The following is a 121,896-nucleotide window of genomic DNA, read 5'->3' as shown; positions in this document are numbered from 1 at the left end:
ATTGACATAAAACAAAATTGATTTATCCCAGATTTGGAAAAATATTTTAAATCTTTATTGTTTCAAAGTTTCTCTTACTTATCAGTCAGATCTCTTCCATCCCCCCATAACCCCCATCCCCCCGGCCTGAGCGATGCGGTCCAGCAAATCAACCAACCCCTTCATCTCAGCCTCAAAATCCGAGGTGGAACAGTCTGCGGGGTCCATGTTCTGGTCGCGATCTTCTGTTACGAAACAGCTGTGTGTAGGCAGGAGAAGGATCCAAAGGGCAGACTCCGGAGACAGAAAGTAACTCAAAACACAGCTTTAATGCTGAACTCAAAAGGGTAATAAAACTAGGACTCCAGAATACACTTACACAGACCAACCACACAGCTAGATAAGGGTAGATCGCAACACGGACACAGAGAAACAATGGCCTTAAATACACAAAGGGAACAATCAGGGAATAGGTAACAGGAGGGAAACACAGCTGCGGCAAATCAGGCCTAACGAGACAAAGGAAGCAAAACCAGACGCATTTACATGAGACGCGGACTTTCAAAGTAAAACAGGAAACATAACACAGACTGAGCTTACACACACACACACACACACACACACACACACACACACACACACACACACACAAGCGACTTAGTGATGCTAGTACCATGCACACAAATTAAACACAAACAAACAAACGATCAAAACAAAAAACGGTGAACTTGATTTGACCAACACAACATGCACAACATGAGACTATACTAATAAATTGAACTTCCTGTGTTTCTCTGTGGTTGATGTGAACAGTGTGACAGATATAGAGGACAGCCCTCCTTCTTCCTCATCTTGATTAAACATGTTAGGGCAGCTTGAACAGTGTTGTTCTTGGCTTGATTAAAAACTTTTTTAATCAAAAATTAAAATTCCACAATGTCGTGGCAATAATTTAATTTAATATAACCCACTAAAGCTAAGACTATGGTCAGATATAGATATATAACAACACAAAAATACCAAAATACTGATACTTCAGACTACAGTATTCTTTGATGTGAAGTAACGCACCGCCCAGCATTAATACAGGGAACAGAAACTCAGTATACAAACTGCACTGCACTGAAGAAAACCCCGTTAGTGACACAAATTAAAAACAACCAGTGCCAATTTAGATCCTTTTCTGTCTTGTCCTAAATGCTGTCAGCAGTCATATTCTGTGTACAGTAAAACTTCTCCTATAATCATTAATTGTGAACTTTCCTAAACATAAATAATATCTCTATTTTTCACACATACTCCACTGTATTAAGTCTTTTTGTAGCTAATTGATTTCAAACATGCTATTTCTTTGGGACAGCAGGCATCAATGCTCCACTATGATCGACTAACACTGAACTCATTATGTCATCATGTTTTGTATTTCTTCTGTTATGTTTCTTCTCTGTCTCCAGTTCCTTATTTTTCTTCCTACGGTTCTGGTTTTCTTCAGTTGGGTTTCATGAGCTTTTCTAATAGGCTTGTACCAAGTTGAGATTAGTTTTCATTAAAAGTTCATTATTATGAACTAATACAAACAACTTCAAACCCCCCAAAACCCCAAAACAAAACATTAAAACAAACAAAAAGTCACATTTTACACTTTACACACAGATGAAAGAGTAATTTTTAAACCTATACTCAAAGAAGAGTAGGAGGACCAAGATTAGTAAAAGAATTCCCCGGCACATTACTACTGATGGACACAATTTAACGCATCCAGCCTTCTTATCTAGCAGAAAAAAAACAAAAACATATTTCAGTAACTAAATGTATTCGTATTCTTAAGAGCTATGTGAGTTTATATGAAATGCAATGATTAAATTATTGTATTTAAATCACCATTACATATTTCTTTTATGTGCAACCATATAAAATACACGTGTTTACATCTTTCTAACAGAAGACACATAATATTTTCAGGACATGAAAAAAAAACAGCCTGGTTAATGAAAAGTTAATAAATCAAATCTATTATGGTGGTTTAAAGATACTAAATAACTGATGCTATAGTTTTTCTGGTGAGGACACTTATTTGCAGAATTTGAAGTGTATAAAAATCCAGGATTTATTCAGCGGCGGTTTTCTGGTGCCAGCAATAATAAACAGCACAATGACAGAACACTCTGAATTTCTTTAAAATCACATTGACAGCATTCTTTGATATTAAAGAAATTTGTCTCAAACTCAGGACCTTCTTGCTGTGAGGCAACAGTGCTAACCACCCGGATCTTGTATGTTTGGTTCTATATTCTCTATTATTTAGACTTCTGGTTTGGGTGTTATGTTTTGGTTCCTGGGACTTATGATTGGTTTTGTGATCTGTGCCTTTAGTTCCCTGATTGCATAGTTGATAAGTGAATTACCTGTCAATCCACTTTTATCTCGGTGTTTGCTATCATCTGTCACTGTGTCAAGTTCGTATGTCTTTGGTTTTGGTTCTACTTCCTGTCTCATTATCTGTGATTAGTGTCAGCTGTCCCCCTACCCTTTGCCTTTTGCCTCATTATCATCTCGGTGTAAATATTATCTCAGTCGTAACTTGTCATGTTTCCCTTTTGCTGTGTGCATTCTGTATTCCTCCAACTTTGATGGGGTCCTTGATAGAGTGACAGTTTTTGGTATCTGTGTTTGACCTTCATTATTTTGTACTTGGTTTGTGTTCATCAATAAAACTGCTTTTTCAGTTTGTTCCTTTTTTCCCTTTTCCTGTATTTTTGAGTCCAATTCCTACCTGCCACACACTGAACCTTTAACGATAATCTTTATTTCTATCAGAAAGCGAAACTAGCAGAGGCGTGACTTATAATTTGTGCAACGCTGTTAGGTTTAGGGATTAGAGATCTGATCTACATTATCATATTAAAATTTGGGACACATCGCCAGTAGTGGACCTTGGATTCATCAGGTGTTTCAGCCATTATCACTAGACACCCTCATCCAAGGAGGCCCTGCCAGGGTTGATCAGGCCCCAGTGTGTGTCAATGGTTTATGTTGAATTGTTATTCTCTTCTTCATTCTTCTGTTTAGTTTTCTACTGTTTATTTTCTTCTATTGATTCACTTCAACTGAGAAATAATACTTATCTCTCTTTAGCCTTTATAGAGCCTGTTAGGTTTATCTAGGCACAAACCTATTGCTGGAACAACTGAGACAATCTACTGCAGTGGCAAAAACAACACACAAGACACCAGAGCTCTTTGTCTGATCTCGTGCACGAGGGAGGTCACCGAGACCGAGCGCTGTTCCTGCCGCTTGAACCCCGTCACTCTCGGTCAGCACCTCCGTAGCACCACTCTTTATTGTGGTTACATGAATATGCAGTTTCATTAACATATGACATCTTAAACAGGCATGTGTGTAAACAAATAGTACCAGTCTGTGTGTATTTGTAGGTATGTGGGTGTATGTGTGTACATGGGTGTGTGTATGTATGCGTGTGTGTGCGTGTGTGGGCGTGTGTGTGCGTGTGTCAAAATGTGACCCTGTGAATGACTCCCCAGATAGCTGGGCCAGGGAGTCCAGCAGTTCACCTAAACAAAAGGCTCTTATAGGTAAACAGATACAGTTGTGTTTGCCATACCATATACGAGAAAGAGAAGATACGACCTCTGTCGTGACCTTAGGATGTGTGTGCTATGCCAGAAAACTCTGGAAAAGGAGTGAACGTACTCTCATCTCATGGTACACAGAGTCTTAAAGACCTACTAAGGATGAGACATTTTATCAATATGCAAGCGATTTTATACCTCTAAGCATAAATGATTATATATTTCTAAGTACAAATGACAATCACAAAATATAACCCTGACAGAGCCTCACTTCTTTAAATGGATAGAAAAGGTGATAGAAAGAAGTAAGACAAAAGGGACAAGACAGGAAAGAGCAGAGAGGAGAGCCAGAAGGGGGGCGCCTGATCTGGCTGCCTACACCTCCCTGCTGGATCGGGCTGTACGCTCTACCTCCCCACTGCCTCCCAGAAAAAGGGAAGAAGAGCAGAGGGGAGAAGAGCGGTTAGCTGACTGCCTTAGCTGCCCAAGTGATGTCAGCCCTTTTTGCCATAGCCAGTGACTGGTCCTCTCAGCAGTTTTAGCTAATTCTCTTATAGCCTGCCGTTGTGCCTGTCCTCTGAACCCAATCTCTCTAAGCAGTTTTGCTGTTGTACTGGCAACAAAGCCCCTGCATCCCACTTCCACCAGGTGCACCTTGATCTTCCAGCCTCTGTCCTCTGCCTCAGCTGCCAAGTTGGCATACCACAGCTTCTTACGTTCAAATGCTTCCTGAATTGCTCCCTCCCGTGGTACCGTCAGTTCAATGACGTACGCATGTTTTTGGGAGTTAGACCAAAGGACGAGGTCTGGTTGCCGAGCAGTTGTTATGATCTCTGTGGGAAAAATTAGCCTCTGATCCAGCCTCTGAAACAATTGATGTTTTAAAACAATTGTAAATCTTTTGTAAACCACAATGGCAAAAAGCATTTTTCTAAAGATGAATCTGTTTGCAGACTGAAATATGAATTATCATGATGACTGAAGTCAGTAGTAAAACCATGCATGCATCACTGTAATGCATGTATGCCAGTCAATGTAAAGTATTGGTTTAAAAGACATATTTCCTGCCCTTGTCAGCTCATGATATCTGCTGATCAGTCAACACAAGGCCCTCTTAGCATGCTTTCGTCATGTTATCAAAACAGCCTTGAGCCATTTGCTCATAGATATTGGACCAAGTGAGCTATTTGCAAATATGCAATTATATTTACAGATTACAAAAGTCTTCTGAAGTCTATCTGCGGTAATTCAAATACTTAGAGTCTCTTTTTACAAATCCATTGTTTCTTCTGGTCACAGTTCACTGATTTAAATCCTTCGTTTTGGACAGAAATTACACAGAGACCATCAGAAGGAGGCTGCTGAATCCAGGAGCTGAAGAAAAAAACAAGTTTGATTAAAGCTGATAATTATTGGTATAAAACAAAATTGATATATCCCAGATTTGGAAAAATATTATTAAATTGTTATTGACTCAAAGTTTCTCTTACTTATCAGTCAGATAACTTCCATCCACCCATGTCCATTTCCCACCTTCAGCTCTCAGACCAATCCAGTATCCATTTTCTCCTGAACTCTTCCAGCTTTTGTCACTGATATATGTCTGATGAAAGAGAAAGTTATCAGAAATACTCAACTACTTTGCTTAAGGCACTGCAACACAGAGTGTGATCAAAAGAAAATGTATTTTGTTAAATACATTTTTTGCTAATGAGCCACAGTTCTTATTACCTTTTCTGTTGCATTAATTACAACAACCAAATTGGAAATCTTTTCTTTGCAGTTTTCTCGAGCTTCTTCCCAGGTTTTCTGCTCATGAGGTTCAGCATCATTAATTGCATAGCAGTTTGACTCAAAGTGGAGCCAGCCCTCCTGACAAGTGTTGCAAACCTTTTCTGCAAGTAAAAAAAGTTAAAAAAAAAAAAAAAAAAAGTAAAAATCAATTAATAAAGATCATCAGTGCACATTTATTTGACATGACCTATTTTTGTAGCTGATAGATTTGGAGCCTACTGTTATTTTCTTTGGGACAGTAGGCATCAACACTGCACTGACCTGGACCAAGACTGAGCTCCATCTTCATGAGTTTTATTTGTTCTGTTAGGTTCTGGTTTTCTGCAATGAGGTCTCTGATCTGTGTTTCAAAGGCAGTGGAGGTGTTTGTCCAGTTGAGTTGACTCCTCAATAAGTCTTTGTTCTTATGAATTAACAATGTGGTAACTGAAAAACAAAACGTAACACTTCTTTGGCTTTACACACACATTGCAGATGAACTAATTTTAAAAGTTATACTCACAATAGATGCGAAGGGCCATGATCAGTAACAGAATACCCCAGCAAATGGTTACTGATGTACAAGATTTTATACATGCACACTGCTTATCTAGGAGAAATAAATACTTATTATAGCAATCAAACTAATTCTTACTTTTAAGATTCTAAATTGCTTGTGTCAACTTAAAATCATCAATTGGCTTTTTATAATCATAAAACCATTCTAATTAATGAACTTTTTTGTTATTGTCTAGGGAAAAACAGAAAAATCAGTTTGAAAAAGTTCAGAGGCAAAACCAAGGTGAAGCCCATATTATGGATCAAACTTCAATAACAGTGAATCCTGTACATATCAAAATGTGATTTGAGAGGATGTTGTCATTAAGCTCTTGTAAGGAAAATGCCAACAGCACACTTCCAGTTTCTAAGCAAGTTTCATATCAGTTCCTGTCGTAAAAGTAGCAGTTTTGTATTGTCTTTGTATAACTCACCATTTGTGTCAGATGGTTGTTTAGTTCCTTTGTTTTTCACGTTCATTTCTTCATATAAATTTTCTTCCTGCCTTCGTACTGAAAGACTTAAAGGGTAACCTTGTAGCAGAAGACAAAGAATGATTTCATGGCAAGAAAAAAAAGGTAATCAATGTGTGTAATTTGGTGGATGTCAAGTCTAGTTTGTTAGTTAAAGTGACTAACAAAAAAAAACTATTGTTTTTCTGTTGAGGTCACTGTCATTTGCAGATTATGAGGCACCAAATTTTCTACCCTTCCAGTTTGTAAGACAGGCTGGTTAGTACTTTGCATGATGCCTTGTAGTAAACGTAGTGGTTTTGCATTTGCTTTGTATAACTCACCATTTGTGTCAGAAGTTCGTTTAGTTTCTTTATTGTTCATGTTCATTTCTTCAAACACGCTGTTTTCCTTCGTTTTAACTGAAAGAATTGAATGACAATGTTGTAACAGAAGACAAAGACTGTTTAAATGGCAGGTAAAAAAGAAATGCCTGGTTAAGAAAGGTTAGTTAGTAATATGATTTTTTTTTTTGGTTAAAGGGTAGTTAGTAACTAATTAAAACCAAACTAACTAAGTAACCACAATTTTCCAAAGCATCTTTTGATTATTTTCAATGCACAAAACAGAATTCAGCAAGTCTGTTGACAGAATTAAGCTTCTTAAATGTATTTAAGCTCTTTTTAAAAGAATGCACGGATCAGGTGGCTGGGTTCTTCACGAAGATCTTTAACGCTTCGCTGTCCCAGTCCTGCATCCCTCCATGCCTGAAGTCAGCCACATTCGTCCCACTGCCTAAACAAACCAACATTAGCAGCCTCAAAGACTACCGATTAACTTGCTCTACGACCTGTTATAATAACATGTTTTAGAACATGGTCCGGTGCCACAGTATGTCCTGCTTGCAAACCACACTTCACCCACTTCAGTTCGCAAACAGAGGTAAGAGATCAAATGAAGACACCATTGTTACAACCCTCCACACCACCCTCTCTCACCTGGAACAACAAGGGCGTTATGCCAGACTGCTGTTTGTTGGCTTTAGCTCTTCTTTTAATATGATACTCTCGGACAGACAGACAGCAAAACTGTTGGATATTAGACTTCCTTTTACCACCTGCTGCTGTATCAGAGACTTTCTCTTGGGCCATGGACATAGAGTTAGAGTAAGTCCCCTTATTTCCTGAGCACTTTACACCGGTTCTCCACAAGGCTGTGTACTAAGTCCCCTACTGTACACTCTGCATACATATAACTGTGTCAGTACCCACCCAGACAATGCAGTCATTAAGTTGGCAGATGATACTATTGTGGTGGGGCTCATCTCTGGGGGCAAATAGACAGCATATAGAGCTGAGGTTCAGAGGCTGTCGGATTGGTGTGCAGACAACCACGTGGACCTTAACACCAACGGCCCAACCGCATCTCCATTTCCTGAGAATCCTCAGAAAAACCGACCTGCTGACTGTAGTCTACCATTGCTCCATTGAGAGTGTGCTGACTAGTGATGGGATTCCGGCTCTTTTGGCTCCGAACCGGCTCTTCAGGTTGTTTTGTTGCCTTAATTAATTTATTAAGATGGCGGCGCGCACAGACGCAGCGGCCCGGAGCTCCTACACTTTTGCACTTTTGGTGGTACTGTGTATTATTTCACACAGTCTGGGGTTACTTCAATACAACAGAGATGATCTACTACAACTAAGCCGTGGAGATCTTCAACTAACATCCGAGTATCTCATCCCCCCGGAGATCGTTAAGCAACCCCCGGGGCTACCCGCAACAGCAAGCCGCAGGAGGAGACGTTGCGAGCGGAGGCAGAAGAGAGGCAGGCGGGGAGGCCTGTGGGCACGGCTAAAGACTAGTCCGTTTAAACCACCACTCCCGATCATATTCCTCTCCAACGCCCGTTCAATCCGTTACAAACTGGATGAAATACGACTGCAGATCGCCACTCGACGGACTTTTAATAACTGTTCGTGCATGATCTTCACTGAAACCTGGCTGGACAGCGCCATTCCCGATGCGGCTATTGATCTAGCAGGCCGCACCGCCTATCGAGCCGACAGGTCTGCGGACTCGGGTAAGAAGACTGGCGGGGGGCTGTGCATCTATATTAACAACTTTTGGTGCACGAACGTCACGGTAACGGAAAGACTGTGCAGTACAGAGGTAGAACTGTTGGTGTTAAAGTGCCGTCCATTCTATCTCCCTCGGGAATTTTCTGCCGTTTACATCTGCGCTGTTTACATTCCACCAGACGCTAATGCTAAGCTAGCGTTAGCACAATTGAGCAGCAGCATCAATAACAGCCTGGTAGCACACCCGGACAGTGTCTTTATTGCGGCTGGGGATTTTAACCACGCGGACCTGAAATCTGTACTTCACAATTTCCACCGTAATGTGAAGTGTGCTACCAGAGGAGATAGAACGTTGGACCAGGTGTACACCGACATGGCAAATGCGTACAGAGCCCAGGCTTATCCCCACCTGGGTCTGTCAGACCATCTCTCCCTTCTGCTACACCCAATATACACACAAAAGATCAAGAGCACTGGGATTACAACCAAAACCGTGAGAACATGGCCGCAGGATGCTATTCCGATGCTTCAGGACTGTTTCCACTGCACAGACTGGGATGTATTCAAGGTGCAGGACACTGACAATCGTGTCGCATTGGACAGTTACACCTCCACTGTCTTGGACTACATCTGTTTCTGTGTGGACAATGTAACAACTTGGAAACGATTCCGTGTGTTCCCTAATAATCCACCCTGGATGACACACGGAGTTCAACAACTTATTCGAACAAGGAACAACGCTTTCAAATCCGGGGACCAGGAGGCATACAGTGCTGCCAGGGCCAACCTGAGAAGAGGCATCAAGACTGCCAAGCAGCAGCACAGGAGGCGTATCGAGGCCAGGTTTGAGAACAACACAAACCCAAGGCAGGTCTGGGAGGGCATCAGGGCTATCACGGACTACAAAAGAAGAACACCATCACCCTCAGCCGACAGTTCTACTCTGGCTGAGGATCTAAATCTCTTTTATGCCCGTTTTGATAGGGAGAACACCGACCCTGTCCTGTCCCCTCTCCCCTCAACCGATCCTGCTCCAGTCCTGAGCACTCATGAGCTGAGGCGTGTGTTCCGGAGCATTAACACCAGGAAGGCGGCCGGGCCAGATGGAGTGCTGGGCCGGGTGCTAAAAGACTGTGCTGCGGACCTGGCGGACGTCTTCACCTCTATATATAACACCTCGTTGTCCTGTTCACTGGTACCATCCTGTTTCAAAGCAGCAACCATCGTTCCCATCCCAAAACAGTCAAATGTCACATGTCTGAACGATTTCAGACCTGTGGCACTCACCCCCATTCCCGCCAAATGCCTGGAGAGACTGGTCATTAAACACATCAGAGCTGCTCTTCCACCATCCCTGGACTCGCACCAGTTTGCATACAGGGAGAACCGGTCATCCGAGGATGCGATCGCCACAGTGCTGCACACATTACTGAAGCACTTGGAACACAGGAACACCTATGCACGGCTCCTCTTTGTAGACTACAGCTCGGCTTTTAATACCATCCGGCCATACAAACTCCGTCCCAAACTCCACCAACTGGGACTTAACTCCTCTCTGTGCAACTGGATTGTGGACTTCCTCACTAACCGTAGACAGAGTGTCAGAGTGGGTAAGAACACCTCTTCCACCCTTGTGGTCAACACCGGTGCCCCTCAGGGGTGTGTTCTGAGCCCTCTGCTATACACTCTCTTCACCCATGACTGTATTTCCTCCTGCGCGTCCAATCTCATTGTTAAGTTTGCAGATGACACTACAGTGCTCGGACTTATATCCAACAATGATGAGACAAACTATAGGACAGAGGTGCAACAACTAGAGTCATGGTGCCACGACAATAACTTGGTCTTAAACACCAAAAAGACCAAGGAGATCATTGTAGATTTCCGGAAGAGGGGCCATAACAACCATCTGCCTCTCTTCATTGGCAGTGAGGCGGTGGAGAGGGTGAGCAGTTTTAAATTCTTGGGGGTAACTGTGACCGAGGACCTGTCCTGGGGCAACCATATCACCTCAGTTGCACGGAAGGCCCAACAGCGCCTCTACTACCTGAGGAGACTGCGGAGCGCACACATTCCCAGATCTCTGATGTTGAACTTCTACAACTGTGCCATCAGCAGCGTTCTGACGTATGGATTTCTAGTGTGGTTCCCCAGCTGCACCAAGGCCGATCAGCAAGCACTCCAGCGGGTGGTGAAAGAAGCTGGCAGAATTATTGGAACAAGTCTGCCAGAGATCAGTAATATCTTCCCCACTCGCTGTCTGAGGAGGGTGCACAGTATCCTGCGGGACCAACATCACCCTGCGCGCCACCTTTTCCATCTGCTGCCCTCAGGGAGAAGGTACAGGTCTATACAGGCCAGAACATCCAGACTGGCCAACAGCCTGTATCCACAGGCTGTGAGGCTCCTGAACTCTCTGCCCCCCTCTCACGGACAATAACCATATCCAACTTCTTAATAGCAATGAACTGGTCTGCATTGGTGCATCATATCTTTATTCTCTTCCCCCTCCTGCCCCCCCCCCCCCCCCCCCCCCTCTTTCTTAAATAGATAACTATCATATCTGATATCATATCTCACAGTACAATAATATTGAATGGGTTGCACTGTTGTATTTTGTCATGTTTCTCAGGTCTTTGTCTGAATTTCTACGAACATTATTGCTAAGGATTGTCTTATTGCATTGGAGTCACACTGGGTTAAATATGTACACTTGGGTTTTAAGGGGTATTTATTATTTTCTTCTTTTTTTGGGTTGTATGGAAGCCCCAAACGCAATTTCATTGTTCTTGACAATGACAATAAATAAATACTACTATACTACTACTACTACTATTAACAATAATATAAAATTATGCACAAAAGGAATTACTAATGTAAAAAAAAGTGGTTTTATTTATATATGTTTATATATAAATATATGTGGTGGGCCCTAGAGACAAAATATACAAACTCCAAAACACATTTCTAGCTTTAACTGAACTTCCAAAACAGAGCTACCTAGATCACTTAAATTACACAATTGAAAGCATATGTGTATTGTTTGTGTATTTATACACAAGCACTCATATATATTCAAATAATTTAAACAAATGTTCATTTACCTGTTATTACCACACACCAAATCCAGTCGTTGGTACTTCCTGGCTTGTGTAGCCACGAGGTAACAAAAGTTCAATACTGTCCTTAGGATCCTGGAGCACTTCTGTTGTCTTTTGTATGTGTTTTGAGTTTTTATATGCTTCTGAGTTTTTACGTGTTTAGGAGTTTGTACGTGCTTTGTCTGTAGGGGCCACCGTAAATATACTTTTATTTATTCACTCCACATAAAATGTAATAAATAAATCATATAATACAAAAACCAACTATTCACATTTCAATTTTTAACTATTTAAATTTTCAGCTTTTTCCTTTTACAAATTTAAAGTGAAACAACACAAAACACTGCAAACCACAACATAATTAAATATAAATTAAAATATGAAAATAAAAAGAAGATGCATATTCTCTGTCGTATGGGCCTGCATGAATAATCTTTCTGAATCCTTTATCATCTGCAACTGAAAATAGTTGTGGATGATTACTATACCTTTCTAATGTGATGTTGTTGTCCCTGGCTCTCTTTCTTTCTCTTGCTTTTCCCTCCTGCTCTGTTCCTGAGCTACTGAGTGTAAATACCGAAGCACTTTTAGTATCTCATCCTCTTACTTGTCTTGGTTTAGGTAGTTTTTATTTACATTTATTAATAATGCAGACAAAAAACATTAAAAGAAAAAAACATTGCTTGAAATGATAAAAACACAAAGATGTTGGTGTCAGCAGTCATATACTTTGTACAGTAAAACATCTCCTATAATTATTAATTGTGATGTTCATCTACATGATCTACAGCGTGAGTTTGAAAATATCTTTTGCTGATGCACGTATTTGAAAAGCTTAGCTTACCTTCTGACTGGCATCGCTTTTTAGGTTTTAGATTGAATGGTGTGTTGTTAAACTTCTGCTCTGCCATTGCTGAAGTCTTTTTGTTGAGCTTCTCATAACTTGTGCACCAAAAAATAGCACTGTGTTAAACCTAAAGCGAATCATTAAAAAAAAAGTTGTTTCCACGCCTTTCATTTCTCTCTTTTCGTCCAACTTCTGCTTTTTACTGATATAGATGATAGGCAAGGTCAGAGAAGTTTTTTTTTTCACAGCGTTGGTGTGACAGGATATATATTCAGCAGTAACTCATTGGGAATGTCTGCAACTTGTTCTCATTTACTTCTGTTTTCATCTGTTCCTTTCTTGATAATACCTCAAAACAAACATACACTTTTCCTTGTTAATGCAACAATTTGTCAGTGTGTTTTTTCAAATGATTTCCACAAATGGTGGTGGTCCAGCATGCACTGCATGAAAAGCAGAAAGAAAATCTGGACAGATGATCATTAGAGAGGGAAAAACATTCAGATATACAAGAGAAACTAGTGTGAACATGTAAACTCATACTTTGTCAGTTCAGAGGACAGGTTCCTTTTTCTTCCCAAGATGTCCAGCAAAAAAAATAAACCTAATGATATAGTTTTAGGAGCTATAAAAGACTAAACTTGCTTTATAATTTGAGACTATTAAATTCCCGAGGCTTTCGGGAGGTCTAGTATTTATATTGGTAGAAACCCGACAATAATACAGAGAAAATCCCAACAATTGAATAACCCCCTTTGAGGAAGCACTTGGTGAAGTGGGGAAGAAAAACTCACTTTTGAGAGAAAGAAACCTCCAACAGTATCAAGTTCATAAAGGGGCAGCCATCATCCTTCAATGAATGGTATGGTTGATGGGCAGAAAGACAGGACAAAAACCAAACTATGGATGAGAGCCAGAGATTAGCAATACAGTGCCCACTATTGGCCAAACAGCAGCAGCAACTTACAATGTCCATGTTTTAATTTACTTACTTATCTTCACAGGCTATCCAATAGATTTCTGAAGTTTGCAGATCCACTAGTTTATGGTTCACCACAGCGAAGTTTCATGCCAACAGTTATAAAGCACTTATTCCACCTATCAATTGTTTGGGCGAATCGCTACCTTATCGTGGTGAATGGGTTTGTGTGTCCCAGGGATCCCAGGGGCTATGTTGTCCGTGGGCTTCTGGTAGGGTCTCCCATGGCAAATTCGTCCTGGGTGAGGGACCAGACAAAGAGCTATTCAGAAGACTCCTATGAGTACACGATCAAGGGAAAAGTTCACACTGCCCACGATAGGGTTACCGAGGCCCCGTCCTGGAGCCAGGCCTGGGGAGTGTGCCCGAGGGCGAGTGTCTGGTGGCTGGGCATTAGTCCATGGGTGTTGAGCCAGGCACAGCCCGAAAAAGGGACATGGGCCCGTCCTCCTGCAGGCCCACCACCGCCGGAGGAGCTGTGGGGTGTCGGGTGCAATGTGTGCCTAGCCGTGGCTAGGAGAGGAGGCCCGGGTGGACCGATCCCCGGATACCTAGACTAGCTATTGGGACATGGAATGTCACCTCTCTGGTGGGGAAGGAACCTAAGTTAGTACATGAAGTTGAGAGGTACCGGCTAGATGTAGTCCGTCTCACCTTAACACACAGCTTGAACTCTGAAACCAGTTTTCTGGAGAGGGGGCTGGACTTAGTCTGGAGTTTGAGTGGGTATCTTAGTATCCCCTTGGCTTGCTGCCTGTACGTTGTGGTTTCTCCTGGTGTTCCCTGCACCTTCAGGTCGGGGATTTGGTCCTGACTGTCATCTGCGCTTATGCGCCAAATGACGGTTCAGAGTACCCAGCCTTCCTCTTGTCCCTGGGGGAGTATTTGAGGGTGCTCCACCTGGGGACTCTGTTATCAACCCGTTCTCACTCCCAAAGCGTAACATTTTACGCTAGGTGACAAATTGTCACCATATTACGTTTTCGGCTACCCACCACGCCTCTGTCAGTGCGCCCCAGGGTGGCTGTGGCTACAATGTAGCTTGCCATCACCAGTGTGTGAATGTGTGTGTGAATGGGTGGATGACTGGATATGTAAAGCGCTTTGGGGTCCTTAGGGACTAATAAGGCGCTATATAAATACAGGCCATTTACCATTTACCATAAATGACGACCTCGGAAAAAGAGGAAATATGAGAACCGTCTGGACTGAACCTACACATGTTCGCTCTTTTTCTTCAAATCGCTTAGAAACACGCTATTTAACATCATTAAAGTCCTGGTTAAGGTCAGGAATAAGGTTATGGTCAGGGCTATGGATAAGGTTAGGTTTAGGGCTGGAATACAGGGCTGGAACGTCTATTACCGCGGGAGCGTCATTGCACTGAATTCCAGCCATAACCCGCCGCGTACCATAAGAACGCCGAAGGTCTCCTTTCGCGTTCCTCAGGAACGCCGCGGGACGTGACAAAACGTCGACATGTTACGCCTCGGGAGTGAGAACGCTCTGCTGTTATCCTACTGGGAGACTTCATCGGTCATGTGAGCAATGACTATGAGACTTGGCGGGGCATGATTTGGAGGAACTGCCTCCCGGATCTGAACCTAAGCTGTGTTTTGTTATTGGACTTTGTTTGGACTGTTGATAATTTTTATGGACAGAATTTCTAGGCGTAGCCAAGTGGTGGAAGGCTTTCACTTGGGTGGTCTCAGAATCTTTGCTTTTTGCAGATGAGGTGGTTCTGTTGGCTTCATTTGAAGTAGTGGGAATGAGAATCAGCACCTCCAAATCTGAGGCCATGGTCCTCAGCCAGATGATGAGAGACAGGTGAGAACACAGCTGAACTGAATCTGACTAATCACACACAGGAAGTGGAACGGAACAGACCGAGGCTAACATAACAAAACAGGAAACAGGAAAACAGGCAAAACTGAAAATACTGACTCAATGACCCAGGATCCCTGACAAAGCCTTTTGGACTTTTTGGTATTCTGAGAAATACAAAGTGTTAAAGTCACAGATATGAATATAATATGAAGTTCTTGACTGTTGTTTTTGACTCTGTCATATGTTTCACTTTTGACAACTTCTGCTTTTAGCTGAAAAAAAAAAGTTGTCCTACAGCATGTTTGAACTTTACACTGTGTGTTCTTTTATACACCTACCAGGCACTTTATGATGCTAATACCAGGTTGGATCCTTTTTTGCCCTGAGAACTGCCTTAAATCTTCTTAGGATTCAGGAAACATTCCTCACAGGTTTCAATCCATATCAACATGGTGTGCCAATAATTTGCTTTAATATAATAATAATAATAATAATAATAATAATAATAATAATAATAATAATAATAATAATACATTTTATTTGAGGGCGCCTTTCAGAAACCCAAGGTCACCTTACAAAAAACACAATTAATAAAAGGAACAATAGTCATAAAATACATAAAATAAGTTAAAATTACAAAACAGAGTGTGACAACAGATAAAATCAGCATTAAAGCGAATAAGCCAGTTTAAACAGATGTGTTTTGAGCTGTGTCTTAAATACGGAGAGGGAGTCAATATTTCTTAGTGCAGGAGGAAGAGAGTTCCAGAGCCGAGGAGCAGAGCGACTGAAAACTCTGTTCCCCATAGTAATAAGATGTGAGGACGGAACAGTAAGATGAATAGCGGATGATGATCTGAGAGGGCGGGAAACAGTGGTGATATGGAGCAGGTCACACAAATATGAAGGAGCAGATTTATGGATACACTTGTATGCAAGAGGTAAGATTTTAAAATTTATCCTGGCTTCTATGGGCAACCAGTGAAGCTGCTGAAGAACTGGGGTAATATGAGCACTTAACGGAGTGCAAGTTATGACCCGAGCTGCAGAATTTTGAAAAAGTTGGAGTTTATGAAGGGACCTTTTAGGGAGACCACATAGGAGGGAATTACAGTAATCAATACGGGATGTAATAAGACTATGGACAAGGATGGCAGCAGCATGGGGAGTAAGGAAGGGACGGAGTCGGTGAATATTACGTAAATGGAAGTAAGCAGACCGTGTTATGTAATTAATGTGAGACTGGAATGAAAGAGTATTATCAATTATGACACCCAAACTCTTAACCTGAGGGGAGGGGAGGGTGGGAGAATTTTCAACGTTAATGGAAAAGCTGTGGGATTTGGTTAAGATAGATGGTGTACCAACAAGTAAAACTTCAGTTTTATTACTGTTAAGTTTGAGGAAATTGGAGGAGAACCAGGATCTAATCTCAATAAGACAGTCTGAGAGGGAGGTAGGTGGGAGGGATGAATTGGGTTTAGAAGAAAGGTAGAGCTGGGTGTCATCGGCATAACAGTGAAAATTTATATTATATTTTCGGAATATATAACCAAGAGGAAGCATATAAATAATGAATAAAAGAGGCCCCAATACTGAACCCAGTAAAGCTAAGAATACGGTCAAATACAGATATATAACAACATAAAAATACCAAAATACTGATACTTCAGACAACAGCCTTCTTTGATTTGAAGTAAAACACTATCCAGCATCAATACAGGGAACAGAAACTCAGTATACAAACAGCACTGGACTTAAGAAACCTCTTTCAGCAACACAAATGAAAACAGCCAAGTGCTACTTTAGATCTTAAATGCTGGTGTGAGTTCAATTAACTATAATTAAGTTTAATTAACTTCTGATAGCCTCTTAAAATTTATTCCTTCTTGTAAAAGTAAGATTTATCAAAAAAGACTTGTAAAGTTGGCATCTCTGAAGTGTAATTTTGATGTTTAAGTGCTGTCATTTTGGGTTTTATTAATATTCCTCGATTTAGTGTCCTTTGTGGTTTTGGTTCTCTTAATTGTTTTCTCACTATGTTATATTTTAGTTTTACTTTAGTTTTCTCTCACTGTGCCTTCCCTGTGTTTCACGTTTCTTGTTTAGTACTATTGTCTCCCTGTTCCATGTTCCCTGTCTGTCTCCCCCTGGTCTCAGTGTTAAGCTTGTGTTTTCCACTAGTAACTATTCGGATCGACTCAGCACAGTTCGCCATGGTTTTCAGGGTTTTCCATTAGGTCATAGTACCTGGCACCAAGTACTTTTTTAGTACCTGCTTGACCTGGATTCCAAGTGATCTGAGCAGGTGACATCATCATACTACATGCCACCAAATGGTTGTTCAGTAGTGTCACTTGATGAGTCATGAGAGCATCTTATTCACAAAAATTGAAACTGCCGTTTTTGAAACCCAGCAATGGGGAAAAGTCTGATGAAAAGCCACAGAAAGAGCAGCAACTTATTACTTGCCTCGACATCCACCTTTTTTGTAGAGTTCATGTCGCATAGTAATTATGTAGCAGGATGCTTGGACACTGCTATGATGTCAACATGTTAGGTACTACCGGATTTGTGTACATGGAATCTAAGAGGGGTCCATAATCCTATTAAAAGGAGAAAAATACTCACCTTTTTTGAAAAAAGAACACATTGATATTGCACCTTGTGAGGAAAAAACTCCCTTTTTCAAATACATAGTGTGTTTATGGACAAGCATGGAAGGTACATTATAGTCAAGGGAATATTATTAGGTGCGGTTGTTTCTATATTGAATGTTTACTACCCCCCCGCCCATCTGTCTGTTTTTATGACCACAGTATTTACAGACTTTGCTGAGATGCACTCTGACATTTCTATAGTGGGGGGAGATTTCAATTGTATACTGAATCCTCTTATTGACAGGTTCCCCCACTAGCCTCTGCTTCTTTCACCACAAGCTAAGGCACTCAATTCTATCTGTGAAGACTTAGGATTTGTGGATGTATGGAGAATAAAACACCCTTTAGATGAAGTATACACGTTTTTCTCTGCACCACACAAATGCCATACTAGGATTGATTAATTTTTTAGTAAAATCAGGGGTATCATTGCACTCAGTTTTATCGTGTGAAAACTGAGTGCTGTAGCACTCAGGAGGTAGAGCAGGTCAGCTGCTGATCAGAAGGTTGGTGGTTCAATCCCTGCCTCCCCCCAGTTTGCATTCCAAATATCCTTGGGCAAGATACAGACTTGCTCTCTGATGCATCCATCGGATGAATGATAGCTAGAAAGCATAGGTAACAGGGCTTGGGTGTGTATGGGGTAAATGTGGCGTGTTGTAGAGAGCGCTTTGAGTATTCCAGGAGAGTAGAAAAGCACTATATAAGAATCAGTCCATTTACCATATTATAGTATAGTATTGTAATTTCAGACCATGCCAATGTGGTGCTGGATCTTTCTCTTAAAGGTATGGTAAATACAGCAAAAATACTGGAGGTTAAATACAGCTACTACAACTATTTTAAGGGATTATACATTTGTATCCAATTTTAACACTGAGTTTAGATGTTTATTTGTCCATCAACCGGCATTGTGGGAAACTATTAAAGCGTACACTAGAGAGATTTTTATTTCTTACTCAACTAGTAAGTGGTGGCAGAAATTGAGGAAGCAGAATCTTTTAATGACTGCGCTTAAAACAAAAGGAAGGACTTATGCTGACTCCCCCAATCCTGCCTGCACAGCAAGTGATAGCTGCAGTCAGATCAACCTTAGATACCCTTTTTACGCAAGATGAGGAGATTAACCTTAAGTTTACTAAACAAAGACTTTATGAACATGGAAAACACTTGGCATATCTTACCAAGAAATGATCAGAAGTTATTACAGCAATTTGTGATGCTCAGAGTGATCGCGTATATGACAGTGAAACCATAAATAACACCTTCAAAGAATTTTACTGCCGATTATATGCATTTGAACAACCAGTTGATGCATTGGAATTAATGGAGGATTTTTTATTTATTTATGACTTTTTAGAAGATAAAGAGGTGCCTGTGAAGATATTTTATAAGGCTTTATATCTCGCACCCTCAATGATTTCACATAGACTTAAAGACACATGGGAAAAGGCATTCGGTATAATAATTGATGATGAAGAGTGGAAAGATGTCAGGAGTTCCAAATCAGTCTTAGTCTGTAATTGTACCAAAGCAATACAGTTAAAAATTATACAAGAATGTGCATATCAACGTACTGCAGACATCAATACAATCCTACCCTTTCACCCATGTGCCTCAAATGCAAAGCAGAAATTGGTACCCTAACTCTTGGTACCCTAACTGCTTTTGGTCATGTTTGAAATTGCAAGGATTTTGGTCTAATATGTTATCTGAAATGGAGAAGATTTTGGGTTGTGAATTGGAGATGGACCCTGCGTCGCTCATACTGGGCCTCCCCAGCCAGCATTTAATATCTAAGAATAATAGGAGGTTGTATTGTATTCTCACCTATGTGATGGGGAGGAATATTCGACTGCAGTGGATTAATGAAAAAGCACCAACTATTAAAGGCTGGCAACTAGTAGTGTTGAATCTTGTGCCACTGGAATATCTTACACGTGCACTACCCTCAAAAACAGACCAATTCTTCAAGGTGTGGAACCTGATGTCTCTAATATTATGCTACAAGGATTCTCTTGAGTGTTCAAACTACATATTACTACTGGGACCACAGGTCTGTACTGTATTGTATTTTTTTCTTTTTTTTTTTTAGATAGATCTGATCTTTGTGTTTAGTTTTTGTTTTGTTTTTTTTGTTTTTGTTTTACACTATATTATGTTATGTAATTATGGATTGTTTGTGAAAACAATAATAACTATATTGTTATAAAAAGAAAAAAGGAAAAAAAAGGTAATACCAGATTGTAATGGAAAGCCAGCCAGGCCGATCTGTGCCAAGTCGATCCGAGTAGGTACTAATGGGGACTCGTCTCCGTATTTTTCGTACTTGCTGTTTTATTTTGATAGTCCCGTGTCCTGCGTTTAGTTTATTCAGATTTGCTTCCTCGCTGTCTCCTTATGTAAGATTAGGTCCAGGTGTTTCCCTCCCGTTGCACATTCCCTCGTTACCTTCTGTGTATATATTGTATTCGTTTCCCTTTGTTTGTTGTCAGGTTATCTATTTGTCATGCATCAAGCTAATGTACTCCATGTCCATGTCACAGTACCAGGTTTCAGGTTTCCTGTTCCCAGTGTTTAGTTTGGTTCAGTTTTCCCACTTTATTCTTGTATTTGTTCTTTTATTTGTATGTTGCTCCCCACTTTCTAATAAGCACCCCACTCTTAGTTGATATCAAGTTCTGTTTCTTTTGGGTCCCACTTCAACCTTCACATGGTCTGCCAGCACACATCTTGCTGGTTTAATTCTGTTTTTTGGCCAAAACTCCACTTTTACATATTTGAACACTGTTTTTTTTGTTGTTGTTTTTTTTAGATTATTAAAATTGACAAAACCATAGCATTTAAGGTAATTGTCCAATATTATCTTGGGAAAAAGACAGATTTGAAAGTGTTTAAAGGTAAAATTTAAAGTTTATCATATGAATCAATCATGACATCATGAGTAGGGATCAGACTGGACAAGAATTTATTGATTCCTATTCCATCTTCGATATCATTCAGTGATTTAATTCCTTCTCATATGTTTATGTTTGTGTTTGTGTTGGTGGAATTTCCCTTCTTTGTGGTGAAGGGTGTTAGGGTCATTACTCAAAAAAGTAATGTATTACACTGAGCACATTACTTTTGTGTTTCTCCATAAAATTATCTGAAACACATTGTCCATTTAACAATAAGTCCCTCACACCAACACAAATTCCTGTTCCAATGAGGACATACATATGATCTTTAATATTTAGGTATTAAGGTAGAAACACAAAATCAACAACAAAAAGCAAAGATGAAAACCAGCATGAAGAGGCCTTAGAAACATTAAAAGGTAGAAGTGAAGGCCTCATGCTTGTCTAATCAATTTATACACTTATGATATCTGCTTATCAGTCACAAGGTCTTTTTAGTGTGCTATTGTTATAATTTTAAAACATCCCCAAGCCATAGACACTGGATCTGTAGTGAACAGAGGGTAACTCCACAAGGGAATAATGAAAGGAGAAATATAAAATAACATATCATAAACATAAAGCAGCTAAAGTAATACTACTGTTTAAAAATGGAGATAGACACCAATTCACAAATTACAGACCTATTTCTCTACTTTCACAATTTTCAAAAATACTGGAAAAAATTTTTATCTATAGAATTGACAAATTTATAGATAAACATAAAATAATAATGGACAGTCAGTAGGGTATCAGACCAAACAGATCAACATCCATGGCATTAATTGAACTTATTGAAAATATCAACAATACTATAGATCAAAGACAATGCACAGTTGGTGTTTTCATTGACCTAAAAAAAAAAAACCCGCTTTTGACACAATTAATCATGAAATATTACTTGATAAACTGGAGCACAATGACATTAGAGGAGTGGTGCTAGAGTGGATCAGGAGTTATTTGAGAGACAGGCAACAATTTGTGAAGCCTGGTGAATATCAATAAGAGTGCCTGGACATTGTTTGTGGAGTTCCACAGGGGTCAGTATTGGGACCAAAGCTGTTTATCCTGTGCATCAACGATATATGTAAAACATCTGATATATTACAGTTTATTTTATTTGCAGATGATACAAATGTTTTTTGTGCTGGAGAGAATTCACAGCAGCTTTTGGAAATTGTCACACAAGAAATGATTAAACTGAAAACATGGTTTGACAGAAACAAGTTATCACTAAATTTGAATAAAACTACATTTATGTTATTTGGAAATTGAAAAAAAAGGATGCTGGAACAAAATTGTTGATAAATAATGTTGAAGTAGAGTTTCTCATACAAAATTTCTGGGTGTGATAATAGACAACACGATCTGCTGGAAACCTCACATACAGCAAATACAAGCTAAACTGTAAAGAAGCATCTGTGTACTGAGTAAAGCTAAACATTTTTTGCCTTCCAAATCACTCTGGGTACTTTACTGTTCACTTATACTGCCATATTTGGAATACTGTGAAATACTGAATACTGAAGTCTGGGGAAATACATACAAAACTTCACTTCAACCATTATGTAAAATTCAGAAAAAAGCCATCAGGATGATTACTAAAGCAGGATTTAGAGACCACACTAATATTATGTTCTTGAAATTAAAATTTTTTGAAGTTTATGAATCTTATAAAATATAAAACTGTAAAAAATTATGTACAAAGCCAGATACAATATGTTACCAGGAAATGTACAGATGATGTTTTTTGACAGAGACTGTGAATTGAGGGGAAAATTAAATCTGAAGACTCCTAAAGCACGGACAAAGGTTAAAACATTTTGTATTACCATTTGTGGGGTAAAACTGTGGAACAGTTTCCCTGTGGACCTACTGCAATGTTCAAGCATTAGTCAGTTCATAAAGATGTTTCGAAAACTGCTTTTGGAAGAATATGAAACTGATAAAGTTGATGACCCATTGTATATATAACTATGCTAAATTGCATCAAAATTGTATCTATCACTGTAGCTATTTTTATACATTTCCTTCATTCCTTGTTTATAGTGTGGGGTAAGTAATGAAGGAATTAGGGGTAACAGTGAAAAGTGGGATTCAATAGAATGTTGAGCATGGGGTAGGGATTAATAAGTATGTATATACTTCTTCCTACTCCATTTCAGACTTAATGATTGTAATTTGATATCATTTAGACTTTGTTTTATTTTATTTATTTTCTTTCTCTTTGTTTTGTCTGAGCATACACATGTGTATTTACATATATATTCATATTTGTACATGTAAATGCAAATATGTGTATTTCTATATATTGTTTTTTCTGTATATGTCTGAAATAAAGATACAATACTAATACATTATTACCAGTTTTCTCCTTGTGCAGGTCCATGGACAGGTGATTTTCCAGTGTCTGATGATGAACTGCCTCTATGTGGTTAAGAGACTAAAATAATGTTGTACATGTTTCTTATCTGTCACAAATAGTTCTTTAACTTCTTTAACGACTGAGCCTTTGCTTTGGATTTGATAACTAAAGTCTCCATCCTAAAATGGATGGATTAGATTGAAATCTCTGATTATTCACTCTGAGTTATTCTTCGACACTACAATAGGTCATCCAACTAATTAGGTTGCTTTTGAAAGTAACATTGTAATATTTATCCAATTGAATTGTGGTTTGCAAATGTAGAAAGAGTTGATGACATTTGCAGGCAGCATGTTCAATTAATATTAATTACAAGGCATGCCTGCATGACATCATGACTGGGAGCTGAGCCTCCTCTAAAGGTTTGAACCTAGAATTGCCCCAGAACTCACACATATATTAGATTTGTGGTGGATAGAGTCATTTTTGTCTGTATAATGTGCCTTCAGGTGAACACTTTTGTTTAAGATTAAGTTCTCAGTCTAAAAGCAAGTTTTCTGTTTTGAATGATTTAAATTAGAAAAGCTTTTAAATAAATATTCCCAACCTCAGAAAAAAATCTTTTCTGCACATTCAAAACATGTGGCACATTTAGGAATAGCTAGCAAGCTAATAAATAACTGGTTTTTCAGACATTTTTAGAAAAATTGGGGTTAGTGGAACATGATGGAGTTTATGTGGATCCGATTTTTCTAATAACCATTCTGAGCTTCAAAGTTCTTGCTTCTGGCAAATACGTTTGTATGTGTGTGCGCGGCAGCAAGTGTGCATTGTGAGGACATGGCTGGTTTTGCACCTTCTAGCTCACACACCTGGTCACAATCACGCAACTTCTTCTGATGATCCTGTGCAGGCAGCTTCATAAGAAAGTAGCAGAAGATCAGATATCACCGAGTGAAACACTTCATAGAAGCCTGGCTTCTATTCTTGTTGCTGTGAAAACTGTTTGCTAAGAAATTCTTACCTGTCTGTCCCTGTGACCAGGTTTGTGTGGAGATTGCCTGACACGGTGATTCTAGGTGATTCTAGTTTGGATTTGGGAATGTGTGGATTCTGTCTGAATTTTGTGGAAGCCTCAAGGAGAGTGGACTGGTAGTGTGTTGACCCTTTTGACCTGTGTTCATCATCCACCATGTTAGCACCGTTGCCTCACAGCAAGAAGGTCCTGAGTTCAGTTCCACCATCAGTCTTTCTGTGTGGAGTTTGCATGTTCTCCGCATGATGGCGTGGATTCGCTCCGGGTACTCCAGCTTTCTCCAGTAGTCCAAAGACATGCAGTTAGTGGGGATAGGTTAATTGGAAACTCTAAATTGCCCATAGGTGTGAATATGAATGCAAATGGTTGTCTATGTGTTACCCTGCAACAGACTGGCGACCTGTCCAAGGATAAGCGGCAGAGAATGAATGAATGAATGGTTTTAATCAAGTTAAGAACAACATTCAGATGTGGAAGGAGGAGAGCCGGCACTACATTTAGACTTCCGTCATCAGTCTCTATAATTGACTGAGACAGGACTCTCTTCCAGACACTAAACCAAGGCACAATGTACATTTCAATTCCTTTAATTTTAAATATGTTTATATTGTCTATCCTGTAAAATAGTCAGATGTCTATTCATATTAATGTACAGAATTCACCTGCTTGCTGCTACTACTGCACATTCACCCAATGTATACACTATATATATAATGTTCTTCCCCTACACACAATTTTTCTGCACATGTCGAGGAGCGTGTCAGGCTACATTTCACTGTGTGTTATACTTGTATAACTATACATGTGACAAATAAAGAACCTTGAACCTTGAACCTTGAGTCACACTGTCAAGATCTGCTATTGAGCAACAGCAAAGAACAGGAAGTACAGCTTATTTTGTTCAGTACTGTTTGTTTGTTTCTTTTGTTCGGTTGGTTGATTTTTTTTTATAACAACAATTGTCACTTAAATATAGAAATGCCAGAATACAGATACTTTAGACAACCACTGTCTTTGATGGGAAGTAATGCAGTGCCCTCTGCTGGGCAAACAAAATCAGTACAGTTTTGTTAAACTTTTTTTTGTGTAAACTCAATTTTAAAAAAAATCTATTTAAAGATTTCATTAATAGTAATATCATTGTTTTTTTGTATTTAGAATCTCCACCAGTCATGATATTTTTACTGCAGTATTCAAACAACTACAGCTTTCTTTTTGCAGATCCATCTGTTCTTCTCATTACAGTTCACTGATTTAAATCCTTCGTATTGGACAGAGATTGCACAGTGACCATCAGAAGGAGGCTGGTCGATCCAGGAGCTGAGGAAAACAACAAATCTGCTCAAGGCTGATGGACACTGGTACACTGTAATTGATTTATCACAGATTTTGGAAATACTTGAAATTTCTATTGATTCAAAGTGTCTCTTACCTATTAGTCAGATTCCTTCCATCCAGCCACTTCCATTTCCCATCTTTAGCTCTCAGACCAATCCAGTATCCTTTGTTTACATCATATTTCCAACTCTTTTTACTGACAGTTTTCTGAGGACAGAGAGAAAGTTGTCAGAGTTATTTAAACAATTTGCTCTCAAGCTAAAGAAATTACATTTTTATTTTCATGAAGTCTGTCATAAAGTGTCCCACAGTTTTCTCAGTACCTTTTCTTCTTCATTAATAACAACAGGTAAATCTGAACTCTTTCCTCTGCAGTTTTCTTGAGCTTCTTCCCAGGTTTTCCATTCTTCACGTTTAGCATCATTAACTGCATAGCAGCTGGACTTAACATGATCCCATCCATTCTGACAAGGCTTACATGTTCGTTCTGCAAGGATAGAGCTCAGTTAATAAACATCAGTGCATATTTCTGTTAAATTTGGTATTTTTGTACATGATATATTTGGAACATACTGTTATTTTCTTTGGGACAGTAGGCATCAATGCTCCACTGAGATCGACTAATATTGAGATTGTTCCATGATATGTCACGTATTTGTTCTGTTAGATTTTCCTTCTCTGTTTCCAGCACCTTGTTCTGAGCCTCCAACAGCTCATTTTTCTCTCTAAGGTTCTGGTTTTCTTTTGTCAGGTTTGTCACATTTTTCTCTAAGACAGTGACGACTTGAGTCAGGTTGTTCATCTGGAGTGTGAGCTTGGTTTGGTTCCTCTTCAAGTCTTCATTGTCTGAGCTGAGTTTGTCATTGAGATTTGTCAGGTTACGATTGACAGCGTTTAAAGTTGTTTGGTTTTCTTTCAGTTGGTTCAGCTCAGTTTCATCAATCTCATGAATTGATGTGACATCTGCGAAATTAAAATTAGCTTTCAAAACATGGTAATGATGCACTTTTCATTTTCACATTTTGTTTTTATAATTTTACCACTGCTTAAAGTATTTTCTCTTCTGTTCTAATTAAACTTCTTTTACTAGCTACCCTTTTTTTCTTAGATTTTATGAGAAAATCTTTTAATATGAATAAAACCCACAATTCTATAGTTGGTCTAATATTTCCTTAATGGGTAAAGGAGATGAAAATTCCCACAATGCAATAGAGATTCTAATTTTATGAAAATGTTATTAAAAGTATAAAAGTGCATTTTGCTGGGGATTCTTTTGGTAATGTAGCTGCAGACTGGTTGTGTCAGCAGTCACAGCATAAGGACTGTCCTAATGACTACTGTTATGTTTCCTTGTGTATCACATTAAAACCACTGTATTCAATGTTATTATAGAATATTTACAATGTAAAATTGCATCAACTGCTTTGTTTGGGATCATTTCTTGGTTTGCATATTTTTGGGGGGGAATTTGCATCTAAAAAGAAAAAAGTTAAAACTGAAAAATCACAAGTATTTTTTAAATGGTCTGCAGTCAGGTTCATCACCTGTTTTTCTAACAGAATAGAGTCTCATGTTAGGTCGCATCATACATGTTTTTTTCTTATGGATTGTCTTAAAAAACGCTGCATTCACTGTTATTATAGAATATTGCTTATTATTGTATCTCAAATCACATATACACAGATTTTGTGTGAAATCATTTCAGTGTTGCATCTTTTTTTTGTGGAAGGTTGACTCTAAAGATAAAAAACTAATCACAAAAATATTACATGTAGTCAAAATTGTATTCATTAAAATGTATCTTTTGCTTTTTTCTCTTCAGTAATTAGTTTTTTTTCCAGAAATGACATTTTTTTCCTTTTACAAATACTAACAGAAATTAGTTTAAGTATGACTGTTAAGTTGTTTTAAAAAAGGCTTTAAAATCTGTCTGAGCTCTAAAGTGAGTGTATGCATTGGCTGATATTTTTCATACTTACGGTATACAGTGACTGCTATGATGCCCAACACCAAAATGACACAAAATGTGCCCAAACAACAGGCCAACTGCTGATAGTGATGACGTCTACTGTCTGATCTCTCGTCAATCGAGACGTCTACAGGACAGAAATATATTGCTTTACTTACTTTACATTCATTGCTTAATGAATGTCATTATTGTTTATTGGTTATTAAAAGTTGCATACATTTCCAGAGAAAAAAATCTGAAAAAATAAATATTATATTTAATCTTGCAATGCTCAAGTCTCATATCGGCTCTAAAATGCACATGTACACACTGTTTTTTAAAGTAAATAATTTTCTGCCAATAAATAATCCAGTTTTAAACAGATATTTCTATAAATGGTAAATGGTAAAATTCAATGTGTGGTTAAAAAATAAGAGAACAATTCTTGAAAAATTAATACAGACAACTCCTTTACAGTGGTCGGTCCCTCATTTGTCGCGGGATTTACGTTCTAAAAATAACCCGCGATAAGTGAAATCATGGTAGGTCAAACCAAGTAGTCAACTTTATTTTTTACAATTACTATAGGTGTTTTACGGCTGTAAAACGCCTCACTACACACTACATACTCAGACAGGCATGAACATTTTTACACTTTTCTCTCTTGTTTAACCTCCTAAGACCTGAACTCTTCCACGGCATGCATTTTTAATTTCTCTTTGATATTTGGCCATATTGGGGCCCGATGAATGTAAAAACAAAGTTTTACCAGATTTTTTTTTACCTTTTTGATAGAACAGTAGCAGTATAATGTCCTCGTAAGTGGATATCAGGCCCTTGTAGAGCAAAATTGAGTATTTTGGTATAAATAACCCAAAATGTGATGTCCACATATGTGGACGCCAGGTTGTAGGAGGTTAAACATTCTCAAATTTCAAACTGGTAGAAAAATAAGTCCAGTAGCCTATTATAGAGTGAAACCAAAGGCAGCTGCAGTTGCCTTTGACGGTACAAACCATTTTGTTAACATTGTTGTGTTTGTTGGAGAGAAAACGTACAAACATATAGTACAGCACTTCAGAGTCACATCGCTAGCGATTGAAGATTTATGTAAATTTGACAAGCTGAACGCATTCTGTACTGTATAAGGCCTGCTCTCCCCTGTCTTTTACAATGAAAGCCTTTATAGAGTGTACTCTCGTACCAACCCTTATGAACATGAAGGATAATAGCATGAAAACACACTGTAAATGAATTTAGAAGCTGATTAGTACTCATCACCACATCTTGTAGTAAAAGTTTTAAAAAATCTTTGCAGTGTTAGACATGATTACAGGTGGATTTGTGATTTCTTTTTATTACTCACTGTTTGTGTCAGGAGTTTGTTCCGTTGCTTTATGTTTCACTTTCACATCATCATAAATGGTTTCCTCCTCTTTTTTAACTGAAAGGTTTAAAGATTTATTAGTATTCACAAATATAGGACTTTATAGTGCCTATTTAGTAGTTCTTTTAACTTTCTTTTATTCATTAATACAACAAAAAAGATAAATGCAGCAGATGTCCATATAGATATGTGTATAAATATACATTACCAGCCATTTAATGATCTTTCTTTATTTTCATGATTATTTACATTGTAGATTCTAACTGAAGGAATGCACCTATGAATGAACACAGATGGAATTATCTAGTAAACAAAAAAGTGTGAAATAACTCAAAATATGTTTAATATCCTTGATTCTTTAAAATATCCACCCTTTGCTTTGATTACTGCTTTGCAGAGTCGTGCCATTCTCTCAATGAGCTTCATGAGGTCGTCACCTGAAGTGGATTTCCAACAGTCTTGAAGGAGTTCCCAGAGATGCTGAGCAATTATTGGCCCTCTTGCTTCACTCTGCGGTCCATCTCATCCAGAACCATCTCGGCTGGGTTTAGGTCAGATGACTCTGGAGGCCAGGCCAACTGGTGCAGCACTCCATCACTCTCCTTCTTGGTGAAATATTCCTTACACAGCCTGGAGGTGTGTTTGGGGTCATTGTTCTGTTGAAAAATAAATGATGCTCCAACTAAACGTGAACCAGATGTGATGTCATGTAGCTACAGGATGCTGTGATAGCCATGCTGGTCCAGTGTGCCTTCAGTTTTGATTAAATCTCCAACAGTGTCACCAACAAAGCACAACCTTAATTTGGACTCACCAGACCAAAGCACAGGTTTCCACTGGTCTAATGTCCATTCCTTGTGTTTCTATTTGACTATAAAGGCCTGATTTGCGCAGTTTCCTTGAACAGTTAATGTACAGATGTGTCTGCTACTGGAACTCTGGGTGGCATTTATCTGGGCTCTAATCTGAGGTGCTGTTAACTTGCTGGCTATAAACCAGCCTTAATAGTCAAGAGAGGTGATTCTTGGTCTTCGTGTGAGCCAGTTTCAACCGATGGTTGATGGTTTTTGCAACTGCAATTGGGGACACACTCAAAGTTCGAGCAGTTTTCAGGACTGATTGACCTTCAGTTCTTAAAATACAAATAAACCCTGATAAAGCACACCAGTGAAGGGGAAACTATCTCAGGGGATCATGAAGCTCATTGAGAGAAGGCCAAGGGTTTACAGCACAGTCAACAAAGCAAAGAGCAGCTACTTTGAGAATCTAAAATATATGATTTGTTTAGAGTCATTTATCAATTTTTTCTTTGCTTCATAATTCCATATATCTTACTTTACATACTTGATTTCTTCAGCATGAATAACAATGTATAAAGTAGTAAAAATAATGAAAAACCATTAAATGAAGAGGTGCGTTCAAACCTTTGACTGATAGTAATTAATAAATCATTCTTCAGTTCTGGCTCCAACATTTATTTCTGTTTAATTTCTTTTTTTTTTCAACCAACCTTGGACAAGTTCCCAACTAGTCCACAGCCCGTCCAGCATAGCTCACATCAGTTATTGTATCTTGAAGTGGTAGGTGGTGAAATATTGAACCTTTATTTTGCAGTCAAATTCCTTCTAATGCTTTTTTATTATTTGGATGTAATAGTTCTTTGCTCAGTGTAGCTGTAGTAAAAGTATCTGTAGTTAAACATCATGCAAATGCAACTAGTCTGCATGGGATTAGTTAAAGAAATGGATGGATAGATGAAATAATACTGTAAATTCCAGTGGATTAGAACTGGTTCACAGAGGACACACTCATTCTTAATGGTTCATCGTCTTTCAACAAAGTGTGACTTTTACACTTTTTATTTATTTATTTAATTAAATACATTTTTCTTTACATTTTCTCCCATCCATTTAGGAAGTGGGGAGGGGTTGTGGTTGTGGACACGGTCCAAGCAGATACCCCGACCTCCCCCTCATCAGCCACCACCACAACCAGGATGCATCAAAGTCAGATGTCCAAGCTATCAGTTTAGGTCGTTTGGGCATCTGAATGAATCCCCTCAATATTCTGGTGGGATAGTTAGCTTAACATCTAACTTGGACCTGATTTCTACAAGTTTTTTTTTCTAACCTCTATTACTGCAGAAAACACCAGTAAAAAACATCCGTATTGTGTAAATTTGCAGTGTTGGCTTCATCTTTTCTTCTTGCAGTATATTTGAAAAACTTAACTTACCTTGTGATCGGGATAGTTTCTTGGTGTTGAATGTGACTGAGGCATAGTTAACTTCTTCGTCTGCCATCCTTACAGTCTTGTTGAGATTTAAGCGATTATAGACAGAGAGATACTACCGCGTTACAGCCACAGAGCAAGTTGTTTCTTAACTCTGTCACACCCATCTCATTTAGCAACTTCTGCTTTTGGCTGACAAAGTAAGCTGTCCATGTCTTTCACTTTATTACACTTTATTAGGTACACCTTGCTAGTACCAGGTTCTTCATGGCGTAGATTCAACAAGGAGCTGGAAACATGACTCACAGATATTGGTTCATACCAGCATGATAGCATCGGCAGCACAATTGCTGCAGATTTGATGGTATTTAATGAATGCATAAGATCGGTTTGATATCAGGTGCTTTGGTTCCTTTGTGAGTGGAAAGTTCCAAAATATTCTGAAAATGAGAAAATGGGCCGTATTTAAAGATTGGAAAACAAGCAACTAGAAAAAACATGTAAACTGAAAAAAATGAGAAAAATGTCCTTTGGAGGTATTTTTCACAGAGTAATGTTTCAGTTGATTATATTCAGCTTCTGATTTTGTCCACATGACATGAGGCACCATTGGCCTATCTAGATCTTTATAAATATAAAGCTCTAGGTGTGTACATGAGAAAGTCTGTGAATCAATAACAACTGATAGCTTTTTACATCTAAAAAATACCAAACATATTATAGTTGATACTAACAAAATAAACAAAAAGATATATACAAAACTAAAATGGATATAAATATATAAAACTAACCAAAACAAATAATTCACTCTGAAAATTAACTGAAAAACACTGAACACAAACTGGAAAAACAACATATGTAAAACAGACAACATGAGACTCATTTCATAAGCTGGACTTCCCGTTCCTCACTGCAGCTCTGTGACTGACGTTGACAGGGTGCTTTGTTAATGACGTCCAAATGTAGTGGCCAACTCTTCCTCTACCTCATCTTGATCAAACATGTTACAACAGCTATGAATTTATGAATAGAAGAGCCTCATTTTTAACTTTTAATCTTCATTGTCAGTAGATTCAAATTGCGTATGTCTATGTGAAATCATCGATTTAGATTTTAGATTCATACATCCAACCGTTTTTCTTCTTAAAGGTACAATGTGGAAAATATCCCTGCTAGCTGTTAGTAGGTTGCAGATCATAGTCAGCTGAATGGACTACTTGCACTAACACTTCCGCGTTCTATGTAGTCCTGCTCCAGTGCTTCCGGTGCGGTTAAACCATGGCGACGTTCTACACTCGCTGCCTACAAGAGCTCCCAAAATTGAACATCACCGATGTTCATCGGATTTGCAGAGTGACGACTACCCCCGCCAGCAAATTAGATAAAGGATTTAAGTTATATGCTGCATCATATATACACAACTACGAAGGTAAGAAAACGTAAATTAACCGACAAAGAAACGCTAGCTAACGTCAAATGCAAACACTACGTTACTCCGCTATGTCCTTCATTTGATGTCAGTTCTCTACATTACATGTTTTCTTAAACGGTGTTTTATGTCGTCCTAAACTATAGTTGAGGTTTTCTTAACTAATGTCACTTTTGTTGTTAGACACTGTTATATTAGCGTTAGGTAGTTGGCTAACTATGGAGGTAGTTAACTACCTAATGCTACTCTTGCTAAGTGTAAAATATATATGTTTAAGACATGCTGAAATGAGTAATACAGAAATAATGCTAATGGTACTTGTATCTTTATTCAGTGTCCAATAAAGACAGGTTGTCAGGGGAGGTCGGTGTGAGAGCCCTGTGCTACAGGTCGATGAGGAAGAGTGAGGCACCACACAGACTAAGTGTAGGCAGGAAGCTGTGTAAAGTTGTTAATCCCCGTTCTGTGGGGTTCAGTTCATTTAAGCATTAGTTAAGTTCATTCCTAAAGGCCCATCAACTTGAATGTTTTCCTTGTCTCCCTGCTTTATCACTCCTAATTTGACTAGTCAGATAGTTAAATCAACGTGTGTTTGGGTGATCAGAAACATTTGACAACAAGTTAATACTGCAAATATACACAATCTAAGTTATTACAGTTATCAAGCATGGTTAAGTTGTTTTAATAGGGAGAGAAGGAAACACTAAGCATTCAGGAGGGTGCGTAACCATAACACTGAACTATGTTCCTGTTCGGCTCTTCCATGAAGATGTTACATTTTTAATTTTCGTTCTTTCTTCTTAGATTAAGCTTCTGGATTCATCGCCGGTGATACTGACACATAGCCAGTGCTCCTGTGTGGCAGGCGCTGTTATGTGCAATCACACAGTGGCATTGCTCTTCCAAACAGCACACTACTCACAACTCAGAGTGCCGGTTGTCCCCCCTGTGCATAGCTGCACGGAATCTGAACAGCAATGGCACAAGCCACGGACAGTGGTAATTTAAATTAGGTTAAAGTTTTTGAATTAGTCCATGTTTACATATGAACAGCAACACCATCCATAGTAAATGTGTCTTCTGTTAGGGTGTGAAGCCAGGACCCATCAACTCCATGATCTTCACTAAGCCAGTACCAAATAGGATGGCCCAGACTGGAGTACGGTAATTACATTTGTAAAATTTGGTTTCATGTGTTACAAATGTATGTTGCTATTTTTTTTCATACATACATGTGTCAGAATAGGTATTAATTTACATACAACATTACACTTTCTGAAGACGGCTAACTCAGTCATGTACATATACATCCCAGTCTCTAACTTATGCACCACTGTTTTACACCTTTTAGTTTTTAGTTTAGTTGTTGTTCAGTATAATAACCTTCTCCTTTACATTATTGTCATTGATGTTTTCTTTAGGAGTGGCTTCTACAGAGGCATGGTGGGTCCGTTACCAGATCCCTGCTTGTTCAGAATAACGGAGGCATATGCAAAATTTAATATTGAGGACAGGCCACTTGTGACCACAATGAACATGAGACCTGACAAGCCCCTTGTGGAAAGTGCCTTTGGGCTGGTGCAGGAGGGCAGTGTTCTGTCATATCAGCAGCCGGTTTTGACAACCCGGTACATCACACTACACCGCGATGCACCACCAACACCGCACTTGCCTCTGGAGGGGTATGACATCTTGCCATCAGATTGTGTGTTTGTGTGCTCAGAAGAAGAGCTTCTGCATCTGAAAAGCTTGTCTGTAACTCTGGAAATTTGTCCATGTTGCAATAATGCGGCTCACTGTGGACTGGTGTATGTTAAATCGGTGTGCCAGGTCCCTCTCCTTCAAACCAACTGACAGGAAAACCAGGAAAAGAAAAAACTCATCAATTGGCTGTAGCAGCTGCCTCTGGAAGGTGAAAACAAAAGGGAAAATGTTACTCCTTAAGCTATGAACTAGTAAAATTATTCTTTTCTTGGCTAAATGTTTTGTAATGGTTAGGCATACCATACTGTACCATGGGGTAAACAATGAGGTGCTGTAGTGCACAGGTGTATGTATGTAAAGGATACTGAGTCTAGCATACATACACCTGTGTATGTATGCTACTGTACATAATGTAATGTTATTGTACATAAATACAATAACATTACACCTCTAGTTCTAACTACCAACAAACCCATAACCTACTGTTGATGTGCGTGCAGGTGTCAACACTTCTTCGTTCCGATTGGCAGCTGACTTGGCTCTTGAAACCCGGATCATTTTATAGATGCAAGGCTCAATCAAAACCCAGAATGCCATCAAATGATCATAGCTTGGAAATCTATTCACGAGAGAGACATACATCGTGTCAATCATTAATTAACATTACACACTGACATAAAAATAATGTGATCTGTGACAAATATGCTAATGGCATTGCTGTATAAAATAGTCTGATTAAGAGTATTTGGTGTTGTATTTTACCTGTAGCATTAGGATATCGTTTAAATACTAAAGCATCTACATAAAACATACAATCAGCAGAGAAAAAGTAAATTTCTATTTTGTTTTCATTAAGACTGGAAAAACTTTCGAAATTTAACTGATGGTGACCTTGGTATATTTTAAACAGTTAGCTTGAATAGAACTTAGATGTACCTGGTATAGAATCGGATGTCAGTGTCGGAGCCAGCAAAACGCTGTAACCCAAATTCTCGCTGGACACGTAACTCCTGTATTTCCTTCCTCAGAGTCTCCACGTCTTTGGACAGGTCTTCTGCAGCTGATGCTGATATGTCCAATGCAGACGGCTCAGGGACTGAGCAGTAGTCATGATCTCTTGTAAGACTGTGCTCTTCTTGATCGTCAGGAGGAACTAGTTCAGGGCGTCGCTCCGTTCTCTCCCAAACACTACGCCGCGGTGGTTCAACTTTATAGCCATTCCACTCAAAAAGTGTTGGTACAGCACCTTTAATAAGCCTCCTTCGACCATCGAGGGTTGTTGGCTCTATGAGTTCATCACTGGCAAAGTGTCTGCAGCAGACCCTGGTGTGAGAGGTAATCGTGAAATGATCCCGGCGTATATTTACCAGCCATTGTCTTCTCAAGTCGGAATGGGTCGGAAAGGCATGAAAACTTAGTATGCCGTTAAATTTGGCTGAAGCTGAACAAAGTGGGACACAGCAATGCTCGGAGTATTTCTTCTCCTGTTTTTGAAAATGTTCTGTTTTAAATACTTTCCTTTTTATACTCATTCTGAAGCGACATTAGCATAGCTACCGATAGATAAGCAAACGTACCGGAAACGCACAAGCGGTACTATTTGGAAACGGAAATACGTCACATGCCCTAGTGCAAGTAGTCTATTGATACAGAAAATATATAACTCTCACTCCATAGTAGGACAAGCCATCAGTTAGTTGATCGAAACAGCTTTGCCGTTGCAGAACTGCAAGGTATAGAGCTGCATTTTTCACAAACAGATCTTTATTGGCCATGGTGACTGTGAGTGGAAGACCTTCAACTTGATATCGCCATGAGTCGCAGCAGCTGACTGCTTCCTCCAAATCATGTTGAGTTGTTGCATTTACAACCTAAATATTTAAGAAAAACACTTTAAATGTTTGTTTTTTACCAGTGTACACAAATACTGCAGATGGTTCATTTTAATTGGACTCGAAACGTTTTTGTTTTGGTTTATTTGGCTGTATTTCACCAATATTTTTTTTTTTAACAAAAAGGAAACAAATTGAAAATATAATACATGGAATTGCCTCTAATAACCAAAAGTGTATTTATTATATATTATAAAAGAAGACCAGAAGACTTGTGAATATAGGAAATATTACAATATTCTTGTTATAATATTGCAATTCAACTTTTTCAGATTCTCTCTTAACTCAGGGTCACCTATATCATCCGGTGTTAGGTGTACTTGAAGAATGTCTCCTGACACAATGTAGTCTACTACATGTGGAGAGAGAAAGGCAGGTGCTTCTCCACCTTGCACTATTATCGTGGACAACATCCTGCCAATGGTTCGATATACTCCATTTTGCAAGTGTAGGATGTTAAATTTCAGTGTGCATCCATTTGGTGTAGCTGAAAAATAACACACAAAAAAGTATATTCTGTACAGACCCCAAACTGATATCTTGAGATTGACAGACAAAAATGTATTACTTTTTTTTTTTTTTACTGTTTCAGACACACAGAACATAACAGATTTATTATCTGTAGTCATTTATTAACTTGTTAATGTTCTGTCAAACAATGTTCAGATCAGGTGGTTGTTGCGTTTGTAACATTATAAAAACGAGTGTCGTCAACAAGCCTTTAGGCCTTGAGTAAGTAAGTAAGTTAGTTAGTTTGACTGTGAAATCCTATTACCTTCAAAAGCACCACTGTCCTGAAAGATGGCCTTCACCAGTAAACGGAAAAACTCCCGCCTTGGCCCCCCAAGGTCAGCAGCATCTTCCTCTGTATCATGTTCATCGCTTGCAAATGTGACATAAAGCATCTCACAGCTTTCTGCAAACTTGGGTCTCTTGAACTGACGCAAAGCAGTCGACCACACATTGGCTCGACTGATATGGAGTTGTCTTGTTCCTGGTGTAATGACTTTCTCACTATGAGCTCTAAGAAGACCTTCAATTTCTTCTTTGCTGAGCTTCTTAAAAGACCTATATAAAAAAGGGACAATGACAAACAGATCTTGGGGAAAAATGGAAATTTGCTGTACATTTGACTCAAGTGCACAGAGTTACAACATATAATTATGTTGTGATAGTCCATATTAAATTAGTCAGAAATGAGCAATTACCTTTGTAATTGTGTAACTGCAAAAAAATGATGCAAGTAAAGATGCAAATAAAATATTCAATTATCAAAGGTTACTTTCAAATCTTACCTTGAAATATGAACTTCACTCTGTCTATCAGACTCTTCTAGGAGGCTACGCTGAATTGCCTCTTCAAGAGCTTCATCTTCCTCCAGAAAAATAGGGCTAAGTAGATAAGAGATATTAGAAATCATAAAACATGTCAGCCTTGAAGAATTTCTCACACTACATCATTAAAAAAATAAATAAAATTAAATGTAAATCCTAAAGTTGCAGTCATTCAGCAAAAAAAACCCAAACATGCAAATTGGAAACTTGCATCAAAACAATATCCTAAACAACATCTAAAATGAAGGATTTCTTTAACCCCTAGACAACAGCTTACACAAATTCTGCCACATTATATGGAAACATCTGCTGTCCCTCTGCCTGTCCCTCATTTTCACTCTCTTGAATGCAGCTCTCTGTTTCCTGATGCTTGGCCTCACTTTCACCTGGTGTTGTAGACAACGCATGATGCACTGAACAAAGGAAAGAAGGTCAGCATGACTTGCTTCATAATGTTAACAGCCTTTATATATCCTTATATTAGTTTAAGTGAAAGTTGGGCACATATTCCTCCTTGGCTGTAATCACCTGTGATAATTCGTAAACATTAAAATGGTAAATGGCCTGTATTTGTATAGCACTTTTACTAGTCCCCCCTAAGGACCCCAAAGCACTTTACACACCCAGTCATCCACCCATTCACACACTGGTGAAGGCAAGCTACAGTTGTAGCCACAGCTGCCCTGGGGCAGACTGACAGAGGCGAGGCTGCCATATCGCGCCATCGGCCCTTCTGGCCAACACCAGTAGGCGGTAGGTGAAGTGTCTTGCCCAAGGACACAACGACCGAGACTGTCCGAGCCGGGGCTCGAACCGGCAACCTTCCGATTACAAGGCAAACTCCCAACTCTTGAGCCACGATCGCCCCAATCGGACAAATTAACGATGCTCTCATCAAACAAACCCCCCAGGAATTATTACGCACTGCAGTAACAAAATCTAACTGGTCATCGAGCTTAGAACCTCACTAGGTTTTCATTCACATCACATACCTCGTCTTCTCCGGCAGACTGGACTTTCAAAGTCACTATCAGACAGCTCTTCTGGTTCCTCCTGAGGGAAAAGAAAGCATGTTCTACATAAAATCAAATACAGTTGCACCAAATCACTGGTAACACAGAGGCACATGGCTGCACTAAAAACTGTTTACACCTGCTGAAACTGCAATATTAATTAATACAATTAATAAAATTATGTTAAGGGAACAGACTCACTTTTTAGACAATAAATATTTCTGCACTGCAATATAAAATGTTTACCTGTGCAGGTTTTTGTATCCCTGCCATTATATAGAGGCAGGTGGTGGAACAAATCGAGCCAACTTCTTGGCCACCCCAAAGAAAACTGCTAGAAACATTTGGTTTCATTAGTCGTTTACATCCTCTAATTGTACTCAAATACTCAAAAGGGAATGTCTGGCCAGTTGACAGTGCAAATGTTCTTCTGAAGATTGCTGCTATTTCTTCTCTAAGTTGTGCTTCAGACCAGTCAGATGTAAAGGAGATCTTCCCAATAAGGCCATCTTGTGCTAGTTTTGCTCGTGAATCTCCTCTCGGTATGAGAAACGTTGATGCTGAAGACAAGGGCAAGCACACAACATCTTTTGTATAGTGTTTGCAGGTCTTGTTTTTTCTCACAAAATGTGAGCGCGTAGCATGAGCTTGAGGAACTGATGGAAGAGGAACCTGAAATGAATTCAAACACAGATACAGATAGACACCTATGCATTACAATACATCCGTAAGGTTTCTGTTATCTGTTCATTAAAAACAAACAAACAAACTGTAGACTCAGACCATCTTACTATTGTCTACCCATTACACAGAAAACTGAACCTTTTGTATCTTGTAGATTAGCATTTGGTGATTGTTGGTCAAGTTGGTGATTCAGTTCCCAGGTGCTCTAATCTAGAGCTCCCAATGAGTTTATCCGACTATGACTGTGTGCGAATGTTGGACAGAAAAAGTGCTTGTATTAATCTGTGCATGTGAATGGGTAAATGAGATCTGTTGTATAAAGTGCTTTGAGCACTCAATTAGAGTAGCAAAGGCCTGCAATTAGGTCAGTGTGTATTTGAACCCTAACAAGTTTTATTTTGTTGCCCGTTTACTGAAACATATTCCAATCAAAATTATATCATGGACATGATGTGCAGACTAAGCTTTAATTTAGGGTAGCCATATTAAAATGATGATGTCATTACCAATTAAGCAGATAAAAGGCCTGGAATTGATTTGAGACGTAGTGTTTGCATTTTGAAAATTTTACTGTGAACAGACAACATGCGGTCAAAGAGAACATAACAGAAAAAAGAAAATTAAGAAATTAATACAGCCACTACAGTGACCATCAAAACGATGAAAAATATTGACGTAAAATTTATTTTGCGACACCACAGAACAAATGATAGCGTATAATATGAAATGATAGATGTTTTCATATCGTCATATCGAACAGCCCTAATACAGAGGGTTCACTGCAAGGTGCAAGCCACTCATAAGCCTCAAGAATAGAAAGGCTAGAATGGACTTAACAAAAAAAAAAAAAAAAAACATCTAGTAAAAGCCAGCTAAATTTTGGAAAAACATTCTTTGGACAGATAAAACCAAGATCAACCTCTACCAGAATGATGGCAAGAAAAAAGTATGGAGAAGGGTGGAACGACTCATGATCCAAAGCATACCACATCATCTGTAAAACATGGCAGAGGCAGTGTGATGGTTTGGGCGTGCATGGCTGCCAGTGGCACTGGTAGTGTTTACTGAATATGTGACACAGGACTGAAGCAGCTGAATGTGTTCAGAGACATACTTGTCTGCTTAAGTCCAGCTAAAAGTAGTCACATTGATTGGGCAGCATTTAATAATAAAGATGGAAGATGACCCAAAACATACAGTCCAAGCACCCCATGACTTTAATAAAGTAAAGAAATAGAATATTCTTGAATGGCCAAGTCAGTCACTGGATTTTAACCCAATTGAGCATACATTTCAGTTGTTGAAGACTAAATTTAGGACAGAAAGGCCCACAAACAAACAGCAACTGAAAGCCAATGCAGTAAAGGCCTGGCAGAGCCTTAGTAAGGAGGAATGCCAGCATCTGGTGGTGTCCATGACTTCAAGACTTCAGGCTGTCATTGCCAACAAAGGGTTTTGAATAAAGTAATAGAAATTATCATTTTATTTTCAGTTATTTAATTTGTCTAATTACTTTAGAGCCTCTGAAATGATAGGATTGTGTTTACAAATTAATTTTTCCCTCTCACATTTTTATGCATTCATTTAGTCCAACCCACTGAATTAAAACTTAAAGTCTGCACTTCAACTGCATTGGAGTAGTTTCATTTTTAATTCATTCTGGTAATGTACAGAAGCAACATTAGAAAATGTGTCTGTATCCAACTACTTATGAACCTGACTGTATATCAAAACCAGTCAGCTAAGATAAGATAACATACCTTTATTAGTCCCACAAGGGGAAATTTCATGATAAATGAATTAAATGATATGTGTAAGAAGGCCTACCGAGCAGTATGGTATCCCAGTGGAGACGGCAGGTCTACTTGGTCCAGGTGCATTGCTGGATTCCTAAGGAAACATTTACATCAAGAACGACTGTTACCTACCTACCAAATAAATAAATAGAGTTGTATGATGTTCGATCTCTGTCTGCTGCCTACCAAATGAAATAATTGAGGACTAGCTAAGTAATTTAGCTTTGCTAGTTTTGCTAACACTGCTATCAACCCGTCCAAAATGCTATACAATAAACTTACCAAGTGCTGCGGCGTTTGTGAGGTCGAGGGTGCATTACCGCTGAATCGTTGGATGGCCGACAAAACGGCTCTTCCAATGTTTTCAGCTAAATCGCTGGACATGCTGGTAGGGAATAGTCGAAGCAGCTCATGGCAGTCAAAAGTGACCATAAGAGGAGCGCAAACACAGAACCTGACCGCGACCGGCACACTTTAGCGCGGGAGGTTTTCTTGAAGCTTTTATTTTGGTATTTCCGTTGACCCGTACAATAAATTTGCATATTAGCTAAATATTTAGTTTCCCGTAACATTTAGATTTAACATTTAACATTTAGATTTATATATAACATTTAGATTTAACATTTAACATTTAGATTTATATATAATATTTAGATTTAACATTTAACATTTAGATTTATATATAATATTTAGATTTAACATTTAACATTTAGATTTATATATAACATTTAGATTTAACATTTAACATTTAGATTTATATATAATATTTACATTTAACATTTAACATTTACATTTAAATATAATATTTACATTTAACATTTAACATTTACATTTAAATATAATATTTACATTTAACATTTAGCATTTAGATTTAACATTTAACATTTAGATTTAACATTTAGCATTTAGATTTAACATTTAAAATCCTGTTTTAAATATGAAAAGTTACAAATATTTTACTAAATGTTGTAAAAAATGACTCGAAAAAACATGTTTTTGTAAGATTTAGAGCTAAATGTGGAAAAATGTTGCTGTTAATTTCGGCATGTTTCAGTTTACAAACGGCGCCCCATAGTTACCTCCTTTGACAGTATCACAGTATCAGCTTAAAGCACTTGTTGCAGGCTGCTGACTTTGCATATTTTGCTATGAAGTACAGCCAGACTTTTGACCGCTTCGCCTTGGGCATTTTTAATCTGTAGCTCTGCTCTAACAGAACGTACGTACCTGGCCCCGCCTACTATCCTCGGAAACGTAAAATGATTGGCTAGAATCTAAAGTGTATCACAGCTCAGGAAAAAAAAGCACCGAAATAAAGCACCGAAATGTGCGCTGCTTTTCGGTCTGGTTACTACCGTTTATGTCAGAACCGGTGCCATCATGGCACCGGACACCGGTACCCATCCCTACTCTACAGTATATGTGAAAAAGGTGAGATTGTGTGTTTGATAAAATTGAAGCAATGAGCAGTAAAAGCAGAGTAGAAACCATACAAGTCAAGTTTCTCCAAAATGAACTAAAAGCAGCTTTACGAATATTCATTGCTGTATTTGCTGATGTGGCAGTGAGAAGAAGAGGAGATGAGTACTCTACAGTGGGTTTCGTTCTTCGTGTGCATTTACACTAAAGGTATATGAGTTCTGTATATTGTATGATTTCTTGTATTATATAGAGTTAAGCAGTCTGTTTTTTTTGTTGGGTTTTTTGTTGTTGGTGGTGGGTGGTTGTATCTTTATCTCGAAGGCAAATAATTCTTTTTTTCCTTTCCCATTGTCACAGGGATTTATTTTGTATTTTGAAGGTTATCTTGTTAGGCTGGTGATTATAAGTTAGTGTGTTATTTTTATTTAGGTTTTAGTGGAGGTTAAGGTTAGCCATTACTTATCATCTGTGTCCTTGTTTTCTGTGTTTGGTTGCTTGTCTCGTCTGTCATGTGTTTCAGGTCTCTTAGGCTCATGGTGTCATGTCTAAGTCTCCATGTTTCCTGTTTTATTTTGAAAGAGGTCTTGTGTTCTGTGTTCATTGTTGTAGTTTCACTTTCCCTGGTGGCGTTGCCATGCTAATTTGTATCAGCTGTATCCCCAATTGTTTCCCGTCCCCTGGTCATGTATTTAGTCTGCGTGCCTTCCTTTGTTCATTGTCATGTCGTCTGTGCTAACTACCCCACATCACGTCACAGTTATCCTAGCCGTGATCCTAGTTATTCTCAGAGCTAAAGTCGTACTTCTGAGTTATGGTTATTGTTTTGTTATAGAGTCGTAGTTGCAGTTTTTTTCAGTTCTCTCACAGTTTAGTCTTCTAAGTATATGTTTTGGTTTTCCCTCATTCTGCCTTATTTCATGCTTGTGAGTATCAGCTCCAAAATAAAGGCTCGCCTTGTGTTCAAGTTTAGTTTTGTCTTCTTGCCTTTGTCCGCACCTGGGTCCTCCACACACTCCGCAGACCGTGACAGTCAACGTGAGGTGATATATTTAAGCTCTCTTCTTCTCACTGGTGTTTCTGTTTTTCTACTTCAATTAATCTCATTTTACTGTCAAATTAATTACAGTTACTCAAAGTGAAGCTTCATCTTGGACTGTAAAGTTGCCATCCTCAGTGAAAGGTCTCCTTGGCTCATGTGTGGTGATCCCTTGCTCTTATAACTACCTGCAATGTTTGTGTCGTCTGATATGTATCACGAAAAGCATCCTTGTGCAAGTTTATCACATATCTCTTTGATTTTTTCTTTCTCATTTAATAAACATGTCCTCAGTTTCCAGGTTTATCCAATATTTCTGTCATTGGTAATATTCTGTAAAAATTAAGATGACCCGGTTATAAATATGTTTGATATCTATTTTGTTCATTATTTGTGTTCAGTAATATTGTTTTATTGTATTTTTTTGTTTGTTTGTTTGTTTGTTTGTTTGTTTTTATGAGTTGCTGTGGGTAATCAAATACCACAGTAGTTAAACTGCATAATGATGGTCTTTGAGCACACATCCCACTAAAGGACACTGGGAACTTTTGACCATGCTTTTGTCACAAATGTGCACATCAATAGCCCACGGAAGGAAATTTTGTAGAGCTTTTTCTGGAGCTCAATATGGGATAAGTGTAGGTACAGTGAACAACAATACATGATGACACTCTTCTTTTTTGCACCAATGAACAGATACCGGTCCCACTGTGAGGCTGATGCCCTTCTCCGGCCCTGTATGCTTCAGGAAAAACTGAACAGGATGGAGGTGGACCCCTGCCTGGTGGCTTGGATCTCCGACTACCTCACCGACAGACCACAGTACGTCAGGCTGAAGGACATCACGTCTGACACAGTGGTCAGCAGCACAGGAGCACCACAGGGAACTGTGCTGTCCCCTCTTCTCTTCACCCTGTACACCTCTGACTTCTGCTACAACTCTGAATTATGCCATATTCAGAAGTTTGCAGATGACACGGCCATCATGGGGTGTATCTGGGATGATCAGGAAGAGGAGTACAGAAGTCTGGTGAGGAACTTTGTCGCATGGAGTCACACAAACCACCTGCAACTCAACACCTCAAAGACTAAGGAACTGGTTGTGGACTTCGGGAGGTCCAGAGAAGGTCCACTGCCAGTTCAGATAGAGGGGGAGGAGGTGGAGGTGGTCAACAAGTACAAGTACCTCGGGCTGTGGGTGGACAATAAACTGGACTGGTCATGCAACACAGAGCACCTGTATAAAAAAGCCCAAAGCCGACTGTACTTCCTCAGGAGGCTGAGGTCTTTTAACATCTGCAGGAAGCTCCTGAGGATGTTTTACCAGTCAGTGGTTGCTGGAGTACTTTTCTATGCTGTGGTGTGCTGGGGGAGCAGCACAGCAAAGAGGGACTCATCCAGGCTGGAGAAACTGATCAGGAGGGCTAGCTCTGTGGTCGGCATGAAGCTGGACACTCTGGTGACAGTGGCAGAGAAAAGGACATTAAAGAAACTGATGGACATTATGGACAATGCTGGGCATCCTCTGCACACGGCCATAAACAATCAGAAGAGTCTGTTCAGTGACAGGTTGCTTCTCCCCAAGACAAGAACTAACAGACTTAAAAACTCCTTTGTCCCACACGCCATCAGACTGTTTAACTCCTCTCTGGAGGGGAGAGGGAGGGGAAACAGGAGGACAAAGGAGGGGGGAACAACTAAGCTGCAGTGCCTCTGCACCTCACTGTACAATACCTTGTGCAATACTTTTTGTAAATAGTCAACAGTGCAATAGACTCAATACTTGAAATGTGCAATTCACTTGTATTTTTATTTTTTATTCCTATTTATTCTATTTATCCCCTTTGTATATTTTATTTATATTTGTCTCTGTATTTATATATGTGTGTGTGTGTGTGTATATATATATATAACAGTTCTGTAACTGTAACTTCGGTCGTTGCTGTGCTTTTTTTGGAAGTCGAATTTCCCAGAGGAACCCACCCGAGGGATTAATAAAGTTCTATCTTATCTTATCTTATCTTATCTTATCTTCTATAACCCTGCCCTTCTCTGCTTGTGTAACAACCTCTGTGCTGCTATCTCCTCCTCCACTTTTGAAACTGTGTTTGAGGACGCATAAAGGCCTCTTTTTTTTAGAACTGTGTGCTAAATTTCACCTTTTGTGTGTCAAAAATGGGAAAACTTTGGACGCTCCCTGACTCCTTCAGTACTTAGTGAGAATATTAATATTTGTCACAAGATGGTGCTGTAAGGCAAAAAAGAAATAAATCTTTTTTTAAATTTACAGTTTAATGAGATCTTCATTGATTAACATTTCAGTTACAATGTGATGCTGCTGCTTATATTAGAGTGGAGGTGATTCAAAAAATAATAATACAATCAACAATATTAAAACATACTCACAATATAATTTGCAACCAAAGGTCAGAATGGAAATAAGTTCCAGCAAAGGGCAGTCAGGGTATGGCTAAATGGAGGTTGTGGCTAATGCAGGATTATATGACTAAGGCTAAGAACAGTGAACAATCTTGCAAGAACAATAGAAGTTAAGCCTGAACACTAGTTTCTCACTTTAATTCGCAAACTAGCCAAGGAGTGCATCAACATGAGGCACATATGTGAAATGGTTTGTGTAGGAAGATAGATGGGAGGCATGTGTGAATAACACAGAGTTCATATGCAAAGAGATTCTCTCGGCATAAACACTGAGGAGGAACTGAAACCAGATAAGCTGGATCACCTTTTTTTCTTCCTTTTTCTTAAATGAGCTCAAAGATAAAATGTCTTTCTTTTGGCATTGTGCATGTCCAGTGAAATAATTCTATAAAATACAATATTTTAATTGCTTCAGGCCTATCTTGGTAATAAAAAGTTCAGACAAAAGCAGAAATAGAACATCTTTGACTTTCTTAGCTGTAGACTTTGTTCAAGTATAGTTAATCCAGTCATGGCAGTATCACACCAATGTGTGTCTCTTACACATCACCACTACAGCTACTTCTGCTGAGCAGAAACAAACAAACAAATGAGCAGAACATGAGAGATAAATGTATTACCACAATATTTTTGGGGGCAAAAATAAAGAACAAAATCGAAACATTTTTTCACCAAAATTGAAAGTAGCCTCAATAGTGATCTCACAGAAAAATATTTAAGTACTAATTTGCCAATTCAAAAATACTGAAAATAATGTAATTCATCTTCACTCTGTGGCATATGAGACAAAAGATAGATTTTGTTTGTGATAAAGTGGATGCAGTGACTATTAAAAGCAGAATGTAAACCATACAAGTCACTGTAAAATGCCGGCAAAGCCACTTTACTTTGCGCTTTTATTTTGAAGAGTACCTTAGCACTTCCTCTTTTATTGTGTCAGACTCCCTGTTCTGTTCTCAGTGAAATGACACAAACACGTTGCTTCAGAGTGAGTAAGACATTTATTTTTTGAAAATACTCATGCAAAACCATGTATTTTATTTACCTGTCACGTGCTATAACTTTGGAAAGTTTACACAATGTGGTTGAATTCGTTTTTTGTGTATATGCATCTCATTTGTTTGTGGTGTGGAAAGACTGGCTTCAGAGATGCGCATGGAGGAGGTTGCTAGCTGGTTCAGCATGATTAGCACCCTTGGAAGCAGAAAGAGGTTGGTTTAATAATTGCAAATGATTGTTTATGTATTTAAGAGACAGAAAGGTTATCGTTAATTCATTTTATTAAATGCTGTAACATAAATTGTTTAAAAGCGATTGATTTATGTCAATGTCACGATTTGAGTTCATCAAAATAATTTTCTATATAGTAAAATGTGAACATTTCTGCACTTTGTACTTAAATGTTTAATGGTATTTGTTTGTGCATCTTTATAGTTTTCACGGTGCCATATTGTCGGTGGTTTAAAGAGGAGAGAATAAAGTTGCATCAGTCATAGCTCTCTGCGTCACGAGTGGTAATTCCAAGTGGACAGCTACAGTCACCTCTTATCTAAAGGAAATAAAAGCAGCCACACCATGTTTGTTAAGATGGTATTGCAATGATCTTTGCTCTTCAGGTTTTTGTCCTGTTCATAGTTCTTGTCCAGAATATTTTCAGTATTAATTAAGCTTTTCTGTATTTTGCCATTAATTTAGGCTCTTCTTGTCTTATTGGCTGTTTTATTTCTGTGCTTCACTTTATCATATTTCATTGTGCACTTTTATCACAGATCCCCAAACAGAAAGCTCATCTTAGACAGTTGATGTGCCATTCTCAGTGAAAGGTCTCCTGGGTTGATTAGTTGTGATCCTCTGCTCATATAACTACTAGGGGTGCAACGATACACAAAATTCACGGTTCAGTTCGGTTCGATACTTTGGTGTCACGGTTCAATATTTTTTCGATGCAACAAAAACTGTTCATGCCTTTTTAATTTGTCATTTATTAAAATTATAAATATATATTTTAAATCAAAAGTACAGTTTTTAAATTTAATGTTGCTGAAATAACAAAGTAATAAAAAAAAAATAATCAGATCACGAAATCACTCATCTTTGGAAAAGAGAGTTTATTACAGAGAAATGGCTCTTTCCAAAATAAAAGCTATACTATACGCTTCTTCTGGGGCATACTCTCAGCAGCATATTAAACATATCAGGTCCCCATAAGGAGAATCATGTGCTAACGGCTGTCTAAATGACTCGGGTAAAGTTTGTAGCATGCGTGCTTGTTGTTTTTGTCTGCTTCCACTGTCATGGTCCTGGGCCATGTGGGCCTAGTATTCTTAGTTTTCATGTATTTTTGTATTTTGTTCTTTATTTAGGCCATGCTTCCTGGGTTGATCTGTTACGTTGTTCCTTATGTGTTTTCCCTTCGTGACTCTCACCCCCTGTGTGCCCCTCTGTGTATTTATGAGCCCTCGTCCCTCTTTGTGTTTTATTCTATGTTTTCCCCAGCCCGTTATGTCTGCGTTCTCCCCGTGCTCTCTCCCCTCCTGTTTGAACCTCTGTGTACTTCCTGTTTTACTTTGCCCATCTCCCATCAGTGTTACGTTCACTCCTGCCGTGTCTTGTTATGATTATCAGTGTCACCTGTGTTCCCCGTGTGCATCCACTTCCCCTGATCATCCCTCATGTGTTTTTAGTCTCTGTGTTTCATGCAGTCTGTGTCGCGTCGTCTGTGTTTCCACCCTCTATGTTTCCATGCCCGGTCTATTGTATTCTTAGTCATAGCTTTACCTTAGTTATTCCCAGTTTAGGTTTCCGTTTAGCCACGCTATCCCTGCTGTATTTGTATACCTTGTCATCAGCCACAATAAAGGCTCGCTTTTGTTTAAAGTTCACTCCCGCCTGCTCACCTGTGTTCGCACCTGGGTCCACCATACACACCACCGCACGGTCTGTCACAGCGGACCGTGACAGTACGACGCGACCATGTCGGACCCAGCGACACAGAGGAGGGGGATCGTCCGGACAGTGGAGTCTCTATGCGACAAGTGGCTGCACTGTTCCAGTGAGGAGGAACGAGAGGAGTTCGCCCGCCAAGTAGGGGTGTGCGTATCTGTGTTCCCCTGGTTATGGGAGACGCTGCACCCCCTCGTCAGCGACTTTCTCGTCTCCACCCTCCAACTCCGTCCGCAGGAGCAGCGGCCCGGTGCGTGCACCTTCACCAGAGCCGTGCCGTTGCGCCGTTTCCCCGCTGTCTCATGAGCCAGTAGCGGTCAGAGTTGGAACGGTGAGGCTCGCCACAGAAACACCTTCCGCCCGCACCCCGCCGGCTTCCGCGTCTTCACCGCGGTCTGGCCGCACGGCGTGGCGCACGGAGACAACGGAAGCCATAGACTTTGGCGAGGAAGAGCGGCAGCAGGTGTTACGGGCTTATCGGGAGGACGAGCTCCGGTGGAAACCCTGGCTCATCCCGGAGGAGGACCTCTCACCTGCTGCACAGCCTACCAGCCGCTCGCCGTCTCCGATCCGCTTAGGCTATTTTTCGCCTGTCTCATTTCTGGCAAGGATGGGGGCGGACGACGGGGAACTCACCACTACGTCACCCTCTGTGTTGGCGCCATCAGCGCCCATCGCGCCAGCTTCCTCTGCTCGAAGGAGGCGGCGCGCCCGCCGCCATAAACCGGACAATGCTAAAACTACACAACATGAAGTGGACGGCGGGTTCGTTTTTGATAGAGCTATTTTTGTCGACCCTGAGCCTGCCATTTCTCGGACTGTTTTTTCTGAGCCTGCTCCTTTTCCTGCTCGTGTTTCTCCTCCCAGGCCAGCTCAGTCAGCTCCCTCGCAGCCCCTCACAACTCAGTTAGCTCCCTCGCAGCCCTTCACAGCTCAGTCAGCTCCCTCGCAGCCCCTCACAACTCAGTTAGCTCCCTCGCAGCCCTTCACAGCTCAGTTAGCTCCCTCGCAGCCCCTCACAACTCAGTTAGCTCCCTCGCAGCCCTTCACAGCTCAGTTAGCTCCCTCGCAGCCCTTCACAACTCAGTTAGCTCCCTCGCAGCCCTTCACAGCTCAGTTAGCTCCCTCGCAGCCACCCTCAGTTCAGTTTCCTGTGTCCCCAGTGCCACTTTCAGTTCAGGCCCCAGTAGCTCCAGTGCCGCCTGTAGCGCAGGCCCCAGTAGCTCCAGTGCCGCCTGTAGCGCAGGCCCCAGTAGCTCCAGTGCCGCCAGTAGCGCAGGCCCCAGTAGCTCCAGTAGCCCAGTCCCCGATAGCAGTACGGTCCGCTGGTCAGCTTAACATTCAGCCAGGGGTCCCAAATCTCTCTGGCTCTGCATCAGCTCCTGCTGGGAGCTCGGATGAGCTCATCCAGGACTCCGCGGCTCCCACGCCGCCATCTACCTCGTCAGCTGGGGGGTCCGAGGGGCCCGTTCAGCCTCCCGTCTCCGCTGGAGGGTCCGAGGGGCCCGTTCAGCCTCCCGTCTCCGCTGGAGGGTCCGAGGGGCCCGTTCAGCCTCCCGTCTCCGCTGGAGGGTCCGAGGGGCCCGTTCAGCCTCACGCCTCGTCAGCTGGAGGGCCCGAGGAGCACGTCCAGCACCATGCCACATCAGCTGGAGGGCCCGAGGAGCCCATCCAGCCACCTTCTGCTACGCCTGGTCCAGCCTCTGCTTCTGCTACGCCTGGTCCAGCTTTGGCTTCTGCTCCTCCCGGTCCAGCTCCGGCCTGTGCTTCGTCTGCTGCAGCTCCGGCCTGTGCCTCGTCTGCTGCAGCTCCGGCCTGTGCCTCGTCTGGCCCAGCCTCAGAGTCTTCGTCCTCGTCTGGCCCAGCCTCAGAGTCTTCGTCCTCGTCTGGCCCAGCCTCAGAGTCTTCGTCCTCGTCTGGCCCAGCCTCAGAGTCTTCGTCCTCGTCTGGCCCAGCCTCAGAGTCTTCATCCTCGTCTGGCCCAGCCTCAGCCTGTGCTTCGTCTGGTCCTGTGCCCACCGGGCCATGGCCAGCACGCCTGACACTGGAGAGCCGCCGCTGCCTTCCGCGCGGCCGGCCTCCTGAACTGCTCCGCCGTCTCCTTCGTCGCCGCCGCCATTGCCTTCCGCGCGGCCGGCCTCCGGACCTGCTCTGCCACCTGTGCCACCCGCCTGGTCGGCCCCCCGACCGTGTGACCCGTGAACTCTTGTGCCTGTGGGCTCTGGGTCGGCCCCCGGAACCTTATTTGGACTACGGTCATGTGCTCCTGTGTTTTCTGTTGTTTGTTTTGTTTCCCGTTCTGGTCCCTCCGTCCTGGTCCCCCGCCTCCCGCCCTGGGTGGGTTGTTTTCTGTTTTAGTTTTGTTTCTCGGGTTTGGGCTGTCGGGAGCCAGCCCTTTAGGGGGGGGGGTGATGTCATGGTCCTGGGCCATGTGGGCCCAGTATTCTTAGTTTTCATGTATTTTTGTATTTTGTTCTTTATTTAGGCCATGCTTCCTGGGTTGATCTGTTACGTTGTTCCTTGTGTGTTTTCCCTTCGTGACTCTCACCCCCTGTGTGCCCCTCTGTGTATTTATGAGCCCTCATCCCTCTTTGTGTTTTATTCTATGTTTTCCCCAGCCCGTTATGTCTGCGTTCTCCCCGTGCTCTCTCCCCTCCTGTTTGAACCTCTGTGTACTTCCTGTTTTACTTTGCCCATCTCCCATCAGTGTTACGTTCACTCCTGCCGTGTCTTGTTATGATTATCAGTGTCACCTGTGTTCCCCGTGTGCATCCACTTCCCCTGATCATCCCTCATGTGTTTTTAGTCTCTGTGTTTCATGCAGTCTGTGTCGCGTCGTCTGTGTTTCCACCCTCTATGTTTCCATGCCCGGTCTATTGTATTCTTAGTCATAGCTTTACCTTAGTTATTCCCAGTTTAGGTTTCCGTTTAGCCACGCTATCCCTGCTGTATTTGTATACCTTGTCATCAGCCACAATAAAGGCTCGCTTTTGTTTAAAGTTCACTCCCGCCTGCTCACCTGTGTTCGCACCTGGGTCCACCATACACACCACCGCACGGTCTGTCACAGCGGACCGTGACATCCACTTGTCTTTGCACTAGGATGATGTCGGTGTAAATGTGCAGTCATATTCGTTGTGTTCCCACTAGTGCTGTCAGCGTTAATCTCGTTGAAATGACCTTAACCCCACAACACGGCAAATCTCTGTTAACGAGCTACCGCGGATCGCCCCGTGCGTGGGGCTGGACGGCCAACACGTTAACGAGCTAACTGCGCTAACGCACTAGTTCCCACCATGTAATTGAGCATTGCATGGCACATCCAACATACTATTTTGCTTTAGTCCATGACGCGCTTACCTTCAGGGTCATACGTCACATGAAAACCAAAATAGTTCCAAACACCAGATCTGAATTAGGGTGGGGGAGGTTCAATTTGCCATGTTGCAACGAGAGCTTAACTTCTGTCTGGCTAGCTTGCCCTGCGCTCAGTGAATCTGCGTTCGACTACACCGCCTAGGCTGCACTGTCGAGCGCAGATCCACTGAGCGCTCAACACAGACAGCATCGTCAGAAGAAAAGTTGATAAAATAAATTAAAGATTTTGTATTGTTTGATACATATGCGTACCGAACCGAAAGCACAGTATCGAACGGTTCAATATCGATACAAGTATCATTGAACCCCTAATAACTACCCAGAACCAGAGGGGAAGGTCAGAAAACTCAGATGGATTTGTAATAAATGTCCATAATCAAGTCATCTAAAACTCTGGGACAGATTCGAAATCTGAGAAAGGTGCTGGGAGACCTCAACAACTGTGTTTGGCATTTCTGACTATTTTAGGTTTAGTGAAAGCGAATGGATGGATGGATGGATGGATGGATGGATGAAACAGGTCTGTGTCATGGCTGTGTGCGGGCAGGCAGGAAAAAGGACCCAAAATGCAGACTCGTGGAGGTGGAATTTAAGCTAAAAAACCGACTGCTTTATTGCAGGCTTAAATTAGGAAATGGAACAGAACGATGAGGGCATGAAACTGAACTAAACTGGTCAGAATGAGGATACGATGTGACGACAAGCAGGAGCAGACACAGACATTGAATACAAGAGGAAAGCAGGGCAAAGGGAAAACACCTGGAAGACGCAGCTGACATCAACAGGACAGGGAGACACCAAACTAGAAACGCTAACGTAGGGCACAGACTGTCAAAGTAAAGCAGGAAACAAACTGGCACAGAACAAAAACAACACTAAACACTAAATCATAAAATAACAATACATAAAACACTTGGTCACCGACCCAGGACCGTGACTGTCTGATCCAAGGCATTCATACTGATGCCATTTTGCTTTCATTTGATTTACTTTAAATCATACATGAAAAAAATTAATTAATTTTGTATTTCTATACAGATCTTTACAGATTATGGCAAAATATGCTCTCTTTCAAGTCCCTGACAGTACTCTTGTGGACGCAAAGTTTCTGAATTGCAAAATATGTTTCATAACTACCTTATTATTTTCACATTGTCACATAACAACATCTCTTTCTAAGAATATTATTTAAGAATATATATGTATCAATTTTTTAAACTGTATTTTAACGTAAACATTTGGAGAAATACAACTTTAAGAAGGAGAAGCTGTTGATCACTTATCATTCACCGTAGATAACACTAAAACATGTGTTTTTAGTGGAGACACACTCTTTGACATCCACTTAAACCAAACAATCACAAAACCCCTTCGGGCTTCACAAATAGCAAAGCTATCTGTTTTAAGATTCACTTTAAGTAGTTTAAAGACGCTATATACCTCAAATGCTAAATGAAAACCTTGAATTAATTTATTGTGTAGAGTAAGAAGTTATACTTCGATCATGCACTGGGCTCATATTAGAAGAATAATGGAGCTTTGTGCCTCCTTCGCCCCTCTGTGTCGCACTGTGCAGTTTAAAGGCTTGTTGAAATCGGTGGCTAAAGGCGGAAAGGTCAGAGTTGACACTGTTTGCCAGTTCCATGCATTCACTTTCTTCCACTGGCTTCTGATGACTCCAGTGTGACTCCAGGAGAATTGAGGAGGAATAGATGGGCAGGAGTGAAAAACAGAGCAGGTAGCATATGCCTGATCATTCACCTCCACAGACAGAGTTGGCGGTGGGGGGTTGCCTGCAGAGTTGTAATATGACACCACTATTATAAAAAAATCATTTTAAAATTTGCATTTTCTTTATAAATCGATAACTTACTTACGTATAACATCAATGGATACAGCGTTTTGTGTGTAGGAAAAGCTTTTGTATTGTGGCATTTCAATCCTGAAGTAAAAAGGTCCAACATCAGTGCTCCGGACACTATCCAGTAGCATCGTGCAGTTCCGTGTTCTCAGTTTTCCCAGAAATTGAGTTCGTTTTTTGTACTCCACAGGCAGTTTCCGTTTTTGGATAGAGGTTGCCACAACCTTGTTCCCTTTCTTGCAGAATCCTAACCAGCTGTTTATGATCTTTTTGGAGCTAGGTCTGGGGTAATTATAGGTGCAGGGAATAACCACACTTTTGGCTTTTGGCTGACTGGACATCATGAATCACTAATAAAAAAGATAGCATTGAATTATACTATTATGTTGTGTTATGTAGAAGGTAGTGTGCGGTTCCACCACATTAAAGTTAGACACTCACCAAAAAACATCAGAAATGAAAGGCACAACTTTAGTTCCATCACTGATGAGGACCTGAAAATAAAATAGTTAAAAAGCATAAAAAAGCACTTGTTACATTTTGGTTAGTCTTTTTGCAAGCAAATGAACATTTCAGAGAACACTGAGACCCAGGAGTGCACAAAAGCTACAGTTTCATGAAAAATACCATGTGACAAATTACAAAGATGTGTATACAAACATGTGTTGTTTAAAAAAAGGCTCTCATGTGATGTTACTGCAGGCCTTTTTAAAACTAAAAGCTGCATAATGATGTAATGAACTGTTCATTTATAATGTTACCACATCTAAATGTGGTACTAGAAAAGATACATTTACCACATTTAAATCAGAGGAAGTAAGTGTTTCTTGTCCTAGCTTCCTTTGTTGTATGCATTGTGTTACATTTTTAAGTCAACATTCTACATAATATAACCCTCTCATAGAAGATGTAGAATGTTCTTTATTGTAAGTATTTTTCATTGATGGCCAATTAAGTATGTTTCTCTATCTCTGGACACAGTTTTCTTGTTAGTGTTTATAAAGTAAACGTGTAAATAATGAATGTAACTAACTTTTCTACATTTGAAGATAATATTGACCTGTACATTTCTTTAGTTTAGTGCATGAAAACAGCCTGTGCAATACTTTTTGTAAATAGTCAATGGTGCAATAGACCTCAATACTTGAAATGTGCAATTCACTTGTATTTTTATTTTTATTCCTATTTATTCTATTTATCCCCTTCGTATATTTTATTTATATTTGTCTCTGTATTTATATATGTGTGTGTGTATGTGTGTGTGTGTGTGTGTGTGTGTGTGTGTATGTATATATATATATATATATATATATATATATATTAGGGGTGCAACGATACACAAAATTCACGGTTCAGTTCGGTTCGATACTTTGGTGTCACGGTTCGATATTTTTTCGATACAAAAAAAAAATGTTCATGCCTTTTTAATTTGTCATTTATTAAAAGTGTAAATATATATTTTAACACAAAAGTACAGTTTTTAAATTTAACCCTAACCCTTGTGCGTGTTGTTTTTTAGCTCGTCATATTGCAGCCACAGAAATTCTTTTGTCCATGAAACCATAAAGCTGCACTTTCTTTTTGCCTTATAGTCTGATTTGTCATAACTTCTCCGTTTTGTGGTAAGCTTTTCTTTGGCTGTCACTTCTTCACCCTGACCTGTCTTATTTGGCTCAGCAGAACTAAAATATATATCTGTCTGTGAAGGTTCTCAATCATCCAGGTCATCGTAGTGAAATATATATCCTGCCGCACTCACATAAGCTCAGCGATTCTCTGCGCGATCAACCTCTCACATGTTTAAGCTGCGGGAGATTTCACTTGTCATGTTTGCATAGTAAGCTAACAATTAATAAGACGATGTCAGAGGAATTGGTGCACAAATTATCATCACTCACAGATCAGTGCTGTCGCTCTCTATACACAGTTCGCGCGATTGCAAAGTGAAAGCAAAAAAAAAACAAGCGCAAATTCAAACACGATTTCAATATGTCACATATTGACAGTGGCTCACCCAATGACATAATTACCCAGCTACATTTCTGAAAGAATGCAAAAGCATTGACATATATTTTTCCTTCCTACAATAGCCCGACAGGCAGGGCAGAGATAGCCCCGGGACGTCGGGCTAGCGATATTGCGAGCCCTGTATCTGATTGAGGAATCACTCATCTTTGGAAAAGAGAGTTTATTACAGAGAAATGTCTCTTTCCAAAATAAAAGCTATACTATCCGCTTCTTCTGGGCTATATTCTCAGCAGCATATTAAACATATCAGGTCTCCATAAGGAGAATCCTGTGCTAACAGCTGTCTAAATGACTCGGCTAAAGTTTGTAGCATGCATGCTTGTTGTTTTTGTCTTTGCACTAGGATGATGTCGGTGTAAATGTGCAGTCATATTCGTTGTGTTCCCACTAGTGCTTTCAGGTTAATCTCGTTGAAATAACCTTAACGCCACAACACGGCAAATCTCCGTTAACGAGCTACCCTATACAGAGGGGCTAGACGGCCAACACGTTAACGAGCTAACTGCGCTAACACACTAGCTCCCACCCATGTAATTGAGCATTGCATGGCACATCCAACATACTGTTTTACTTTAGTCCATGACTCGCTTACCTTCAGGGTCATACGTCACATGAAAACCAAAATAATTCCAAACGCCAGATCTGAATGAGGGTGGGGAGGTCCACTTCTGCCCTGCGCTCTTCCTTCTGACCATGCTGTCTGTGTTGAGTGCTCAGTGAATCTGCGTTCGACTACTCCGCCTAGGCTGCACTCTCGAGCCTAGGCGGAGTAGTCAAATGCAGATTCACTGAGCGCTCAACACAGACAGCATCGTCAGAAGGAAAGTTGATAAAATCAATTACAAATTTTGTATCGTTCTTTTTTTTTTCTCCCCTTTGGTTTTCTTTCTTTCTCTCCCCCTCTTTCTTTCATTCTTTCCCCCTGTCCTATCCCACAGTCATGTCTGTCCCGTTTGCAACTGAAAATAAAATAAATTCATAATTATAATAAAGGTCAATCAAATGGACCAATATGATGATCCACTTAAAATAAATCCTCTTGGCATCTTTCTTGGCCTCAAGACAACAATTCTGATGGCTATAGATCCAAACGGGACACAAAAAAAAAAAAAAAAAAAAAAAAATTGAAAAAAAAAAATTTGAAAAAAATTGTATTGTTCGATACATATGCGTACCGAACCGAAAGCACTGTATCGAACGGTTCAATATCGATACGAATATCATTGCACCCCTAATATATATATATATATATATATATATATATATATATATATATATATATATATATATATATATATATAATATTCTGTAACTGTAACTTCTGTCGGTGCTGTGCTTTTTGGAAATCGAATTTCCCAGAGGAACCCACCAGAGGGATTAATAAAGTTCTATCTTATCTTGTCTTATCTTATCTTAATCCCATCTATGATGATAAGCCAGTGCCAGTAATCAGGGCACTGATACAGCCAAGGTCGAGAACATTGAGTCGTCAGCACAATCTTGTCAGGCTCCTTGTATTTACTTTCAATGTCGGTTTACATGAAAATATCAGTGAATGGACTTGAATGGGTTTGTTTCAATGATGAGATCTTACTTCTGCTTGTGGCAAGATTACCTTGAATTATTTGAACATCAATCAGTGCTTCATTTTTAATGCCCCTTGAACTGGCTGAAAGTGGATACAAGGATACGTGTTGTTTGTCTTGAACTTGGTTTTGAGTCCAAGAACATCCAAACATTACATTTCGCTGCTAAATGCAATTAAATGTATGCAGCCAATAGTTTCAGTGATACTAAAATAATGTACACTCCATCATGACTGTATATTCTTCAATTTATCTGAATAGTCAGTGCATGTAGATAACAGAGTTTTCACTACACTTCTTAAGTAATGCAACGTTCCAGGACTTCTGCCTCTCAGTAAGCATTGCCCATCAAAGTTAAAACAGAAAGCAAAAGGTATTAGCAGCAGTTACAGTTTCACTCAGTTTAAATTACAAATAGCCTCTACACATTTTCGCTAATTCTCTTTAAAACTGCAGTGCATCCATCTTTTTCAACCCTTTAAATAAGTTTCAGCAGACATGATACAGGATGTACCCAAAGTGAATGTAATTTTCACCCCTCACTTCTGTATTTTAACTAGTTTAGTTAAAATGGGTTCCAAAGTTCCAACGAAAAGAGAACTCCACTCAAGCGATATTGCCGCAAAGTTGCAAAACTGATGCTTGATTTCATTTCCTTAGTTACTTGGTGGTGTAACACTGGCAGGTTTATTTACCAAGGTCAAAGACACTGATGTAAAGCAAAAAAAAAAAAAAACTGCATAAGATCAAGTATATTAATAAAGTTGCTGTTTTTATTTATTGCTACAGACTATTTGGCAAAGTTACTGTCATCAGTATTGGTTACAGTATTGTTATGCTCACCAGCATATATTGCCTGTATTAGGCAAACTGGGCAAGAACATTGCAATGGCAGATTTCTTAAAAAGAAAAAAACCCCAAAGCATTTGACAAAAAAATGAAATCCTTCCTAATTTTCAATCCTAACAGGTTTTCATTCTCCAATTACACAATATGCCACAAGTAAGGCTAGGAGAAGACTTTTTCTGACAAAGGTCTGCAATCACAAGTACGCAAAAAAGGAATTATCATTGTTTTGCAATGCTGTGCAGGCTTTTTTTTTTTTTTGGTCATTTAGAGTGTTTTCACACTTTCATCCTTCAGTTGAACCCACAGCGACTAGTCAGGGGTTTTTTGGGCATATGTGAACACTCTCAAAAAAGACAAAAAATATTAAGACCTGCATGAAATGTATAGAGGCACATAGTAATGCAAACACATGAACATGTGTAGAAAGCATCGTACACTAATGACATGCAGCTGTCCTTCTAAGTTCTGTAATCCACATTTGCATATATATTGTCTGCACAACTGCTGTTTGTAGCCAAGTGATTTGTTGGAGCCTGCAGAGACAAGAGGTTACATAAAAGTTGGCTTTAGTCATTTTTATCTTTGCTGTTAACTTCTTGGGACAGTAAAACTTGTGTCAGTGTGGGCATTGTACCTTGACATTGATGTAAACAGGATCATCAATAGCTTTCCCTTCAGGCAGCTTCTTAGTTTGTCTGTCACAACTGACTTCTCTAAAAAGAACAAAAAAAGAAAGAGAGCAAGAAATTAAAAATGCCAGGTTGGGGAAAAGGTCATCAGAATTTTGTCACTGTGCAACAAATAAATGCATAATTATATCCTGATGACACAAATGTATCAAATGGTACAACACCAAATTACAATAATTACTTTTGGATTCGTCACAATGACACATTCAATTAAAAATAAAAGAAATGTCAAGCTTCTTAGATGGGTACACATGTATGGTATACTTTTTCCATTAATGCAAACCTTTTGGGTGGGTTTGATAGTGCTCTGCTAAAGTTTGCATAGTATCCAGAGTCCTCCCTGGTGAGACTGCGTGACCTGGGACAATTATGATTACTGTTATTGCGGTTGTTTGTACATGATAACTAAAATTTAAACAAGGTTAACATTCGAAGCACTCTGGTATGTTTATGATAAATGAATATAATCTGCTTTGGATTATTTCTCTCTCGTACTGTACATATGCTTCACAGAAAGTTAAATTTCCACATTTAAATGTCTTTTGATTACATAAATGCTTTACATACCACACATTTGCCTGAAAAGTATCCAGATGATAAACTATGTACATCAAGTATATCAATCTGGGAAATAAAGCTCATTCAAGTTTGCTGCTTGTAGGCCACACATTCGGTTTACAAATGATGGAAAAGTTACCTCTTGTATTTTATAAAAATAAATATCCCAGCAACAAGAAGAATGATCACCACAAGAACTGCTGCAGGGATGGCTACAGACAGTATTGTTGCATGGCTCGTGTCGTTTTCATTTGCTTTTGCTGCAAAAAATAATACGTTCAGTAAAGAAAGCTGAAGTACAGAGGGTGACATACTCAACAAACTGTGTGAATATTAAACTTACTTATTGTTGTTTCAGTGGTTAAAAGGTCTTGAGTCGTATAGGAATCGGTACCTGTTGAAAAAATATTACACAGCATGATGGCAAATTTTTTAAAAAGGCTCCGTTCAATTTAAATATAAATAATGCAGAAATGAAGTTAATACCTGGCTTAGAAGCCCCCGTCTCTGTGGAGGAAACAAGCAAGGTATTAATTTCATTTTTTTTTGATAAATGCATAGTTTAAATTTAAAATTTAAAATAATTGATTTAAATTCTGACCATTTATGGAAAATGAGACACGGACAGGGTCCTTGATGAAACTGTATTTATCTTTCTGCACATCAATTCTTACATAGATCGCTTGCTCAATATCTGTGATGTCGGTGATCTGGAGAGAACAGTTGCCCTTGTTCGGGTCTCCAATGAGCTTAGTCTTTCCTCGGTACTTCTCAAGCACACAGTGATTATTTGGGTTAAAAACAAATGCCTTCCTGTCTTTGTCCCCGTTACTGCAGTTACTTTGGTCATCTACTGATGACGTTTTCCAAAAAACTGTAACATTATTAGTGGAGATTTCCTTTGGATAGCTAAAGTTGCATTGTATGGTAACGGTTGATCCAGGTTGTGCTGTGATCTTTCTTTCGACATTTATTTTCCATTTTGTATCTGCAAATAAAAACAAAGCAAGTCAGGAATTGCATTTATTTTTCAAAGGCTAATTTTAAAGCTATAATTTACATTGTAGAACAAATTGTTTATTACAAAAGCAAGGCCAGCATTAGAAAAGCACATTATATGACAGCTTCACCATCATTAGTGTATGAATCTGTGTAAATGGGTGAATGAGAAGCATATAAAGTGCTCCAAGTACCATATTTACTACATACTGAAAGTGCATTTCCAATTTAAATCATACACATGAGCTTATTATCTCACTCACCTTTTGAATTACAAGCCAGAATCAATACTGAAATGAAACCAATAAGGCCTGGCAGCTGCATCTAGCCAAAGCAAGACAGTCACAGGTTAGTAGACAAAATCCCGATTTAGTTTTACAGAATTCCCATCACATGTAGCCAACATACTGTACAGCAAATTGCCTATAGTCTACTATTTAGCACATAGTAAATACTCACTATGAGAGGGAGGTGTAAGAAAATGATGTTCCTTTGTGCTTTCTCAGTATGTATTAGATCTCTGCACTGATGTGAAATGACATGGGTCTGTTTCCCGTTGCACTCTAATGATCACTTGAAAAAAAAAAAAAAAAAAAGGAAGTTGGGAAAGAAAAGTGAACGCCGTCCCCACAATAACTATGTTCAACTTTCAAATTTTAAGCACATATACTGTATATCAGAAACACTCTCTTCCTTCTCTTATATCATTAAATTTTTACATATTAACCAAAGTGTAAAAGTCGCACTTTGCTGAACTCCTCCCTTTTTTTTTCTCTCTGATTAACATTTGTGAAAAACATAGCAGGTCAGTGTCACAACAGCAGAGAGGTGTTTGCAAAACTGTCACTTCTAACCCAACAGTGTAGTCTAGTGCATTTACAGTTGACCTTCCACTCTGTCAAAAATATTAAACCAGACTATAATTTCTATTAATTGAGGAGGATTGAGCTTTACACCTGACTATATGGCACGTGAACAAAGGATAGATGATATTATGTTATTGGAAAAAAAAAAAAGACTGAGTTGCAAGTTGGATTAGACCTGGTTTGTGTTTTTCCTTATCACACAGAAGAGATTCCGTGAATTTGTAATGTGATATTTTTGGTAACAAGAAGTAATTATAGCTAGACAAATATTTGTATTGATGTCAAAAATTGCACAGCGTAGAGGTCAAATCAAATATATGGACCCACCTACTCTGGTGACCCCTTGTGAATGAGTGGTAGTAGACTGCAGAGGCCTCGTCAGGCCAGGACTCTACAGTCTATTTACACCTACAGGCCAGTGGACACTGTTTCAGTGATGAGGATGTAACATCCTGGACAGGGTGGAACGCTGGTTTGAGCGAGGTACTCATGGCCATTAATCAGTGGTCTTTGATCAGTGGTTGTTTATCAATGGTCATTAGAATTTCCATAATTATGTTGAAGGAACTGATCCCCCAGCCCATTGTTCCTTCAGTGGGCTGGTTTCAGTCATTATGCAAATATACTGTTTATAAGATTGGGGAAACCTGCAGTCAGCTAAGACTGAAGAAGTCACTTGCATGGGTGACGAAACATTTCTCCCACTGAAGACGCTACGTCCAGAGGAAAAGAATCAACTTTTGGAGAGAGTGGCAGCTTTCTTACCATAAGCTGGGTACTATTTGGTGTGTGGAGTGGCTGATTATGCACAAAATATATGTGGTAGCAACATTCACTGGCCACTTTATTAGGTTCACTTTGCTGATACTGAGTTGGACCTCCTTTTGCCTCCAGAGCTGCTTTAATTCTTTATGGTATAGATTCAGCAAGATGCTGGAAACATTCCTCAGAGATTTTGGTCCATGTTGACATGACAGCATCACGCAGTTGCTGCAGATTTGTCAGCTAGACATCCATGATGAGAATCTCCCAGCCGACCACCTCCCAAAAGTGCTCTATTAGATTGAGATCTGGTGACTGCAGGGGTCATTAAACATAACAATGACTTCATATGAATTAACTCGTTATGTTTAAGAAACCAGTTATGATTAGAGCTCTTTGACATGGTATGCTAACCTGCTGGTAGCAGTCAAGATGGATACACTGTGGTCACAGGGGGATAAAATGGTCTGCATCAATATTCAAGTTAGCTTTCAAATCTAAATAATCATAAATTGTTTTTTTTAATGTTATAAAATATTTCCCCCGCCATTTTGCTACTAGCAGCAGCCTGAACTACTTATACAAGACACGATGGATTCATGCTTTTATGTTGTTTTCTCCAAATTCTGACCAGACATTTTTAGAGTTTTCTATTGTAATGAAAAATTTGGTCTTCTGCTGCTGCAGTTCATGTGCTTGGGTGTCCAGAGATGCTCGTCTGTATCCCTTGGCTGTAAAGTGATTATTGGAGTTCCTTCTTATCACTTCAAAGAAATAGCTGATATGAACTGCTACTCACTGGATATTTTCTTCTTTTTTTTTTACCCAGGCCATTCTCTGCAAACCTTAGAGATGGTTATGCGTGAAAGCACCAGTGGTCAACGGTTTGGGAAATACTCAGATCAGCCAGTTAGCGAAATCCCTCTTCTGGGGGACATTTGCTAAATACAACCACTAGATGGAGCAAGATATACGCACAAGTCCACTGTGAACTTTAGCACATGGGTTTTGACTCCACCTGGAATGTGGGGCAAATTGGGATCTTAAAGGTGCAGTCATATGACTCCCAGATGGCTGAATGAGAGTTGTGCTCGCTGGATATGCTTTCCTGAAAGTCATTCCGACGGGTTTAGCAAAGTTAAAACGACTCGACCACGCTGCTGGAAATGAGTCTTGAATGCTTTCAGTTGTAGCTCACGGAGGGAGACGAGCTGTGTTGTTTAGGAAGCGGTGGGCCATAGGAGGATGATTATGTTGCCTGTTATGTGGATGCAGCGCGAATGACAAACTTCACCCCTGCGTCATTTAAAACCGCAGCCACACATGGAAGATCTAAACACAGGAAATCCAAGGCAGACCGCAGGGGAACGGTTGACAGCCAGCAGCCCCCAGCTGGATGGAGGCTCTCAGAGGACAGTAGCAGCGATCTGCTCTCCTGCTCTGGCTGTAGCGCGCCTCACTTTACCCAGAGTCATGGACGCCGAGGGGAGGGTCGACGAGTCAAGACTGAGGATGCATATCTTCAAAAACGGTTTCTAAAACGCACAACTTACTTGCAAGTAGTTTTTAATGTAAACTTGATTCGTGCAGTTTTGCAGGAGACATGAAGTAAGACTGCTTGTCCGCACTTCCGTTTTAATACTTTAGTGAGTACGGAAGGCCAAGCAGAAATCTTAAAATATCTAATTATCCACGTTTAGAAAAGCAAACTCTTTTCTCATCTAGTTCATTATAAGTTTGAGAGATAATTGCGTTTTTCTGTATTGATACACTATAACAGGACAGGGGCTGGCAATCAGCGCAGTCCATGAAGCAGCTGGATTTAAAGCTGTAGTTTCTCACACCGACTGTTGCTGAGGCCTCAGATTGTTGTGAACAAACCTGAATGCACCGCACCTGCTGATAAAAGGCGTGACTGCATTCGCTCAATGTGTGTTTTTAGAGAAATTTAATTTGACTCTTTGGAAAAATAAAAATGGGCTATAGTGTTTTGACAAAATATACATGTGTCCATTTTAGCACCGTTTTGGTGTACGGTAAAAATTAACATGATTTTTTTTTTTTTTTAATGGGTTTTCATTCTTAAGATTAAATCAGGTGACGCTTTGCCTCTGGGGAAAAGCACAACCAGACGCTTCTGTAAAGTCCAACATTTCACTGTTCACCAGACCGCCTGGAGCAAAGAAGTCCAGCGTGACTACTGTGATAAAGCGGCTCCATTTATAGGGTTGGTAGGATTTCTAGGAGTGAGATCACATGAGTGTCAATGGCTCCATAAACATATGCTGTGAACTAGAAGAAGCAAAAACGGACAGAATACGTCTGTGTTCTAGCTGTATTTTTAGTGTCTTAAATGCAAGAAGACTGTCATCTCATGCCAGAACTTATCAGCACTTCAGCAATCCTGCTGAATCTGTCCTCTTTGTGGAGGATGTTGAACTCCACCAGAGACTAAGACGTTACAAATGGCCTCTTAAATATTTGTCTCAGCAGGCTCAAGCTCACTAAAATATGTATTTGCAGTCTTGTTGCTTTGATTTACATCTAAAATTTGTTCCTTTCAGGTTTGATCTTCCCATGCTCTCTTTCAGACCAGTGGTGACTGGTTTAACTAAATGTTAGGAGGTCACGTAATGTTTTATCTTCAAGCACAATTGTCCACTGACAATGATTGAAAGGTCTGCACTCTCTGTCCAGGTGGGGTGTGTCCATCTGAGCGTGGTCTCGCGTGGCGGTTTTTGTTCGGGATGTACCCGTGTGGTTCAACAGCTTTAGAGCGCTCGTTGCTGCAGGACCAGTTGGCCGTACGTTATCAGGTGATGAAGAGAAAATGGCAGCACTTCCTCCCCTCAGCCATGCGAATGCGCCTCAATGGTACTGATGGTAAGTTGTACGGCTGTCAGTTAAAAGCCACGTACAGTAGATTCCTTCTTTTTCCAATTTTTTTTTTCTATTGTTGTTTGTTTTTAACTGCCGTGATTTCTCACTCTTTTCCCTAAATATCTTATATGTGATCAAGCTGAGTTGCTGGCAGCCGTCAGGTACTTTGACCAGAGACAGGCACAGACCCAGCAACAGTCTCAGGACAGGTCAGAGGCGGTCAGAGTTAGAATGGCTTTTTTGGAGCTTCAGGCACAGGTCAGTTCAACTAAACATCTGTGAGTATTATTGTGACCTGTCTGATGTCTGGCTTTTTGCTTCTTTTACGCATACTTGTCTCTACTCACTATTGTTCTGCATTGTTTTTTGTTAAGTTATATTTAAAATGTTCCCTTTGGTTTTTCTTTGTAGAACATAAGAACAGTTTAAAGTGAGGGAAATAAAATAAATGCAGTATATTTATTCAAATGAAACAACAGGATCTAAATTTGTTAAAGGGTTTGCCATTTACCTACTACCTCTTTGTACTAACTTTTCCTATAAACAGATATTGTTTGAGCGGGTCACATTTGACCGTGAGGAGCTGCAGGAAGCCATTCGAATCATTGATAAAGATGTGCCCCGAACCAACAGAGACCTGAGCTATTACCAGTAAGTGATTATCAGTTATGGTATTTTTTTTTAACTAACTTTGATAATTTTTTAAAGAGGTCTGCATACACTTATTTTGTCTGTCTGTCACCACTGATCAAGCACCAGATATCTTTCACAGCAGCCAGCAGCAAAAAATAAAATTGGCAATATCCAATTGTTTAAATTGAAGGACAAAGTGAGTTTCTGCTCTCTAAAAGGTTCGGGGCAAGACTATTAAAAAAAAGAACACCACAGTTAGGGCTCTTCAATATGATGATATACATATCGGATGACGATATGAAAACATCTATCGTGTCATATTATACGCTATCGTTTGTTTCGTGGTGTCGCAAAATAAGCTGTTTACGGCAATATTTTTTTCATCATTTTTATGGTCACTGTAGTGGCTATAATAATGTCTTGAAGTTCTCTCTCTCTCTCTCGCTTATATTTAAAATAATCACACTATGGACGGACAAGCGACTGTTTTTATGTATCGGTTCATTAGTAACAATGACGGTAAAACCATCATGTATCTCCGCCGTCCGCTTGTTTATTTACCACATAAAGCTTTCACAATAAAGCTCAAGATCCTGTTGAAATTTTTCAAAATAAGCTGAAATGATGGGAAAATACATTATTCGCAAATATTAAATTTCAGAATATGCATCAAAAAAATTACCTCAACTAAAAACGTGAAGTAACTATAAATGGCGCTTACAGTCAACACGTGGATGCAGGCACAGAAAATACCAGCATGGCCAGTGAAGATGAGGCAGAACCAGGTAGCTCCAAACAGAAGGACCGGTCAAAACAAATTGAGGACCTTATTCCTAAACAAGGGGCTACCTCTGTAGCATGGAAATGGTTTGGGTATAAAAAGTCTGACACAGACCAGAAAACTGTACTATGCAAATTATGCCGCAAATGGGTCCTAACCACAGACTCAAACACGACAAACTTCTTCTACCACCTACGCAAGAATCACGTGAAAGAGTATGGAGAGAGTTTACAGATGAACAGCCAAAAAGAGCCATCATGTGCTAAAAAAGAAACTTTACAGAGGGGGTCTGTCACACTGTTGGGGAGGCTGCAAAGCATAAAGAATGCGGTTAAATGTCCCCTGGAGCACCTTGGAAATAGTTTTGAGCAGTGATAAGGCATCATGGCAATTGTTGTTCACACTTCTGATCATCTGATTATCTCAGCAGTTTGAAGCAGCTAAACATTCCCTTAAGAATGTTCTTCTGATACAATACCATGTCACAATTAACACAGAATAACTTCAACCCCCCCAAACATTACAGTCCTGTTTAACTTACAGGGAGTGCAGAATTATTAGGCAAGTTGTATTTTTGAGGAATAATTTTATTATTGAACAACAACCATGTTTTCAATGAACCCAAAAAACTCATTAATATCAAAGCTGAATGTTTTTGGAAGTAGTTTTTAGTTTGTTTTTCGTTTTAGCTATTTTAGGGGGATATCTGTGTGTGCAGGTGACTATTACTGTGCATAATTATTAGGCAACTTAACAAAAAACAAATATATACCCATTTCAATTATTTATTTTTACCAGTGACACCAATATAACATCTCCACATTCACAAATATACATTTCTGACATTCAAAAACAAAACAAAAACAAATCAGCGACCAATATAGCCACCTTTCTTTGCAAGGACACTCAAAAGCCTGCCATCCATGGATTCTGTCAGTGTTTTGATCTGTTCACCATCAACATTGCGTGCAGCAGCAACCACAGCCTCCCACACACTGTTCAGAGAGGTGTACTGTTTTCCCTCCTTGTAAATCTCACATTTGATGAGGGTTCAGATCGGGTGAACAAGGTGGCCATGTCATTAGTTTTTCTTCTTTTATACCCTTTCTTGCCAGCCACGCTGTGGAGTACTTGGACGCGTGTGATGGAGCATTGTCCTGCATGAAAATCATGTTTTTCTTGAAGGATGTAGACTTCTTCCTGTACCACTGCTTGAAGAAGGTGTCTTCCAGGAACTGGCAGTAGGACTGGGAGTTGAGCTTGACTCCATCCTCAACCCGAAAAGGCCCCACAAGCTCATCTTTGATGATACCAGCCCAAATCAGTACTCCACCTTCACCTTGCTGGCGTCTGAGTCGGACTGGAGCTCTCAATCCAGCCACGGGCCCATCCATCTGGCCCATCAAGGCTCACTCTCATTTCATCAGTCCATAAAACCTTAGAAAAACCAGTCTTGAGATATTTCTTGGCCCAGTCTTGACATTTCAGCTTGTGTGTCTTGTTCAGTGGTGGTCGTCTTTCAGCCTTTCTTACCTTGGCCATGTCTCTGAGTATTGCACACCTTGTGCTTTTGGGCACTCCAGTGATGTTGCAGCTCTGAAATATGGCCAAACTGGTGGCAAGTGGCATCTTGGCAGCTGCACGCTTGACTTTTCTCAGTTCATGGGCAGTTATTTTGCGCCTTAGTTTTTCCACACGCTTCTTGCGACCCTGTTGACTATTTTGAATGAAACGCTTGATTGTTCGATGATCACGCTTCAGAAGCTTTGCAATTTTGAGACTGCTGCATCCCTCTGCAAGATATCTCACTATTTTTGACTTTTCTGAGCCTGTCAAGTCCTTCTTTTGACCCATTTTGCCAAAGGAAAGGACGTTGCCTAATAATTATGCACACCTGATATAGGGTGTTGATGTCATTAGACCACACCCCTTCTCATTACAGAGTTGCACATCACCTAATATGCTTAATTGGTAGTAGGCTTTCGAGCCTATACAGCTTGGAGTAAGACAACATGCATGAAGAGGATGATGTGGACAAAATACTCATTTGCCTAATAATTCTGCACTCCCTGTATTTCTCTGTGCGTGTGTGTGTTTCAAATAGAGATGGCACGATACCACTTTTTTATGTCCGATACCGATATCATAAATTTGGATATCTGCCGATACCGATATGAATCCGATATAGTGTTTTTTTTCATCAACAAAACTGTTTTTTTAAATATCTTTCTGCATTTTGTATAAGTTCATACTCAAGTTTAAAACAACAACAACACTAAAGCTATTCTGTTATACCTGTATGCAAAAAAAAAATATATTTCATAGTTCAGCAATACTGATCAATCTAATAAACTTAAACCTACACCATCCTCCCTATTCTGGTATTTTAAAGAGTACTTAGCGTAAATATTAAGCAACCTAACTAATATGGTAACAACTCCCAGCAACAACAAAAATAAATAAATAAAAAATAGGGAACCACCCCTCACGCTCCACCTCATGATGCTTAATCGACGTAATCAACTTTAATTTGATGCAGTGTGGAAAAAAAAAAATGCACAGAAATCAATTATTTTTCAAGAAATATTAAATAGATTCAACATCTTTCTTCAACAAAATTGCAGACTGCACAGATGGTACCTTTCCAAAGGAAAATGTACTATAGCTTACTAGGGTATATATATTAGACTTAATAGTTACTATATACAGTAATTGACTTCTATTCGTTTTACATCAAATTAAAACTTTGGGTGTAAGATTCGGATAATTATTTATTAAAAGCTAGACATTTTAAATGAGAATAAGAAAGAAAAGTATGTCTTTGTGCCCCCTTTTCCCTGTTAATGCCCTATCGGCCCCCTTGGCTAAACTTTGCTAGATCCGCCCCTGCACAGTTACCAGCGTCAGCTACGTAGAAAAAGATCCTCGAGTAGAAAGTAATATTAAATACATTCTAACAACAGCTGATCAAGCTTAAACGTGCTGCTGTTGTTCAGCCGCTGGTTTCCTCTTTCTGGTGCAAAGTGGGCCAAAAACAAACCAGAGAGACGGACTCACTCGCGACAGAAAAGCCGATCAGCTGATCGTTAAGCAGTTTCATGATTGAAGTAGCAGCAGGAGAGGCAGTCGCTTGTTAAGCTTAAGGCAGGAATGCTTTACATACATTCAGAGATGGACTTACACACTTGCTTTACTTCTCTCGGGGATAACTTTGTCGGAGATGACATGCCGGGTTGCTAGCGAAGCTCCAAATGCTATCCAGACCACCGACAGGTCCCGCATGCCACAGCCGCTCTATCACGTGATGCATACTGCTCCAACGTGCTAACGTTCTGAGGTGAGTTACGGCGTGTTGCAAGTTTTGTGAGGTGCTTTCGTGATATTTAATGGCTCGGATTACATTTTTTATTTTTCTCCGATATCCGATCCAGTAATTTAGATCAGTATCGGACCGATACCGATACATAATATCGGATCGGTCCATCTCTAGTTTCAAACAAGGGTTTTACTAACACTGAGTCATCAGTGTAATGTCAGAGACACCCACTGCTGGGCGTCACATATTTATTTTGAGTTCAGAATCTGTAAGTCTGTGGTCTCCATCTTTTTAACACTGATACGGCATTGAGACAGCTATCAGGTAGTCCACACCTGCACTGAAATTTATTGAGATTTCAATATTACATAGATTTGTTGCTTATTACTGTACCAATTGCTGTTTAAATGAAATAAAACTGTATAAAGCTTTTGAATTAGAGGCCTTTCATTGCCATTATACAGCAAGCTGCTGTCAAAATGGAACACAAAACTGTCAGTTACCCAAAAGTGACCCATTATTAGGTTGAAAAATAACAGCTGTGCATCAACAGGTGTTCAAGCATAAGTAGTATAACATATGATGTAAATATAGATAAAACCTGCGCATGTAGGCCAACACAAATGGGGTATATAGGTCAACACACATACTAATTCCCCTTTATAAAAGTCATAAAAAAACACTTTCTTTTAAAGTAAAACACTTTTTAATTTCAGCATGATATGAAGACAGATTGAAAATGTAAAAGTGAGGTCGGAGGTAAAATGTGACATGATATTTGTATGCAAGCTATAACTTGATATTTAGAATTCCCATATATCATTAGTTATATGCCTATTTATGTTGGCAATACAAACAATGGCATTAAGAAAAACTGTTTTAAATAACTCTATACAGCATTATTATCATCACGCTGACCTTCAAATCAGTCTGACTTTGAAGGAGAGGTAAGAGTTTAAATCTAACATATTTTAAATCTTTATATGGTAAATTATTTATTTTGACAATACAAAACATGCTTGTAAGAAGTCCTTTTGAGTAATTATGCTTACCATCAGAATGACAATAACTGAGGTCATGATCATGAGGTAATGTGGTTATGGTACAGAGTTATATAGTTGTACATTTGAGAGTTGTAGAGATAAGTATTTTGTAATTTCACAGTGACTTAACAAATATCAATACAATATTACACAGAGTATAGATAAATATAATATACAGAGTATTCTAAAAATTTAAGATACCACTCATTGTGGTACTGTACAGGAGAGAACTTAATGCACCAAGAAGAATACTCTTAATAAAAGAGGATGTGGTAGTGGTGGTAGAGAGGGGAGTCAGTGCAAAGTTTACCGTTGTACTGGTGTTTGAGAAGAAACAGTTTCTTTTTGGTCCCCCTTGATCTACAAGTTGCTGTAGCTGATGCCAGAGGTGAGCAAGTTGAATCAGTCAGAACAAGGATGTGATGGATCCTCTAAAATATAACCCAATTTCCAACCTTCCTTTTATCTAAAAATAAAAAAATCTTACAAAGTAGTGGAACAGATCATCTGCAGAGAATGGTTTATTTGAGGAGTTTCATTCAGGTTTCGGAGCTCATTACAGTACAAAAACAGCTTTAGTGAGGGTTACAAATCATATTCTTATGGCCTCTGACAGTGGACTCATACATCTGCTTGTCCTGCTAGAGTGGGGAACTCCAGTGTACTGAAGGTTTTAGATGTGTCCTTGAGCCAACACAGCTGATTTAAATGGCCAAAACACCTCCTCAACATGTCTTGAAGTCTCCAGAGGCCTTGTAATGAATTAATCTTTATTCATCTAAAACCTGCAGGACAGGCCCCCTCATCAGGGGGAATTGTTAGATTATAATATTATTTTATGCCATGTTATACCCCTAATTAAAGATTGTGAATTATTATGTAGTTTTAGTTTGCATTATTCTCCTGAATTAGAAGAAGCTGATAACTATTGCATTAGTTAAACTGATTTGCATTACATTAAACTGCTGACTTGTTGTGAATGAATGATATTGTTTTATGATGCATTATACTGCTGAGTTATAAGAAATCTAATTTGTCTGAGTAGAAGAGAACAGAGTGTGCTGGAGTTTTCTGCCCCATTTCAGCAGGAGCAGATAAACAGGGAGCCAAGGTCGTAGCTCAGGCGCTGTGTGAGAGAAAGCATGTGAATGTTTAGGCTTTGTATGATAAGGTGGAGGCACCAGAGGCTATAAAAGTTTGAGCAATGCTCCACCATTTTGAGATTTTGAGGCTGTCTGCATCAGTGTCCATCTCCCACGTGTGTGTGATCATTAAATCATCGTTTGACTCAACCCGACCGGACCAGTGTTGTTATTGTGGTTTTTCTCTTGTCTCCATCCCCAATATTTTGAACCTTAACATTAACAAAATGTTAAGGTTCAGAAATATTGGGGATGGACACCAGAGGAAAAACCCACAATAACAACACTGGTCCGGTCGGGTTGAGTCAAACGATGATTTAATGATCACACACACGTGGGAGATGAACACTGTATGCAGACAGTCTCAGATCTCATCTCAAAAAACACATCACCATAGTTTTATGAAATCAGGGTATTAGAACGCCCCCTCATGCGTAGTGACAGGTGTAATACAATCAATGTTGACAATTTTATTTAACACAAAGAATAACATTGTCTCCTTCCCGAGGGCAGACGCTGACTGCCCCCGTCTCCTGGAACCGTCTGTACCCTGCTAAGACACAACATGGCAGCTACAAGGACTCTTTCATTTGTTAAGACCATCAGTGTGTATTGCTCTAAATCAAGTATATAATATTAAATGAATATTGCTGGATCAGCTACTTCTACTTAAAACATATTAAAACATGACTAAGCACAAAATCACCAAGAATAACATCTTATAAGTGCTGTGTAAGCGCGTGCGGCCTTCCAAGCTCAAAGCCTTTACCCTCCATAGATCAGCCAGACTCGCGCTGGCTGTAGCTTTTAACCTTTAATTACCTTGAGCACAACTCTAGAATAAGCAACAAACTGCAATGTGTATGGAATGATCATGGTTACATCTGCAATGGAAAATCATGTTATTATTCTGGTACCTGTAAAAAAAGATCAAACTAAAGTTATCACCATCACTGTAATGCAAAGAATAATGTAAGATCAAAAACTTCAATTTATGCTTAATGCAAAGCTGGTTATATACTTCTAATGAACTAATAATGGCATATTAAAATATCAAATGATAATGAGAAAAACATCCCCTCCTTATTCTACACTTCCCACAGTCACCAAAGTGCTTGCTCATAGGGGTGTTTTTCGGTCTATGATGGTAGGGTCTTTACATTACAATATAAAGCACCTTGGCAGCTATTGTTGTGATTTGGTGCTATATAAATAGAATTGAATTGAAAATATTTTACACACTGTTGAGGCAGCAGGAAGTGAACACGTCAAATGGGGCAGAGAGGACCTGGTGATCTTCTGAGCTGTATTAATTGATGTGCTGTAGCCTCCTCTCTGCTTCAGTGCAGCTCCTGTATCTCACCATGAGACAACATTTAGACACATGACACAATGGTCAGTGAATAATCATTTGTTCACTGATTGGAAAAATGTGTCATGTATCGGCATCATGTTAGAGATGATGATGTGTAGATTCTTCAGTCTAAACTAAATTTCAGATTCTAAATTTGGACTAACTGCGGCTTAAAATGAGTTTTTGAATCGAGGTTACAGATATCTGAGGGAGCGGTGGTAAGCTCCAAGACCAGTGTGACACTGAACTGGAAAAGTGGGTGGGAAGTAGGAGAAAAGGAAATATTCTGAAGGCCTTTCATTAATAAGATATTTATGTTCACACTTTTAAATACAGCCAATAAATGCTGTTAACCAACAGATGATTTTAAAAAATTTAGTTGTACATTTTTAATGCATTTTGACAAAATTTTTCCTCTTTTCTATGTAAATGACCCAAATCAGTGTTACTGGGTATGAATAGCATTTAATGTTCATAATTAAACTGCCTTTTTTGCAGTTTCTGTCACCTGCATTTTGTTCTTGACGAGCTTAATCATTTTAAACATTTGAATTTTAGGTAGGAATCCAGCTTGCTCTATTAAGGAAAAGTGAAGTTGGGTAAATGATGACTAAGTGGACAACACTGAATAAAAACCCCTCGCTTCGTTTTCTTTCTTAGAAACTTAAAATTATTTAACTGACTTTCAATTGAAGACTTAGTAGTTAAATGTCACATCTGACAATCTCTCCATGAGTGAAGGTTTAATTTGGGGCATAAAGCATCACCAGTGTTACGCATCAAAACAAGTTTTGGCAGCTGTGTTGAACTAATTCTGCTTATTTATAACATACTAATATTGTTTGTGTCTGTGGATGTTTGCAGGAATGAAGGCTTAGGCAATCTGTTGGTTCTGCGAGAAATTCTTATCACTTATGCTGCTTTTCATCCAGGTAAACGACCCTGTGTCAGGTTTGCTGACTCGGTCTGGATCAGATGGATTTAAAGGTTGTTTGTTGAGCTATAAAAAAGAGGCTAACTGTTTATGCATTGCTCCCTTTGCTGTAAATCCAGAGGTCAGTTATGCCCAGGGGATGAGTGACCTGTGCAGCCGATTCCTGGAGGTCCTCGACTGTGAGGTTGACACTTTCTGGAGTTTTTCGTGCTACATGGAGAAATTCTCCAGGGACTTCAGGGCCGATGGTCTACACAGGAAAATGGGTAGCGATAACAAAACAGATATTTAAAAAAAAATACTTTGACACCAAATAGTGTTTTGTTTATGTCTGCCACACCCACTGTTGTCATGGTGTAAGATCTGTAAATTAAACTTTCCTTTTCTGTTTCAGATAATAAATTTCATTCAGCTTCTGCACCGTTGTGCTCATATGCACCCTTATTTTAATAGTTCAGTCAAGCACTGCCTGCTTTTTTCTTTTTATCCAAAGAGTAATATGTTACTTTATGACCCCTAGTGGTCAAACAAAGACACTAACTTTATTTCCAGGGTAGAAATTTGATGGTAGGTCGGATATGCAGAACAAAATCATATTAGCCCAAAATCCAATTAAAATAGAATTAAGTCTCTATAAAAACAAAAAAATGTTTTGTATAAATTAGTTTAGTTAAAGTATAAAAGTTTTGTTTAACATCTAGAGTTGGAGGCAGCTCTGCTGAAGGAACTGGACCCTCCGCTTTATGCTCATCTGGTGAAAGGCAACATGGAGAGGTTTACGTTTTGTCACAGGTAGATCTGCAAGGCTTTGTTTTTCTGTGCTCTATTTTATTTATTTATTTTGAGTTTTCAAATGCAGTTTTGCAAGGTTTTTTTGTTTTGTTTCCCCCCCCACACAAACGTCTTATTTACATGTAAGCACATGTTGCCCCTCCTTTAAGGTGGCTGCTGCTTGGTTTCCAGAGGGAGTTTGAACACAGCGAAGCACTACGCTTGTTCGAGATCCTGAGCTGTGACCACCTGGAGCTCATCTCACAGCAAGTCGACCGAGCTCGTTACCAGGAAAGAGTTGCTCAGAAATTCAGCACAGGTAAAGCCCGGAAACACAAAAGAAAAAGTAGAAAAACCCCCACAAAAAACACAAACCTCTTTGCTACTTCTTATTATGCCCTTGCCTTGTGATATTGCCAGAAGACGGTTCAGAGTCAGAGCTGCAGGCGATCAACACTGACTTCACCTTTGAGCTCTTCATCTGTGCAGCCATCCTTTTAGAGCACAGAGAGTCTCTGTTGCAGTGCCCAGATGACTTTCAGCTCCTCCACTATACTAACGGGTTTGTTTTTGTGCTGCATCACACGGCTCATCACAAATAAGATGTGCATGTGTTAGTTAATGTGTGTGTGTGTGCTTTGTGCAGCCTTCAGGGGACACTGGACCTGAACAGTATACTGAAGAAAGCCGAGCATCATTTCTACAACTACTGCAAGCGCTGTGCTTGGGATTTTACGAATGGTCGCTGCAGGCCTGATCGGAGCAAACACGAGGACTTTTTTTATCATCTCCGTAGTTTATTTGTTTTAAAATGATTTTATTTTTTTTTTAATGATCTCACAGGTTGTAATCTGTAGCTGACAGTTAATCCCTACATGCACTTTTTGAAGCCACTTACTTTTTTGTCTGAGGGAAACACTAATGTACTGCTGGTTGCTGCTCACTTTAAATTTGCTCACTCATCACTATGAGTACGTGCACACTATTTATTGTCTTATAGTTGACCAACACTGGGTGCAAGTTGTTGTGCGGTGATTTTTTATTTTATTTTATTTTTTTATGCAAGGTCTAATCTTTTATTACTTCACAGTAGGAGCTTTGTTTTATTTTTTTTTCCAGGTTGTTAGCAGTTTATAAATAGGCCCGGTCTCTTCGCTGGCAGTTATATTTAATGGTAGATGACACGTGTCAGAGGGGCCTACAGTATGTGTACCACAAAGTGTCCAAGAAACCACATTGCATAACTGTCCTAAATAGAGAATGACAAACATGCACACTACACTATGAATGTTTAAAAAAATGTACCTCAGTAAAAGTGTTGAAGATTTTTATTCTGCTGGTGAATAAACCTGTTTCATTTACATTTTTGAATTTTTTTAAATAAAAGATGACCTTGTGTTTTGAAAGACCCTGTTTTACTATGTGAATTGATTGAGCTGAATTAAAGTCATTTGATATGTAGGAATGCAAAAGAAGATCCTCTAAGAAGCCTTAACATCAAATCTGAATAACTGTGCAACTTCAGACACATAAAAAAGATGGACTTTACAGGCGATTATCACAAATGAGGTCAGTGCTATAAAAAATAGTTCTGCTAAAGTGAGTTAATGTGCACCATGCAATATTTACAAGCTGTTTTTAATAAAAACAGTGTCCTCACTCATCACCATTTATGGAGTATGTGAACCTAATTATCAATGTTCAGGAACTACCTTTCTTCATTACAGAGCATGTTCTGTAATGCCTATGTTCTGTAAAACTGGGAGAGAACCACAGAGTTAAAAATAGAGGCTTTTACATAGAAATCTATTTGGAGATTCGGAGAGAGAAGACGTGGATCGAGAACTTTCCTCAATGGGATCACCTGACACCCTCTCTCCTTGCACAGTGCTCTTTATACACTGGGGAACTGACACTCGTCCTCTTAGTCTGCCTGCCAGAAGAGGGGAAAGGAGTGCTGGAGAGAAGCTCAGACGGCTGTGTTGGGTGTTGAGCGAAAAAAAAGCATTTTAATTCTGTAAACTGTCAAGCGCTGAAAATTCAACAGCAAAGGTAACAAGAATAAAAAGCATAAATTGCTTTCTGGCCTTGCTTCATAGTCTGTCTTGCTTACTGCTTTCAACGTCTAACTGGCAGAAGTCAAATTCACAAACAAGTGAGGCTTGCATGGTTCTTTTCAAACAATCGCATGACAAAATAAATCTAATTCTCTATGAAGAAAAGTGCTCACGTTTCTCAAATTTCCACAAAGGTCATGGGTGGTTTCTGTGTGGGTGGTTAATTTCCATGTAAAAACAGTCTTGCAACAAGTTTCAGATGTTGGTACAGTGCTGCCACAACAGTTTGTCAGCATTTTCTGCTCTGTGTTACCCAACTGGATAACAAGTGATAATTCAATAATAAGTTCTGTTTGCAACATATCTGGAGCCTTGGAGGAACAATGATTGACACATTTACAGAAAGAAAACAGGAGATAAGCCAAGAAACGTTATGCTCTGTGATTTAGTGTAATAATCAACTGGGTGTTTGTGATTTTCACAGCTCCTAAAAGGGTCTTGCTCCCTTAGTTTGGCAATTAATTCAAAACACGACTCCAAGAACTGTGATAATAAGAGGACTACTTTGCTAATCCTTCTGAATGTCAATGCTGTCCATTTCTTTTTTCACATCATTAGTTTTAAAAGGAACCAGGCCAGGTTTGAGTCTCTGATTAACTGATCCCTGAAGATTTTTTGTCACAGTCCATTCATTACTATGCAGACATGAGGATACTCTATATAATAAGTGAAAGCTATTTAGAGCCAGCTGTCGGAAAATAGATACACCGGTCACTACTGCAGGATTAGTGTAGCACATTTAAAAGCTTGAGTAAGACACTCTAGTATTATGTTGCCAAGGCAGAAGAGCAGTAGTATATGTTTCAAGTGTCAGCTGGTCATTTAAGTCACTGTGGTACTGTGACAGCACACCACCGCAAACCGGACCTCACGTGGTAGTGGTGTCTGGGCTTATGTAACAGCACCAGGTTCACCTTTCTAGATGCTTACAGTAACATTTTAAATAACATTTTCACACAGAAAATGTTAGAACTATAAAAATACAAACAGATAATAATCCTTGGCTCAATAATGATGAGTATGTGCAAAAATGTGGGATTGCAGTACTACGTTTCTCTTCTGTGTCACAGATGTCTAAAGGACCAGCAGTGGGTATTGATCTAGGCACCACATATTCCTGTGTGGGAATCTTCCAGCATGGCAAAGTGGAGATCATTGCTAATGACCAAGGAAACAGGACGACACCCAGTTATGTGGCTTTCACAGACACAGAGAGACTTATTGGAGATGCCGCCAAGAACCAGGTGGCTATGAACCCAACCAACACTGTATTTGGTAAGAACTCCAATACCCAACCGACAAATCGGTTGAAGCAGTGATCAAATAAAAGTATTCTTTGTGTCCTCACTTTATAACCACGTAAATATTGTCGATACACTCCAAACTGAACATTACATTAACCAATTCGAATTTTTTCCATTAAATCTATTTCCAGATGCAAAGCGTCTGATTGGTCGTAAGTTTGACGATCTCGTGGTACAATCTGATATGAAGCACTGGCCCTTCAAAGTCATTAATGAGTCATCCAAACCTAAAGTGGAGGTTGAATATAAGGGTGAGATCAAAACCTTCTACGCAGAGGAGATATCCTCGATGGTCCTCACCAAAATGAAGGAGATTTCTGAAGCATATCTTGGCAAGGTAGATAAAAGTGAATGGATAACAGGATCGTTGAAATTAGGTGGAAAAGTTGGGTTTTATGCAGGAAAAAAACCCTGCAACTATCAGCAAACTAAACTGGCTAATCTTTCTAAATATGAATACTTCTTGAAAATATAATAGCACTGAAGTTTAATGACTTTGACATGAAGCAGGTTCCCCAGGTTATCTAGTGTCTGTGGTGTCTGTATAGTAAATTATAATTAGATAAAGTGGTTCCTTACAGTTTTCATGTTTGCAGTTTCAGATCTAAAAAAAAGAAGCAATATTAACTTAGTGTCTTATTCTCTTTACAGCCTGTGACCAATGCAGTCATCACAGTTCCAGCTTACTTCAACGATTCCCAGCGTCAAGCCACCAAAGATGCTGGGGCCATCTCTGGCCTTAATGTACTGCGCATCATCAATGAGCCTACTGCTGCAGCTATTGCTTATGGACTGGACAAGAAGGTAAGCTAATTTTAAAATGTTCAGCTTTTGCTATTTTGGCTTCCTCTTTGTAATTCTCTCCTCTCAATTTAGGTCGGTGGGGAGCGCAATGTGCTTATCTTTGACCTCGGAGGTGGTACTTTTGATGTGTCAATCTTGACTATTGAGGACGGTATCTTTGAGGTGAAGGCCACTGCTGGTGACACACACTTGGGCGGTGAGGACTTTGACAACCGCATGGTGAACCATTTCACAGCTGAGTTTAAACGCAAGTTCAAAAAGGACATCATCAACAACAAGCGAGCCGTGCGTCGCCTCCGCACAGCCTGTGAACGCGCCAAGCGTACCCTTTCCAGCAGCACCCAGGCCAGCATCGAGATCGACTCGCTCTATGAAGGTACAGATTTCTACACTTCCATCACCAGGGCCCGTTTCGAAGAACTCAATGCAGACCTGTTCCGTGGAACCCTCGAGCCTGTGGAGAAGTCCCTGAGGGATGCCAAGATGGACAAGACACAGATCCATGATATTGTCCTGGTGGGCGGCTCCACACGTATCCCTAAGATTCAAAAGCTGCTCCAAGACTTTTTTAATGGTCGTGACCTCAATAAGAGCATTAACCCTGATGAGGCTGTCGCCTATGGTGCAGGTGGGTCTCTGCAGCATTTATCACTATATATTTGGCTATATTATTGGCACTATGGCTCAATAAAACAGAGCTGCTGACTGAAACCATAATCAGTTTAACTTTGTGGAAAATCTCCACAGCTGTGCAGGCCGCCATCTTGGCTGGGGATAAGTCTGAGAATGTACAGGACCTACTCCTGCTGGATGTCACACCCCTTTCCCTGGGAATCGAGACAGCTGGAGGAGTAATGACTGTCCTTATCAAGAGAAACACCACCATCCCCACTAAGCAAACCCAGACCTTTACCACCTATTCAGACAACCAGCCCGGTGTGCTCATTCAGGTACATCAGGGTTAAAGTTGTGTAACTGTTTAACCCTTATGCCCAGCTGCATTCTAGGTACTTGTGTACACTAAAACCTGACTCTGATACATTAAGCTACAATATGAATAATTGTTTTCAGGTGTATGAAGGTGAGAGAGCCATGACTAAGGACAATAACATCCTTGGGAAGTTTGAACTGACTGGTATTCCACCTGCTCCAAGAGGGGTTCCTCAGATCGAGGTGACCTTTGACATTGATGCAAATGGCATTCTCAATGTGTCTGCAGTGGACAAAAGCACTGGAAAGGAGAACAAAATAACTATCACCAATGACAAAGGTACAATTATGAAAAAATACATACTAATTCATATATCCAGCAGCAAATTTATTATGAAAAAATCAAATCCTATACATGAATGCAGGGGGAAAAAATTTAATTCTGTCACAGGCCGGTTGAGCAAAGAAGACATTGAGCGCATGGTGCAGGAAGCAGAGCAGTTCAGGGCTGAGGATGAAGTCCAGAGGGAGAAAGTGACAGCCAAGAATTCCCTTGAATCTCTCGCCTTTAACATGAAGAGCACCGTAGAGGATGAGAAACTCCAAGACAAGATCAGCCCAGAGGACAAGAAGACTATTGTGGACAAGTGCAACGAAGTCATTGCATGGCTGGACAGAAACCAGGTAAAAAGCCATGCCTTAAAAGTAGACCGAGGTTCCTCTTTATCTAAAATTGTGAAAGCAGTGAGCATTACATTGTATCAAAGTTATGAATCAATATCCTTTTTCCTTTTCCTGTCATATGCTTCCTGTCAACTCCTGACCCACAAAGCCTTCTGTCATAGTAGAGTATATTTGCTCTTTTCTTTCCCCAGATGGCAGAGAAGGAGGAGTATGATCACCAGCAGAAGGAACTGGAGAAGGTGTGCAACCCTATCATCTCTAAACTATATCAAGGGGGCATGCCAGGAGCAATGCCAGGAGGAATGCCAGGAGGAATGCCCGGTGGCTTCCCTGGCGGTGCAGGAGGTGGCTCCTCTTCTGGCCCAACTATCGAGGAAGTTGACTGAACTCAGTGTTTTTTACTATTTGCCAATAGATATTCACCTTACCTAGTACACATCTGATAAATATCTAGTCAAGTTTATAACAAATGTTTTGCAATATCTAAGCACACATCACATTCAATATCCAGATGCATATTTAGATAGTTTAAAAGTCACACCTTTGTATCAATGCTTTTTTATGCAAAAAATCAATAAATATCAACAGTAAAATTCTGATTTGAAAACTTTAACGTGTGTATCTTCTCATTTGTGAAACTAAGGTATGCACAGAGACACTCAACTTGCAGCTGTAGAAAAGTGCAGATAAAACTGGTTCCTGTAAACGAACCACATGTGATCTGATCAGTATCTTTTTCCTGCCTATTAACAAGAAATATTTACAGGAAATATTGCCACATTGAAAGAAGGTCGATGTTAAAAAGAGGTGAGATGTTGACTGTAAATGTGTGAGTTTGAAAGATAAGATGCAAGCAAGAGCATGTACCTTGGAACATCTTGATCAAAGGTCAATGAAAGGTTTTTCCTGTCTATTACATGACAACTTGGTGCTTTTGCCTTTCAGCAAAATGAATTTAGAATTCAGCAAAAACTGAGTTTATCACCAGATGCCATTTTCCCATACTGTGGGCACATGAAAGGGGGGATTGTGGGTGGGGCATGAAGACCTACACATGCAGTTCAGGGTCAAGCGTATTGGATGTGCATATAAAAGCAAGTGTGCCCCATATCTGAAACTCGGGAATCACGACCGAAACACAAACATGTTCTTGATCATCAGTTGCTTTGCTCTTGTGGCCTCTGCATTGGGTGAGTGATTTGTGATTTCATGACAAAGAAATTTGCTACCACACTCTGAGATCTGTGGTGGTAGTTGTGGATTTTACTCTTGCTGTTTGACTAGCTGCACAAAAGTAAACACTTTACACACTGGTCAGCTGTGTGCGAAAATGGGAAACACAGTTAAGCATTTTGTGCACCACCAAAAAAGACAAGTACAAAAATACATACAGAATTAACTCTGACACTTTTTGTCAAATAACTTTGAGCTTTTTTTATGTCACTGGGTCTCAGGGTGTGGAGTGCCTGCTATCAAGCCCCAAGTGAGTGGATACAACAAGATTGTGAACGGGGAAAATGCTGTGTCTGGCTCCTGGCCTTGGCAGGTTTCGCTTCAGGTAGTTTCAGTTATTTACTACTCACAAACAATGTGGTTTTGCTACAGTCACAATTTACAACAACTTATTTCATTTTAAATTAAAATGTAGAAGTTTGTTACAGATATTTTTTTTTCTTTATTGCAGGATAGCACTGGATTCCACTTCTGTGGAGCTTCACTGATCAACCAGTACTGGGTTGTCACTGCTGCTCACTGCGGTGTGAAGTAAGTCACTTGAGTGCTGTAGCAACACAATAAGTCTTCCAACACTTTGATCATCCACCTGATTTATTTCTTTTTTTTAGTCCATCACGCCACCGTGTGATCCTGGGAGAACATGATCGGCAGTACAATAGCGAGCCAATTCAGGTCATGTACATTTCTAGGGTGAGCTATAATACAACACAAATGAAAGTTGTCTTCATCAAAGCCCTTGTCTGAATCGTATTATATTTGTGTGTGGTTTATCCTCACCTCTTCATCTAGGCCATCACTCACCCCTACTACAACTCCCAGAACTTTAACAATGACATCACTCTTCTGAGGCTGTCCTCCCCAGCACAGTATACTTCCCGTGTGTCACCTGTGTGCCTGATGTCCTCCACCAGCAGCATCCCCTCTGGAACCAAATGTGTCACCACTGGATGGGGCCGGACTGGAGTAACATGTGAGTTTTTTTCCAACGGGTAAATTGAGATAATCATCTCACAATACACTGGTGTAAAAAACTTAGTTTACAAAAAGGTAATGCAGATAAATAAATGAATAATATACACTGCTGCATAGTTCCTGGAGAAAAATGTGAAAGACTTTGTTTGCAATTAGACTAATTCTTTTTATTCCTATCCTTTTTTTTGTTTTTCTCAGCAAGCCCTCGCTTCCTCCAGCAGACCGCCCTGCCTCTGATCAGCCCTGATCAGTGCAAGAGCTACTGGGGTTACAACAGAATCACTGATGCCATGATCTGTGCTGGTGCTTCTGGAGTGTCTTCCTGTCAGGTAACAACCACTTCAAAATGATTATGACAATGATCAGAAATACTCTTAGAAGGTCAAATTTTAGGGGGTAGCTCAGAATTTTCAGAAAATGCAGAAATTAAATGCATCACTGCTGGATAATATCAAGAGCATGATAAAAATATAATATTTTCTTTTATATCAACAAAGTAAAAACATCCCCTTTGTCTACTTTAGGGTGACTCTGGTGGCCCTCTGGTCTGTGAGAGCAGTGGTGTATGGTACCTCACTGGTATTGTGTCCTGGGGAACCTCTAACTGCAATGTCTACACCCCTGCTGTGTATTCTCGTGTGTCCTACCTGCGCAGCTGGGTCGACCAAACAATTGCTAATAACTGAAGCTTAAGAAAAAAATAAATAAATCAGCAAAACACACATGTGTAGGCTTCCCTTTAATATACTGCTAGCAAAATAAATAAGAGCACACCACGTTTCCCATCTTTCCATCAATGATTACAATATTATCGGTAAATGAATAACAATCGCACTAGTATTTTACTAGTTATTACTATTACAACTGACATTTGATGTTAGCAAATCCCACAATACTGATGTTTGGTGAATTTGTGACAAACAGAACAATAGATTTCTAAAACAGCTACTGTTGGTTTGTTGTTTTTCATGCCCATCTGATAAGCCAGAGAGTGAGGGTGATTGGGTAGGATAGTGAAAGTGGTTACTAAAGACTGCATAGCAGAACTAAAATGTTGGAAACCACACACTATAACAAGACAGACCTTGTACAGTATTACACATGTAAGGCGTCTCCCACTTTTGAAGCATAATTACAAAAGTGTTGCAGCATTAGCATATTCTGGGGTGTTGCTGGTTTTCTATCAGCTCATTTCTGCGTGCGTTGCTTCATTTGCTACCGCGTAAACTAAAAGGGAAGAGTAATCAAAGACTTCTAGAAGAGGCAGTAAAGACAGAATCTCTCAGCTAAAAGAAACATGGGGACTGGTAAGATACTTACATGCCTGTTGTCAGTTCTCACTAAAACAGAAATTTAGTTAAAGCTGTGCACATGTTAAGTTACACAAACTGAAACGCATGATCTTGTGATATGGTGCATAGATCATGTGCCAATACTTTAATATACATATATAAAATCTGCAAAGCACTTATTTTGTGTGTGCGTGTATATATTATATTATATTATATTATATTATATTATATTATATTATATTATATTATATTATATTATATTATATTATATTATATTATATTATATTATATTATATTATGTGTTAAAATAATAATACAATACTTCACAGGTCAATCTACACTGGAATCAGCTTCGACATACATACAAAGAGCCGCCATTATCATGTACTGCTTGATATTTATAGTTGGAACTCTGGGCAACGCTCTGGTTATCTACGTGACTGGATTCAAAATGAAGAAAACTGTAAACTCAATTTGGTTTCTTAACTTGGCCATAGCTGACTTCCTTTTCACAGCCTTCCTGATATTCTCAGTCATTTCTCTCTCTCAGAGTCACCAGTGGCCTTTTGGACAATTCGTGTGCAAGCTCAACAACTTTGTGAGTTTAGTCAACATGTTTGCCAGCATCTTTACTCTGACAGCTATAAGTTTGGATCGTTGTTTGTCCATCTGGGTGGTGGTGTGGGCACAGAACAAACGCACAGTCTGCAAAGCTCAGCTCATATGTGCTGGTATCTGGGTGACTGCTGCGATCTGCAGCACTCCTTATGCCACTTTTCGCACCGTGTTAGGAGATAATGGGACATATTACTGTGGTTATTCTATGACACATGAACAAAAATGGAGTCTCCACATTTTTCGCTTTCTTATGGGCTTTGTGATCCCATTCCTGGTAATAGTCATCTCTTATGTGGCCATAGGGATCCGTGCAATGCGCATGCAGAGAACAAGGAGAAGGAGATCTCGCAGAATCATTTTCTCCATCATTTTTGCATTCTTCATCTGCTGGTTACCCTTCCATGTTTTTAACTTTATAGAATTAAAGGCTGTGAATAACCCAGATCTCAGGAACATTGTTAGAATCATGGGTCCTCTGACTGTGAGTCTGGCTTTTCTGAACAGCTGCCTGAACCCCATCCTCTATGTTTTCATGTGTGAAGAATTCACGAAGAAGCTTCGGCAGTCCATATGTTTTGTACTTGAGAGTGCTCTGGCAGAGGACCACGTGTCATTTATCTTCACTCACTCCATGTCATCAACATTTTCAAGGATTTCCCGAAAGTCAGACGCTGCCACGACTTTAGAGAAGCTCAACCCAGCTGCTTTTGAATCCTGCACAGAAAGCAAAGTAGTCATCACTGAAAAGACACTTAGCACTTAATAAGATCTCACCAATAGATGATGAAATAAATCAATAATGCAAGATGTTCATCTCATCTCTTTGAAACATACAGTATAATGTTGGTACCCTGGCTCTGATTATTATGGGTGTCCTATAAGTCTGTTGGGGTAAGGCACAATATAATTATGCATGAAACCATAATCCAATCAAATCAGTCGGATTAAGTTCTTGATTAATCAATTAATGTAACATATAACACAAGTTTTTTAAAAAGAAAATAAGACTTCTATACTGTGGTTTTGAAGGTCTTGGATTTCTATCATTTGAATGTCAAAATTTTTACATCATTTTTATATTTGTATATATATATCTACATTTTATTGCTCCAGCTTCTTTAACCATGTAAATCACTATCAACATCTATAAAACTGTGACAAGTGACTGAACAGTGATTGAGTTTTTTGCATTTTTCTTTTGTCTGGTAAAGAAAAACATGATAAAAGGGTGCATTTGACTGACAAACCTTACTTGCGCCCTGGCAACCGCTGTTTTATCTTACAGGATATCATGGTGCTGTATACTTCTTGCATTTGCAAAATGGAACACATTGCGTAAATCAAAGTACACCACAAACCACAAAAACATCACTTTTAAAACAAAACAACGATGAAAACAGGTCCCAAAAATGACCAACATTAATATTATTTGTAAGCTATTAAACCATGAAGTGTGGTACATGAACCTGAGATTTAAACAGCATCTATCTTATCTTGCTGCACAGATGTGCTGTGCTTGCTTCTTTTTTCTTGTGGTTTTTTTTATTATCAGAACAACACCTGCTTCACTATTCATGCTAAAACTAAAAATGGAACTCAGTAGCAATAAAAACATTGTTACATTTTTTTCTTACCACAATGTTGCTGAAAAACATTTTGCAATATCGCTAAACGCAAAACTACAATCCTACAATGGCGACTGTATGATTTACATTATTAGATTCAAAAACTGTAAAATTATACAATATTTATCTGTCCCTTTAGCACATTAAACTCAGTCATTGTTAAAATTCCAATAAATCCAATATTGCTCAAGAAAAACAATTCCACAAATGCTACATTCACACCCAGTTTTCCATTCTCCAGTGTGAAAATGTTAGAAGAAGGACAAGCAGTGTATTCAGAGTTGGCTTACAAGCTCAACCCTGACAACCCATCCTTTTGAACACATTGTCCCAAAACTGGTCATCTGTGATCACTCCCTTTGTCAAGCTGTTTAGAAATGAAACATGTGTATATAAAAACTCGAAATGCCAAAGACTGCAATTGTCTTTGTCTAATGTTTCTTTAATTCTATATAAGCAAGTTAACGGGTGGCATTCATGGAGGATCTGAAGTGTCAGTAAAATTAGATTTTGGAAAGCCAACAACCTAGACTCATCAGCCACTTTATTGGGCACGCCTGTTAAACTGCGTGTTAAGGCAAATTTCTAACCAGTCAATCACATGACAGCAAATCACTGTAATGTTTGGTACTGCTTAGAATCTGGCTAAGGATTCAATATGCACTGAGACACACAGAACTGCAATACCAAGCAAACACCATCTCCATAGACACAGTGGCCATGGAAACAAAACAACACCATATAGAAGGCTTCTGTGCAAATGTGAGTAAATGCTGACTGGGCCTTTGTCTTTATAGGAAATAGTGTTACAGGAATTTGATGACATATATATATATATATATATATATATATATATATATATATATATATATATATATAGAGAGAGAGAGAGAGAGAGAGAGAGAGAGAGACATGTATTCAGTTTTGTACCACTGGCGCACTATGACAAGCAGACAAATTCCTCATTTGGGTAAAACCTTGGTGATAAATGTAATTTTGTTTGTGATTGCGATTCTGGCGAGCTACTTCATCAGGCCAGGTCTCTGCAGGCTATTGTGTCTAAAGTATCTGAAGCTTCACAAGCTCTAATGCTGCTTTTGGTACATCTTCACTGTATGATTTCTGTATAAACTTTTGTATAACCTGCTTAAGATGAAGCAAGTATGTGTCAGCATGAGCTTGTGAAAACTGCTTAGCTAGGCCTAACAATGTTTCACTATGTTATCTGTTAACTGTTTTGCTCAGAAGGATAAAGTGCACGGCCAGCGCCAGGTGGTGGCCTGGGAAAGGATAGTGGGAGTCTTGTTTGTGCAGCAACAGCCCAGGCTGGACAAAAGACTGTTGTAACTGAAACGATATACAGTTTGTGGGATGTTATAAACATGCTTGTCCCGAGGTTAGAATGCTCATTACTATGAACCTGTCATGTTTGGGAGTGTGTATGTGTATTCTCCTGCGCAGTAATAAATAGTTTGTGTCATGGTCCCCGTGTCTGCCCGGCCGGCTCGACAAGGCCACATGTGTTTTTGTGTACGTTCTCCTCTTGCCTCCCCGCCAGGGCGGAGCTCACTGCGGGCTCCCGCCCTCGGCGTACACACCTGTGTCTCATCAGGCACCAATTACAGGTTGGACACTTAAGGCAGGGACGCAGACAGTCTCATCGCTGGATGATTGTGTGAGACACGTTAGTGAATCTCAGCTTTGTCATCTCTAGCTCTGTGAAGTTTGTCTGTGATTTCTGCGTTAGCGTAACCCACCTTTTTCTGTGCACAGTTTCCCCGGAGCCGTGACCAACCCGACGTGTGAACCTTTGTGAAGAGAGGAGCAAGAGTGAACGTGATTCCCTTCCCGGACTTTCCTTTATGACCCTGGACCACCGCTATTCCCTCACTCTATATATCTGTACCTGGTGACTTTGTAAATAAACATTGTTTCTTGCATTGACCTCTGCTCTGTGCCTGAGTCCTACTACAGTCCGTGACAGTTTGATCACAGCTCTTTCAGTGTTGCAGACTTTATTTACAAAATTCCACGACAAAAGACAACAAGGAAAAGCACAAATACTAAAAATGAATGCAGACACATTTGCAACTGTGGTATTGGAGCTGTCCTGTTGGGATCTATGTGTAGCTGGTCAGTAAGTTCAGTATTTGTTACCTCTTTGTCACCCACTCATTTTCTGGATTGGATTTGTACTCAGACATGCACAGATGATCTTGAGAAGTTTGTGTTAACTATTGAGAAAATGAAATTGTGGGCCTTTTAAAGAATCTCCAGGAAAAATCTGTAAATAAAAGATTAATCTTATTGTGAAAATAAAATATTTCATATGAGTCATTTAGTACCTCCCACGTTAATTTGACCAATATAATGTGACAGCCTTCTATCCACCAAGACAGGTTTTATGACCTTTAATAATGCTTGCACATCCAATCTGTCGGCGTAGGTTGAGATCTAGTGACTGTGGAGGCCATTTGAGTACAGTGAACTCATGTTAAACTAGTTCAAGAAACTACAGCAATCCTCCAGTAGTCTGTGGAATGTAAACAATGCTCGGTTGGTACTTAGTGTATTTAAGTGTGCAAAAAAATGGGTGGATCCATTCTGTCATAATATTTACACCAAATTCTGATCCTATAACAGAGACTGAGGCTCATCAGACCTGGCAAAGCTTTTTGGCTTCTGAGTGGCCAGAGGATTATCATGAAGGCTTTACACAGGAACTGTTTTTTATGTTGTTGAGGTGCAGAGAGTAAACGTGCTGCTGGGAACGTTATCCATCTCCATCTTGGTGATTCTGAACCACATAATGAAAACTCACGTTACGTTTTTTCAGATGATTCTCTGTAAATCCTAAAGATGGCTGTGTGGGAAAATTACTGTAGAATATGCAGCAGTTTCTGCAGTAGTTTCTGAAAAACTCAGGTTAGTTTTTAATTCTACCAAAGTCCACTATTTAGATTGAGAAAAGTTCATATAATTATTTAGCCTTGTTGTGCAAACAAGCCTGCATAACTTAATAAATATATAACTTGAAAAATAACAAACCTAAAAAGGAACACTAGGTACGAGATACATGAGGACCTGTGATACGGTGATACTTTTGGTAAACAACCATTTGACTAACGTGTGTCTCACCTGCTCTTGTTCCATCTCTGTTCCTCTCTCTCCCTCTTTGTGCTGACAATCATCAAATCTACAGTTGAAACCAGATATTTACACACTCTTCAGATAAAAACAGATACACTTTTTTAATTGTAATATCAAATCAGACTAAATGTTTCTTTTTTTTTAGATTGATAAATATAAAAACATATTTGTTAACTTTAAGAGTAAAGAGAGAAACTATCTGTATTTCTTAATTGTAAATGGCACCAAATTGTATTCAAAATGGAGCCACACTTATGGAGCTCCACGATTCTTTTCCTGGTGTTTTGGTTGACATCTCTTGATTTTCCCATTTCAAAGAAACAGGCTCTGTGTTTTGCCTTATATGCATTGTTACGGATTCAAATATTGGGGATGGATACAAGAGGAAAAACCAAAATAACAACACTGGTCCGGCCGGGTTGAATCAAACGATGATTTTAATGATCACACGCGTGGGAGATGGACACCGTACGCAGACAGCATCAGATCTCACCTCAAAAACCACATCACAATAGTTTTATGAAATCAGGGTATTAGAACGCCCCCTCATGCGTAAGACAGGTACAATACAATCAATGTTGACAGTTATTTGACACAGCAAAGGAACATTCTCTCCATCCCGAGGACAGGCACTGACTCCCGCTTATCTCCTGGAGCCAACCGTCCCCTATGGAGACACAACATTGCAGCTACAAGGATTTCCAGGTTTGTTAAGGTGATCAGTGTGTAATGCTCTGAAGCAAGTATGTAATATTGTTTAATCAACTGCCACTACTTAAAACATAACAAAAGATATAACTGAATATAAGATCACAAAGAATAACATGATATCAGTGTTGTGTAAGCGCGTGCGGCCTTCCATGCTCGAAGCCTCTCCCCTCCATAGATCAGCCAGACATCGCGCTGACTGTAGCTTTTAACCCTTATTAACTTGAGCACAACTCTATAATGAGCAACAAACTGCAATATGTATGAGATGATCATGGTTACACCTGCAATGAAAGATCATATGATTATTCTGCCACCTGTAAATAGAAGATTAACCTGAGGTTATAACAATCATTGTAATACAAATGTTAATGTTGTCATGATCCTGGGCCATATTGGCCCAGCATTCTTAGTTTTCTTGTATTTTTGTATTTTGTTCCTTATTTATGCCGTGGTTCCTAGGTTCTGTTAAGATGTTCCTTATTTGATTACCCCCTGTGTGCCCCTCTGTGTATCTGTGAGTCCTCGTTTCTCCTTGTGTTTCATTCAATGTTTTGGACAATTCGTGTGCAAGCTCAACAACTTTGTGAGTTTAGTCAACATGTTTGCCAGCATCTTTACTCTGACAGCTATAAGTTTGGATCGTTGTTTGTCCATCTGGGTGGTGGTGTGGGCACAGAACAAACGCACAGTCTGCAAAGCTCGGCTCATATGTGCTGGTATCTGGGTGACTGCTGCGATCTGCAGCACTCCTTATGCCACTTTTCGCACCGTGTTAGGAGATAATGGGACATATTACTGTGGTTATTCTATGACACATGAACAAAAATGGAGTCTCCACATTTTTCGCTTTGTTATGGGCTTTGTGATCCCATTCCTGGTAATAGTCATCTCTTATGTGGCCATAGGGATCTGTGCAATGCGCATGCAGAGAACAAGGAGAAGGAGATCTCACAGGATCATTTTCTCCATCATTTTTGCATTCTTCATCTGCTGGTTACCCTTCCATGTTTTTAACTTTATAGAATTAAAGGCTGTGAATAACCCAGACCTCAGGAACATTGTTAGAATCATGGGTCCTCTGACTTTGAGTCTGGCTTTTCTGAACAGCTGCCTGAACCCCATCCTCTATGTTTTCATGTGTGAAGAATTCACGAAGAAGCTTCGGCAGTCCGTATGTTTTGTACTTGAGAGTGCTCTGGCAGAGGACCATGTGTCCAGTCACTGTACGTCATCAACCATTTCAAAAATGTCTCAAAAATTTGATCCTGCTGCAACTTTAAAAATAATTGACCCAGCCATTTATGAAAACATCCCAGTAAGTAACGTGATCATCACTGAGGAGATTCCGGTCTCCGAGTAAAATCAACACACAGCAACAAAATCCAGTGTAACAAAAGGCAATGTAAAAAGGAATTCATTGATTTTTAATCCAAAACTTTCACATCAGATTATAACATAAAGTACATTCATGCACAGAAACACAAAGCACGTGTTTTTGTCTTGTCATATTATTAGACAAGCAAGAAAGAGTCAGAGTAACTGAAAACCCATGTTATTGTGCTGCAGCTTGGAGTTATAGCTATTGAGTTCTTGATTAAAACAAAGGATTAATTCAATTCAATTTTATTTATATAGCGCCAAATCACAACAAAAGTCGCCTCAAGGCGCTTCATAGATACAGAGAAAAACCCAACAATCATATGACCCCCTATGAGCAAGCACTTTGGCAACAGTGGGAAGGAAAAACTCCCTTTTAACAGGAAGAAACCTCCGGCAGAACCAGGCTCAGGGAGGGGCGGCCATCTGCTGCGACCGGTTGGGGTGAGAGAAGGATGACATGAAGTATTACATGAAGCGTTTTTTTTTTTCTTTCTTTGGAGAGGGGGTTGTTTTTGTTTCTTTTTTTGAACTTTATATTGTTCATAGAAATTGGATTGCCATCATTAAATTTCCTTTGAGAAAAGTTATATATGTTTCTAAGTAAGCTTTTAATACTCCTGCTCATCAACCAGTTTTTTCTTTATGATCAGAATTCATAATGATGTCAGAAGACACTGAACTTTAATAGAGCATTATGATTTTGTTACACTTGTATATAAAATAAAAGAATAAAAACATTCTGATGAAGTCTGATTCTGAGTCTGATTCTGTTTATCTGGACGTAGCGTTTTCAGTAGGAGAAATGTTTCGTCACTCATCCCATTGTCTTCTTCAGTCTCAGCTGGCTGCAGTTTTCCCCAATCTTTTAAACAGTATATTTGCATAATGACTGAAACCTGCCCACTGAAGGAACAGTGGGCTGGGAGGTCAGTTTCTTAATCTTAATTATGCAGATTCTCATGACCATTGATCAACAACCACTGACCAAAACCCACCGATCAAAGGCCATGAGCAGTGTTGGGTGTAATGCGTTACTAAGTAACGAGTTACTGTAATTAAATTACTTTTCCACTGAAAAAGTAGAGTAACTAATTACTGTTCATTTTTAGGTATTTTAATTACAGTTACTTACAATGTACTTGTGTTACATTGTAAAATAATTAAACTCGCTGAAATCATTATTTAATTTCAATCATTTGTCTTCTAAATGTAGACGTAAACTCTGCCGCTTTAACATCGCTGTAGTGCAGCTGCACGTCATTTCGTGCCACTTTGCTGCATAGTCGTATTCTAAAGCAGAATATGTAGGACTCGGCTGAAGCGAGTGGCTGTTTTTTGAAATAGAAATATTCCCGTCTCTTCACTTTTCTGAAACAAGCAGACAAGAATATTACAGTAATATGTAAGCTATGTCCTAGGGAGAAAAAAACTATCGGCTGCTGTTAATAGCATGAGTAATCTACTGAAGCGCCTGACACGAGAGCATAGACGAACACTTCTGAGTGATCCTTGTTCATCATCCATGGACAACTCCTGCTAAGCAGGCAAAACCTGATTTTATTTCAGCAGCACAGAAAGCGTCTGAAGGTGATCTTAAAAAAATTATTGCAGTCTATATTGTGGAAGAGATGCTACCGCTGCGTACAGTAGAGTCTCCGTCTTTAAAAAAAAAAAGTATTTATTATTTAAAGAGTTTAATTTCTATTGTTTGCCCGCTCAAGGTTTATAGGGATTTTAAGAAGTATTTAGTTAAATTACTTATTTAGTAATTAAGTTACTTTTCTGACACAGTAATTAGATAAGTCAAACCAGCGTTCCTCCCTGTCCAGGATGAGTACATCCTCATCCTTGAAAGAGTGTCCACTGGCCTGTAGCAGCTTTCTTTTGGCGCCTTCCCAGCTTTGACAAAAGTCCAGCTGGGATAACCACATTTACTCAGGGCCTTCACATCACACGACTGTGTGCGTTAGGGTCCAATCCATACACCGGCCACTCAGCCTTGACAATAAATATAAGACTGAACTCAACAGCATCATTTTTTAACTGAATTTTACTGTTTGTATTGACACTTGTTAACAACATACCAAACATACACTATAATGTTAATTGGTAAATCTATGAACGATTTTTAAATGATCTCTAAAACTATTAGCATATGTGTGTCTTTCATGTCCATCTGATAAGTCAAGTGACTTTTTGTGTAGCAGAAGCACAATGTAGGTAACCACAAATGGGACTCTCTACAGCAAAATATGCAAGAAGGGTACAATAGTTAGCTATAAAATAATACTCTATTAAGACTTGTCATCACAAAAATGTTCATTCAGTTCAGGCAAATGTTGTTGCATTAGTGTGTTCTGAGAAATTACTGTTTTGTTATCTGCTCATTTCTGTATTTGCGTACTGATTCATCTGCAGCTGCAGAAACTGAGAGGGAGGAGAAATCAAAGACAGAGAGCAAGTAGAAGCAGCAACTGATAGAGATCAACTTACAACCACGGCAGACTCTCTCAGCTAAAAAGAGCATGGGGACGGGTAAGTTAATTTAGTCTAGACATATATTACTATTTCTCTTTAAGCAGCAATATGTGAAAGGTTATTTGAGTTCTTGTTAAACTGTTCAAAATGAGCACTCATACCTGTTATTAATTATGTTATTAATCACAAAAGAAACTGAGTTAGATAAATGCAAATATCAACTTGCACACAGAATTCTGTATGTGCATCACAAAAGTAGAAGCTAGTATTGCATAGAACATGTGTTGGAGCCAACTATGAAAATGCATAGCTGTATTTTGTTAATTAAAAATTACTTAATTTGTATAATTTGGCAACAAATGTAATGAAATCCTCTTATTTTATCTGTTCATATAATATATTGTGGAAACATGATTTGTTTAATAAAACATTTTCTTTTTTGCTTTCAGATAACATCACTTTCAATGCAACTCAGTCACCTGAACAAGATGCAGCTTTCACACACATACAAACAGCCTCCATTGTCATCTACTGTGTGATATTTATAGCTGGAACTCTGGGCAATGGCCTTGTTATCTATGTGGCGGGATTCAAAATGCAGAAAACAGTCGACTCGGTTTGGTTTCTCAACCTGGCCATAGCTGACTTCCTCTTCACGGCCTTCCTTATTTTCTCGATCATTTCTCTCTCTCAGAGTCACCGATGGCCTTTTGGAACATTCATGTGCAAGCTCAACACCTTTGTGAGTGTAGTCAACATGTTTGTCAGCATCTTTACTCTGACAGCCATGAGTTTGGATCGTTGTTTGTGTATCTGTGTGGTGGTGTGGGCACACAACAAACGCACAGTCAGCAAAGCTCAGCTTATATCAGCTGGGATCTGGGTGATCGCTGGCGTCTTCAGCACTCCTTATGCCACTTTTCGCACTGCATCAGTGGGGAACGGAGGGGAAAGTTCCTGTGGTTATTCTGCAACAATCAAAGAACACAAATTGACTCTCTGCATTTTTCGCTTTGTTATGGGCTTTGTGATCCCATTCCTGATAATAATGATCTCTTATGTGTCCATTGGTATCCGTGCAATGCGCATGCCGAGAACAAGGAGACGCAGATCTCGCCGGGTCATTTTCTCCATCATTTTTGCATTCTTCATCTGTTGGTTGCCTTTCCACACTTTCAATTTCATAGAATTGAAGTTAGAGCTCCAGGGGATTGTTAGAATGTATGGTCCTCTGACTGTGAGTCTGGCTTTTCTGAACAGCTGCTTGAACCCCATCCTTTATGTTTTCATGTGTGAAGAATTCCAGAAGAAATTTCGACAGTCCATTTGTTTTGTACTCGAGAGTGCACTGGCAGAAGACCATTTGTTATTTCTGTCCACCCGCTCCATGTCATCAACCTTTTCAAAAGCTTCCCAAAAATCAGACACTACTGCCACTTTAGATCGGATCGACCCAGCCATTTATGAAAACATCCCAGAAAGCACAGTAATCATCACTGAGGGGATTCCTAGAACTGAATAAGAGTGCCCCACCAGACAATGAATTTTGAAATGAATCATTGTTTTTTGTTTTACAAATTTACGCTCATGCACAGACATACACAATATTTCCAAAAGTGTTTGCTTGTCTGCCTTCACATGTATATGAACTTGAATGAAATCCCATTCTAATGTATAGTGTTTAAGATGATGTCAGCCCACCCTTCAACTCATTGAGATGTTTAGGAATGTGTTTACCATTCTTCCAGAAGACCACTTGTGAGATTAGACAGCGATGTTGGATGAGAAGGCCTGACTCGCAGTCTCGACTCTAATTCATCGCAAAGATGTTCTATTGAGGTCAGGAACCTGTGCAGGCCAGTCCAGTTCTTCAACACCAAACCCATTCATCCATGTTTTTATGGACACAGTGCTTTGTGCATTCTTGCACAGTCATATTGGAACAGGCAGGGGCCATCCCCAAATTGTTTCAAAAAATTTGGGAGGATTAAATATTCATTACAGTTCCTTTCACTTGGCACAATGCAGTCAGAAAATTACCATTCTCCTGGCAACAACCAAACCCAGACTTATCCATCAGATTTCCAGACTGAGAAGTGTGTTTCATAACTCCAGAGAACCATCAAACAAACTCCAGGGAGTTTCTTTTTTTTTCTTTCATGCTGTCAATTTCCATGATTTGAAATACCATTATGACATTTCATTTTAAATTACTTTCACTTTTTTGTATGTATGTTCCTAACCATGTTTAAACAATATGCATCATACTCTTACACGAGAGCTGTGTCTTTTTATTGATCATTAAGGGTTTTTTGATCAACCTGTTAATAAAAACATGCTGATGTTGTCTGCATGACAAAACTGGCTTACACTCTGCATACTCTTCTTTTATTTCACTGGATATTTATAAGGCTGTATACTTTATGCCACAGTGTAGTATTGAACACACTATGCAAATTGAAAAATAAAAGGAATCCTTATATATATATATATATATATATATATATATATATATATATATATATATATATATATATATAAATCCTTTAAAATTATAACCAACAGATTAACACATTAGATTTTTGTAGGCTATTAAACTATGAAATACAGTCAAAGAACTAGAGATAGCCTCCGCTTATTATAGGTTTGTTATTGCACGGATGAGCTGTGCCCTTCTCAATTAGGACTTGTGGTTGTTGCAAAATCAAAATGGTATTGCCTCACTATTCGTTCTGAGACTAAAAATAAAATTAAGTCAAGAATTATTTTTTTTAAAAATGGCTACTAAACACATTCTTCTTACACAAGGATAGATGTAGAACTGCAAAGCAAAAAATAAATACCGTAATAGGTATGATGGCTCCGGCCTTGTTATTGATTGGTGGGCATGTTTTTGTTTACTATTTTAATTTCCTCATTAACCGCTCCTCCCATCCACTGAAAGAAAACCTGTTTAGTATACGGTTTATATTACATTCTTCTTATAAGCAGGACAGAGGAGAGAAGAAAAGGTGCGGAGTGTCATGGTCCTGCGACCATGACTCAGTGACTTTGTGTTTGTGTTCTTTTTTGTTATTATTCTCTTTATTATTCATGGGCTGTTTTGGGATGGTTTGTGTTTTGGGATTTTAGATACTGGGTTCTGGGTTTGTGCTCCCTCTATTGGTCCCTGGTGTTAGTGTTCCCCTGTCTCGTCAGGTTAATCAGGTCCAGCTGTTTCCCCCCACCTGTGTGTGATTTCCCAGTGTCTCTCTGTGTACTTATAGTGTGTGTTTTCCTCTGCTCCTCGTCGCGTCGTCTGTGTTCATACCCGGTGAATCCCCTGCGTGCTCTCCCTGCTGTTCTCCCTTCATGTTCAGGTTTGCCACTCCCTTTGTGTAGTTTCTCCCAGTTTAGTTCGTCCTTAGTTCTGTTTGCCATCTCCACTTTATGTTCAGTATTGTCAATAAATCACCTTCACATCTAAGGAAGCGCTGCGTTTGAGTCCTCCTTTCCACTCTTCACACGGCCGCTGCCCCGAGCCGTGACAGTACGACGCGACCACAAGATGGACCCAGCAGCGCTTAATCCGTCCAGGGAGCTACGGGAGACGCTCATCGATGCCACACAGGAGCTGATCGACCTGTGGCTGGAAAGCCCGGGTGGCACGTCCCAGCGCGCTATAGAGAGGCGGCTACAGCGTCTGGTGACCGGTCTCCCGTGGCTTCTGGACTCGCTCTGTTCGTGGGAGCGGGAGTTTCTCCTTTTGGACCTTGGACTTCACCCCCCGTCTGCATTTACTTTCGAGCAGCCCGAGGCGGTGAGTGAGCGGGATGCATTGGCTTCCCCAGATTCCGGGACTTTGTTTTCTGGGGCTATTCAGAGCGGGATGGGAGACTGTACGGGTCGCTTACCTACCTTCGTGGTAACAGATCCTTCGCAAGTGGGCGTGTACAAACCCTCTGGAAAACCGACAGACTCTGTCTCTGCCGCTCCCTCCGAGCCAGGACTGTATCGCCATTCTCCGGCTCAGTTCTGTGTCCAGCCACAAGCTTCCAGGTCTGCAGCTCAACCGTTAGCCTCCCTAAGGGCACAATTACCTGTTCTGCCGCCGCTCCAGTTAGCCACTCAGCCACCACCACCGCTAGCATCGCTACAACCCATAGTTCAGTTAATGGCTGAGTCACAACATTCATACTGTTTTTCCACCGCTGTTTCACTACGGACCTGTTCCCCAAAAGCTGGCAACATTAGAGACTATTGCTCACTCCGGGGCTTCCCCAGAGGCTGGGTTACTGCCCTCAGCTTACTCTGGACCCCTGGAGGCCAAGATGCCAGCTGTGAACTGCACCGGGCTGTCACTGCCTGAGCAGGGTCAGTGCTCTGCGCAGCTGCAGCCCTCCTTATGTGTGCCAGAGGCCCACGTGCCTACTGGTTTTGTTTCATGTGTGCCAGAGGCCCATGTGCCTACTGGTTTTGTTTCATGTGTGCCAGAGGCCCATGTGCCTACTGGTTTTGTTTCATGTGTGCCGGGGGCCCCGGTGCCCACTGGTTCTGCGGCTGTTTTCGCTGGGGGGCCCGAGGAGCCCGTCCAGCTTCCTGTTTCGCCTGCTGGGGGGCCCGAGGAGCCCGTCCAGCCTCCTGCTTCGCTAGCTGGGGGGCCCGAGGAGCCCGTCCAGCCTCATGCCACACTGGCTGCCACGTCGGCTGGGGGGCCCGAGGAGCCCGTCCAGCCTCCTGCTTCGCTAGCTGGGGGGCCCGAGGAGCCCGTCCAGCCTCGTGCCACACTGGCTGCCACGTCGGCTGGGGGGCCCGAGGAGACCGTCCAGCCTCCTGCTTCGCCCGCTGGGGGGCCCGAGGAGCCCGTCCAGCCTCCTGTTTCGCTAGCTGGGGGGCCCGAGGAGCCCGTCCAGCCTCATGCCACACTGGCTGCCACGTCGGCTGGGGGGCCCGAGGAGCCCGTCCAGCCTCCTGCTTCTTTGGCTGGGGGGCCCGAGGAGCCCGTCCAGCCTCATGCCACACCGGCTGCCACGTCAGCTGGGGGGCCCGAGGATCCCGTCTGGCCACCTGTGGCTGCTTCTCCACCTGTGGCTGCTTCTCCACCTGTGGCTGCTTCTCCACCTGTGGCTGCAGCGCCGCCTCCTGCAGTACCATCACCTGCAGCGCTACCACCTGCTACTGCCACGCCTCAGCCTGAAGCTTCATCCTCGCCTGGCCCGGCTTCATCCTCGCCTGGCCCGGCTTCATTCTCGCCTGGTCCTGGCCCGGCTTCATTCTCGCCTGGTCCTGGTCCGGCTTCATCCTCGCCTGGTCCAGCTTTGGCTTCATCCTCGCCTGGTCCAGCTTCAGCTTCATCCTCGTCTGGTCCAGCTTCAGCTTCATCCTCGTCTGGTCCAGCCTTCGTGTCTGCATCCTCGTCTGTTCCAGCCTTCGTGTCAGCATCCGCATCATCGCCTGCAGCGGCGTCTTCGGCATCCGCATCATCGCCTGCAGCGGCGTCTTCAGCATCTTCGCCCGCTGCGGCCCCGGCTTCCGTGCCTTCGGCCTCGCCTGGCCCAGCCTCGTTTGGGTCTGGAGCTTATATAAGTGCGCATGCGCCAACCAGCGTGCAGCCTGTTACAGTCGCTCCTGCTTTTCTCTTAGTTTAGCTCTTTTTTCTTACGTATTCTTTTTTTTTTTCTGACTTGTATTTTCCTCCGTTTTCTATCTCTTACTCAATCATGTGGATTGAGAGAGTTTTTGTTCTTCTGGTGGCCGTGGAACTGTTACTTTTATCATGGAACGGGACCGCGGCACATCTCCTACACGCACGGACTGTTTACTCCAGAGATCAGCTGATCGCCCTGATGCCGGCCGGCTCGCTGGCCAGGCCCGCAGAAGTGCCCCCAGAAGTACCAGCTGAAATTTGGAGGAAAACACATCGGGGATGCAGAGGTCAAGGACAGAAGAGAAGAAAAAAGGTGACGGTGAGACAGCGGAGGCTCGAAGCGAGGAGGAGGTTTAAACCGTGTCTGCCGTCTATCGTGATGGGAAATGTGCGATCGTTGGCAAGTAAAATCGACGAGCTCTCAGCACTGGTACGGAGTCAGAGGGAATACCGAGAGTGTAGCCTGATGTGTTTCACCGAATCATGGCTGCACCAGGTCATTCCCGATGAGAATGCTTCCGTGGAAGGCTTCCACACTGTTCGGGCGGACAGGGACAGCATCGCTAGCGGTAAGCGTAAAGGAGGTGGGCTTGCTGTTTTAGTTAACAACCGGTGGTGTAACCCTGCCAACATAACAATCAAAGAAAGGATTTGTTGCCCGGACACTGAACTGTGTGCTGTTGGACTCAGGCCGTATTATTTACCCAGGGAATTCTCTCACGTCATCTTGGTGGCTGTTTATGTTCCCCCCTCTGCTAACCCCACAGCTGCATGTGACACTATCCACTCTGCCATAGCTCGGCTACAGACTCTGCACCCGAGTGCCTTTATTGTGATCTCGGGTGACTTCAACCATGTATCACTGGACAATACACTACCAACATTCAAACAATATGTGGACTGTCCCACCAGGGGAGAGAAAACTTTAGACTTACTGTATGCTAACGTCAAGGATGCATACAGCTCCTCCTCCCTCCCCCCACTTGGTAGGTCAGATCATAACCTGATTCACCTCACCCCCCGCTATGTGCCAATTGTGAGGAGGGAACCTGTGACCACCAGGACTGTTAGGAGGTGGTCAGAGGAGGCAATAGCGGAACTACAGGGCTGTTTCGAGGTGACCGACTGGGAAACACTCTGTGAGCCTCACGCCGAGGACATCAATGGGCTTACTGAGTGTATCACAGACTACATAACTTTCTGCACCGACTCCATTGTTCCAGCTCAGACTGTTCATTGTTACCCAAATAACAAGCCGTGGGTGACTAAGGACATCAAAGCCCTCCTCAACAACAAGAAGAGGGCTTTCAGAGGGGGCAACAAAGAGGAGGTGAGGAAGGTCCAGGTGTTACTAAAGGACAAGATCAGAGAGGCTAAGGACAATTACAGGAGGAAGCTGGAGTGGAAACTCCAGCAGAACAGCATGAGAGAGGTGTGGAGGGGCATGAAGACCATCACTGGATTCAGGCCAACCAACAGCAGGGGAGCTGAGGGAGGTGAGAATAGAGCCGACGAGTTGAATCTGTTTTTCAATAGATTCGACACCACAGTGTCTGCTCCCACCCCCACAACCTCACCTGCAGTCAGCCTGGAATCCAGAGCCACACCACTGTGCCAGCCTCTCTCTTCACATGTTGCCTCCTGTGAGATTCCTGACACCCCTCCCCCACCCATCACCTTCACTCAATACCAGGTTGAGATGCAAATGAGGAGACTTCACTCAGGCAAGTCTGCTGGACCAGACGGAGTGAGTCCCCTTGTCCTCAAGGCCTGTGCCCCCCAGCTGTGTGGAGTCTTTCATAAACTGTTTATGCTGAGTCTGAGTCTGCAGAGGGTCCCGGTGATGTGGAAGACATCATGCCTCGTCCCTGTACCAAAGACGCCTCGTCCCAGTGGCCCCCAGGATTACAGGCCCGTGGCACTGACCTCCCACATCATGAAGACCCTGGAAAGGCTCATCCTGGACCAGCTGCGACCCATAGTAAGACCACATCTGGATCCCCTTCAGTTCGCTTATCAGCCTCGTCTCGGAACAGAGGACGCCATCATCTACCTGCTCAATCGTGTCTACACCCATCTGGACCAGCCGGCGAGCACTGTGAGGGTCATGTTTTTTGACTTTTCCAGTGCTTTCAACACCATCAGGCCGACCCTCCTGGGTGATAAGTTAGCAGCGATGCAGGTGGATGCTTCTCTGGTGTCCTGGATTGTTGATTACCTGACAGGAAGACCACAATATGTACGTCTCCCACAGTGTGTGTCTGACAAGGTGATTAGCAACACAGGGGCACCACAGGGGACTGTCCTCTCCCCCTTCCTCTTCACCCTCTACACCACAGACTTCAGCCACTGCACAGAGACCTGCCATCTTCAGAAGTTTTCTGATGACTCTGCAGTGGTTGGATGCATCAGCAGGGATGATGAGACAGAGTACCGGGCTGTGGTCGACTCCTTTGTCACGTGGTGTGAGCAGAATCATCTGCAGCTCAACGTGGCAAAGACCAAGGAACTGATCGTGGACTTCAGGAAGACCAGGAAACACTTGACCCCTGTTTCAATCCAGGGGGTCAGTGTTGACATTGTGGAGGACTATAAATACCTTGGAGTACACATTGACAATACACTGGACTGGGCTAAAAACACCACAGCACTTTACAGGAAGGGCCAGAGTCGTCTCTATTTTTTGAGGCGACTGAGGTCCTTCAACATCTGCCAGAAAATGCTGAGGATTTTCTATGAGTCTGTGGTGGCCAGTGCGATCCTCTATGCTGTTGCATGCTGGGGGAGCAGGCTGAGGGTCGCAGATGCCAACAGACTTAATAAACTGATCCGTAAGGCCAGCAATGTTGTGGGGATGGAGCTGGACTCCCTCAAGGTGGTGTCGGAGAGGCGGATGCTGTCCAAGATAAAGACAATGTTGGATAACACCTCCCACCCACTCCATGACATGTTGGTCAGTCACAGGAGCTCGTTCAGTGAGAGACTGAGATTACCGAAAAGCACCACTGAACGACACAGGAAATCATTCCTGCCTGTGGCCATCTCCCTGTACAACGCATCCACTTAACACACTGTTTGCTGCTACAACTACACATGTTTCTTTTCCAAATATTTATTTATAAGTGACTTATGTATGTATGTATGTATATATATGTATATATTGTACTATTCTTAGTTAGCGTATTGTCTGTCTTGTCTTAATGTTGGTTTAAAATGGAGCACTGTAACAAAAAATAATTTCCCCCAGGGATCAATAAAGTATTCTGATTCTGATTCTGATTCTGATTCTGATAAACGGCCGTTTTCTGGACCGCTGGCTAGGCTACTGGCCGGGCGCCAGTAGCCTAGCCTAGCCTAGCCAATGGCGGCCGCCATTGCCTGAGCGGCCGCCGTTGCCTTCCGCACGGCCGGCGCCCGGACCGCCATTGCCTGAGCGGCCGCCGTTGCCTTCCGCACGGCCGGCCCCGGACCCTCTTCGCCTGAACTGTTCCATCCTGGCCTCCTGTGTTATCGGGCCCCAGGCCGGCCACCTGAACTGTGTTTTGGACTCTGCTCCCCTGTGAGTTTTGTGTACCTTTTTTTTTTTTTTTGGAACTCTGGGGCCTCCATCTTTGGTCATGGCCCGGTCCCTCCGTCCTGGGGCCCCTGCCGCCCGCCCGGATCTGGTGGTGTGTTTCTGTGGCTGTCGGGGGCCAGCCCTTGAGGGGGGGGTACTGTCATGGTCCTGCGACCATGACTCAGTGACTTTGTGTTTGTGTTCTTTTTTGTTATTATTCTCTTTATTATTCATGGGCTGTTTTGGGATGGTTTGTGTTTTGGGATTTTAGATACTGGGTTCTGGGTTTGTGCTCCCTCTATTGGTCCCTGGTGTTAGTGTTCCCCTGTCTCGTCAGGTTAATCAGGTCCAGCTGTTTCCCCCCACCTGTGTGTGATTTCCCAGTGTCTCTCTGTGTACTTATAGTGTGTGTTTTCCTCTGCTCCTCGTCGCGTCGTCTGTGTTCATACCCGGTGAATCCCCTGCGTGCTCTCCCTGCTGTTCTCCCTTCATGTTCAGGTTTGCCACTCCCTTTGTGTAGTTTCTCCCAGTTTAGTTCGTCCTTAGTTCTGTTTGCCATCTCCACTTTATGTTCAGTATTGTCAATAAATCACCTTCACATCTAAGGAAGCGCTGCGTTTGAGTCCTCCTTTCCACTCTTCACACGGCCGCTGTCCCGAGCCGTGACACGGAGAGTAGAGGAGCTGAACAACGAGATACCAAAATAACAGGAAAGAAGTTATGAGACCAGGGCAGGTAAAATTTTAAAACTTAACTAGATAAATACTTTCTCAAATTAATACTTCATCGACATTCTAACATTTTTTTTTAAGTTTTATTCCTGCTGCTTAATTTTTTTATTGCATCAAACAAGAAGAACTCAAATTGAACTTTTTATTGTTTACTGTTTATTTCTGAATCATTCTAAGAATTCAATCTTTAGTGTTCATAATGTTTGAGATGTTATATGAATTATACTATAAAATGTTTTGTTTATTTGTTTATTTGTTTATTTATAAGGAACCCCATTAGCTTCCACAACAGTGGTTGCTAGTCTTCCTGGGGCCCAAGCCATCAAATATCTCCAAATAAAATGTTACAACAATTAGATCTACAGTAAAGTTTTACAATACTGAAATGTAAACATGTGAATATTAAAAATTATATAAAAGCAGAAAAACAAAACACTCAAACAAAATACACAATTTCCATTACAAGTGATATTACCCTCTACAATTTTTACAAATACATTAAAAACTGCCTAAATAGGCTTTTAGGTGATTTTTAAAATTATGAATTGAAGCCAATTCTCTTATTGCCTCAGGCAACTTATTCCACTGAAACGATGCTCTGAATATAACAGAGTTTTTCAAAAAGTTACTTTTAACACGAGGAATTACTAAATTGTGGTTGTTTGAGAATCGTGTGGCATGATTATGAATTTCATCTGGATACTGCAACTGAGCACAAAAAAAGTGTGATGTGTTTAACAGTATTGTTTTCTTTAAAAATACAAGTAAGCCATAGTATAATTTAGCTTGTACAGAAAGCCAAGAAAGTTTATCATGCATTTTGTCAATACTTGTATAGTATGAACACCTTAACACTAATCTGGCCGCCCTATTTTGGACTAACTGAAGTCTATTCAGATCTGTCTTATTAGCTGCAGACCAGATGATTGAGCAGTACTCTAGATGAGATAATACTAATGCGTTAATGACATCTTTCATAACTGAAGAAGTAATATAAAAGGAGCATTTCCTAGCTATAGCTATGCCCTGTCCCATTTTCTTAATAACAGAATTGATGTGCTGAGACCATGAAAGGTGGTGGTTTATGGTAACACCAAGTAATTTAATCTGGGTGACCTGTTCTAATGCCGATCCAGCTATGGAAAGATTTAGTTGTGGACTGTTGATTAAACGTGCTCTACTTCCTATTAACATGGATTTGGATTTAGTCACATTTATAATCATGTTGTTTTTACTTATCCAATCAAACACATTCAGCAAATCTAGTTGTAATACGCTTGTCAATTCAGAGTGGCTACTGGCTGAATAAAACATGGTGGAATCATCAGCGTACATTACAAGATGAGATTTATCCAGGACATACGGCAAATCATTTGTAAAAACTGAGTAGAGAAGTGGACCGAGGCAGCTGCCTTGGGGTAGACCACAGTTCATTTCGCGGCCCTCTGAGAAATAACCATTATAATAAACCTTTTGCCTTCTTCCAGACAGATAACTTTCCATCCAGCACAAAGCAGTAATTTTAAAAAAACTTTAAAGAGGTGTTGTTATCAAAGGAAAATCCAAAACATTTCAGAGCTGGGCTAAGGGCTCAGTGTTTCAAAACCCTAACAACCCCCCTGGTATAAAGTAACAAATTTACTAAGAAATAAGAATAACTGAATATGTGATTAAGAAAAAAGCAAAACTAATAAATTAATAAATAAACAGAAGAACATCATAAAAACGCACTCCTGTAACGAGCTGTCATTTAGGATGGCACCGTGGTAGTAGAATCGTGAAATGGACACTTGTGGCAATGATTCTGATATATGACAATTTATGTCATCTTTTTCAATGATATTACTGAAGTCAAGTACTCGGTGCAGAGTTCAGAAATTACAAAAGAAATAGCAAGATCGTATCAATAAATTATAAACAAACCACTATTAATGCAAATGATTACCCAGTGCCATGTGCAGAAAGTAATGATATACATGGTCAGAGGGCCCGGTGGCGCCAGTGTCCGGCAGCCTCGCCTCTGTCAGTGCGCCCCAGAGCGGCTGTGGCTACAATGTAGCTTGCCATCACCAGTGTGTGAATGTGTGTGTGAATGGGTGGATGACTGAATGTGTAAAGTGCTTTGGGGTCCTTAGGGACTGGTAAAGCGCTATACAAATACAGGCCATTTACCATTTACCATTTACATAGTACTGGTATACACTGTTAAATGCATGACCACCGAGAAAAATCAACTGCTTGAGACATATGGTATTCTATTATTTGAAAAGTGTCCTTGGGCACCTCTACTTAGTTCTATCTGAACATCTAGATCAACCAGATAATTACAGCTAATGTGCAAACACACAGAAACTTTCCAACACGTGTGCAGGAAGCATTACTGTGTTTTTAAAGCACAGCTAATGCTAACAAAGAAGCAAAAGCATATTTACATTTTTTCCATCTCTGCACCAGTGACTACTTCCATACAAAATCAATAATATACAGTTTTACTGTTTGCATCGACACTTAATAACAACAGTCTTTGCCAAACAGCCACTTTAATGTTATTTGGTGAATCTTTATGCAATAAACTCTTACATTTTTAGCACTTCTTTGTCTTTTGTGTTCATCTGATAAGCCAAAGAGTGTCTGTAAGGGTGCATGAATGTGAGTACAGTGCAGCACAAGAACGATGTAGCTAACCACGATCGGTGATTGTCTACAGTGATATATGTACAACATTGGCACAATATACAGATATAAATAATACTCTTGTAAGATTTGTCCAACCTTTTGAGCGTCATCACAAAAATGTTCATTCAGTTCAGGCAAATGTTGTTGCATTAGTGTGTTCTGAGAAATTACTGTTTTGTTATCTGCTCATTTCTGTATTTGCATACTGCTTCATCTGCAGCTGCAAAAACTGAGAGGGCAGCGTTATCAAAGACAGAGAGCAAGTAGAAGCAGCAACTGATAGAGATCAACTTACAACCACGGCAGACTCTCTCAGCTAAAAAGAGCATGGGGACGGGTAAGTTAATTTAGTCTAGACATATATTACTATTTCTCTTTAAGCGGCAATATGTGAAAGGTTATTTGAGTTCTTGTTAAACTGTTCAAAATGAGCACTCATACCTGTTATTAATTATGTTATTAATCACAAAAGAAACTGAGTTAGATAAATGCAAATATCAACTTGCACACAGAATTCTGTATGTGCATCACAAAAGTAGAAGCTAGTATTGCATAGAACATGTGTTGGAGCCAACTATGAAAATGCATAGCTGTATTTTGTTAATTAAAAATTACTTAATTTGTATAATTTGGCAACAAATGTAATGAAATCCAATTTTATCTGTTCATATAATATATTGTGGAAACATGATTTGTTTAATAAAACATTTTCTTTTTTGCTTTCAGATAACATCACTTTCAATGCAACTCAGTCACCTGAACAAGATGCAGCTTTCACACACATACAAACAGCCTCCATTGTCATCTACTGTGTGATATTTATAGCTGGAACTCTGGGCAATGGCCTTGTTATCTATGTGGCGGGATTCAAAATGCAGAAAACAGTCGACTCGGTTTGGTTTCTCAACCTGGCCATAGCTGACTTCCTCTTCACGGCCTTCCTGATTTTCTCGATCATTTCTCTCTCTCAGAGTCACCGATGGCCTTTTGGACAATTCATGTGCAAGCTCAACAACTTTGTCACTTTAGTCAACATGTTTGCCAGCATTTTTACTCTGACAGCTATGAGTGCTGATCGTTGTTTGTCCATCTGGGTGGTGGTGTGGGCACACAACAAGCGCACAGTCTGCAAAGCTCGGCTCATATGTGTTGGTATCTGGGTGACTGCTGCGATCTGCAGCACTCCTTATGCCACTTTTCGCACTGCATCAGTGGGGAACGGAGGGGAAAGTTCCTGTGGTTATTCTGCAACAATCAAAGAACACAAATTGACTCTCGACATTTTTCGCTTTGTTATGGGCTTTGTGATCCCATTCCTGATAATAGTGATCTCTTATGTGTCCATTGGTATCCGTGCAATGCGCATGCCGAGAACAAGGAGACGCAGATCTCGCCGGGTCATTTTCTCCATCATTTTTACATTCTTCATCTGTTGGTTGCCTTTCCACATTTTCAATTTCATAGAATTGAAGTTAGAGCTCCAGGGGATTGTTAGAATGTATGGTCCTCTGACTGTGAGTCTGGCTTTTCTGAACAGCTGCTTGAACCCCATCCTTTATGTTTTCATGTGTGAAGAATTCCAGAAGAAATTTCGACAGTCCATTTGTTTTGTACTCGAGAGTGCACTGGCAGAAGACCATTTGTTATTTCTGTCCACCCGCTCCATGTCATCAACCTTTTCAAAAGCTTCCCAAAAATCAGACATTGCTGCCACTTTAGATCAGATCGACCCAGCCATTTATGAAAACATCCCAGAAAGCACAGTAATCATCACTGAGGGGATTCCTAGAACTGAAGAAGAGTGCCCCACCAGACAATGAATTTTGAAATGAATCATTGTTTTTTGTTTTACAAATTTACGCTCATGAACAGACATACACAATATAATTTGCTCGTCTGCCTTCACATGTATATGGACTTGAATGAAACCCTCATTTATTCATGTAATGAATTTTACATCAATTGCTAATGAATTTTATTGCATTAAATGGTTTTTTGCTTTTTGTTTTTTTAAACTTTAAACTCTTTCACAGAAATATAAAATGTCAGCTTGTTAGTATGGTACTTATCTATTGTTGCACAGACAGAGAATATCCCACTATGCTTACTATATTTACTTATAATAGTAAGAAAGAGGAGTTACAATTTTAATTAGTCAGAATACGTTAAAACTTATGCGTGCTGCATCTCTGCATTAAAATTCACTAAAACTATTTAACATATGAATGGTTTTTTTGTGTTGTTTGTTTTGTTTTCTGTTTTTTTACTTTGATGCTGTCATTTTTCCATGATTTGGATTTCATCATTAAATTAATTTTAAGTGACTTTTATGTTAGAAGGTAGATGTTGCAAAGCAAAAAATACAATAAATCTTTTTTTTTTTTCGTAATTCTTCATGTCATGGCCTTAAGATACAGTTCATATGTTGTTTGGCTACTTTTTGGGAAACATTTAGCTTTCAAGCTCTAATCCTTGGCATTTTTTCATCGATAAATACATGGGAACAAATAATGCTAATAAAAAGGTGCCAAAATTTATGAATTACAATAGTTTATTTGCTTAGTTGGCTGTTATGTGTAGACACCGAACTGGTCTGTCCCTTAAGTTAGTTGCAGTTTTTTTTTTCTTTATTGATTCATAGATCAGTGTTAAATGTGTTACAAAAAACATTACTCTGAAAATGGTTAGAGACTGAATGAGTAAAAAAGCAGCCCATGTCTAAAGAAAACTATTGCTCGAGACCCCTTCAAAAACTACAGTAATGTATTCTGACACCATGGAAACAAAATATAAAGAAATGTATAAAGAAAACATGCTAAATAGTCAGTTTTCTTACATTGACTATTCAGTATGTAAACAAAAAGATGCAATAGTTACAGTTCAAGGAGCAATGTGCTGAAGTTAGTATGAAAATGTTGTTTATTTTCTTTTTCTGTTTTAAAAAAAATTGAATTATGACTTTAAGGTCTGAGATTAGAAAAGATGTACATCCTTGAGATTTAGCAACATTTAAAAGCCTTCATTTCAGTTACTCTGTATTCAAGTATATTTTTTTAAATATGCAAATAACCTTTTTTGAGATTTTTTTTAAATACGTCATTAGGCCTTGGGGTGTGGAGTGCTGTCTTATTTTCTTTCTTTCTTTCTACCATTTCCTGAGAGAACATGATTGTCAGCTCAATAGTCCTACAAAGAATTAATGGTGCCTCTCCAGACAGTAATGCACCACCATACCATCAGAGATGCAGGCTTTTCAACTGACTGCTGATAGCAAGATGGATGGTCTCTCCCCTCTTTAACCCAGAGGATGCAAATGTTTGCATGTTTTCCAAACACAACTTCAAATTTCAATTCGTCTGAATACAGAACAGTTTTTGACTTTGTCTCAGTTCATTTAGTTCATTTTAAATGAGCTTTGACCCAAAGAAGATGGAGCATTTCTAGATCATGTTAGTATATGGCTTCTTGAGAGATGTGTGGAGATACTGGACTTTTGAAGAAACTTGCCCTGTGGAATCAGGACCTTCACTATTGTTGAACTTGTGTTTGGATTGTTGTTTCACCTTCATACTGTAAATAAAGTCACTGAACATTATCTGAGCGGTTCCTTGAAAACATTTGCAAATGACAGCATTCTGATTTTTTCTCACATTTTGCACAACATTCCAACCTTTCAAGAATTGGGTTTGTAATTGCCCAAGAATGTAACACTGCCCATTATGATAGCTGAATATATGGTTTATATCCCTCATTTTAGCTTTCCAGTTATATGCAGTTCTGTCATCATGAGTAGTGCACAGGTGTACCTCAGACTGCCCACAACAAAAGGCCACCCTGGAATGTGCAGTTTTGTCTCACAGCAAAATGCCACAGATGCCACAAGCAATGAGGGAGCGTGCAATTGGCATGCTGACAGCAGGAATGTCAACCAGATCTGTCGCCCGTGCATTGAATGTTCATTTCTCAACCATAAGCCGTCTCCACAGGCGTTTCAAAGAATCCAACCGGCCTCACAACCGCAGACCTCGTGTAACCACACCAGCCCAGGACCTCCACATCCAGCAGGTTCACCTCCAAGATCGTCTGAGACCAGCCACCCAGACAGCTGCTGGAACAATTGGTTTGCACAACCAAACAATTTCTGCACAAACTGTCAGAAACCGTCTCAGGGATGCTCAACTGCATGCCCGTCGTCCTCATTGGGGTCTTGACCTGACTCCAGCTCGTCGCCGTAACAGACTTGTGTGGGCAAATGCTCACATTCGATGGCGTCTGGCACGTTGGAGAGGTGTGCGCTTCACGGATGAATCATGGTTCACATTGTTCAGGGCAGATGGCAGCTGAGAATGTCCCAGTTCTTGCATGGCCAGCATACTCACCGGACATGTCACCCATTGAGCATGTTCGGGATGTGCTTGACCGGCGTATACGACAGCGTGTACCAGTTCCCACGAATATCCAACAACCTCGCACAGCCATTGAAGTGGAGTGGACCAACATTCCACAGGCCACAATTGACAATCTGATAGACTCCATGCGACGATGTGTTGCACTGCATGAGGCAAATGGTGGTCACACCAGATACTGACCGGTTCTGGGTCCCCAGACCCCCAATAGCGCAAAAAACTGCACATTCCAGGGTGGCCTTTTGTTGTGGGCAGTCTGAGGTACACCTGTGCACTACTCATGATGTCAGCATCCTGATGTGGCACACCTGTGAGGTGGGATGGATTATCTCAATATAGCAGATGTGCCCACTACCACACATTTGGACTGATTTGTGACCACTGTTTGGGAGGGATGGTTATATTGTGTATCTGGAATGAATTTTAGGTCTCTACGTCCATCCCATGGGGAATGGGAGCAGTAACAAAGGTGTTGCGTTTATATTTTTGTTGAGTGTATATTTGGGGGTTGAGAGTTCCACAGGTTGGGAGCAGAGCAGCAGAAAGCTCTGCTTCCCATGGTGGTGAGGCGGAAAGAAGGCACAGCAAGCTGGATAGAAGAAGAGGATTGAAGTGAGCGGGCAGAAGAGATAGTGCTTAACAGGTCAGGAAGGTAGGGAGGAGCGAGGTTATGAAGGGCCTTGAAGGTGAGCAGAAGAAGTTTGTACACTATCCGGAATTTCACACGGAGCCAGTGAAGTTCCTGGAGAACAGCGGTGATGTGCTGGCAGGAGGGGGTTCTGGTAATAATGCGGTCAGCGGAGTTTTGAACCAGCTTACTTAATAATTGGTAGCTTAAAACATGTTTTTAAGTTGTTTACTCGTAAAAATTATGTTCCTCCATTACTTTTTCCACATTATTTAAAACGATTTTAAGTGTTATGTAATTAATTACAGCAATTACAAAAAAGTTAAGTTAATCTGCTGCTCTGCTCCCAACCTCTTAATAATTTTTTAAGTTAAAATATTAAGTTGCTGATTTTCTTCATTGTTATCATCATTTTAGCTTTCTCTTATTTTTGTTAGCTTTCAATGGCTACCAAACTTTACAAGATCTTGCATTTTTCTTTTACACAATACAGCAAACACCTTTAAGATCAATGTTACACATGTAGAATTCCAAACAGTTAACAATTTTTGAAACAGAGTCAGCATCTTTAACGTAATGCTGGCTCATTTATCAGCACATCTCTCTGAGGATTAAAGATTGGATAGGTGTTAAGGACAGTTGTAAAGGTTTTACAACAACTGCCAAGGCACAATTTGTTGAATATAATATCAAAAACAGCTGGGTAGAAAAAAGAAAAAAAAACATTTTTTGTCTTCTGTTTTTTGTCAACACTATCATTTTATTCCAATGGACTTCCAAGTACAAAGCAACACAATCTGAATAAAATCTCTTAGTGCTCTAAAACAAGTGACATCTTTAGAAAATACTGTTCTTGGGACTTTCCACTGGCTCTCAGTCCATCCAGGTCAAGGAACAGCTTCTGAAAACTTCAAAAGTATATTTTAGATCCATGCAATAGCTCAGATTGAGAGCATATATTATGCCCACGAGTAACACACAGCACCTTGGGAAATCCTGGCCCTCCAGGATTTTTGTTCCTTCCACCTGTTATAGCAAATGCAAATGGACCCAGGAAGCAGAACGCACGGAGGCACAGTTGCGGTGAAGACAGTTTATTTACAGTGAGGGGGAGGTATTTACAAGGACAAAATATATACAGTGTATTAATCGGGACGCGGAGCCAGGACGCATTTACGCAATTTACGCATTGTTCACTCCCAACTCGGTTTGGTTTCTCAACCTGGCCATAGCTGACTCCCTCTTCACGGCCTTCCTTATTTTCTCGATCATTTCTCTCTCTTAGAGTCACCAAATGGCCTTTTGGAGAATTCATGTGCAAGCTCAACACTTTTGTGAGTGTAGTCAACATGTTTGCCAGTATCTTCTTTCTGACAGCCTGGATGTCTGGATCGTTATTTGTCCATCTGGGTGGTGGTGTGGGCACACAACAAGAGGACAGTCTGCAAAGCTCAGCTCATGTCGTGGGCTTTGTGATCCCATTACTGGTAATACTTGTCTCTTAAGTGGCCATAGGCATCCGTGCAATGCGCATGTCAATAACAAGTGTGGAAATATTAAGCAAGATAGATGTTGTTGCTCAAAGGTTAAAAGAGCCAGGCATTGAGGATATGAAATTATGTGTAGGCTAGTGGAAATGGATTTTATTATGACATATATACCTGTATACACTAGATATGTAATCATAATTACTCAGATAAATTCTGTGCAATCATATATACTATGCACACTTACAATGAAGTGTCTTATATAGTGGAGTCACTGTGTTAAGCAATTAACCTGCATGTTCAACTCACATGACCCATATATTTAGGTCAAATATATCTACCACTATATGAATGAAAAAGTTTGTGCCACTTGTTGTATGAATACATGCTGATCAGTACTGTTTGAAAATGTAACAGTGAGGATCAGTAAGAAACCTTTGATAGTGTTATGGCCAACTGTGACTAGTCTAACATAGGGTTAATTCAGCTTGGCACTGCTAAAGTATGCGCATCGGACCCCTTCTCTGCATCCAGCTGCATTTAACTGTAGTGCTTCACTGCGTGTTCAGCCCTTTACATGGCTGTACAACAGCCGTTTAGATGGCTGTACAGCAAAAGCAGTGTTGGGATTCAGAGATTCTTTTATTGCTACCATATAATCTGCCTTTTGGAAGCCAAATGTGCCAGAAGGCCTGCAAGGAATAGTAATTCAAAGGGTTTATTCTGTTTTTCATAACCCTGTCACCATCTTCTTAGGTCCATGGAACATACTGCCTAAAGCCGAGAGCCCGGGAGGCGTATTCTATCTGGTAATCAGGGTGGACATGTCAGGAACAGATTCGTTTGGGGTAATTAGGGTACACTTAGTTTACCCCAAAGCCTGAGTCACACTTAAAAGCTCAATGACAAATCTAACTGATAAACTAATAATCTCGCACCAAACACGATAGGGCAAGCGGAGAATGCCAATTCATTCATGCCAAAACAAGATAACTATACATGTTTCAGGTTTTCTACAGATAAAGTAAAGTACCACGTGGGAGAAATCGACCCTACTTGGTGTGCTGTCACACCCACGGGAAGAACCACGAATAATGTGAGTGACCCGAGCACATTAATTGGAACATGGGCAAGAAGTGGGTTGTATTATTATTGTGGGCAAAGCACCCTTTTGGTTCGTGTCCCAATGGGAAGCGTAGGGACATGTGCAATGGTGCGACTGGGAGCTCCACTCATACTGATTGGAAATCAGGTAAAGACTATTCAGCAACACAACACACGTACCTTAGCAGCCAGACATAAGAGACACATTTTGGCAAAAAGAGGGACCCAGGGTATACATGCATATGACCCCCGGCTAAACTCTCCGACTAGGATAGACTCCATAGGAGTGCCCAGGGGAGTTACAAACGAGTATAAGCTGGCAGACCCAGTAGCTTCAGGGTTTGAAAGTATATTCCTTTGGATAACGCCTAATAAGAATGATGACCGCATTAACTACGTTCATTACAACTTGCTGAGACTCTCTAGCCTTACCAGGGACGCCATGGAACAACAATACTGCCCCAGATGGCTCAGTAACCCGAGCTCTGGAGGGCCTGAAAATTTGTCTAAAACCATGCATGAGCACTCAGGTATTGAAAACCCAGTGGGGTCCTGGGTGGCATCCATGTTTGGACAATGGAAAGGTGTGGCTATATCAGTGATGTGCTCATTGGCTGTATTTTTGGGAATATTGGTCATTGCTGGGTGTTGTATCATTCCTTGTGTCAGAGGATTGTTGGTAAAGATAGTGGCGAGGGTTGCGAACCCTGGCTGGGTTGAGGGCATCTACCAGATGAACCTGGCACCCATAGAGTGGGGCAGGGAGTGATACAACATGAAGTATGGTGACATTCCTGTTGGAATGTCAAAAGAGGGAATGTTGGGATTCAGAGATTCTTTTATTGCTACCATATAATCTGCCTTATGAAGAATGTATTAATAACATGTTTCACAGTATCATTTATCAGTAATATTTCCTGCAGGGTTTATAAAATTGCATTGAATATGTCTGTCATCACATTGACCTTTCTATTTTTACAGGTTGAGTTCATTCTATACACAATGCATGAATGTGCTTGGTTAGAGTTGATGTTCCATTCTAGAAGGTTTTAAGCTTCACTGGTGAGAGTGTCCAGATGATACATGCTGAGGGGAGATGAGAACATAGCAGGTTAATTGCATGCACGCTTATGATACACATATTAATCTACTAGCAGGTCTGAGCGAAGGCCTAAGCGTCTTCTGCTTCAGTTTGAGACTGGCTGCAAAGTACTCTACTTAGTGATTAATGACGAGGGTCCATTATTAGCTCTCAGAGATGCTGAGACCTGAAGTTATTACCCTAAAAGGCAAGTAATGTAGAAAAGGGAAGTTATATGTCGGTTTATGGTTATTAGAAGTGTACGTGATGTACCCTTGTCTGCACGGGTTGAACTTTTGCCCGTCTGTCACCATGTATTTTTGAACTGTATTGACGTAGGTGTGATATTTTATCCTATAAAACCAGAACCCATTGTATTTTTGTCAGAGCAAAACAATTCGTATGCTGACGGTTGGTTGTTCTCCTGTGATAATAAAACTCATCGTTTGATTGCACTTTTCCGGAGCCTCCGTCGTTTGTTGTCTGGTCTGAAGTTGATCGATCTCGCAACAGCAGGCGGCCCTTTAAAGCCCTCCCCATTGATGTGGAGGCGGGTAGTGGAAAAGTATAAATGTAGCTCTATTAAGAGGAAATGCTTCAGAGATTCCTTGGAGCATACTCTGCCAGGCCTAGAGTGTGACATGGGTGATCTCCATATGCATATGCTTTGCTAAATAATGGGTTGAAGTTGAACTTTACTGTCTGTGAATGACTATTTGCCAACAAAGAATCGGGTGAAGCCAGCGTGCTTTGAAAGTTTGCATCGCACATGTTTTGGAGTCAATTGTGTTTATTTTTTACAGCTGAGTAACAAAAGGATCAGAGAAATCGAGAGAGGATCTTGACACAAGGAAACCGAATCATTTTCTCCATCATTTTTACATTCTTCATCTGCTGGTTGTCCTTCCATGTTTGCAATTTTATAGAATTGAAGGCTATGACTCACCCAGATCTTCATGGCATTGTTAAAATTCATGGTCCTCTAACTGTGAGTCACACTATGTAAATCATACTATGCACAAACCACAAAAGCATCTGTTAAAAATTAAAATTAAAAGCAAAAAGGAAAAATTAATTCGTAAAAAAACATTGAGCACATTAATACATTAACATTAATAGTAGACCAATAAATGAGGAAATGCAGGAACCCTCAGCTGGGTCTAGGTATCTGCCTGCACACTGTTAAGGTTCAAAATTGAGGAAGGGTACACATTTTGGGTACATGTCTTTCTCACCTCGGGACTGGTTGTTTCTACATTAAATTAAATTATTTTGTTGCAGAAGTTGAAATGTTTATGCACTATTATTAGTAGTAGTAGTATCTGGGAGATGCTTTTCTGCCAGATCGATATATTATATTATAGAGGGTGTCATGGCTATTGGATGGATTCACGCGCAGAGTTCTTTGCAAACAAAAGAAGACAATTTATTTACAACAGGGAACAACTCAGTGCTATATATATGTACAGTGAGTTGGGAGGGGGGTCCAGGGCTCAAGGGAGAAGGGATAATCCACACACACTCACTCCTCTTCAGCCGCACACTCTCCAAAACTCCACTCATGCCGCCACACACAGAAAGGGTCCATAATCTGCTCCAGGAGGAGGGTATCTACACACAGAATTCACAGGGAGATTGATTGATTGATTGATTGATTGAATCTTTATTTTGAACATGTTGAAAAAGTACAACAAAATAGAATTAAAAGAGACAAATGAACAAAGCAAAACAAAAGGCAAACGAGCAACCACAACTCCAAATAACTTTCATGTTCAAAAAGGAGCAGGAAGAAGCATAAGCCTTTTTAATCCCACCCCTTTTCCACTATCTAGTATCAATAGACTACAGAAATACCTCCTTGCAATTACATTATATGTCATGTGTATTTTTTTTTCTCATTTTTTTTAAATATATATACATATATGTTTCTATCTATCCATACATACGTATTTACACATACGCACATATACACATTTTCAATAACCCCATTAACACCTCAAGGATACACAACCTACAAATATATATATATACCCATACCAACATACCCGTGCACCCGCACACACATGAAAATATTAGACAAGAACACCCTATCAAATCTCTACCTTTTCCCTGTACCCTGTAAAAACCATATCCTTAAACCGCTTTTTAAACTGTGCCATGCTCGGACATTGCTTCATATCTTTACTTAGTCTGTTCCACAGCTTCACTCCACACACAGAGATGCAAAAACTTTTTAATGTTGTACGGATACGAGGATGTTTTAAATTTAATTCCCCCCTCAAATTGTATTCCCGTTCCCTTTTAGAAAACATTTTTAGAATATTGTCAGGAAGCAGGTTATTTATTGCTTTATATATAATTCGTGCTGTGAGAAAATGAACCAGATCTGTGAATTTTAGAATTTTTGATTTTAAGAATAGTGGATTTGTATGATCTCTGTAACCAGTTTTATGGATTATCCTTATGGCCCTTTTTTGCAATATAAAGATTGATGATAGCGAACATTTGTAAGTATTGCCCCAAACCTCTGCACAGTAATTCAAATATGGTGCAATCAGGGAACAATAGAGAATGTGGAGTGATTTGTGCAGAATGTGTTTTACTTTACTTACGATTGAGACACTTCTTGAAATTTTGTTATGTATATGATTTATATGAGATCCTTAGATGAAGCCGAGAGCACGAACTCAGGAGATTCAACGTTCCAGCGGTGAGCTGCTCTGTGCCACTGCCTTAAATAGCAGCTGGGGAACTCAGCCAGAGCAGCAGGTGGTGACAATCACAGGTGCGTGGGCCAAGAGCAAGAACCTGTAACGAGCTCCGCCCAGGCAGAGAGAAGGAGAAAAACAACAAAACCTGTAGCCAGTGTGAACCAGCCAAAGAGATAGAGGGACCATGACAGAGGATACTAACACATGGTATGAAAGATTTCCCCTATCTGTCCTTTAACGAAGGGGCTTTACTGTCTGTCTGTAGAGGTGAGGGTGATGGTCAGGGTTATGCACATTGGATAACAATTTGTTCTCTTTGTGGTATTTTCTTAACTTTAAACAATGAACAATGAACAGAGTGTTATTCTTTTTTTTTTATAAAGGAACCAAAAATGGTATTTTCCTCTTTTTGATAACACAAAATGTATTAGAATCATCCTGGGAACTTTAACCGTTTATGTTAAAACAGAACATAAACAGTTCCCTCGGCTCCATGATATCTTCTTCACTCACACCATCAGATATTTGAGGCTGCTCAACTCCCCTCATGCATTCTTCTCTGTCCATTTCAATAAACTTTTTTAGGTAAAATTACTAAACATTACTGAAATCTTACCAAATCAAAGTTAAGGTTCTCAAACTGAAGCTCCAATTTTGAGTTTTACCAGCATAATTATAATATCTAATAACTTAACCACCTTTTGCACCATAAAATGTGGAAGCTGTAAATCTTGTCATTTTGAAGATCTAATCTGTGTGCTCTGCCCAGCCCCCACAAATATGGCATCTAGTGATGGGTCAGTCGCAAACCAAACGACTCTTAGAGCCGGCTCTTTGAAGTGAATGATGGGAGCTGGCTCCTCATTGGGAGCCGTGTTTTTGTTTTTTGTTTTTCTTTCTCTCACCCTCTCTCACACACCTTTTTTCGCATCACGCCGGACGTGATTGGTCAATATGTGTTTGTGCCTTGTGTTTTTGCTGATCACAGGAGGAAGGGGCGGTAGTTACACTCGCAGCAGCAGTAGCACACGAACAGAGCAGGAGGGAGTGAGAGAAAGAGAGCCGGGGCAACAACAAGAGACAACATCGACACATTAGAAAGGTATAATAAAGAAAATGAATGACACCAAGAAAGAAGCAAAATCTGGAACCATTTAAATTTTATTGACAATACAAAGGCAGAGTGTCTGCAGAGAGTCTGCAAGAAAAGAGTGTCATGTAGAGCCGGCTCTACAAACAACCAGCAGCACAGGCACCTGAGAACTGTCCACCCATCAGTGCAATGGAAAGATAAAACACAGTCAGTTGAGCGTGATATTATTGAAGGTGCCAGTGTGTCTACTGCAAATGTTGTTGTTGGTGCTGCTGCTGCTGCAGTATACAACCACCTATATATATATATATATATATATATATATATATATATATATATATATATATATATATATATATATATATATATATATATATAATTTTTTTTGTGTGGAGTGAATAAATAAAACCATTGTGGCGGAGGTGTGGTCTCGGTTCTGCTGCAGTTTGTGTTGCCATAAATAAAAGGGCTGCTGCCCAAACATAACGCCAGTGTGTGTGTGTGTGTGTTCCGGGGTCCTGTGTCACAAGCATATTTATATATTAAACATATATAAATAAAAAGTCATTCATTTTGTGCATAATTTTATATTGTTGTTGATAATATATTAATTAAAGCAACAAAACAACCTGAAGAGCTGCTTGGGAGCCGAAAGAGCCGGTTCTTTTTAGTGAGCCAAGCTTAAAGAGCCGGTTTTCTAAAAAGAGCTGGAATTCCCATCACTAGTGGCATCAATAGATTGTAATTGATAGCTCAGGATGGCCTCTTACAGGATATTACAGTAGGACTTATATGAATTACAAGAATGGTGCTTTATGTAAAGGTCTCACACTCATGTTCCTGGCAAAAATTAATTGCCGAGTCTTTGAAGAATATGGGAACCCAGGGACTCATATTTGTCCACCACAGCAATCCACCTCAACATCCTGTCCCTGAACAGACACAGGTCACGTAGCCATCCTTTCCCTTAAGAAGTCAATCACCATCTAAGGTGTTATTCAGTTTCAGTAGCAGTTATTGCACTGATGGTCTGATGTGTTGCTGTTTTTACTGACATTTCCTGTAGCTTCATGTTGTTGAGTCCTTTTAAAAGCACAGAAATTACAGAAGCTGATCCTTACAAGGCAGTTGTAAGCTCACTGCAGCATAGATGATCCACTCCCAGAATTAGGCTGTATGCAAATTGCACAGAAGTCTCTCTAGTGCATTCGTCACATGTGATATGGGGGCAACTGGATTATAGTCATTCAGTTCTGATGGTGTTGGATTATTCAGTACAGAACAAGGCAGCATGTTTTCCATATCTTCTCCTGAATTTCTGTTTTTGTATTTTGGTTCTGTATTCCTTATTTAGTCTTCTAGTTATGAAATTATATTTACATTCCCAGGCTTAGGACGATGCTATGTTCTGTGCCTCTAGTTTCCTGTTTGCTTTTTCTGTGGGGTTTATTTATCCCCTTTTGTATTCCCTTTCTATGCCTCCTGTCTTGCCTTGGTGCCATCCCTTCTGTGTGTCTGTCAAGCTCTGGTGTCTTTGTCTTTATAAAAGCCGCTGCAACACATGCAGGAAGGATTAGTTTAGAGCACAGCTAATGAATATTTTAACAAAGAAACCAAAACACCTTTACATGTTTCTCATCCCAGCATCAATGAGTACTTCCATATAGCATTGATATTTTACTGGATTGTAGGGCTGTGCGATATGACCAAAATCTCATATCCCGATATAAGAATTCTATTGTCTCAATAACGATCTAAATCACAAAAATGTAACATTTTCTGTAAATTCTGTGAATCTCGACTGCGCGTCATGTAGCTGGAGTTGAGTGTTTTAACCGATGTATGAAACCATACATTTTTAGACATAAGTTGTAACAGCCACCGTTTTCTTTGTGAGTATTTATTACACGGCGTGCTGCGGGGAAAAGCCTGTTCTAAAGTTTGAGTCTAAGGTTTATTTTTTAGCACCTGGCGGCTCTTTTTTAATTCTCATCCGTAAATAATCTGCTCTGTCACGTGATTCCGTTTATTTTGAAAAGTCTCAACAGGATCTTGAACTTTATTGTGAAAGGTTTATGTGGAACATAAACAAGCGGACACGCGATGGTGTTACCGTCGTTGTTGCTAACCACAACGCATAAAAACAGGAGCTTGTCCTTCCTTAGTGTGGTTATATTAAATATAAGAGAAAGAGAGAACTTTAAGAAATTATTATAGCCACTACAGTGACCATCAAAACAATGAAAAAATTGTGCCGTAAACAGTTTATTTTGCGATACCATGAA

At 40.2% G+C, this 121,896-nt stretch overlaps 13 protein-coding genes across 13 annotated transcripts; 8 read left to right on the top strand and 5 right to left on the bottom strand.

The window, feature by feature from the left end:
• Nucleotides 1-4,825: 4,825 nt before the first annotated feature.
• Nucleotides 4,826-12,442, bottom strand: LOC146623261 (C-type lectin domain family 12 member B-like). Its single transcript, XM_085365842.1, has 8 exons — nt 12,376-12,442; nt 6,697-6,774; nt 6,335-6,433; nt 5,866-5,952; nt 5,625-5,789; nt 5,301-5,464; nt 5,060-5,172; nt 4,826-4,943 (listed from the first exon to the last, which is right to left on the bottom strand). Exons 1-8 carry the CDS (start codon nt 12,440-12,442, stop codon nt 4,826-4,828), a joined length of 891 nt encoding a protein of 296 aa, XP_085221968.1.
• Nucleotides 12,443-25,377: 12,935 nt separating this feature from the next.
• Nucleotides 25,378-31,159, bottom strand: LOC146623260 (C-type lectin domain family 12 member A-like). The gene is made up of 7 exons (XM_085365843.1): nt 31,093-31,159; nt 28,837-28,914; nt 27,502-27,618; nt 26,096-26,290; nt 25,846-26,009; nt 25,617-25,729; nt 25,378-25,504 (listed from the first exon to the last, which is right to left on the bottom strand). The coding sequence occupies exons 1-7, from the start codon at nt 31,157-31,159 to the stop codon at nt 25,378-25,380; spliced, it is 861 nt and encodes a 286-aa protein (XP_085221969.1).
• A 1,182-nt stretch (nt 31,160-32,341) lies between these two features.
• On the top strand, nt 32,342-34,372 carry LOC146623259 (uncharacterized). The gene is made up of 4 exons (XM_085364936.1): nt 32,342-32,518; nt 33,323-33,517; nt 33,606-33,682; nt 33,940-34,372. The coding sequence occupies exons 1-4, from the start codon at nt 32,489-32,491 to the stop codon at nt 34,370-34,372; spliced, it is 735 nt and encodes a 244-aa protein (XP_085221062.1). The 5' UTR covers nt 32,342-32,488.
• A 776-nt stretch (nt 34,373-35,148) lies between these two features.
• Nucleotides 35,149-41,344, bottom strand: LOC146623258 (uncharacterized). The gene is made up of 10 exons (XM_085364935.1): nt 41,224-41,344; nt 40,973-41,035; nt 38,708-39,133; nt 38,441-38,501; nt 37,726-37,861; nt 37,410-37,505; nt 36,890-37,182; nt 36,380-36,601; nt 35,893-36,095; nt 35,149-35,706 (listed from the first exon to the last, which is right to left on the bottom strand). Exons 1-10 carry the CDS (start codon nt 41,323-41,325, stop codon nt 35,149-35,151), a joined length of 2,160 nt encoding a protein of 719 aa, XP_085221061.1. The 5' UTR covers nt 41,326-41,344.
• A 12,330-nt stretch (nt 41,345-53,674) lies between these two features.
• Nucleotides 53,675-54,361, bottom strand: LOC146623257 (sialic acid-binding Ig-like lectin 14). Its single transcript, XM_085364934.1, has 2 exons — nt 54,037-54,361; nt 53,675-53,952 (listed from the first exon to the last, which is right to left on the bottom strand). The coding sequence occupies exons 1-2, from the start codon at nt 54,359-54,361 to the stop codon at nt 53,675-53,677; spliced, it is 603 nt and encodes a 200-aa protein (XP_085221060.1).
• Nucleotides 54,362-58,941: 4,580 nt separating this feature from the next.
• On the bottom strand, nt 58,942-61,053 carry LOC146623256 (uncharacterized). Its single transcript, XM_085365840.1, has 8 exons — nt 60,993-61,053; nt 60,332-60,718; nt 60,217-60,237; nt 60,074-60,124; nt 59,870-59,990; nt 59,456-59,530; nt 59,118-59,196; nt 58,942-59,016 (listed from the first exon to the last, which is right to left on the bottom strand). The coding sequence occupies exons 1-8, from the start codon at nt 61,051-61,053 to the stop codon at nt 58,942-58,944; spliced, it is 870 nt and encodes a 289-aa protein (XP_085221966.1).
• A 2,593-nt stretch (nt 61,054-63,646) lies between these two features.
• On the top strand, nt 63,647-76,049 carry LOC146623255 (TBC1 domain family member 15). Its single transcript, XM_085365838.1, has 10 exons — nt 63,647-63,888; nt 65,055-65,240; nt 65,377-65,495; nt 65,785-65,888; nt 74,371-74,438; nt 74,560-74,706; nt 75,142-75,232; nt 75,382-75,530; nt 75,632-75,773; nt 75,858-76,049. Exons 1-10 carry the CDS (start codon nt 63,681-63,683, stop codon nt 76,024-76,026), a joined length of 1,383 nt encoding a protein of 460 aa, XP_085221964.1. The 5' UTR covers nt 63,647-63,680; the 3' UTR covers nt 76,027-76,049.
• A 1,077-nt stretch (nt 76,050-77,126) lies between these two features.
• On the top strand, nt 77,127-81,631 carry LOC146623254 (heat shock cognate 71 kDa protein-like). Its single transcript, XM_085366634.1, has 9 exons — nt 77,127-77,263; nt 78,399-78,603; nt 78,764-78,969; nt 79,284-79,436; nt 79,509-80,064; nt 80,184-80,386; nt 80,508-80,706; nt 80,818-81,050; nt 81,242-81,631. Exons 2-9 carry the CDS (start codon nt 78,399-78,401, stop codon nt 81,434-81,436), a joined length of 1,950 nt encoding a protein of 649 aa, XP_085222760.1. The 5' UTR covers nt 77,127-77,263; the 3' UTR covers nt 81,437-81,631.
• Nucleotides 81,632-82,162: 531 nt separating this feature from the next.
• LOC146623253 (chymotrypsin-like protease CTRL-1) lies at nt 82,163-84,033 on the top strand. The gene is made up of 7 exons (XM_085365837.1): nt 82,163-82,240; nt 82,505-82,608; nt 82,735-82,814; nt 82,895-82,976; nt 83,076-83,256; nt 83,457-83,587; nt 83,783-84,033. Exons 1-7 carry the CDS (start codon nt 82,195-82,197, stop codon nt 83,942-83,944), a joined length of 786 nt encoding a protein of 261 aa, XP_085221963.1. The 5' UTR covers nt 82,163-82,194; the 3' UTR covers nt 83,945-84,033.
• Nucleotides 84,034-84,932: 899 nt separating this feature from the next.
• On the top strand, nt 84,933-85,931 carry LOC146623252 (chemerin-like receptor 1). The gene has a single exon (XM_085364933.1). The coding sequence runs from the start codon at nt 84,933-84,935 to the stop codon at nt 85,929-85,931; it is 999 nt and encodes a 332-aa protein (XP_085221059.1).
• A 2,014-nt stretch (nt 85,932-87,945) lies between these two features.
• Nucleotides 87,946-92,014, top strand: LOC146623251 (prostaglandin D2 receptor 2-like). Its single transcript, XM_085364932.1, has 3 exons — nt 87,946-87,954; nt 88,039-88,136; nt 91,174-92,014. The coding sequence occupies exons 1-3, from the start codon at nt 87,946-87,948 to the stop codon at nt 92,012-92,014; spliced, it is 948 nt and encodes a 315-aa protein (XP_085221058.1).
• A 2,862-nt stretch (nt 92,015-94,876) lies between these two features.
• Nucleotides 94,877-96,034, top strand: LOC146623250 (formyl peptide receptor 2-like). The gene has a single exon (XM_085364931.1). It carries the CDS (start codon nt 94,877-94,879, stop codon nt 96,032-96,034), a length of 1,158 nt encoding a protein of 385 aa, XP_085221057.1.
• An 11,711-nt stretch (nt 96,035-107,745) lies between these two features.
• LOC146623249 (formyl peptide receptor 2-like) lies at nt 107,746-108,921 on the top strand. The gene has a single exon (XM_085364930.1). It carries the CDS (start codon nt 107,746-107,748, stop codon nt 108,919-108,921), a length of 1,176 nt encoding a protein of 391 aa, XP_085221056.1.
• Nucleotides 108,922-121,896: the final 12,975 nt, after the last annotated feature.

Source organism: Diplotaxodon limnothrissa, linkage group LG11 (genome assembly GCF_057381915.1).
Source record: "Diplotaxodon limnothrissa isolate DT_005_m linkage group LG11, D_limnothrissa_male_GT1.1, whole genome shotgun sequence".
Classification (NCBI taxonomy): Eukaryota; Metazoa; Chordata; class Actinopteri; order Cichliformes; family Cichlidae; genus Diplotaxodon; species Diplotaxodon limnothrissa.
The sequence above is the reverse complement of the archived record's forward strand: the minus strand, read 5'-3'. Positions and strand labels throughout refer to the sequence as shown.

Coding starts and splice junctions, on each gene's coding strand:
- LOC146623261 (XM_085365842.1), bottom strand. CDS start 12,442: ATGGCAGAGCAGAAGTTTAACAACACACCATTCAATCTAAAACCTAAA. Junction 5,953..6,334: donor ACAACCATCTGACACAAATG/GTGAGTTATACA, acceptor TATTTCTCCTAG/ATAAGCAGTGTGCATGTATA. Junction 5,173..5,300: donor TAATTAATGCAACAGAAAAG/GTAATAAGAACT, acceptor CTCTTTCATCAG/ACATATATCAGTGACAAAAG.
- LOC146623260 (XM_085365843.1), bottom strand. CDS start 31,159: ATGGCAGACGAAGAAGTTAACTATGCCTCAGTCACATTCAACACCAAG. Junction 27,619..28,836: donor ACAAACTCCTGACACAAACA/GTGAGTAATAAA, acceptor TCTGTCCTGTAG/ACGTCTCGATTGACGAGAGA. Junction 25,730..25,845: donor TTATTAATGAAGAAGAAAAG/GTACTGAGAAAA, acceptor CTCTGTCCTCAG/AAAACTGTCAGTAAAAAGAG.
- LOC146623259 (XM_085364936.1), top strand. CDS start 32,489: ATGCTGCATCATATATACACAACTACGAAG. Junction 32,519..33,322: donor ATATATACACAACTACGAAG/GTAAGAAAACGT, acceptor CTTTCTTCTTAG/ATTAAGCTTCTGGATTCATC. Junction 33,683..33,939: donor ATGGCCCAGACTGGAGTACG/GTAATTACATTT, acceptor TGTTTTCTTTAG/GAGTGGCTTCTACAGAGGCA.
- LOC146623258 (XM_085364935.1), bottom strand. CDS start 41,325: ATGTCCAGCGATTTAGCTGAAAACATTGGAAGAGCCGTTTTGTCGGCC. Junction 38,502..38,707: donor GGATACAAAAACCTGCACAG/GTAAACATTTTA, acceptor CTTTTCCCTCAG/GAGGAACCAGAAGAGCTGTC. Junction 37,183..37,409: donor AGTGAAGTTCATATTTCAAG/GTAAGATTTGAA, acceptor TTTTTTATATAG/GTCTTTTAAGAAGCTCAGCA.
- LOC146623257 (XM_085364934.1), bottom strand. CDS start 54,361: ATGTCCAGTCAGCCAAAAGCCAAAAGTGTGGTTATTCCCTGCACCTAT. Junction 53,953..54,036: donor TGTATCCATTGATGTTATAC/GTAAGTAAGTTA, acceptor ACAACTCTGCAG/GCAACCCCCCACCGCCAACT.
- LOC146623256 (XM_085365840.1), bottom strand. CDS start 61,053: ATGCAGCTGCCAGGCCTTATTGGTTTCATTTCAGTATTGATTCTGGCT. Junction 60,719..60,992: donor TCTGGCTTGTAATTCAAAAG/GTGAGTGAGATA, acceptor TTTTATTTGCAG/ATACAAAATGGAAAATAAAT. Junction 59,991..60,073: donor AACCACTGAAACAACAATAA/GTAAGTTTAATA, acceptor TATTTTTTGCAG/CAAAAGCAAATGAAAACGAC.
- LOC146623255 (XM_085365838.1), top strand. CDS start 63,681: ATGGAAGATCTAAACACAGGAAATCCAAGGCAGACCGCAGGGGAACGG. Junction 74,439..74,559: donor TTATGCTGCTTTTCATCCAG/GTAAACGACCCT, acceptor CTGTAAATCCAG/AGGTCAGTTATGCCCAGGGG. Junction 75,531..75,631: donor TGCTCAGAAATTCAGCACAG/GTAAAGCCCGGA, acceptor TGATATTGCCAG/AAGACGGTTCAGAGTCAGAG.
- LOC146623254 (XM_085366634.1), top strand. CDS start 78,399: ATGTCTAAAGGACCAGCAGTGGGTATTGATCTAGGCACCACATATTCC. Junction 80,065..80,183: donor GGCTGTCGCCTATGGTGCAG/GTGGGTCTCTGC, acceptor AAATCTCCACAG/CTGTGCAGGCCGCCATCTTG. Junction 80,387..80,507: donor AGCCCGGTGTGCTCATTCAG/GTACATCAGGGT, acceptor AATTGTTTTCAG/GTGTATGAAGGTGAGAGAGC.
- LOC146623253 (XM_085365837.1), top strand. CDS start 82,195: ATGTTCTTGATCATCAGTTGCTTTGCTCTTGTGGCCTCTGCATTGG. Junction 82,609..82,734: donor CTTGGCAGGTTTCGCTTCAG/GTAGTTTCAGTT, acceptor TCTTTATTGCAG/GATAGCACTGGATTCCACTT. Junction 83,588..83,782: donor CTGGAGTGTCTTCCTGTCAG/GTAACAACCACT, acceptor TGTCTACTTTAG/GGTGACTCTGGTGGCCCTCT.
- LOC146623252 (XM_085364933.1), top strand. CDS start 84,933: ATGTACTGCTTGATATTTATAGTTGGAACTCTGGGCAACGCTCTGGTT.
- LOC146623251 (XM_085364932.1), top strand. Junction 88,137..91,173: donor AGGCTGGACAAAAGACTGTT/GTAACTGAAACG, acceptor TGTATCTGTGAG/TCCTCGTTTCTCCTTGTGTT.
- LOC146623250 (XM_085364931.1), top strand. CDS start 94,877: ATGAAATCCTCTTATTTTATCTGTTCATATAATATATTGTGGAAACAT.
- LOC146623249 (XM_085364930.1), top strand. CDS start 107,746: ATGAAATCCAATTTTATCTGTTCATATAATATATTGTGGAAACATGAT.